Source organism: Patagioenas fasciata, chromosome 8 (genome assembly GCF_037038585.1).
Source record: "Patagioenas fasciata isolate bPatFas1 chromosome 8, bPatFas1.hap1, whole genome shotgun sequence".
NCBI lineage: Eukaryota > Metazoa > Chordata > Aves > Columbiformes > Columbidae > Patagioenas > Patagioenas fasciata.
This window is the reverse complement of record NC_092527.1, coordinates 15,140,605-15,275,533: the sequence shown is the minus strand read 5'-3', so window position 1 is coordinate 15,275,533 and position 134,929 is coordinate 15,140,605. Positions and strand designations below refer to the sequence as shown.

Genomic DNA, 134,929 nt, shown 5'->3' with positions numbered 1-134,929 from the left:
CATCCTCTCTGTTGAGTTGCCCCACTCTTGCTCCTGTCTATGACATGTTTTTCGTCAACTTCACTGCAGTAAATAAAACGCTGGTGGCTTACTAGACATTGCATCAAAACCCACCGTACACTGCAAGGACAAAGCCTCCACCAGCACAGTCTGCGGTCACTGGGGAGAGAAGGAACAGTCTCCCTCCCAAGAGTGTCCTGAAGATCTCAGCACAACCTTTTTCTCTCCTAGGACTGTTTTTTGTTTGTTTTTTTTTTCTTCCTCCAGACAGCTCTACTCATCCAAGTCATGTACAGAACAAACAAGGTCTGTGCTTTCAGCCCAAGGTGAAATCACAACCGACATATTAATCCAAAAGAGAAATATTATTTAAGAGAGCCAAGAGTGACATAAGTACTTACACGGAGCAACAGTTGCAATGCTGAAAAGGATTAGATGTTAGAACAGGATTAGAACGGCAGCAAATCAATTAGTCAATGTAATAATTTGTCAAATGAGGCCATCAATGGCTATCACTGAAGGTGTTCAAGAACAATGGCCTCATTACTTCATGTGTTTTTCATCTCAACGTGTCCCTGTTCATTTTTCAGATTTGGGACCTGCTCCAGCTTCCTCTGAAGCTAAGGGGTACAGGGACAAAGTCTGTGAGCTGTTACATATAATTGCAACATGCAGAGACCATTACGTCCACCATCCACACAGCCACTTTTGGTTGAGTTGGGCAAGGGTTTTAACATTACATACACCACCACAACAAAAATGAATACCCTCCCAGACAGGGGCGACAGCCAGCCCTTGTGACTCCAGTGCTCCAGAGGCTGGATTCCTTTAGCAGCTCTGTCCATAAGGCAAGGTAAATGCTCTCAAAAACCACGTTACTTAAATAATGTTTTCAAGCAGACATATATATGAAAGCAGTGAGAATTTCAGAGGGATGACAGCAGCATGCAGACAAAAACATCTGGGAACAACAGCTTGAAGCAATTTCTCCGTACTCCTCCCCTTTCCTCTACTGTAGCATTCCCATAAGCCTGGACTGTTATAGCACTCATACATCCCACAAGATTTCTTTTGTCCCTCGGAGCTCCAGAATGGTTTGGAGTCTTTCCTGTCCATGTAAACAATAAAATTTGTATTTAAGCAAGAATTTGCATGTGGGAGAAGGGAAAAAAGCTGACAGGTGGCAAGTGGTTCAGCAGTTCTAGGCACAGTCAAGGTGTACTGCTTGTCCTTTGGTTTTAGTTCACATTTAATATTCAGATACATATGTAGGGAGGAGTGGATGAAGGCTCAGACACAATAAGTAGAAATACAAAGCTCGGTGGCACAGCTTTATTGAGTCTTCTCTACAGCAAATCCAGCTTTAGCTATTCCTTCTTGTTCTAAGCATGCATGGTACAATTCCACTTGCCTTTAAAACCCAGTATGGCTTTGCACACAGTACCGTGCATGCCACCTCCAGTAAGCCAACTCACAGAGCTACTCCTTCCATAAACTGATCACTTTTCTTTCGGTCAGGTTAGTTTTTGCTGAGCTCAGTTCAAGCACCAGCACAAGATGGAGATGCACAGGAGCAGAGGGTAAAAGAGTTGGAGAGTCCTGATTTAAACTGGTACCAGAAAGTATGGAATTGTATGTGACCTTTCCATCTCTGCAATTCCAGTACAACTGTCTGTGAGATGCATAGTAAACTGCACCGAGGATACTAAGGATGTTTGAAGAGTACAAAGAGAGTTTACTTATTCTGTCTGGCCACAGGGAAGGCTAGAACAAACACCGTCATTTTTATTTCTGGACTTCCAATTTTCATGGCAGAAAACATCACCTTCTAGGTATAACTACAACACAGAACTGGCGCAGCAGGCGCTCTGCAATATTGATCTCGTAAAGAGATGGAAGCAACCTCCTCCAGCACACACAAAAATACACCTTATAGCCACAGCCAGCGGAGAAGAGATAAGGAGGAGTCAGCAGAGGCTTGCACTGACTTGCACTACCTGCTAATAGTGACTGTCCATCACTACTAGCTAGGTCAAATAGACCAGGCTTTTGATAACATGCTCTGGCTATGCAGAGAGCAGTTCACACTTCCCGGAGTTATTGTTTCAGGCACTCTGCCAGGCAGCCTCTTTACACCCTTCAATTTCAGAGATTTTCTTTGCAATGCTAATTGATAGAGACTTAGATTGCCAGTTTGTTTTTAAGTGAGATTCCAGGAAAGAAGATGGCAATCTTTGCTTTTGCCTCCTCTCCCCCCCTCTTCTGCTGAGACATATGGACTTGGCCTAATGTAAGACCTAATTTCTGCTACAGCTACAGTCTGACCATACCCTAATCCAGGCAACAACACTGACCAGCCCTTGCTGACCATGTTCCCTTGGTATCATCATGCTGTTGCGAGTCAGACATAATCAAAACAACTATTTGTGAGCTCCCCCATCTCTCCTCTGAACTGTATCAGGGGAAATAGTATTTTCCCTCCTGAGATATTTTTTATTAATTTCACAAAGCACTACAAAACCAGATAACTGAATTGAAAGGGGAGAATGGGAAGAGCATGGGGAACGAAGTATGCTTAACAAAACCAGCATCTCTTCTGTTCACAGATTGTCTTCAGGCTTTCACCGAAATCCATGGAACTTTGCTATAGATTTCAGCAGGGTCCAAATGTGGAAACCCACTGTGTGTTCTGCCAGTGTCCCTTTATGCCAGACTCGTGGTATGAGTGCATCTATAGAGGAATTTAAATCACATGTGGAATATGCTGAAAATATGGGGACAGGGAGAAGTATGTGCATGTAAAAAACATTTAGGAGAGTTGTTAGACAGGGACTAGCCACGGTATTTTTTAAAATGGCTCTGAATAAAGGTTTGCATCTATCCTAGCCCAGACCAGGGCACCAGGACCTCCTTTCCTCTCTCCCTCCAGAGCAGCCTCATTATTAGGTGATGAAAAGGCGGCCCCACAATCATGCTAACATGAATGGGATGCCAAATTACTCAGTGCAGCAAGGGCTCTGTCACCAGGCGCCTGCCTGGGGAGTGTTAGGGCAAGCACATACCTCTAGAAATCCCTACATCAAACATTTTCTAGGGCAGTACAATGCTATTGGTGTTTAAGCAAAACTTTCATCCTGAAGGAGGCAAGATCAATTTCACTAGTTGGTCTTCAGACATTAACACCTCATAAAAAGGATGCTTATGCCCTGCTTATCTGGAGTGCATCTTTAATTATCTTATGGTACACTTTTTGCAGCCCATTTCTTACCAGTCAACACTGCTTTAATTATGGCCTTGGCAGTAAAAGGCAGCTCTTACATCACTGAAATAAAAATGCTACAAAGCAACCCTGGAGAATTGCAAAGAGATTTCATGTTCAAACGGAAAACTGGAATTCAGCAAAACGATGTAATTTTTCTTCCACAAAGATTTCTCCCCATGCGCAGTACTGTGATAGCCAGGTGTGCCTGGGAACCCTCCAAAGAACATGAACAGCCAAGTGATGGTTGTGCTCTCACCCATCTTCAGGGAAAGGAGCATTACGGCAGTCTGTCTCGTTTTGAAAAATCATTCAGTACCCAGACATGCACACACACTTCCAAGATGTCTTCAGGCAAGCCGGATGGAGGCACATTTTCACCTTCAGCAAAAAGAAGGCAAAGCTTACGATAATCCATGCTTTCTAAGAGCATTCCTTCCCCAGTCCAGAACTGGCTTTTGAGAGCTGTCACCTGGACCACTGAACTTTTTCTTACAGTAAACACCTTTATTATGCAAAAGCATTGCTCTTGCCTTTTTCCCTACCTGGAACAAATGTTGTTTCTAACATCTGAAGGCAGAGGAAAACAATACTGTTGAAAACAATACAAACTGTTAAGTCTTGCTCTGATTCAGTTCCCATTAAAACAACAGATTTCAAGATGAAAAAGGCATTAGGCCAGTTTCACATAACTTTTGAATAATCTCACCATTAAGGTTATATTTAACCTTTAAAATGGCACTGATTCTAAGTATCTGAAACCTGGGATAACTGTTGAGATAGGACCATACTCGCTAAGACCAAATGTCTGTCTAGCCTGATATTTAACTCCTCAGCAGAGGCCAAAAATAGGTACCTGTCCAGGGAAGGTAGGTATCTGCAGCCAGCTCAGTCAGTCAGCAACATACCGGTACTTTTACCTCCCTTCCCTATAGACTTCCTGATGTGGATGAGAGTTTATCCTCTCCCTCTTCTCTGTCCTGGTAAGGCCACATCTGCAGTACTGCATCCAGTTCTGGGCTCCCCAGTTTAGGAAGGACAAGGAATTACTGGAGGGAGTCCAGCAGTGGGCTACGAAGATGATGAAGGGTCTGGAGCACCTTTCTTAGGAGGAGAGACTGAGAGAGCTGGGTCTGTTCAGCCTGGAGAAGAGAAGGCTGAGAGGGGATCTCATCAATATTTATAAATATCTCAAGGGTGGAAGTCAAGAGGATGGGACCAGACTCCTTTCAGTGGTGCGCAACAAGAGGATGAGGGGCAATGGGCACTGACTGAAGCACAGGAGGTTCCATCTGAATATGAGGAAAGACTTCTTTACTTTGAGGGTGCCATAGCCCTGGACCATGCTGCCTGGACACATTCCTGTGCAATTCACTCTGGTGAACCTGCTTTAGCAGGTGGGTTGGACTAGATGATCTCCAGAGGTCCCTTCCAACCATAACCATTCTGTGACAGAAAACACAATATGTTTCTATTTATTGAATTTATCCAGTCTTTTTTTGAACCTATGTAAAGTTCTAGCTTCCAAAGTATCCTCTGACTAGGACTTGCACAGCTTAACTAGGTGTTATATGAAATAACACTTTTATTTGTTCTTAACATGTTGCCTGCTAGTATCACTTGATGCTCACTACCTCTACACAGGAATGTGAAATTACTCCACTGGTTTCAGCAGTTAATGCTGCCTGTTATTTCACCAAACCCCATCACTTTCCCCTTTCAGCCACCTTTTTTCAGACTGAAGAATCCCATCTTACTCACTGAAGCTGGTCCACGATGACTTGCTATATGGTAGCTGCTCCATGCTTTTGATCATTCATGTTGCCCTTCTCAGAACTTTTTCCAGTTCTACTGTGCTCTTCCTGAGGTAGGACGACTAGAGTGACTCTCAGTATTTAAGATGCAGATGAATCATGGTGTTTTAAGACTTATTATGGTAATTATTATTTTTTCTCCACTGCTTTCCTAATAACTCCTAACATTTATTTTGCTTTTTTGTCCATCACTGAGCTGGCATTCTTGTAGAACTGTCAAACTCCAGATCTCATTTCTGAGTTGTAATGGTCATCTGTTGCCTGAACCTGAAAATGGTTCCTGACTTGTACTGTCATTATGCTGCGTACTGCTGAGTTTTTGAGTCCTATTACAGTCCTTAAAGAAATTGTCATCCCTCTAAAAGACAAGACTGCCTTAACCTCTAAAGGAATATGACCCCAGGTAAAACTGAAGCCAAAACATTTGAAAACGATGTGTCTTTTATTAAGTGGTAGCCTGGTGGTGTCTAACACCATAAATTTTTATTGTGGGCAGCAGAAAAACCTTTTGGGAGATGATGTAGGAAAGCACAGACTTGCTGGGAAGGCAGTGATCAGTGCTACCACTCTCATGTAATACAGTGTCTCGTGCTCTGGTGGGGGGAAATCTCTCTTCTGCCTCACACAGCCACACAGAACACCTATGCAGAGTTTGGACAGGCTGAGCCTGAGCCTGTGAAGGGTTAGGATGACCACAGGGAAGGGCAAGTCAGCAAAGTCTGCACCACTGCAGAAATGGTCTGGAGTAGGATTTACACTTTTAATAAGCCTAATGCATAGATTATCGGCATTGTACTCCTTTGAATGCTGAGTAGAAAAGCCATACAGGAACCCATGTGGTAGAAAACCTGTGTTCACTAAAATCCTGCCTTAAGAAATATAAAAAAATTTTGTAGAACATATTGTCCTGAAATCCAGTCTGGGCCCCCGGAGAATTACTGGGCACGGTTCAGTCTGGCAAGCCCTCACTTGTTCCAGCAACACTGAGATAAAGACTGTTTCATTTAAATGCAGCAGTGCTTCATGCCCTGTACGGTCAGGTTCACAGTCCACACTGCTTTATGGTAATTCTTTCCCCTCATGCTCCCTGCTGTCTCCTTCCCTGTCTCCTTTCCTTTGTAAAGGAATGTCTGTCATCGTCCTCACCCGTGTGCTGTTTGTGTAAGTGGCAGATGCCCTATGATGTCAGCTCCAGAAACACTTGTGGACTCTTAGCACCTGAGAGAATCAAACCTCTGAACTGCAGATGGTTTAGGACAAGGATTACATCTTTTTTGTGTGCTAGCAGAATACAAACACACCCTTGTGATACTATAGAAATACTACAAATCACAACATCATAGTCTGCTGAACTTGATTATGATAACTAGTTGCCTAAAGATGAGTGAATTTGGCCTTAAGGCTAGTCTGCTGGTACTGGAGACAACTTGTCTGGAGTCTTCTCCTCCCTGCTCAAAGAACTATCGCTCTAACCTCCCTTGTCAGTCCTATTCCTTCTCATCTCCCAAATAACATCCCCCACCCACGTGGTTGTACTGAAATGTGCTTCCCACCCATCTCAGCCATCTGCTAGTGACCCCATTAGTTTCCTAGAACTGTGCTGACTTTTTTGTCCTGCAGTTAGCTTTTCCATCGCAATATTTCTATCCAGACATGTAGGAAAAAAATACTAAGAGCTAAAAATCTGTGTCAATTGACATGACTTGTTCATTAACTGAGAAACACAATAAAGACAAAATAGCTGGTCCCACAGACCCGTGAGAACAGTGAACTAATTGGAAACTTTTCTCTTTTCCCAACAACGCACTCCTGTGTTTACTACCATTCATGTGAATAACTTGGCAACCTAAGGCAGTGTCATTCAAAATAGGAAGCAGAAATAAAGTTAGGAATTCCTTCAGAGGGAAATGAGAAGTGATATCAGATACCAAATAGTATGTATTAAAATACACATGCACTGTCATCAGGTGGTTAAGGGATAAAACAAGGCATCAAAACGCTGATGATTTGCTGGAGACTTACTCCTTCAGCTCGTTTTAACCACCAAGTCTACCCTGCTGTAGGATGCTGGTAGGCAGAGTCATGGACCCTTATCTGTATGTAATCCAGTTCTGAATAGTCTAAACTACTCAGGCTTTTCCAACATGACAAATATGAACAAGGCTATCTGGTCACATGTAATTCATTCTTACAAGGTATGTTCAGTATTATTAAATAGCCTCCCCAAATGACATTATTTCTTTTTTTTTCCCAACACACATTTGAAAAACCCGTCAAATACCTGTAGCATGTATCCAGCTCAAAAAATTCCACCACATACTTGTAGAATAAATTCAGTCTTTATAATCTGAGGTGTCAAATGGATGTTACTTGTTACTCTTTAAGTTTTTAAAGCTACCTCACACAATAAAAGAAAGCCACTGGAGATGCTCACAAAATATTTTTAGTAGGACTAAAGTTAATGACTTCCTGCAGACATCGGTAAAACTGTAAAATGCACAACCGTGATCAAAACTGAAGCTCTCTATGCAGCCTGGACTTCAGACTGGTGAGCTTTGGCCGTCTATTTAGAAGAGCCCATTAATCCAATGTTGGCTGAAGTGCATAATGATAAAAAAGTCTATTTCACCTTTCTGTTCCTTTTTAATAACAGAAAAAAAGCGCCACAGAGATAGTGTTAGGATGAGTATATGAAAGTCTGACATGAATTTATCCCGAAAATGCACAAACTTAATTTATAGTAAAATCAATGAGAAATTGATACCTTTATAACTTATAGGCATTGCTTAGTTCTTAATCTTTAAAAGAATAAAGTATTTGGCTGGGACCTTTATAGCTGACAATTTCCAAGACTTCAATTATGCTCCCAATTCTGTTCAAAATGTGAGAGAAGAGAATTAGTTTTATTAGATATCCAAGCAATCCATTTACCTATGAGAAGGATACCACAGGCAAAGGTTTATTTACTTCCAGGTCACAAACGATATTCATTACAACAAGTAGAATTACTATACCCCATTGTTCCTTCTTATGCATGTCTCATTACTTTTTTTTTTTTTTTTAAGTATGGGAATCTGCTGAAATTTTGACCATTAACCTCAAAACTGTAATCCTTGTCAAATTGCAACATAAAATATTTTTTAAAGACAGTACTTTTCCTTATCTTTTCTAGTCTTAGAACTAAAAGATTAAAATGAAATAATTTTTAACTCCTCATTAAAAATGACAGAGGAGCAGACATGTATTAACTAGTTACATGAGGAATCAGACATTGCTTGCAGTAGTTTCATTACAGCATTGTGTCATTTTACTCTGATTAAAAATATGTTTTATTGATAATTCCATCTCCCTAGGTAACTTTCACTGAATACAGCCCATCTCTTTTATACCAGCTTCAAATCCAGTTTAAAGTTGGTTGCAGTTCATTTCCAAGTAACTTCCTAAAAGAAGCCAAATCCCTTAATTCTTACTCACACAGAAAGTTGCTGTTTACACAAATCACATCACTGACTCCAGTAGGATGACTCACACCATAAAGGTTGTTCTGAATTAGACTAATCCTCCATCCTGCCCACCCCCCTGCTTTTTTTTTAAAAAAAGAAGAATTTTAAAAGACACAGAAGAGCTAACATGTCTCTATCTAGTCTCTGGCATCTACCAAGAACACCAAACAAAAGAGGCAGACTACCTGGCAAATACCCTTTGTACTTCCCCGATGAAAGTGAGATAGTCAATATCTCTAAGTTAGAGATAGCAAATGTTTCTAAACTGAAGGGGGAACAAGTTTTCTCCACTACTTGGTACAACAGAAGCTTTAGTATTTGAAAATCTAAGAGAGTGCTATACTGATATACACAGTACATGAAATGAGCCAGCTATTTCTCAGGGGTTAGGCAGGAAGAATGCACAGGTCCATTATATTGTTTTCAGCAGAACCAACCCATCTCAGCTCACACACCCAGTCACTCTGGAGACCTCATGACTCTACGGACACAACTTCAGTGAAAAAACTTTTTTTTTTAAACTAATGCAGTTGTCTCCGAAATCTCAAAGAGGATCACAAATCCCTTTTTCATGTTACTGTATGGTTAGTAACCCTACCTGTTGAGTTCATAATGAACATCTCTTTCGGTCTTAGATTCTTAAAAAGTACTTTAATTATCAACCTAATTTGAAATCTAAGCCAAGTGATGCAAGTGAAACAAAAAAATTTTGTGTGCAATTATGAGGTAGCACACTTTTTTCTTTCCACTTGCCTTTAAGATTATCTTTTCCCTCTCTTCTATGGCCCTGACTACTATAAAAACAGACCAAGTTTAGCAATTTGTGCAGTCTGAAGTAGAGTAAAGCTAGATTAGCTCATCTTCAAATACTTACAGAGCCTGTCATCTTGACGGCAGCTGTGTCGATTGCTAGCTATCAATATCTGCATGTTCTCTAGCATAGGAAAGGCCTGAGAAAGAACATGGAGCTGCGTTAATTGTGTCACAGCAGATAACATGTTCAAAACCATTAATTTAAATCTGGCTTCCTGTAAGCATGGCCAGAGCTGCCCGAGCTGGCTGTCTGTACTCAGCCTTGGTGATACGTTGGTGTGTTGTGTGCTATTGAGAGCTGCCAACTCAGCATGCCAGCCTTCATTCAGTCACCTGGTGGCACTGATTAAGAGAAAAAGAAAGGAAAAAAATAGAAACCTCAGGAGTTACAGTTGGTAAAGCATGCAGGAATAGTTTTAGTTCCTGTAAACGTGACAGAGTAAATTGTTTCTGTCATTTTTTTTTTCAATATATCACATAACTGTTTGGGATTTTCAGTTTCTAATTTAGATTGTACTTGTCAATAAATGCAAATAGCTGACAAATAACATTTCCAGTGTTGTTGACACAAAGGCAGATAAACTATTGGTCCAAAAATATGAAGGCATAAATTCAAACATTTTGCATAACACAATAGAGCAAGCTTTTCTGCGAGATTCTGGAAAATTGCTCCCTCAAAATTAGTTGTTATGTACTGTCATAGTAACACCACCTAGGAAACACAAGAAAGACTAATCATTGAAAGCAGTGGATTCTGTGTGTCTTTTAACATCTTCAAAGTAAGATAAAATGCCCCTTGAAAAGTATGCTTCAAGTAAGGGCAAGTTACTGAGCTTAATTCAGAGAAACAAGCTAATATTTAATGGCTTGTGCTGGCTAGACTAGATGATGCTATGGGACTTCTGGCTTAAAATTATGAAAACTGGAACTATATTTACCCTCTTAAATACTCCAAAGACTCCTCTCTCTGTCAAGAGAAACAGCCTTTTTTAAAAAAGTCAAGTCAAAGACACTGCCCTAGATTAGAAATAGAACTGCTGAAAGTCCACCTGCATGAAAGGACTGAGCAGGGAGTTGTCTTCATCAACTATTTCACCTTCAAGTCTGAGACTGTGGAGATGCCCAGGGCTGGTAGAGCGACCTGTGTCAACAAGGCTGGCAGGGAGTGGGGGTTGCTGTCCTACATGAAGACTGGCCCCTTCTGGAGAGGCCACATGCTGGGCCAGCTGGTTTTGTGATCATGGTCTCTCTGAGCCAGGAAGAATATTACTTAATAAAAAGGTAAATCGATTATTGTTGGTGAAAGAGAAACAAGAGTAAGCCAGCTACCCGCTCTCTGCCCAAGATGACACAGCACGGGCACTCTTCACTGGAGTGTGGCAGGAAGGATGATATGACATCGTCTCTGGCCACCCAAGCCAGTCTAGCAAAGCAAATGTCCACAGGGATGTGCGAGCCGCTGAGATGTGTGTCACTCTCCAAGGGGCAAGCAGCACGGGAAGGGTTTGATTCCTGGTTCCCAGCTGCGGGTCACACACCCCATGGCTGAGGTGGCAACACCTTCTCCTCCCACCACCTTCCTGCTTCAGCAGCTAGGTTGCTGGCAGCTGCTGTCTCTCCTGGATACTTGGCTGCCACCTCCAGTCAACTCCCAGTAGCAGCACATTCATCCTTTTAAAAGTACGTTGGTTTTTCTTTACATGCTAATAAAACTGCTTTAATTGTGCCCTTATAAGTTCCTGGTGTGTGAGCAGAGCTCCTTGTGTGGGGCAGTCCCAGGCACTTCTGCCACAAAGATCAGGCCTTCTCAGGATCCCAGCACAACCTTTGGACATAGATTTACAGGCAGGTAGAAACAATTTGTGCAGAATGTTCTAAAGAGCAAGAAATTAAGTAATTGACTAAAAAAAAAATGGACTGTGACATGAATTTTAGAAATTTCTGCCAGATATTAAGACGTGGTGGGTGGAGCTGCACACACCTTTCCCCTGCATCAGCAAAGCATCCCAGGCAACTGTATCATGCAGGTGGTTTTCCACCCAGCCAACCTAGATGGTTTTTGTCAGTGGCCTCCCAACAAGTTTTACCACTGCAGGAATTTATTTTCGAACTCTCCTGTAATCCCCACAGAACACCTCATCAAAAGGCACGGTGCTTTGGGCAGGAATAGCTCGGAATGAAATACAGAAACAGGGAAACAAAACTGTCTCGGGACAGAACAGACTCAACCACATGCCAATTCAATCTCCTCTCTAGCGACCCTTGTCTGCCCCACAGTGCTCATGTTGGGAAATGCCAGGACTTGCTGCAGTAGGTGTTCAAGAAAACCGCTTTACGGGCACATCATTAACACAGTTAAGAGGGAAGCTGCATTTGGCCTTCAGGAGAGAGAACAGCACAGTCAACATTCCTCACTCTGTATATCCTCTACCCTGTCAAAGTCACTGTCAAGCAAAGCTCTAAGAAAAGCATGAGACACTTCCCCCCCCCAACATTTCTATATGTGGGCACCTGCCCAAGGCCTAGTGACTTCTTCGGACAAGTTCATCACTGAGTTCAAAGTCCCAAAATGGCATAGAGTAGAAAATACTGGATTTAATCTGTTTTAAATCAGTAGTTTTCAAAAGGGAAGGTGTTATGAAGTATTCTACGAGTGTCTCCTCTATATGTATAATATAGGATTGCATTATGCATTTTTATTTGTATTTTTTTACCAGGAGCAGTTAAAATAATTTATTTGATATAAAGCATGGATCTCAGCGTGCTTTATAACCAGTTAAATCTCACAAATGCAAGAGAAAATAACTTAAACCCTTCAAGCTCCTCTTTTACTTTTGCCTGAAGTTGCAGGTCATCTAAAGGCATGGTGTGTGTGAGCTTGGGCTTTCCCAGTTCAGCTAAGACCTTCTGGACTTCCAGGAAATCTTCCCAGGGCTCCTCAGCCCTTTGGATTCCCCGTCCTCCCAAAGACTGAACTGCTCAGTGACAAAAATGTCATTGCCCGTTTATTTTGGCCCAGCAAGCAGAACCACGGCTAATTTGTAACCCGCAGGTGGGCTGCGCTGTGGAACTGTGCACCTCTGCACCCGAGACAGCCCTCGGCGCCTTTCCGGGGCCCGGTGGCGCCGCCTGTCACCTCCCCGTCGCTCCCTTTGTGGCTGTTCACCAGCCGTGCCACAAGAGAGCACTCTCGGCTGCGCTGCGGCGCCGTTCGCCTCCGGGCTGGGGACCATCCGGGAGAGGCGTGGGGATCGGGAGCGCCCCGGGGAACGACGGAGTCACGGAGCGCACGGTGCATATCCAACTACATTCGCTCTCATCGCCCGATTTCCTACATTTTCTGCTTTTTCTCCATCCCTAACATTGATTGTTGTCGTTAATTCGTAAACAATCGAGCTGAAAAGTCCACTCCAAATTTTGCGTCGAGTTTCGCAACCTGCGGTTCTCCCTCCTCTGCTGCAGGGGCAGGGCCACCCCCGGGGCCCGCCCGGCTTCCTGGCCGCGCACCGGCCCCCCCACCTCCGGCCGCATGCCGCGGAGGGGAGCGGCGGCCGCGGGCGGGCGGCCCGAAAGGAAGTGACGGGGCAATGCCGCCCCTGCTAATGGCCGCCGCCCCCGGGGGCGCCCCCGCGGCCGGGCAGGGCTCGCCCGCTCCCGCGGTACCGGTCGCAGCGTCACCCGCTCGCTGCAGGTGACGCCACCGGTCGCTCCAGTGGCACTGCCGCCCTGTCACCGACGGGGCGGCCCCGCCGCGGCCCCGCCCCCCGCGCGGCGGCCTTAGCGGCGGCGGCGCCCGGCGAGCAGATCGGCGGTTGGCAGCGGCCCCGGCGGGATGACGGCGACGACGGGCGCGGAGCGGGTCCGCGATGGCAGCTGCCACTTCCAGCGCTCCCGGCTCCTCTGGATGATCGCCATCATCTTCGGCATGGTCGTCCTCGGCGTAAGGAGCGGCGGGGGGCGCGGGGCGGGGGGACAGGCCCTGACCTGCAGCAGGTCCCCGTCACCTCCGAGCGGGGGCTGCAGAGCTCACGGGCCGGATCGGGCCCTCCCGTGGGGGTCGCTGAATCGCCGCGGTGGTCCCGGCGGGACACGCAGATGCGCTGCGGGGTTTGCGGAACCGACTTCCTGGGTCGGTGCCCATAGAAACGCCACTTTGTGACACGAACCGGGAAGAAAAGGGAACCTGAAAACACCGCTTTGGCCGGGTCAGCTTGTGGGGTAGCTGAACAAATCCGTGAAGGATGTTCAGGGAAAAAGATAAAATACATGCATTGGATTGCAAAGCAAAGCAGGCGGTGGCACCAAGGGCAAACAGCATCCCCGGGTACGATCACAGCAACCGAAGTGCTGTGGCTCGCACTGGTTTGCATTGCACGCAGCTTGTGAAAGTGTCTTCAACATTCGCAGAACTGAAACTACGCTGTGCATCAATAGAACTCACCCCAGGACAGCTATGGGCTGTATCAGTAAACAAAGTGCATTTACTAGTGATGGCTTTAGTTACAGACTACATTAATGGGTTAGTGTTGTTGGAAAACAGACTGGTTCAGTCACCATGTTGTCTTATTAATGACTTCAGCTAAAATAGGTCAGATTACTGGACTGGGGAGATTAGTGACAGTTTTGATATATCTGACAAGTTTATGGATCTCATCCATTGACTTCCACATGTTTTTATTCCATTTGCATGGATTTTCTACACATAAGAACCACCAACTGAAAAAGTGACGATCAAGGCAGTCCAGACAGCTCACAAAGCAGCTTCTGGATTACTTCGAGAACCAGAGTGAGCTTGAAGCAAATTCCTTGTTTAAATCCACCATGTTGCCACATCCTTGGCATAGCCAAATTTACATATACTTAGAAACTGCAGCATTGATACCAGAGGAAAGATAAGCCAGTCTGAACTTTGGCGCAGCTTTGTGTTTACCTTACATGCCCGTCGGACTCTGAAGTGCACAGCTCCCTGACTCCCTGCTTCTCCTCCACAGCTTGCTACAATGAAGGTAGACAACGATGAGCACTGCAGACAGCTCAGTGACAGGAAACATACCCTACACTGTGTGCATCTGATCTGGGGCTTTGTGCTCAATTATCTTCTATGCCCTGTTCAAAATAGAAGAAAATCTGTTGTTTTATTTTTTAATAAAAAAAGAATACTTATCACTTAGGTATATAGTTAATTCCTGCTTCTCAGTCTAGTCATTGTTTGAATTCTTCAGGTCAGGTGCCTCAGATTAACTTCTTTGGGACAGAGACAATGTATTTTTTGCTGCTACCATGTGTAATGAGCTTACAACTTAAATGCCACTTAATGTGCAGATGCACTCTCAGTACACAGATAGCAACCTTAAACTTATCACTTTGGCATCTTTTACGTCAATGAAATTTCCTTGGTTTGAGTCTTCTTAACTAAGCGTGCTTCAGAAGGCCAGTGGTCTTGTTGAAGAATATGGGTCTTGGACAAGGTTAATGGAATTAAAGAGCTGAAATACGATAAAGAGGTGAGCCCTAAACCATGTTTGACACACATGGAGGGCAGGAGGAGTAAAAAGAAAGCTAATTTGAAAGCTAAATTTATAATAATTCTACCTTGAAATAAGCTAACAATTTTTCTTTTTTTTCCAAGTGGGTAACGCTTTGGCCTTCAACTATACCGTATAGATATTTGGGAATATTTGGTACCTTCCTTAATTATTTAGTTGAAAACCATCACAAGTGGGTATGCTATGGGTAAGTTATATTTGTAAGTTATATTTGACTGTATAGTTATTTTGCATCTTTCCTGTTGCCTCTCTGACTCTTCTGCTTAGTCTGTGTTAACAAGCTTTCCTGTAACCCACTTGTTAATTACATTTAAAGAGCTCTCCTTTCAAGCTCATTACAACTAAGGGCATAGGGTAATAAGTATGTAGAAGACTAGACAGTATAAATATATATATATATATAAAAATAGAGACTACATAGTGCAAAGTTTGACTGGGTTACAAAATTGAGGTTTTGTTAATTTAATTAACAAAAGAAGTGGAAAACACTTCCCTGTAGCCAGATCTCTCACTTTCTGACTTCTTATAAAGACCTGTCTTTATAAGACAGCAAGGCTTTATTGTTTATTTTACCATGCACTGTGTAGAAGATAAGCCTTCATCTTTGCTCAGAGCATCCTTTGCTTTAGCAAGGTATTTAATTGATCCTAACTGAATATCCTGTTTAACTTTTTTTTTTTTTTTTTTTTTAAAAAGCATCTGTATGAAAATTTGTAGACCAAGTTTGACTGATGGAGTCATGTTATATATTCTGAATCTATATACACAGTTGTTTTCATAGAACTAAATCTATAAAAGCTTCAGTAACTCATTAGGACTACTAAAAATACTTGTGTAAGTAAAAGGATAGATTTTGCATGCTTTACTAAGATTAACTTGTACTGCTTTCACTAAGCCTTTAGCTTTTTGTCTTAAAGTAAGTGCTGAAAGTTTTGGAAACATGCACTAGATACTTGGAATGGCAGGTCCAGGCCTATCGCATGAGTTATAGTTCCTCTTTCTCACTTTAGTTTCTTTTAAGACTGTTGTTTTTTTGTTTTTTAATATAAGAAACACACCTCACTTTCTGGGTTGAAGTGAGGCGTCACTTCTATGCTTCCAGTTTTACATTGTCTGCATAACGCATCTCAGATACAACAGTCTTCTCCCTAATTTTCAACACAGTCAAATATATTTTCTTTTTCTTAGGTTCTGGATATCCTGGTTGATTCATGTAGTAGAAGCCCTGTACAGTGTTAAGTTATGCCAGTAAGTTGTTCCCTCCCCTCACCCCAGCAGAGATCTCCAAAAAAGATTTCTGATACAAGTGACATAAGCTACAGACTGATTTTGGTGGTTGGCAGCAGCGATATTAGTTCGGAGGATACTGATAAGATTATTGCTGCAGTGGTAGTTTTCTATCCTCCACAAGAGGTCAGCGCACATTCTGCTAGTGGTTACTGGTGTGCGGGGTGGCAGGAGGGCTGGCAGCTGGCAGAACTGGCAGCAGCAGGTTTGCCAGAGCTGTCTGTCCGCCTCTGAACTCACTGCGTAATACTGAGCTTCGGGAGTTGGCGGGAGCAGTGTAGAAATAGCCTGATATCTCATGAAGTTATAACACCTGAAGTTGTTACCTCATCAGAATTTTGAGACTGCTAACTACCTGCTTAAATGATTGCATCTATATTGTGTGAATACAATTTGACACTTCCATTTGGAACTATTTAAGATTTTTGTATCTGCAGGTTTGTGGGATAAAATACTTTGACTAGTCAGGACTATAAAAGTAAGGCCAACAAAGTCTTATGGTAGGATAACATATTATTAGGAAAGGTATGCTGTCCAAACACGTAGTCCTTCTGTTCATTTGAATTTTGTTTGCAATAATTCAGAAGAATGTAGATAATGGTTTTCATGCATTACAGAGACGATGACTGGTATGTTTGCTATTGTAAAAAAAGCTGGTTTTCCACTTCATTTAGTTCAGTTCACAGCTGTCTGTCACAGGCTTCTCAAGTAACATCTCTTGGAGGCAAAGGGATTTTGTTCCATGGAAAGCTATTTGAGGTGGTTCTCAAGATAACAGAATATGGATGAACATTTTCTGCCTTCAGAATAGGAGTTAGTAATCTTTTTTTACCAGGCTCCAGTTTTAAATGATGTAGCTTTGAAGTTATAACTCTTATTCTGCAGATAGATAGGTATATAGGCTTAAGGGGATTTTTAAGTACAAGGGAACTTGATTACCAGTGAATGTACCAAATGAGCGTATTGTAATTAAGATAAGTTTTACAGAGTAATGTTAAAGCCCATAAGAAAGAGAGACCACAGATTGCCTATCACTGTCTCTTGAGGCATACTTAGATTACTAAATAGTTGTACTTTACTATGAGCACCAAACACTGTGTACTTTTTACTGGTGATGTCTGCTTATGAAGATCACAAAGGAGGCATGAGGAAGAACTAGCAAGGAAGCAGATACAAATTTGTTAATCAATAGTGGTACTGTCACTGGCCTGTATTTCTACATGTGGTCTATTCAAGGAAGCTTGCTTTGCATAAGGAGGCACATTTCTTAATGCCTGGTTCTCCAGTTTCTGCACTCACTGGAAACACTGCAGCTGGGATTAGAAAAAAAATGTTTTCACAGCTGGTAAGACAGTTTAAGAGTCAACATTAAGAAATATCGTGTTAATCAACACTTGCTACACAATCATTTTGTATATTTAGAAGCTATGGAACAATTAAGAGCTGAATTGTTCTAGCAAAGGTCAGTAGAGGGAGCTCCCGTGTATACCAGTGAGTTGGAGTGCAGTTCTGCTTGACAGAATTGTTTACTGGAAATGTGAAATCCATCGGTTTTGCTATCATTTTTATACTCATTCTTTTTCTCTGAAAATTTGGTAGTATATCTCAACATCAATGAAGTAGAGGAAAAAGTGACTTTTTTTGTAGCATACATAAAAATTCACATATGCCGAGATAAAAGTAACTGACTAGGAAGATCTCTGCTTCATAAATCAAGTCAGGTGTCTTCAGCCCCTGTACCTGTATTTTTGTAGCCACAAATTCAGGTAACAGTGCTTCTCTATCCTGCATGGTGCAGTAATTGTTAAGCCTCTTTGCCCTGCTAGCATATGATCTGCCTTCTCTGACTGTAGTCAACAAGAAGTTCTATGCAGGCTTGTGTTCGAAGATTACTATTAAGCTACTCTAGTTTCTTGGTTTTGTATATGAACTTCTAGGACAAGTAATTTCAAATAGCACAGACTGAGATTGCAATGTATATATCATTGAGGAAACTGTATGCATGAAATCTCCAAAAGAACATGTGTTCTGTCGATGGCTTAAAATCCACTAAAATCACAGGAACTGGTATGTTTAGTTAGGACAGGAAATAAGTCTCAGTAGATTGAAATTAATGGTGCTAAGTTCAAATGTTCTAATCAAGGCTGATGTATCAAGGGTGGGTAGAGATATCTAAGCTTACTTTGTAAAGCATCACAGTATAGTCTGTAATACCATAAGCTTTTTGACACGTTATGCTTTTGTTAATGTTACAGATCTAAAGGAATCACTGACCCGGTGGCTCAGTTTCAATGGTTCGTTCAGACACTTCTGTTTGGTTACGCTTCCTTTGGTCTCCTGGTGTGTTACAAACCTTCAGCCAAGAAGCAGTACTAGAAGACAGTGAGAGAAGTCACTTCTCACATTCTTCATCCTCATTTTTCAGAAAGTATCCTCATTTACATGTCTAGGTGCTGTAACTAGCTAATTACATTCCTACTACATGATACAGTGCCCTTCTACCCAAGTGACTCTCCTCTTACTAAACAAGACAATTATAATTCACAGGGCCCTGTGGATAGTTCAGTAGGAGTTCAACCCTTCAGTCTTGGCACTATCAGAGTTTAATCCCATTTATTATGCAACAAGCCAAAAGTTGTTCCTCTGCAATTTTTGACCTAGACTGTGTGCTCTGTTTGTCAGTGACAAGTTCTTGACAACCGGCAGTAGCAGTTGATAGAGTTGGAAGAGTTTTCTTCTACAACAGGGGGAGTTAAGTTACAAGCACAAGGCAACTTGCACCTGTTTTGTGATAGGAGTTAAATTTACCTATATTTTCTTTACAGAACCTTTTACTGGCTTTGTTGTTGTTGTTAGAGCCTGGTCTTTGTACTTTGTTTTGTGAACTTCCACAGAGGACAGACCAGTGTATTGCTGCAGGCACATTAGAAAGACCAAGTCTCGGTTCAGGTTGAGGTGCAGTGTTGAGCTTGGACACATAAAGCACTTCAGCTTGGGTTAATACATGTGCCTTAAATTTCATGCAGCATAACCTCATCTTATGAATCAAATTTTAATCTTTGGTTTAGCATAGCATAAAGTAGTAATCCTGTAGCTTTGAGGGCAGCTTTTTCAAAAAGTAATTTGTTATCCAAGGAAAAAAAATCAATTAGCATTCCAAACTCTAGCTGAAAATTTTATGTTTGTGAGTGAAACTGGGTGTGGTAAGAAAAGGTACACCACTGTTTCCCACATGCTGGTGCTCTGAAATCTGTGGTTGAGAGACCATCTTAAGCATCCCTCAGGGCACCTCCCACATGCATAGTGAGCCTTTTATCATGTTGTCTTTTACTTTTGAATACTTGAACAACAATTCAGCCTCTCTTGTTTTAGCACTTTTATAAGTAATAGCTATTTAAAATACTAACTATGGCATGGGGTGAAGTTTTACCACACTACCTGTGATGCTGCTGTTCTGGAAGAAGGGACAAGAAAAGTTTGTTCTTTGACAAAAAGCTCCCTGAGGCAGTAACAAACTTATGCCTTGTGCAGTACCTACAGGCTGTAACACTTCTGATGGAGAAGTCTTATTCAAGCACAAGTACATTGAGTTTTTGCTTTTTAGTGGGTACTAAGAGCATGGGGAACTGAAGGTTTAGAAATGGTGGTTTGTTTTGTTTTTTAAATGGCAAACTGATAACATTTTGTAGAGAAGTAGAAGGTCATGTTTAGTGGCTAGAAATTCAACTGAAATGTCAAAGAGCCTGAACTACGTTTTACTGTGTTACCTTTTATCTTAGTCTGTGACCCTGGAATAAAGACTTTAAAAAAAAAAAAAGCTTTTTCCTTTTTAATTTATGCTGGAAATACTAGCCTATATAAAATACATAGGCATCATCTTTACACCAATGTCAGTATTCACACTTGGAACATATAGGATCAGCTGGCTATGTGCATTTCAGAATAAGTCCCACAGAAGTCTGGTACTTCTAACAGGGCAAGCTATTGATGTGACTTGTCTCTACAAAAAAAAACATCTCCATGGCACTAAACCACATATAAGTATAATACTTAGTGTGTCAAGAGGAATTCTAATTGAATATTTAACAAGAATTAACTTAATAATAGGAAGTGATAAAAGGAATAACTCTTGTTCAACATTTTCTTGATAGTGTTCTTGTACAGAGGACAACATGTAACTTACACCAAAGTTACTTAAAAGTCTTTTACTACCTTCTCTAAATCTTCTTAATAGACTTTTTTTTTCTATCCTTATTTCCCACTATTCACTTTCCATTAGTGAAGCTGTAATTAAGGCCAGTACTATGCTACCTTCCCCTCTCAGTGCCAGTTTGCACACCAAGCATTTGTCCTGCTCACCAGTACAGCTCCACGGCCCTTCCACGAGGCTTTGGAGTGCCTACAGATTAATCACAGCTCTGAGATGTTCATTGCTTACTGTTAGACTCTACATAAAGGCCTTCCTTTTACAGAAGCAATGGTAAAAGCTTCCTTGGTATAGCCCAAGGGAGCAAAGGCATGTAGTCAACTTATAACTGCCTCAGTTAAAAAATACTTCAAAGTTAGAACAAGTTTTAGCCAGACATTGGCCTCAGCAGATTTTTTTGAAGCCTCTGGCATTTATTTGGTTTATGTTTGTTTAGGTTTTTTATATTTATTTGTGTTTTGTTGTTGTTTTGTTTGTTTTAAGCTTGACAGCTCTCAGTAGCTTTCTGTTTGGAGGCTGTTGGGCATTGCTTATTAAACTTCTTAGAAATGCAACTACATTGTATTAATCTACCTTCAAACATTTTCTACTCTTGCTTAGCAGCAGTTCACTTTTTCCACTCAAAATAAAGAAAAAAAAAATCTATTTACTCTCAGCCTCTGCCCCAGGGCTGTGAGCAGCACAGGTGCCTGTTCTGTAACGTTTTGAAGTCCCTGAGATCCCCAATTCAAAGTCTGAGAAGCATGGGGTAAACAATGCTGACCTGCTTTTAATGTGAAGTAGCCTTGAGGAAAAGAAAGAAACCTGCAGAATGACAAGGTTCAAAATAATATCAAAATACCATTTCTGAATATTTGTTTATAGTGTCCCTAACATTGCAGCAAGATAAACATACCATAACACTTGACAAAATTGTTTAAAAAAAGCCGGTAGAGGCCTGAATCCAGGTCAGCATCTCACCGAGTCGGTAAAAAGACACACATTCATCACTAGGAACAGGCTCCTTGCAAACAGCGCTGGTTGCACCAGGCACAAGCATTTCCCCAGGCTCTCTGTACAGCAACAACAAAGAATTACTCTTAATTATGTAGAGCAATTCTTTCCACTGCAATCAGAATACCCTTTCCACAACAGAAGAAGAAATCAACAGGAGCGTACCCTTGTGTTCTTGCAGCAGCTCGCAGACTGGGCTGAGTGTCAAACCATCTCCCACATCAACACCCAACCCACCCAGCCTGCCAAAAGAAAACACTTGCAAATTTCAGTACTTCACTGTAAAAAAGTGTTTCAAAATATTACTTCCCACCAAAAGGAAAACCAAATTAAGCTTACAGAAAGACTTTTACTATTGAAGAACTCCACTAAATAAGAAGATGAATCACCAAGAAAAGCTGACATTAAAAAACGTTTTTCAGGAGTGATATTTCTGCCAACCAGGCTGTTGGCAGTACTGGAGAGAAATAAATACCATTTACCCATCTATGTCAAATTGAAAACATAAGAAAAAAACCCACAAAAAACAAATCAAACTTGCTATGAAAGCCTAAGTACAAAACTAGGTATGCTTTATGTTAATAATGTAAAGCAGATGCCAATAAAATGAAAAACAACAGTGCCTGTTTTTTTTGAACTGCATTGGTGATCAAAATAAATCAATTTATAGAAGGCACAAACAACCACATCACTTAAAACAGCACTTTTAGGCTGTGATTACTTGGTAACTTTGTTGTAGGAGAAAACACCAACTACGACGATCCATTTTCACCTTTAAATCATAATATATAGAAATTAGTGTAATGTACTTTTTGAAGTAAGGTGAGTAATCCAGATGAGCACATTTGTCAAATCACGGCTCAAATCAAGCTGTCTGGATGAGAAGCTGGGTCAGGAAGTGGAGCACCAACTCAGAAGCTTTGCTGAGCCTCAACAGAGGCAATGAGACATCTCCCATCTGCTTCCAAGAGCTATATCTAAAGCCTTAAGGACTGCAGCTCATTTTTGCAAGGGAGCAGTGCAAAAACCTCTCTCAGAATCACAATACGTTGTCTTGTTTGCCTCTTTTTGCTGACCTACATTCTTCGGAATACCACAGGAGGCAGCTGGGCCAGCCTTTGGAAATACCCCAGTGCTGGTTAACTAAGGACATATAATTCACCCTGGGGCTGGGCAGCTGGGCTCCTGAATGGCAACAGAGCACAGTTAAAACTGGTGAAATGGCCTCTTGTACCATTGTCTTAGAGTCTGCAGTAAGCTGAACTACTATAGGCAAAATCTTTGAAGTCCTGCAGTCTGCTGCTTGTGGGCATTCTGGCACAATCAGCAACTGGGGTGGGAGGAGGAGGCAGAAATTGCAGACCTTCAGCAGAAATACAGTAGATTTTAGAGGAACACGGTTATGGAAAGCAACTCTCTGATTTTAAGGCTTCCAAGCAAATGATCATCACAAAGAAAAAAAAGTAACCAATGCAGTAATGTTTCTATGATTGAATCTGAATTTTATGTTCCTTCTGTATTTACACCTCATGCTGGAATGAGGAGGAGGGAACATCAATTCACATTTTTTAATTACAGTACTGTCACATATGAATCCACATAAATGACGCTATCAGTCTCACTTCAGTATTTACAAGGCTACACAGTTTAAAAAATCTTTTGCTTTTTGGCTTGTTAAATACAAGCTTGTACATTTTTATTGCCCTGCCTCCCAGCACGTGATCTCCACACACAAAACGAAAATATATTTCTAGTGGTGGCGATAGTTTTGGTTTGTTTGGTTTTTTTTGTGACTCCATTCATTTGAGGAGTCATATGGCCAAAAGCCTATACATTCAGTTTATCTTGTTAGCAATATGTGCTGTATGCAATGCCTGCATGAGCAGCTCAAGAAATTGTCATGGTTTGTTGAAAGAAAAAAAGAAACAAAAAATCGCTCAAGTTTTCCTTTACTATCACTCTTCAGAGGGGAGGCGGTAATATGGCTCAACCTGCGTGCTGTACCAGACTGCACAACTCTTACAACGCCCCTGCAACTCGAAGCACAACTACAGCACATACATGACCAGGAAGAGAGAGGTGTGAGGAACACCATTGTATAATTTACCAGCACTCTTGGAGACTCTTCTCTCACAGAAAAACCTCTTAGGTCTCCCTTGTGGGAATAGGCAGGGAGATCAACTTACTGAGTTTAGAAATCACACCAGTTAAAATCTCCTTCTAAAGACTTTCTAGACTTCTTATCAAAAGAAAAACCCCACACAAACTACACACTTCTCCACAAATTTCAGAAGCACAAAAGATTTAGAAGTTCATTATTGAAAAAAAAAAAGGCAAAGAAGGGTACCTGCATCTAGAGGAGCTTTCAGACAGCATCAGCAGCAGAGCTGAGCCCCCTCACCAACACACCCGTCCCTCCTATGGGCAGGGCAAGCCCCTCACACTCTTCCTGTGGGTGCTCTCAGGTGCATCTGATCTGGCTCTACCCCTTAAGGACTCTTCCTTTCATCAAAGGGATAAACTGCATGAGCTTAGGGACCCTGGGGTTGTCTATGATCTTTATTGATTTACTTTGAAACATTTGTATTTTGTTGCAATGTTTTCCAGCCACAGACACCAATTTTTGCTGCAGCTTTATTTTTTATAAAAAACTAAAGAAGTGCATTTGAATAATGCTCAGGAGGGCACAACATTCTGCACGATTCTGCCTCCACTAGGATGTAGCAAAAAGTTGGGAGCACCTGAAAGGGAAGGTTTGTGATAGAAAGAAACTCTGCAAACTTCAATATCCTGCACGTGGCAGGCTGCTTACAGGTCAACAGCAAAAAACGCATTAGAAGAACCAAGACCATAAAATAAATGACTGGCAGGAGCTACAATGCAAACCAAGAGTCTTACAGTTTCCTTTTCTGATCGCTAAACCACATGCTTAGCTCTGGATCTAGCAAAAGTTTGATATAGCGTATCAAATGCTCTTACTGCATTTTGAGGATAGGAAGGAGGAACACACATTTCTATATCTTCCAAAAGTAGTAGGCTGGATGGAAAGGTGCAGTGCTACTTGTGAGGATGTGCCACCTGCAAGGGGAGATGAACTTTTGCTGATGCTCTGTAGACATATAATGGCAGAGCTTAAGATGTTAATCCAGAGCTAAAAGGACCTGGCTGAAGAAATTAAGGAATCAATGTGGGAAGAGCTTTTATTTGTGTTAAAGACGCGTCTTTTTTTGCATCAGTCCTTGGAAGAAGTTGTATTGTGTCCCTGACAAACCTTGTATTTGTAGGATTGCTCCCAAAGCTGAGAAGCTTAGCTCTAGCAGAATTACCTGGTCAAAGTGCGCTATTCCACTGGAGACAAGAACACGTATTTTAGCTGGTGGAGTCTGCTGCACCCTGGAATTGAAGGACTGGTTTACCGAAGTTCATGTTATTGTGACGAGCATCTTGAGATCTGATTGACCAAATATCACAGACTTCATTGACCCACACGAGCCCAGCCCAGGCTGCACCTGCAGCCGGGCCCCAGGCACAGCTCAGGCGCACAGCCGGGTACCAGCCAGGCAGTGTCTGCCCCTGGCCCCGCGTGTGGCACAGAACAACCTGGCAGCTCCCACCCCTGTGCAGGGCACGAGCGGTCGTCCTGCCCCACCGCGCTCGCCTCCCCGGCAGCACAGAGCTTGCCCTGCATGAACAACGCAGATTTCCTGTTGATGTCAATGACAGGAAAACGGGAAAAAAAAAAAAAACCTCTGAATTTTTAATGCAATATGAAAAAATGATCGATCTTTAATTGCTGCGGTTGTATAGCATAATTTTAATTATTTTCAAATAAATACAATACTTAGATTTACATTTTGTTGATTTAAGAATTTGTGAAATTTTTACATAATAATTAGTTATTTTTTTCAAGTTACATAAGAACACTATATAAAAATACTTCTTTAAATGAAACATTTAAAAATACATTATTAGATCTTTGAAATGCCATAGTCCTATTGTATTTTATAATGCAAAAGGTTAGTATTAATTCCACACATTCTTTTTTGGTTTGGTGTTTTGTTTTTTGTTTTGTTTGTTTTTTTTTTCCCTTGGAAGTATTTCATCTTACCTTTAGAGCCAATGGACTGGCATAAAAGCAATATAGAATGGAAATCAACTATGGTATCATTATACTCACATGTAAAGAGTTTACCATTGAAAAGTAATTTACAATTTATATTTAATAAAAGTAAAACCAAGCTGCATATAACATGTTTGACATTTTAAGTAAAGTCTAGACATCACTTTTTTTTTTCTTATTTCCCCAGAACACATTTTCAAAATCATACAATGATTCTGAGCACACTGATTTTTGGTTGTTGTATCTGCTACCTCTCCTGCCGCAGTTTTGTGAAGACTTGCTAAATGTGGTTCTCACTGATTAGAAAATAAAGCTGCCCAAGTAGAAAGGCAACTGTTGGACACACACTTAGAAGCGGGCCAGAATTTCTCTTCCATTTCTTGCCATCTCATTATGTTACCTTATTAGTTGGTCTCTGTCTCTAGTGATGAAAATGGTATTTAGGTCAATGTGTTCTTTGCTAATTGCATTAGCCATGTGCCTCAGACTTAGGCTGCCTCTTCTGCCAGCATCTGATCTTTAAATATATTTCACTCTTAACAGTGTACTTAATCTGTCAGGTGAGATGGATAGAGTCTGTTTTAGGCAGACTAAGATGATCAGTGGAATACTAATTCCAAAATTTGCATGGGTGGAGAGACCTCTTTTTACAAAGAAACACAAGCCATTTTATGTGCTACGTTTTATACTGAGTTCTCAAAAGCAGAGGGAACAATTACATTTTTGTTCCTTATATGAGGTCTACCTATACTCAGAATACTTTTTTTTTTCATTTCTGCAACATCTTTTGGAACTTCACTTTATAAATAGGATCATCTTGCCTTGGGAGAGAGAAAAAAAAAGGGAAAACAATATTGGCTTTTATCTTTCAAGGGTGTTTTGTTTTGTTCAAATTGCATTTTTTTAGAGTAATTTTTCCTGACATGGTAGCAAAGATCAGAACAGAAGTGTGTTCAAACCCATAGCCACACACATGTATGTATCTCCCAAAGCAGATTCAGCAAATGGAGAGCTTATGGCTTCAAAATGGAAAATCACTATGCCAGTAGTATGGCAAAATCCAGCAGAAGGAGGTGCCTTACTTTAATTAGGGGCATCAGAATCAGAAGGCCTTTGAGAGGTCTGTATTCAGATGTGAAGAAAAATGCCTTCTCCCTCTTTATTTATTGAATGCCATTGGATCCTACATACTAGCCAAAATCCAAGCAGCCAGCTGATAATGAAATATTGAATTGCAACACCGGCAGAGACTATGAAGTTTGCCTTAGCTAAGCTAAAGTTTTGCGCTTAACGGTTCCCGAGGACATTCCCTACATTTTGAGCAGGAAATAAATACCCTGAAACTATTCACTAACAGTTCAGTTTTGAAAGACAGTATTTGTTCTGAATGCATCAAGGTTAGAGCTCTGTAGAATACTTGTCCGAGGACCTCGGCCCTGCCCTGGTGCGGCGCCCATCACCGCTCAGTCCAGGCAGCTGTGGGGTACCGTTCCAGCAGCGCGCTCCTCAGCTGGGCTGCGTGGATCTTGTCTCTGGTCTCCACAGTGCAGGTGACCTGGGAAAAGAATTATGAACATTCCTGATGGCATGGCAGCAATCTCAGACAAAGACGTTTCCAACTCAATCCTAAAATACGCTCATAAAAGCAAAATGATCAGTTCAATGTAAAAACTCAGGGCTGCATACTCCCTATCTATGCAGGGAAAACTGACATTGCAGACATCTGGGGCTCCTCCAGCCCTTCTGCCTGCTCTAAAATCCTCCCAGCAGCCCTACTTTATTGCCTTCTAAGTTTAAAGAAGATAGGCTGATCCCTGCTGGCTCCTGGGCAAGATACTTGTCTGCTGCCAGCCTCTCTGAAGTCATCCATTAGCAGCTGCTCTTTTCCATTCCCTCAGGTGTGTACGTGGCACTGATGCACTTCACCATCTCTGACTCTTACCTTACCACATTTCTATATTTCCGGGAGTGTTTGTTTCAGTGCCTCTGTCCATCAAGCCTTTTATAATTCTCCTCCTTCCCTCTCTCTCACAGAATTATCCTTCAGTTCTTTATAATTTCTGCAGTATTCTGGCTGGTTTCATCTACTCACATCCCTTTTTGTTTTATTCTCACTTTTTTGTTTGCTCATTGCATCACTTCTAGTTTTCTGTTATGGTTGTTCTGCTGCTAAATTAAACTAAACCCAGGCAAACCTAATCTTGATACTTTTCTCATTATTCTTCACTTGCCTCCAGAAGTATATTGGCACTCCTGCCATGCAGCCACTGAAGACAATAAATTCTATGTCTTTTTATTTTTTTTAACTTCTTCTTCAATCCCTCTTTCCTACATACATCTCTACTGCATCATTTTAAAATCTGGATGCTACCAAAGGTGAGGCACCAACGTGAAGGTGCAGAAGGAAAATTGCACTTCACAATTTTAGACGAGTAATTTCTGTCACCGCTGACCCGGCTGGAATTATCACTGATGCTGAAAGTGCCACATGGAAAAAAGACCTCACAGAAACACGGAAATCTAGTGAGGAAAGGATCCAAGATGAGTCATGGTGCAACAACAGAGAGTTTATTATAGCAGGCAAATCTACAGAGAACAGAGAAAAACCTGGCCATGGTAACCTTAAGGTGGACTACTAGAGATGTTTGCCCAGTGTAATGTTCCTGTCAGAGCTACATCCTTTACAGAAAGCAACAAGACAAAAAAAAAAAAATTGTTGCTATTCAAATATGTTGATGAGGACATTTCTCAATAAGAACTTTGTGAATTCATGTTTCTGGGCATGAGCTTAAAACAACAATAAAGCTTTAGCAAAACTGCTGAATGAGAGGATAAGAGACTAACTCCGGGTTATTCTAAACAGCCATGAGCTCACTTAATTAGAGAACTGGTTATAGCTTCTTAAATATCCATCTCAAAATAAACCACACTTCTGATCTGTTTCAGTAATTCTTCACCTCTTATCCTGAACATAGTTCTATTCTCATTGGGTTCTTTGGAACACAAATTAGATTATAATTTCTTTCTCCTCTGAAAAAGTGGGATTCAGTCTCAAGAGAAGGACAGTCACAGAAGACAACTAATAATGAGGGAAGAGGAGAGAACACGCAGATTGGGGAAAGCATCTGAACGATATCTAGGTACCCAAGTACCAAATACTCATTATCCATTCCCTGGTTAATATAAAATCCCTAAAGTTTTGCAGTCATATCCTCAAGAGCACACACTCATCTCTCATGGAGTCTGTAGTTAAAAAAGAAAAAAAAAAAAAAACACACAACAACAAACCAGCCTTTCTTCCCTTCCAAAGCAATCATGTCTGTTTTGTCCTGAGCAAATCAGTTCCTGGACTTGGAACCAGTCTGGACTTGCCAGGCTCAGCTTTGAATGCCTGGCAGCTGCTCTGCCCTGGGAGCAAGCACAGGAAAGCACTTTGGTTTGTAGTGCTAAGTATCCTCCTCTGCCCTTTTCTTTCAGCTAATGATTGAAGCCATACAGACTTGGATAGATTGGAACCAGAGAGCTTGTGAATAGTTTGGAAAAATACTGTCTTTTTGTTCTGTGCATGCACAGCATTTAACAAGTGATACGGCCATTAATGTGCTGTAGTGTATTATAAAAGTTATAACAGCAGTAGCAGCAATAATAAACAACTCCAGAAGTTTACCTGATTTTCTACACTAATCAAATAGAGAACGTTTGCTCACAGCAGGATCAAACAGAGAATCAGTCTGCTCTTCAGAGCAGCTACAGGTCTAAATAGCAAGGAAGGCAAGAATTTGCTTTCTTGCTCAGATTAAGCCAATTTGCATTGCAGTTTTACCTTCACAGAACTCCTCTCTCTTACTTGCTTCACCTGGGAAGTATGATTTACATGAATGTCTGATAGGGCAATACTCCTATTCGTGAGGAGGTACGTGAGGATTATATTTATCTAGGAGGAAGAGTTGCCTCAGTACTACTAGCTGCAGGAGGCTGCATACTTAATGATGAACTAATAGTAAGTGCTCCCAATTGTTTTATTTAAGAATAAATGATGAAACTTATTGCCTGATGTTTCTTTTACTCTGGACAAGATAACTCATGACAACTAGAAAAAACTTTAAATTTGTTCCAAACCCACAAGCCCTTAGTACCAAACATAGGCTTTTAGATCCAGCAGAGCTCTCATTGTCTGCAGAACCATGTTCGCACAATAGGCCTCTCTGTATGTCAAAAAGAACGACAAACAACAACAAAAAGAGTACATTTTATGTATTTCTCTCCTGCATATTATATCCTCGCTTGATTAAAAAATAATGATACATTTAAAATTATCTGGTCCTGTAAGGCTGTTAGAACAACCAGCCTGGTGGACCTTTTACTGCATTTAGAGTTCTGCTCTCTGTAATCTAAACATTGGTTCCAGCCTAAGGGTTTCGTTAGTCTTTTGTTTGCTTGTTTGTTTGTTTGTTTTAATAGCAGATCTACAAGTAATGGAAGACATAACAGTCTTCACTGAGTATTGATGTCTTGGGGGCTTTAATAACCAGAAATAACTGAGGGAACAAAACAAAAGCTGAAAAAAAAGATAAAGGGATCACAAGTTATTACTCTGTGTAACCCAAAAATCCAGATGCATAAATTAAAATGTTCGTAGGAATTAGTTCCATTTCAAAGAGAGAAAAGTTTATAACTTCACAAAAGGAGGAAATTTGCAAAGTTCTGTGCTGAATAATATGGGCAAGTGGGTGGGCATCTTTGGTCCCTTTTAACTGAGTCTCACATGTGAACACTTAGTCTTTCAGATCATTTTTTTCCTAGACATTAAAAATTAATTTGGTGTGCCTCTCAATTCCCTGATGCCCGATATCTGCGGGTTGTGTGTGCAAATAAATATATTGAGTGGACATGCTGAACAAATGCTAGAGAGCAGAGGAAATCTGAGTAGCATTGCTCAAAAGGTTTGAGTGTTTAATGATTTACCATGCTCCATGTAAAGATAGACGTAACCAGTTAGTGCAATTCCTTATGTCCCTGACTCATCCATTGAATCTTTGTGTTGCACTTCTTTAATCCTAGAAACCATATTCATCTTCTTCTAAAGTGTTGGTCTTGGAGGACTCACATAAATTAATATTCATGATACACCACGTTCTGCAACAGTATCGGTTCGTTTGCGTAAAAAAATCACTGTAGTTAGAAATGAAAACTTTATTCCTGTACCTGGTTTCACTTCCATAAATAAAGCAAGTCTTTTCATTTCTATTAGAGAAGTCAACAACTGGGCAATTTTCCGAGTTATTCAGTAAACACCCAGCGTAGGTTACAGCACATTACAGATTGTTTGGCAACAACACTTCAGTTTACGGTTTGGGGATCAGCTGCCAGATAGTCCCCAAGGTCAGTGCAACGCAATATTGAGAAAGAGCACAACACCTGCCAGCGCTGTATCTTGGTTGTGCAACCTGAGCCCTTATCTTTTGGCATACTCTCTCATTCAGGTCAGTGACCATGAGCACGAACAAGTTACCGTTGCGTTACCTAAGGCAGATAATAACCCAACAGGTCTACTCTTAGCGTCCCTGGAGTTAAGTTCTTATTTCTACAACTGGGGCAGGCTGTTCTGCACTAGGTCAGTCTGCTGTGGAATGCCATTAAAGAAAATGACCAAATTATTTTGAAGAGCCTCAGAAGAAGTGTATCACCAAACTTCCCACTCCAAATTTCTCTATTTTGCAGATCGGGAACTGGAGCATGGAAATAGTGCCCAGGTCACGCAGGACATGCTTTAGAAATGACAGTACCCTTCTCGTAGCTGTACGCCTGCGTGCTCCTGTATATTCTCTTTATAGGACAATAATATGGAATATGTTGGCAACTGGGGACTCTAATCCAAAATATTTTCCTCCAAGCCTTTTACAAAATGCAAATTAGCCCAAAGGCATTTACTCAAATTGACAGAGCAGACTAAAATAATGTCATTAGTTCTGGCCTGAGGTGAAAAAACTGTATAGAAAAACAGGTATCACACCACAGAGAGTGAGCCATGAAAGCCAGCACCACTGGGCCGATGTGTAATGTTGTTGTAAAGAAAAAGCAACATTTGATTTATGAATCATTATTTTGTTGCAGAGTCAGAGGGAGAAGTAATGTGATGGATGTTCTTTTTACAACTAGTCTCTTCCAAGTTATTTAAAACCACCACAGCAGAGTTAAGCTCCCAAGAGGTTTGAAAGGAACTGGCCAGACAGCCCCATAGCTTCAAACAGGACTGAGGCCAGAGGGAAAACTGTCACCGCAGCTGCTTCTCTGCAAAGCTGCTGGAGCACCTCAAGATCTTGCAGGCCTTTGCTGTTTGGTTCCAGGACCCTCCTGTACCTGCCAGTCTGCTTATGCTGCACTTTCAGTGGTGAGGAGAAGAGTTTGAGAAACTTGATTTTTTTTTTCAGCTGCATTGCCTGAGTCCAAATACACAACAAGCATGAAGCAGGGAAGCTGCTGTTCTAGAGCAGAACCTTGCATGTCTTCACAGCAAAGATTGCTCTTACCTTGTTAAGTTGCTTATTGATTTTGCTCATTGACTTCTCTCCGAGTCAATAATAATATGAAATTAAAGGGATGTAAATGGTTGTAAAGAAGTTTACAGATGGAAACAATTTACATGATTAATTGTCTCACAGTGAATCTGAGGACTATTACTGAATAAGAAAGGGAAAGTTCACAGAAGCAAGTTGTAGCATCGTCCCATGAACTGTGTAATCCTTTAGGTCACTATATCCAGTTAGCTGGTGATACTAGATGATTTTGTCCTTAATTCTGATTTTTTTTTTCTCTCTAGATATTCCTGGTCATGTAACCTGCTTTAACAGCTGTAAAATGTGAAGCCTACCAAACTTGTTATCTGTATGATTTGTTAAAAGTTGTCTATTTTGATACTGGGGCTTTGGAAGCCACTTCCTAACTGCTCAGGTAAGTGTGAATTAGGGTGTAATCCTCTGCAAGACAGGAATGCAGTATGAGCCACAAGGAAAGAGAATCTAAACTGAAGGTAGGAGCAGGCAGTATCCAAAATAAACTCCTGTAACCAGCCAATCCCACTGCACAGGGCACTTCATTAAGAATCAGATTAATCTGATGTAGCCATTTTTTTTTTTTTTAATTAAAAACATCTCTTATTTTTGCCAGTAACATGTTCCAAAAGTTATTTTTCTAAAAGTGTAGTTTGAGCATAAAGCTTCATTTTAGAAAGTCCTTACTACTCCATGCAATCAGACTATCAGCAAGGATCTTCCCATAGAGCATTCCAAGTGTGTACCAGATGAATAAACACTAACCCAGCAAGACATTTCACTAGAGGGAAAAAAAATTAGTCTATCTTCCTGATAAGCAGTGACTAGAAGCCAAGTTTTTCACTTTTGGAGACAAAAGGGTAAATCTAAAAGGATGATTAAATACAGAGATGACAATCTTGACAGGACTGACTTAGTGTTTCAAATGAGCCACTACAGTTACTGCTCTGTTCTGTCAAACACGTCATCTATACCCACAGTCAAAAGTATGTATTGAAGTTAGGTTGGAGTGAGTATAGCTGTAATGCCTTTCTCATTGTTACCACCAGTTCAACACATGATAATTTTGGTTCTTGATCCAGATTGAAATGAATGCTTAATTTAATGTGCTGTGATTTACACTGATTAAAATGATACAAAGCTCTTTGTAGGGCTGCTTTAGTAACAAATGTTTAAAATTCTTTGCTGACACAGGGCTTTGGCTCTTATAATCAAAAGAGAAAAAGCAAAACCTCCCTCACATGTATCAGCTTTACTATGAAAATGTGTACATTTTTCTATATCTGTTTAGAGAAAATTAATTTTTATGCTTAAAGATAAAAATCAATATTCTACTGGTTTTGATCACCCTTGTTTTATTTTTCAAAGAAAACCTTCATGATTCAGTAGGTGTTTCCAGATAGAGCTGCCTCCAAAGTCCCCAAGGTCTATAAATCTGGATCATTACTTCGTACTTCACATCTAATTATCTGATAGCCTATCCCAGACTAATTAAAAGTCATCACGCAAATCAAACATCCAATTAAATTATTCAGGGGTGCAAATTCATACCTTCAACCCTCTTGTAGTGCAATACTGTCAGACTCTTGAAGTGGACAGTTTGTGAAAATACCCTGTGTTTAAAGGGCAGACAATTGCTCATGGCACTCTGTCATTCAGGGACTGTACTTACTACAGATTCTAATAAAATTGCCTCATCGGGAGAGGCTGCAAAAGCAATGGAAACTTGTTCTAACATTCTCAATCAAAAACCAGGAGAACTGATTTTTTTTAATATATAATACTTATTTCATAAAAATCACATTGAAAACTTTAGAATTACAGGGTTTGTAAAATCAAGCATTAATAAAAAGATTTTTCATAGCTAAATTAGTCACTGAGTCAGAGGGATTTGTCTACCCCATGCAGTGTCACGTTATTTTCAAGTTACCCAAATCAGTAAACCGGCTTATAGTTACAGCATACTGTGGAATAAAGTAGTTTTAGTTGTAGACACTTGAGAAAACCAATATCATGTTCTGAAAGACATTTTTGAACTTCATTGTGGTCCTTTGCTATAGTCATCTTTATTCTAACCTGTTTTTTATATCCGCAAGTGAAAATACTGAGCAGGTTTTTACATCCAGGTGGGAAATTAGATTTAAATGCCAAATTGGAAGAACATGGTTGCTCAATGGCATTACTGAATTCCAGTCATGAACCTGTTTAGCAAAGAACCCTAATTTAACTTCCACCTGTGATTTCACAAGCTAAGTCGGGTTGACTTGGACAGCAGTAGTATGAATCAGTGGAACCACACCTTTGCGAAACCAGTTGAAATAAGAGAGATGCCATGAGGCAAATGATCATTTTAAGAGACACCACTAACTGATAACACCTCCTCACTGTTACTGTATCAAATACTCAACAAATGAATGATGATTTTGCTCTGTGCTCTGTGTGGATGAGGTGCAAAACTGAGGCCCTACTTAAACATGAGGATTCCTTAAGAGTAAGGATGTTCTCCGCATTGCTTTAATATAAATTGGTCTCAGATAATTACAGCCAGCCTACACAGCTGGCTCTTCAAGTTCTGGATGGATGCTGCAGCTTGCTCACCACCCCCAGCACACCACCACACATGTAAAGAAGGGTTGCAATAGCTGGAGTATTTCACTCACAGTGTGACAATAGCAGGTAAAACAGGTCCTGGATAATTTATATGCCTGACAAGTGTTTGGTGAGGCAAGATGCTGTTTAACACAGAAGAAATTATCTGTCATGCTGCTCCCCAAATCACTGTGCACATTCTTTCGGACTTCCTCAACATCATCATACAGAGATACAGGAAAACACAATGAACCGGGGGGGCCTGGGGAGGAGTGGTTGGAAAGCTGCTCAGCAGAAAAGGACCTGGGGGTGTTGATCAACAGCTGGCTGAACATGAACCAGTAGTGTGCCTGAGTCGCCAAAAAAAGCCAACAGCATCCTGGCATGCACCAAGAACAGTGTAGTGTGGCCAACAGGACCAGGGCAGTGTTTGTCTCCCTGTACTTGGCACTGGTGAGGCCCCACCTCGAATCCTGTGTTCAGTTTTGGGCCCTTCACTGTAAGAAAGACACTGAAGTGCTGGAGAGAGTGCAGAGGAGGCGACAAAGCTGGTGAGGGGTCTGGAGCACAAGTCTTGTGACAAGCAGCTGAGAGAACTGTGGCTGTTCAGCCTGGAGAAAAGGAGGCTGAGGGGAGACCTTATCGCTGTCTACAACTACCTGAAAGGAGGTTGTAGCATGGAGGGTGTTGGTCTTTCTCCCAAGTAGCAAGTGATCGCATGAGAGAAAATGGCCTCAAGGTGCATCAGGGGAGGTTTAGATTGGATATTAGAGAAAAAAAAAATCTTCACGGGAAGGGTTGTCCAGCATTGGAACAGGCCACCCACGGAAGTGGTTGATTCACCATCCCTGGAAGTATTTAAAAGATGTGTATAGATACGGTGCTTAGGGACATGGTTTAGTGGTGGACTTGACAGCGCTAGCTTAACAGTTGGACTCCATGATCTTTTCCAACCCAAACAATTCTATGATTTAGGAGAGAAAATGAAATTGCATCTCATCTTACCTTAACCATGAAGAGCTCAGATGTCACAAATGTGCGTTCTTGTTTGATATCCAAAACTCTAGATCAAATAAGGGATAAATGAGAGATCACAACAATCCTTTGTCATTGTAAAATAGTTTCTATGTGTGAACAGCAGCTATCTGTGTTGCTTTCTGTATTAGACACTTATTCTATGCTGCAAAGGTGCTTTCACATTGGAACAAACAGGAAGGAAATGAAAGTTTTTCTGAAATAGAACAACAAAAAAAAACCCCTTTGATTAATCTATTACTTACAGAATTGCCTTCAGAGAATATTTGGAAACATGTCCAAATCTCTAATAATCTTTGTGCTATTCTGTGATTATATTACCCTACTATTAGTCTGACTTACCTTGCTTCTTCCCGAGCCAAAATGTCCAGTAGCTTTGAAATGTCTCCTGGGCAGTCAGGAAGCACAAGGGAAAATCTGCACACTCTGTTATCGAGGGTCAGGGCACGAGCTATGCACTGTTGTAGCAAATGCAACTCTACATTTCCACTGCATATAACAATTGCCACTCTGCAAATAAGGAGAGAAAAATAGGGGTTGTCTGCACAACGGAACCTTAAATCACAGACACTGTATTCAATATCAGCTTAAGATCTGCTAGGATCACACTTCAATAAATATATGTTGCATGTCAGAGGGGCTCCTGGCTCTCAGTATCAATTGTGGTTAGGCAGTGGGAGCCTCAATGCCAGCTGTATTAGTTGGTCTTCAAAACTTAGTTTTTATTTTGTATTTCCTGGACATTTTAGTTTTGCTAGGGATAATTAGCTGGAGAATTCTAGGTCTGTTTCAAATAGTTAAAATCTGGCATCATTTTAACCTGGAAGTTCTGAGTCTTAGCCTCTTAATGGTTAGACAACATGTATGTTCAAGGTTTTCTGTAACCATTAATTAAATTCATCTCAACCCCGCAAAATGAGTGCAAGAGTAAAGAGCAAGTGAAAATTGCAGAGCCAGTGTAGATCCACATGGTTAGTCCATGGTAATCTCTTTCCGCAGAGTCAAATCCAGCCTCTTTAAACCCAAACCTTTGCATTTTCCCTTTTATTTTAGCTGTACTGAATTGAAAAGCATGGCTGCTCTGTGTGTACTCTGTCAGCCTCTTCTGAAGAATTGCCTCAGCAGCATTTCAGGGTACAATGCTGTGCATTGGAAATCTTATTTTGTCTTGAGTGCATGTGTGTTTAAATACATTCTGGACCATGTCCTAAGCCAAGACTCAATCCACTTAATTCCTGAGTACTGAAGCCCAGATGCAAGGAGCCACTTACCCACATGTTCAATGCTAAGCACAAGGATAATCCCACTGATTATTTGGGCAGGAGTTCTCAGGGTGGGAGGCAGGTGTCACTGAGTGACTGCAGAAGACAGCCTAGCTCCTGTCCCACCACAGACAGGGCTGATTTCCAGAAGTGCAATGAGAGAAGGCCACAGGCTGACAAGAACTGGATGCTCTTCTGGCAGATGCTACCATGCCTCATGGAGCTCTGTGTAACTGCCTTTCCCTCAACCATTTGAGAATACAGGAAAATGACAAGATTTGTCAGGTCTCCAGGCTGACATTTGTCTCGTTCAACATGGTCTTCAGACTGAAGAGACCACTCACAGATCAGAAGTAGACACCACAGATAAGCCTGTTGCCAGTTCAGGAGCAGGAACTGTCTTGTCACTCATAAAACAAGCAGTTTCTCTCTGTTTCCCACGACCAAGGCACTCAACCCCATGCCTTTGCCACAGTTCCCTGTTTGCAACAGCCGCCATACCTTTTACCCTTCAACTCTGGCAGCTTCCCTGCAACCAGCGCTGCAAGTCCAATGGCCCCTTCTGCATCAACTGTGGCTCGTTCATACTCCAGCAATCTCAGCATCGAAACAAGGACGTCCTCCTCCCTGAAGGCAAAAGTGTTGTGTCAAAATAAAACAAAATAACTACCAAAAGCAGAAGACAATACATTTATGTATGACTGGATTCTGTCCAGGTACAATGACCCCAAGGCGGTGCTACGGAAGGCTGTGCTGCTGGGGATGAATGCTCATCTTGTTATTAACTGAATGACAGGATGGCATTTTTTACTAGAACCATTGTGCTAGCTAATTCCTAGTGGTAAGTATATTCTGACAACTTGGCCTATCTGTGAAGACTTGGGAGTTTTGTCAAAGGCTGCCTTCAAGTGTCATAGAACACAACAAGGACAAGTTTTATACCCAGAGCATGACCAGATACTAGCAGCAGGTGAAGTTTTGGCCATACGGGTCAGTCTGGATGACACTCTGAGTCATATCATGTATTTTTAGGTAGTCCTGCGAGGAGCAGGGAGTTGGACTCAATGATCCTTTGTGGGTAGCTTCCAACTTGAGATATTCTACGATTCTATGATATATGGGATTGGGTTCAGTATCTTCAGTGCCCCTCTTGGAAGCAAAGGCGCCCCACCAGCACCGTGCATGATGGCAGGTCTTGCCAACCTGCTCACCACTGTACGTGAAGAACCACCGTACCCTGCTGGTACAGCACATTTTTTAAATATACAATGATGTTTGTCCAGTATTATTCATTTCACTGCTTTTCTTCACCTACCTCACAGCAACAACTTTATCCACAAGTTTCCCAGTCAGCTGCAAAGAATTGCTGCCAAAGCAAAGTCCGCTTACATCTGCAGATTTCAAAAGACAAAAATATGAAGCTGGCTGCTTTAGACAAGTTCAATCTTTTTGAAAGTCCTGACTGTTTTGTGCCCTAAACAGCAGTACACTGCTGTTATATGATCTTACATTGCTGATTTTTTTTCTTTTTATATGGCAAAAATATGCTTGGTAACAAAAGACCAAACCTCTTACAAAGATTTTTGCAATTTTGGACCCCTTTAAGAAAATGATGATTCTTCACTGGCACAGTTGCACTGTGAGAGTGATCCTGCAGCCCAGCACTTTTAACTGTTCAATGAGGCTTGCAGGAGAGAAGAACCAAACGTGGCACCAAGTTTGGCAGCTACAGCAGGACAGTTAGCAAAGGAGTACAGAGACAGGCAGAGCTTACCAAGAGAGTTACGAAGTTGTTTGTTTATAAATCTGCCATTTAACTCAAAGCTTCCAGAGAGTTGAACATCAGGTAAACAGGATATTCTTAAATTGTTTAACAGCTGAGCTTTTTTTAGCAAGTGATGTGCAAACAACCGTGTTGTTTATAAACACTGTTGTCCTGTGAACAATTTTGTGAGTCTAAATATTTAAGCACTGCATTTTCCTGCCTTTTCACAAATTAGTCTTTTACACAAGAGCTTTCCCACTGACTTTACTGCTTGTGAGAACAACGGTCAGATAAATACTCACCTGTTTTTAAGTATTCACCTGAACATTTCACTGTTCTACCCCAGGGTGCTTGTGGGGGAAATGTGGCAGAAGTTGCTCTTACAGCTTGAATTGAATTCTGACTCTGAAGAGATTTCCTTTAAAATATTTTTTTTAACTGAATTGGTGAGAAAATAATACAGTTGGGGGAATAAATTATAACCTTTATTTTATCTCCAAAAGAATAATGTGTTTTCTTACCTCCATAAAAGTGATGATTGCTGCAAGCTTGGTCTTCAATTGGGTGGCCAGCTTTTAAGGACTGTTGCAATACAGGGAAGTTTTCAGATTCAACTCCCTGGGGAAGACAAGTGTAGCCAATATTTATTGGTCCAGTTATAACACAAGCCACCACCAAAGTGGACACCAAAAAAGCTACACAGTTTCCTCTTCAAATCAACAATTCATTTCAATTTGCATAACTGTGCTATCACTAAACTTATCCTGTGGCTTTGTTAAGGTCAAACTTTTCCTGAAAGAAATTATTTCAAAACACAGAACTAGATTTCTTTTGCTCTGGAAGGGTCTTCCCACATTTTTTCTTAACCCAGCCAAGCAGCCAAGGGACAGGAGGTTTCCCAGGCTCTCAGACATGAAGCCCACAGGATCAAACAGTCCCTGTCCCCAGTGTACGCAGTGTCTGCCAGTGAACCACCAGACACTCATGCCTTCTGAAAACAGCTGTGACCAAAGCTGCCAAAATGCAACTCTTTGTAAGTGAAAGGAAACTTACAATGACAGAAATGTGTGGGTTGAGGTGTTTGAGCGCAGCAGCCGACCCTGCCAGCAAGCCGCAGTGGCCTCCCGCAGGGAAAATCACCGCGTCCAGCTTTGGCACCTGCTCGTAGAGCTCCAGCCCCACGGTTCCCAGGCCAGACAGGTAGACAGCACTGTCCTCCCTGCGGGAAGGAAGGGCACAGTTCAGCAGGGTTCACAGGTGACAACACAGCAACAGCTCCATCTACTACTTTAAAGACATCATTCAACAGAAAAATATATATGTGAGAGTAAATCACCAGCACAACAAGGCAGGGAGGTAATACAACAGGACACTGCCATCAGAGAGATCATCGTGTGCTGTTACCTACTGGGAGAAAACTTGTGCAGCTGACAAGCCCTTTAAAGAGACTTCAGGCTGAAGAGCACATATCTCTGTTGTTACCAGCATGAGGTGTTTACAGAGCTGGCAAGACAGAATTAATGTTTCCACTGCCATCACTTCCTTCAGCTTCATAAATTCTAAATCTTGCAGTCCAAACTTAAGAGCAAAGTCTCAAATGGAAATCTCCTTCTCTTTTTCTATAAGTGGAATTTAGTGTTTGTGATAAACGGGAATTTTCCTGAAACTTAAGCACCAAGTTCAACCTCACAAATACCAAATAGACTGCTACAGAGTCAAGTATTTTCGCAATCCAGGGCCAACATCTGATACCTTCACATCACTCTGGAAGACTCTGAGAGGGTAAGAGAAGCATTTAGTTGTGCCAAAATACTTGCTGGTAAAACGCTTTCAGGCAAATATAATGAGCAGAATAGGGAGAGAATCAAAAGATTGAAGAAAAGTCCACTGTACAGTCACACAATTGCCTTGGATATATTTCTAAAAGCTGTTTTGCATTTTAATTTTTTAAAAGTTAGCAATGATATAAATGTAGAACAATACATAACAAAAAAATGAGATGACTGTATGCCTGTATGTTCTGCTTTTTCTGGCAAATGGATAAGCAAACAGAATTCTAGAGCAAATGACTTCACTTGATTTACTCAACCCAGGACATTTGGTACTAGGCATCTGTGCTTTTATTACTGTTAGACATGCACAGAGAGGCTCAGCACAGGAACACAGAATGCCTGCAAAGTGGAGACCAAGGCCCTGTTGAGAAGTTACCTCACGTACATAGCAAAAGACAGCTAATTACTTATAGCAAGAGTCTGTGTAACTACACAAGAAAGGATGGGAGGAAAGAACTTTCACTCCTGTAGCACAGCTCAAGATGAAGGCAAGAGATCATAGTGGGATGGGTAACTGAACCCTTGAATTTATTGTCTTTATCAAGATACTGAAGGAGCTCTCTCCTCCTTCTTTGTGACAAAATATGTCACTCATCTCTGGAGCCCAGTTCACAATTCTGGAGCCCTATTTGCAAATAAAATTCAGGACTGAGTTTGCAGAGTTACCCCTGCCATGGTCACATGAGATACCATGGGGACCTGCAAAAGTGAATGAGGACCAGGGAGGTGTAATTTAAGAATAAAACTTCACTAACTGAAAATTCTGTCCAAAGGAGGCTGCTCTGGGCATGAAGATTTTTAGCAGTTTGGATGAATGTTTCAGATAATCATGTTTGCCTTGCTAACATCTACTTATAACACCAGTTCACTGATCAGCCTTCAGCTTTTTATAATAAAATGGGTTATTTTATTTGCACTGTGACTGATTACTTTTGCTTTGTGAAAGCAAACATCTCTCTTTTAGTATCATATACCATTGAAGGAAAAAAAAAAATCAAGGAAAGGGCAGATAAATCTAAATATTGTAGTTTTATATAATATTTTTGAGTCAGAGTTAGAAATTTGGTCAGTTGCCTTCTGAAAGTTGTGATACATCAGCAATCAAAGAAAGGGCTCTCAAGCTTCAGTTTCCCAATGAAATATTGACATGGCAGCTAGCAGGCTTTTTTTGATCAAGAACTCCAAAGTTGTCATCTGCCCCCTCTGGAGTTACAGACCAACCAGGTCACAAATGAACGAGGATCAGGCCTGATCGGTATTTGGAGTTAGACAAGGTAAACCTGGACTCTTAAGGAAAGGTGTGCAATTCAATCTGTAGCACTCTTACCTCTCTGATTCACAAATCAATCTTTCTCATATCATCCCAAAGGTATTGTGTTACTTACTGGTGATCTTCACATTGATAATTAGGTCCTGAATATCTATAGTTATTAAAAATGCCATGTTACCTAGGCAGCTACTACGTAGATTTAATGATTGAATTCCAACTCGAAAACTCACATTTCCTTCCTGGAATTTCACAGGAAGTTGCAGTTGGTTAAAACATTTCCTTCCTTTAATTGAACTCTTGCGTGATCATTTTCATAACACAGTATTTTAATTGCACTCAAGAAATGGGAAGAACTGACAATGACACGCCCAATTACGGGACATTGTCTGTGCAGGTAAAACCAAAGACAGTCATGTAATGTCTGCTTAAGGAAGGAAAGAATGAATTGTTGGTTAAGGAGATTCAGAGACCAAATTGCTCGGGATTTTATGCAAGCTAGAATTAAACTGAAATAAAACAACACTTCAGAAGTTCCATTCTGAAGCATAAGAGATCAGGTGATGTTTTACAGACAGCTCTGGCAAGTAACAATGAATGTGTGTCAGACACATATTGAAGAAGACTGGCTATCCATGTATGTATACATCTCTCTGAGAAAGCTCTCCCAAGCTACACGTAACAAAATACATTTCAGGCATCACATTATGAAAGGCTCACAACTGTAGCGGGATGTGGTTGGTAATTGCATCTGCGAGATATTAATTAAACATAGTAATACATTACATAACTCTGTTTCTTGTAACTGGTAATATACTGAATCAGACTGCTTTGATATCATTAACATAACGTGTACATTTAGAGGGCTTCAATGATAGATGCTGAAGTCCTTCACATGTTGTCCCTGGAGCTTCATGAACCTGGAGAATGCCTACCTTATGTAACACAAATAATTAGTTGGGGAGGAGGGGAAGACTGAACATGAAATTACAATATAATAATCTATTTCTTATGTGCAAACAGGATAGCTGATGCAAGCCATCTGGCAGTAAACACATCGATTGACAATAGGCTGACAGAAATCTGGAAATTACAAGGTTATGGAAAGCTGTGGTTTTCAAGGACAGTCTAAATAGGTTTAAAATTCAGTGGGACCTAGGCCACCTTATTACCTTGGATTTCTTTGAAAGTCTCAGTCTGGGACAAGGCTGTGCCTATGGTGACACATGAGGCACAACAACCAGCCCCATGAGTCATTCACTCTCGGCAGAGCTAACAGTGCAGTTCAAGAGCACAGTTGTTAATGTTGCCTTCCCAATTAACCAACTGGGAAAGAAATGAGGATTTTCTCAATTCTGATTATTCTGGGGTCCTGTTTCCAAGCAGCTTTACTCATTACTACCACATTTAACACAGTAGTGCTTGGGAGCCGAAGGGGTAGAGGCACTCACTGCAGCAGCACAAACACAAAGTGGTGGACGAAGCCCACACAGAGGTGGTGATGGGGAGGAAGAATAACATTCCAGCTTGGTGCATCAGAGGGACTGCCAGCTACCTCATGCTAATGATTCACTCCCTCTGTGCTTTTGGAAATCTTACTTGAAAAAAGGTTAAAAAAAAATAAAGGAAAGGGAAGGGAAAGGAAAAGAAAGGAAGGGGAAGGAAAGGTAGAAGAGACTGCAGAGAAAAAAGGGAAAAGGAGGGGTGTGGAAATGGATCCGTTTGAATTATTTTTGCCTTACTCTAATCATGTTTTCACTAGAACTGACTTGTTCAATGACCTCAAATAGTTTGAACTTAAGTTTATACTCATGCTTACCTACTTTAATGTACATGTGAAGTAGACTCTTAATCATCTGTTTTCAAGGCAGAATCACAGTTTTGTCAGTCACACCAGACACGGGAAAATTTTACAGAATTAACCTTCTCTTGCTCTACACTACACCCCTGAACCCTTTGCATTAAAGATAAGCTTTTACTCACTCCAAACAGAGAGATCAAAAATGAATGCTAATCTTAATGCTTTCTGACAAGGTTCACAAAGAGTTAACATATACCCATTATCATCCTAGCGCATGTAATTTCCTAATCAGGAAGTCTGCCTAATTTGTGGGAAGAGTGTTTCCATCCCCAACTGTTATAGAAAGATTCATTATTTGTGCCTGGGAGTACGTAACCATCCATACCCCAAGTAATAGGAACATTTTGATGACATGTGATAAAATTTTAATTAAACTAGTTGTTTTTGTAGAGCTGTGCAAGTATCTAATCTATTCTTACTAATAGCCTGACTTTCCACTTACTCTTCGAGGTAGAGGTAACCATTCTCCTGCGCCAACCTTCTTGCGTGCGTCTGGGAATCCTTAGCCGTAGTGCCATAGGAGATAACCATGGCACCGTACTCACGACACATTTTCACTCTGGCTGGGGATGTGCTGGTTGACATGATGACAAACACTGGAATACGGAGCTCTGAGGCATGGTAAGCAACAGCCATGGAAAAGTTACTGTCTGAAGCCACGATCACCCCCTTTCTTTGCTGATCCTAAAAAACAGGGTTGATTATTGCACATTATACAGTGTCACAAAGTTGTTCCATATGATCCTGGATCACTCTGGTGGTCTCACTTCCATCTTTTCTTCTACTAGCTGATCATATTATGACACAATATGTGCATGTCTGGTGTGATCTCAGGACTTAAACACAGAGCTATGACAGCATAAGATCAATCCCTGGTCCTGCACTCCCCTGGGTTCAATTCTTGTTCAATCAGAATTAGCTGCAAAATTCCAGCTGATCCTAGAATAGCTGATATCTGGCCCCTCATCCCTGCCTGTGTGAAATTATTTCATTCCAGGTTCCCCCTTAATAGAAGGATTTATTCATATTAATACAAAAAGTGTAAGAAAAAACACTGTTTCTGTGCTGCTATATCATGTCAATTATAATTATTATTGCTGCAAAGATTCAATAACCTACAATAAATGATTAATGGGTTATTCATGTAATGATACTGAAATGTATTACCAAATCAACTGATGATCTCAATCCTTCTCATCACCCATAGTAACTCAAGCTCATCATCACTTAAAGTTTAGTGGTTTCAACATGTCAGAAGCATGGTACACACACAAACACTTTCTTCTAGATGCCACAGAATAATGCTGATATTTACATTTTGCAAGATTTTCTTTGAATATTTTTAAGCATTTCACTAGCAGATCGGCCAAGTGTAAATAGAGTATTTTACTTTCAGATACCTGCATACCTATGTTGTTCAGGACAATGGTTCAAAAGGCAAGAAACACTGTGATTCCACGGACATTAATAGTTAAATATCTTTAATTCTGCTCCATTTCTTTTTGAACTATGGCATTTTGTTATACCTGAGGCAATGATGTCAGAAGGTAAAGTACACCTCTTTCCTTCACAGATCCCGTGTACTGGAGGAACTCTTTCTTCAAATAGATGTCCATTCCATACTGCTTGGATAGCCTAGAATACTGGAGTATAGAAATGTTGTTATTGGAATGTATTTAAAATGAAGAAAAATCTTCCATAGCCCATCAGCTCCCTGGTGAGGCATGCATTCAACTGCTACATTTGAGCTCTAAAAAGTAAGTTTTATAATCTGTTTCTTTAGAAATACATGACAGCCTGTTGTTACCTGCCGTTATCTTCTGATTTATAAAAGTGATTTTCAAACTCATAGCAGTGAAATACGTACCCCATGCCATTATGAATTCTGAAAATAGCATTTTTTTTGTTTTATTGTTCAAATACAGATATTAATATAAGTATTTCAAATTATTAAAAAAAAAACAAAACAAAACCAAACCACAGCTTATGGTTTGATATTCTAGCACTTGCCAGGCCTGGATATGGAACACCCCAAAAATAAGGTTATATCCTAATAGATACAACAGCAGTTAGAAAATTCCTTCTTGAGTCCCATTATGACTCTGCTATCATTTCTGCCACTGATTCACTGTTGTCCCTTGTGCACCCTAAGGCTGGTACAACATTAGTAAAGACATCTCTTATTTGAAGAATGATGGAAACAATTAAAAAAATATATATTTCCCAGGACTGCAAGTGTAAGCAGCAGCTGTTTGAAATTGGTCAGTGCTTGGAACAGAAAGGATTTCTGAACTGAGAGGAATTAGCAAGCATAGTACATATGATGCAGTGTCCAAGTGCACCATTCTTCCTCTTATTATTTTCAATGGCAAACTTTTATAATTTTTTTTATAGTAAGACACTCACAGCATGCATTGCCATATGAATTTTGCATTACCATATTATCTAAACCACGAGTTTTAAACAAAATAACTTAAGAAATAGAGCTGCAGTAAGCCTGTGTGTTCCAGTTCTCTAATCTTAGTGCATCTCTGTTTTGTAATTGGCTCTATTTCTTCCACTGGCTGCCAAAGCAAATGAGGACCCTGACATTTAGGGGCTTAAGCCCTCATTTATAATAAGTCACAAATAGAAATAAATTAAAAGACAGCATGACCATATTTTAAATATTTATCTCAAACACTATCTGGCAGTGTCATGCATATGGTGTAAAATGTACAGAAATATTTTTCAGACTGGGGCACTTTCAAAGTGAATTTATGTAAACTAAATATATCTGAAATAGATACTTGCTTTAAGGTATACAATTAAACGAAACACTTCAGATGAATGTTTCAAAGCTTTTTAGCAAATTTACAAGTATATATAATGTTCCTCACCCATAGGTGGGGCCAGATTCTCTATTTTACTCCTGAAAATCCTGCAATAGGAGCTACCACTTGGTGCTCCTTTGTAAATCGGGCTGCAGAACTGAAAGAAAGTGCTTAGTACAGTAATAATAGTTTATATCCTAAACAGCCTAATCTATGGAGAATGCCTATGCAAAACAGAACAAGAACACTAGACAAGAAATACGACTTTACTGGTTCTTCACATGTCACACTAGTTTTATCGCTTTTGCTTTTGTAAAGAATTTCATATTCTAGAGTGAACATAGTGAACAACGAGAAAAAGGATTAAGGGATATGAATCGTGTGACTTTATAAAGTTACTAAGTCTCCTACATTTAAAAATATGTGTCATCAATTCACTGTTTACCACAGAGGTGGTGTACTTCAGATTATTATTATTTTGCTTTAATTTTGATACTCAACATTTAAACTCTTTAGGTTATGCTTTTCTGCTTCCTTTAACTGAGGCTTTTTATTTTTTAATGTAGCCTAAATATAGCAATTACTTCTAACAAAGGAGGTGTCAGCACTATTTTCAGCTCTACTGACCAGAAGCGTGACCTTGTAAGACTCATTGAAACAGCCTGTGAGTTTTCCCTTTTGTCACCATGATCTTATCTAAGGACTACAGATATCGGGTCTAATGTACAACACACGGCATCCACAAAAGCATAGTTCATAAAAAGAGACTAAAGGAATTTAGCCTGTTTAGCTTGGCACAGTAAGTGCAGAAAGGGGATACAACCACATCGCATAAATCTGCAGGGACACCCAAAAGAAAAGAACTATTTAAGTTGAGGAAAAAGGCTGTCTGAGAACAAATGGTGTGAACTGGTGTTTAACTACCTGTGAGGAGAAGCACAGACTCAGTTGTGCAGTCTTGCCTTTTCCTGTATTAGGATGGTTGGTTCATTCTCAGAGCAGGATCCATACCTTGAGAGTTAGTAGATTGCTCAGGGGATGTGGTCAAGGTGAACTTTACTAATTTTGAGCTGCCGGTCTGATCCATCTGAGCTGAGGATATGAATGAGGTCCCTCAATGACCCAGATGGCCAAGGTTCCCACAGTCTCACCCTGGCAGATGTACAGAGGCAGAATGGTGTAACCGTCTGGCAGAAGCGCATGATGCCAAGATCTGCAGGGAAGGGATGATCCAGGCTACCAAAGGGTACAGAGCTAGTTAGTTCTGCCTACCAGACAGAGCCATGACACTCTCACTCTCCTTGCCCATAGACCTACCTTTGTACAGTAAGATTAAACGCATATAACGAATATGACAGAGAAGCACAGTGCTCACCACCTGCAAAATAAATGCAAATCTTCTCTTCCTGGAACAGTCTCACCACAAAAGCAGAAGATTGACACCTCTGTCTAGAGCACTGTCTGTGCTCTCAAGCATGACAGTCTTTAGAGTTTTGGTGGCAAACGATGCAACATGCAGAGTTTGGCACACTTCCTCAGTTCGCCCAGTCCCTGGCCCCCCAGTCACCTGGGCTACACGTGTGTTTCCTCACTCCCCCACCACCTTCCCAAGCAAGCCAACTTTTTCACTCTGAAGGGAAACCGAGGTACAGCTGGCAGAATGGTTTACTCCCAAGTCACCCTGAACAGTCAGGGTATGAATACAAAATGCATCCAGTTTGCTTCCCTGCACTCCAGTCAACACTACCCTGCAAATTTTTTGGGCCACTTTACAGCCCCAAATGGTCTTGTATCCCTGCCCTTGGTCATGAGACATACTTCTTCAGTAGCACGCTACAAAAAAGAAAAAAAAAAAAAACACACAGCTATCCTTATTTTGGGAACTCTAAGCTAAAAACAACCACCAACAGTAATTATGATGTCTCTGGATCAGGAGGCACCATCTGGGAATCAGGAGAACTGCTGCACTTTGCAGACCCAGCCACTTGTCTTCAGGGACTGTTAACCCCAAGCATCAGCTCGGACACCAAGGTCCTTTTCCCTGTGCAGGCTAGAAAGACAACCCACAGCCGGTGAGGCTGGCAGGGTGCCCTGCGTCAGCAATGGGGAGGGTTTCCTCAAGAGAGCATTTTGGGGTTGCTGCTACGAACTGCCATTTGGCAAAGACACTCTTCTCACCCGCAATAGGCAAAAGAGGAGTGCCTACAGTAGCCTTCATGAAGAGCTCCCAACAGTAGAAATACGCTATGAACTAAATAGCTTGCAACTGTACTTCTCTTACACTTTAGCAAATGCTTGCTCATTCATGGGAGTGTCTCAGCTATTTTCATACCTAAAATGATGAACAGGTGTGTATGTTTGTGTGTGTATCTCTTAATGTCCTTGTTTTGTTGAAGACACACATGGCAGAACCACCTGGTTACAGAACATACCCAGCCTTGCCAGGTTGAATGAAAATCTGTACCTTCAAACTCTCCAAACATGAGGGTTGGTTCCAAATCAAACCTTCTCACGACTGCTTACCCAAACACTGATAGTCTGCTGTCTCCAACTTGGGTTCCTTGTAGTAAGCATTTTTCACCAGGAGCATAATACCACAGTGCATTAAGTCTATGCCTAATGTGGTTTATCCTTTGTTTACCCAGGTCACCTAAACCTGAGTGTTTAGGTTAGTATTAACAGGTAAGAAGAAAATTATTGTTGACAGTTAACAACAACTATTAATAATATGAAGATGAGTCATCTTACACAGATCTATCTACTGCACCTCACAAATACTTTTCATTCATTTCCAATTAACTTTTACAAACAAAACAAAAGAAATACTGAGAGAATGCAAAGCCATATAAACTCCCTACCATGCAGGGGGTTTTCTGAACACCACACTGGATTTTGAAAGCTGCTGCACTAATATCTTCAAATCGAATCAGCTTGTTACAGCTTGGCAGGCTGGTCCTACTGCTTGACTGAGGGATGCGGGAAGTGCCATCTCTAAGTAACTCCTCATTACGGCTCACTATCTTCATTTCCCAGGTCTTCACATCTCCGTTCAGGTAATCCTCCTCACCAAAATCTTTCAGTCTTTCAGGGTTGATAGAGGGTGGCTTCTGCCCAATAAGGCCATTCCTTATTGGCCCATCCTTACAACAGTGAAGATCACAAAGTGCCGGGGCAACTTGATTCTTTATTTTATTGTCATCCCTAAAAAAAAGAAAAGAAACTTGTTAGGAAAGCTTGGATTTAGCATTTAAGAAGGATGCACATCTCAATTTCTCTTTGCAAGCTTCACACAGGCAGACTGAATTATTACCGTCATGTTACCTTATCTTGTAGGTGGATTGAAAGCTACTGTAACCAGCCAGCTTTTAGAAAAGCCACAGGTAACTGGACATGTGGACAAACTGGGAAACTGTCATTCCCAAGAAAATAAGCAATATATAACCCACGCTGTCTGGGCAGCCAGACCTTCCTCAGTACTCAGTCTCAATCGGCAATGATCCTAGTTCAGTGCTTCTAGAAATTTTGGAATAACTGGAATTGTATTTGCTGTATACAACTCCAGGTTTATCAAAAAAGGCAAATAGCTGCTGCAGAGCATTGCCTCATGCAATTAATAGCAGCAACAAATGTCACTACATTGTGCACAAGACATCTGCTTCTCAGCTGTTCCACACCTGCAGTTCACACTCTTGACAGTCATCAACTGTCTCATGTTCTGGTTTTACAGCAATGATCAGTGATCGGTAATATGTATTACGATTATTTCAAAAAAGAATTTTAAAATATTTAGAAACAGCTGCTTTTTGAGCAATTGCTCTACTTTTGGCAGTGTCATCCATTTTCTTTGCAGTCCCAATAATTTATGACAGGAGCTCTGCTTCATATTACACTTCCATTGAGGACTTCACATAATGATATGGGCAACATAAAAGGTTTTGTTATTTGGGTCAAGCAATGTAGCAGTTGCAACAATCATTCTGTATATTCTCACAGGAGAGAAAAATGACAACTTTTGTAGTAAGGTCTTCTCTCTCCAAAATTAACGAGATCAACAATAATTTTAGGAGATAAAGTATTTACACATTTGTAACTTATGTTGACGTTTGTGATTTAAAATATTTTCCCGATGCCATATCTTAAAGCTAATATACCCAAATAGCAGGCATTCTGTCTTCAAATTAAATAGCTTTTCAAGTAGCTCTATTCCATACTTTTCTGCATTTCTGTTCCTTTGGGGTTAGATGCTTGGAACACTTCATTAAGCAAATGATAAGCTTCCAGCGTTAGTTTTCATGTGTATTAGTTAGCTTAATGCAAAGATGAGAATCAGATCAGACTGTCTCCCTGTGAACTTGTTACTGCAACAGCCCCTGGCATAAACAGCTATCATCATCTAGGAGGCCACATCCCTGTTAAAGAGTCTATTCCCAATCCCCCCCCGCCCCTCCCAAAAAAAATATTTTCCATATCATAGTAGCCCATAAAACATTCAAAAAAGAGAAGAACATATGCATTTTATCTCTAAACATATTATCTAAAATGTTTAGCAAGCACTAGCAATGAATGACATCTCTTACATTGGCAATGGGTTAAAAGCGTAAACATAGGTTAAAATATATAGGTAGGATATAAATCCATGCTTTTTCCTTGCATTTATTGCAATCAACTGCAAAAGTCCATTAAAAAAATAAACAAAATAAAACAAACAAACAAAAAAAACAGCCAAAGATGAGCACGAAAAGTCCACTGATAACACTGATGAATGAGAATTCTGCTAGAAAGTACAAACTACAGAGTAATGCCTCACCACACTAGTGCCATCAAATCATTTTATCTGCAAATAGAAAGACCAAAAAGGGATACTAATTTTGGCCCTACATTTGGATTTCCTTTTTTTTTGGCAGAACTAAGGAGGGAAGTAAATCAGCTTCTCAGTCCTTGATCTGCAGCACTACTCTCATAAACAGTGACTATCTGCCCAGGACCCTGATGGAGACACCAACTTATGACTATTGGAAAAAATATGTGTAGGCTTTTTAAGTTTCAGATGGGTTTAAAGCACATCTTAAACATTACCTTCTCAATGTTTAATATGGTGAATGCTATATATTTGCATCTAAAAGGTCAGCAGCCTCATTACGATCATGTTATTGTACATATTTATTTCAGATGAATTTTTATTCTCCTTCTATGTATGTATTTTTCATTCAGATTAGTGAATGACATTTTTCCCTGTTGAGACCACCTGGGCATGCACCACAGACCCACTGCAAGCTCTCGAACTCCCAAGTGAAACAGTGGGTTGGGGTTTGAAAATCCAACACACACAGGCAATACCCTTGTTGGGTCAGGTGCATTTCTCTCCTCAAACACAGTTCATATGCCTGATACAGATCACCTCAGCATGAATTTCTACTGAAGGAGCAGTTAAAGCAAGCAGCAAAGCATGCAAGTGCTCACAGAAAGACTGCATGTGATTTCTCATGCACAGTAACAAAGTATGGTCCCTGTTCCAGTGATCATGCCCATTAGATTAAAATCTGAGCCAGTATAAATACAAACCCCAGCATTATAAAACATAGCTCCTTTCAAATGGAACACTTTTCCTTTTTTAGAGTTTGTCTAGGAAAGTTTTCATTTAGAAGTCTGTTTATTTCCAGCCATAAACCAAATATCCAGCTGGCAAGCATTGTTACATGGTTATAAATTATGACATTTTACCTTTAAAGTGATTAGTAAAAGCAAACGTGAAAATACAGTTTATAAACCTACTTTTTCAAGAACAGCTTCTCAGCATAACTGCAAAAAATAAAACAGAACATCCATATGCAGACATTCGATGAATAATTAAGGAACAGGAAAAAATATCATTTGTTTAAGTAGACAGCTTTACATAGTTTGAAGTCTCAAAGCCAGTGAAAAGACAGTGTGTACCCTTAGAATAATAAAAAGCAACGACGTGGAATGAATAAATTTTCTGTTTCCAATTTTGAATATACTGATAACTTTCATCAAGTTAAATAGCACTGGGGAAAATTATTTTGGAAAAATAGCAATATTAATAAACTAGGAAATTAATAAAACAACAAAAATAATTTTGGGAAGATAAAATGAACTAGTAGTGCACATTATACTTAAATACCACAACTGTTGCCTTCATTGCAAGGAGAAGGAAATGGCCAGGCAGTTATCCTGCAATGACAGGACAATTACAGATCCCCATCAGATGAAGCCCATGCAGTTTGCTTTCCTTGGAATCCAGGAAACAGACTAAACAAATTTAACTGATATAACTGCATCTCTTCAGCTTCTGAAACTGAAGAAGATCTTCAAAGTCATGGATGTCCAGGAAATAGCAAACTGGGACGGATTAGTCACTGTTTCTTCCAGTATAAATGTTAGAGAGAGATCATATGGAAGTATCAGATTGAAAATTTGAAAGCTCCCTTCTTACAGAAAATAATTAGCTCATAGAACTCATTGCCTCTGGGATGCTATGAAGAACAATGGTATAAATGGTTTCCTGAAAGAACGGTGCAACTGTATGGAAGTGTGCCTAATAGTGACCACATCAGTCAAGAAGCAATCTGTGATTCAGGAAGCCCCTCGGCACTCACTTGGCAGACTCCACAAAAGGATACGAGAGAAAGTACCTTAGGTGGTGGTTTTGTTTGTTTGTTTGTTTGGTTGGTTTTCTCTCTAAGCTTCTGTTACTGGCCACCACTACAGAGAAGACGGTAGACTGCTCTTGGTCTGAGTCAGTGTTGCCATTTTGATTTGCAGATGTATCCCACGTTAGCACTTGGCCCATTGGGCAGTTTTACAGCATGAATCACAACAACATGTTGTGAGGCAGAAATTAAGTCAGAATTATAGACATACATTCCCATGTTACTGTCCTGCTTCACAGATAGAAATCCAAGTGTCACAAAAGGAAGCAAAAAAATTTTGGTATAAAACTGAAAACTCGGCATTTCTTAGTCATTTATACAGCAGTTTTTATCACTTGCCTTCACAACAATACACGCTTAGCATGAAGAGGTAATGATATGGCACAAGTTCTGTAGCATATTTTAGCATCCTTATAGGTCTACACCATGAAAAGAATTCCATACTGCAATGTCTAACTTGGGCTGATCCATGGCATAGTGCAAACTCACAAAGTGTTAAGTTTGAATACCACTTCGAACCACCTCAATGAATTTGGGCTATCCTATAGTTAACTCATCAACACACATACACATATGTTCTCTATATGTGAACTTTTTATGCTATTCTTTTGCAATGTTTTGGGTGCAGGGCTTTCTGAAGCTTGTGTCTATATGTTACCATTCTCTTCAGGCTCCCTGAACACTTTCCTGGAACACATCGAGCAACAGACTAAGATTCAGTTTTAAACATACTTGTCATCTGCTTTCTGGATATATGGTCTCAGATCTTATGGCTGCAAGTTGAGAATACCCCTTTAAGGTCATTCCTGCCTCATTCCTCAAAGTGCTGAGCAGAGGTGGGTCATGTCCTGGGGGGTGAAGCAGGGAGAACAGCCTGCTGCAGGGAGCAGTCTGTTTGGTTTATGACTGAGGTATGACTAGGGCTGGGATCTGCTCTCAAAGGAGAAAGAGGTAATCCCAGGATATGACAGAGAGGGCCCTTTCCTTCATCCAAATCCCTCTTTTACCCAGCACCTCCCCAGCTCCATTAATCCTTCTTATTCCATGTCCCCAGCCTTGTCTCCTCTGAGCCATCCGCATACCTCTGATACTTCCCAGTTGGTTGCAATCTCCTTTCTCAATATCTCCTAAACATACCTGTTCCACCCCAACTCCTTTTGGCAGCACAATTCCCTGTGAGCTCCCCTACTTCTGCAAAATCCCTGCTGACCCCACCCAGCTCTCTTCTACTTTTTTCCCGCCTCCCCGAACACACACAAAGGCTGCAGTAGCAGCAATTCTTAAAAGTATCTCAGCAGCTTGTGCAGGCAGATGCTTTCGAAAGAGAAGTGATAGAAACGTTGAAGCTTGCTAAGAAACAAATAGCAAGCAGCATCACAACGTCTGTCATCTTCACTGGTAGTTATTCCAGGTTACTGCACTGTATAGTGTCCAATTGTCCTCCGCAGGACTACAGGGTGACAATTAAACTCCCCCAGGCAGCGAGGAGGAACACACTACAACTCTGACAATACAGTCAAAACAGACCGAAGACAATACTGCACTCAAATATTACTTTCTCAAATTATAATTATTTTGTACAACACTAGTATCTAGAAACACCAGTCTGAGACTGCATCACCCCCACTAGTAGCAATTAGAGGGTGGGAATGTAAAATGCATCTATCGCAGGCAAATTCTACGCAAAGTGATTGTTCCTAAATCATACAGGAATCACCAACGTCTTCCCCTAAACAGAAAGACAAATTCAGTAAATATTAGCTCAACTTTATTGATAGAAACTGGGGTACAGACAGATCAAATGACCTGCCTGAGACTCCTGCAGGAAGTTCATAGCAGGACTACTTACCGGAGTGTCTTAAAGACTAAGAGATCAGGGCTTAGTTACCAGCCCGCACACACAAATGTTAGGGGATGTTTGCACTGTGACCATCCAGCACAAACAGGCACATAACAACCAAGCCTTGAGGTTGAGCAGGCATTTATAACTCACCATATACAGGGCTGACAAAATTGTGGGATGTTATGCCGGCAACAAGTGCAAAGAAAGTTCAGGCTCATGCAGGGAACATCCAAGCTGCATTATTGCTTCTGATAAAATATCTCCTTACTTTCAGTAATTCAGATTTACCAGAGCCTGAGCCTAGTACTATATTTGCCTTCATCTGTGGTCGTAATCCACTGCTAGTCTTCCAGACACACTACTGAAATGTCATTGCTTACTGTTGGCAATAACAACTAGATGTCAGCTGCTAAATAGGTAACATGAGAAAAAGTCATCTGAAAGCAAGAACTCAGAAGGTCACCTCTCTTGGTTACCTCTGCTTCATCACCTTCCACGTGTCCCTCAAACAGATCCATCTCCCTAAGCGCTTCGTGCAGGACATTCACAGCCATGAATGTCAAATTATAACTATCAAACACTGCACACAATTTGGTAATTAAAAAACTCTTCAAGAAATTACATTTTTTTCCTCTTTAAGTTAAACCTATTCTGAATTTAGAGGTTCTCTGGTGATTAACATATATCTGCAATTCCTTTTCAATAAAGGACAAATAACATAACCCAAATGAGAGGAAAAAGTGGTTCTGAGATGAAAGGGCTGGTTTAAGATTCTCCATTCTCTATTCACTGCAGAACCTGTCACACCACGTTTTTTCAATGCAGAACTACGATTTTGTCTTTCCCTTTGGTGTTCCATGAGGGTTTATTAGCAGCATCGAGCCCACTGAAAAATTTATGTTTTAAATATTACCAACATCTGTAACAAGTGGCAGGATGCAGGAAATTAGAATCATCCTTTGCTTATACCACATCTGGCAACAGCAGCTTGTGGTCTTGCTAGAGGTGTCTGGATAACGAAACTGGGGCAGAAGACAGCTGTGGAAAAGGTTAAGAGGGAGGCTGTACAAATATAACCATGCCACATGGGTGCTGTGCGGGGGCACTAGACGTCTCCCAGATTCCCTGCTGCACCATCCAAGCCTGAAAACAGGAATTCAAGAAGACCTTAAAAACCAGAATAAAGACAACCACAGAACATCTGTAATAACTGGATCTGATACAGGCTATCCCAAGATACGTCTTCAGAAGTCCGTTGACCTGTCCAGGGTTATTTCTAATATTGGGCTCTGAAGAAGTGAAAAAGCTGAACCACTCAGGTCTAAAGAACGGACAGTCCCAGTGCACGCAGTGGACAACCCCAAGAGCAATTGAACCACAGAACCCTGGGAGATACCAGAAAATTATTAAAGATTTCTTTTTTTTTTTTCTTTTTTTTTTTTAGAGAGTAAGGAAAAGAAAAAGAAAGTATTACCTATACAGCACAGCGACTAAATAAACAACGAGGCGAAGCAAAACTCCAACTACGACACCATAAGGAGGCAGGAGGGGTCCAGGGGTTGTCATGTCCTTGGGCCTGTCCCTGGGTGGACCCCGAGGGCTGACCATGACCCCTGAGGGGGAGAAAGGAGCGCTCTAGCTCTAAGTCAGACAGCAATATTCTCCAACCTTTGCCAGAAAGGATCGTACTCTTCATCTTCCCTGGAGCGGTCCCTGGGACTTCTGTTTTTTAACGCCCTGGAGTAGAGAAACTGTGCTGCAAAATTCATTGTAATTCCTGGTGCAAAGCAAAGCTGGGAGGCTGCAGGCAGGGGACACACTTGCCTGTGAGAAGTGCCAGCCCTGCAATGCCTGGGTGGGAAATGGTGGGTGACGTGCTGTACACAGCCCTCCAGCGCTGGCTGGGGAGGGAAGCGCCTGTGCGAGAGATGGCTGCTGCTATTTAAAGAGGTTATTTCAGAGGCCAGCCTGTCCTTGTCAATTTGAGTCAGGGCCTGGATTATGCTTGGGTGACGCTCTGTTAGCAGGACACTCGAAGCTTTAGTTACTTACCACTTAGCTGTGGAGCATGATCTAGACATGCTGCAGGGCTCGCGATTTAACAGCGTGCACTTGGATAGGCAGAAACAGCAAGAAAGGGACACCCTTTTAGTGGTGGTTGAGTCACTTGCAACACCAAGCGACACGAGTCTCCATGACTGAGGCACAGAGGGGACTAACTACTTTGGGTCTTCTCTTGGCACAAGTCCTTGTAGCAGAAAAACAAAGGTATCCAGAACATTCAGACAGAAAAGAACAGATCATCTAGGGAAAAGACTGCAGCAACAATATAAACAAGAACATCTAAATCTGTTCTTCGTTGCCCTGAGGGAGCGTTAGCAAAGGCAGTGCCAGATTTCAGATGCAGGATGCCTGTGCAGTGGGGAAGGGAGCGAGGGGTCCTTCTCTGATTTCTCTCCTCTGCTATACAGCCCTGACGGAGCACAGGGCTCCAGGCTGCTCAGAGACTGACCAGGTGACCTTTTCAGGTATCAGTGGTCCCTCAGTACACTCTGCTTTCTGCTGATAGCATACACAATCTTAATTTCCAAGAGAGAGAACAGGCACATTGTAAAATCTAACCCAAGCTGTGACCTAACCCTCCCCACAGAGTACTGTGAGAAATATTTTAAACTGCTCTATGTGGGAGAGTCAGAATAAATGATCGAATAGTCTTCTGGGATCTACAGGAAACTCTGAGCTGTGCTGGTGGAGCCTTCCCTACACAATTGTGGCAGACAGGTCCATGCTCCTGTGACTTCACCAGTACAGATGGAGCTCTGGATTGAACACTTTTTGCCATCTCTCCCACCGCAAGCCCCTTAACTCTTCCCTTTCCAGGCAGCGGATGTGCTGGCTGTGGAGGTGGCACATGCACATGGCCACAGCCCAGCAGCAGGCGGCTACCGGAGGCAAAGAGACGAGTAGGCGACAGCTGCCAGCACTGGCAGTGCTAAGCCCCAGTGGGGTCTGGACCAACCGCACCGGTGCCTTGAAGCACAGAGGGAAGGCGGGTGGAGTCATTACTTTGCTCATAACACATCTGAAGGGCGATGGTGGGCAGGAAAGGGAACTTAAAAGTGGTGAAAATCACAATACCTAGCTTTTGGTGTCTGGGAGTCCAGACCGACGCACTCACATCTTGGCATGAATTCAGCTCCCTGCAAAATGAGGCAATCAGCACTTGTCAACCATGCAAAACCAGTAAAAGGATTTTTGGGACCACTTGGCCAAGCAGTTCAAAACAAATTCAGCAAGTTGTTTCAGGACAGAAGTACACGAAGCACTGAATTGCTGTCCTCAAACACTCCTAAACAAGCAGCCCACTAGGGAAAAAGGATATTTGGAAGTTTCTGTTGTAGATTTAGGCCCACGTCAAACATTCCTTCAAAGCCTTTGCCTAAGTGTGTGCTGGAAATGCTGAGTGTGCAGTGTCTTAGGCGGTACAGCATCACTGTTAATTGCTGTAAGTTAACTACGACCATTTTCTAAGCTGCTTATTTCCTTAATGAGAGATAAACAGTTAAACACACACTATTATTAGATCTGTCTTCCTTTCATTCTTGCCTGTCAAACTTCATTGTCCTTACAAGCTTCTTATGTTTTGTCCGCCACTTCACATACCCACCTTCACTATCTGTGCACACAGGGAGGACAGCTGTACAGCAGTCCTGCTTTCTCTTTCTAGAGCAACTGGATTTTGTAACCTTTCACAGGCACTGTATTTTATAGCATCTGTGTGTCTTCTCTGAGACACCTCTCTCTGTTGTTACTTGAATCCTTTAAATAACTCAGCCACCTTCATCTAGGAAGCTAATCTGGTCTCCTACTTCTTCCTAATTTCCTTCTCCAGGAAGTTTCTATTTATTTCCTTTGTCTTTATTAATGCAACTATTAGCAGAAGTTGGCATATCTGCTGCTGCTGTCCAAGAACCAGAACTCTCCAGCAGAAGACAACAGCCCTGTAAATGGCATTTTTTAGGGGCAGTCTCACATCAAAGTACTGATGCTGGGAATGAACTTAAGAACATATTTAATGCTTTTTGGTACGAGGTTTAATACACTTGAACTAAATTAACCCATAGTTTAACAGCTATGTCAAAAACTGTATGATGGACCTTACAGCTCCTTGATTTCATCGCTTTTCCAGATGTTTTTTTTTCCAAGCGGAGTGCTGTGACTTTTAGAGAACCTTTACAAATGACAAGGTGGATGCAAACAGCGAAAGTCACAGCAGCAGGGTGTCACAAAACCTCCTTCCCACTGCCACCAAAAGCATCCAGTCAGGCGTGGGGAGAGGATTCAACTCCTGTTACCTATGGTGTAATCTACTTCATTTACATCAAAAAGGAGACTGGTCATGGTAGACCAGTTACGCATTTGAACTTGTCAGCTATAAAGGCTATATCCTATTAGTGATTTCCCTGATACCATCTGCTGTCAGTTCCTTTTTCACACTCATGCCTTTGAATCAATCAACTGTCTGCAAGGGGTTGTTGTCTACTGCACTTGAATTTCCCAGGATGCCCTGAATTCTCTCTAGTTTTGCATTTAATCAGTAAAAAACTCCTCTAGAATATCATCTTTTAATAACTAATCCTGTACAGTTTTCTCATATAATCTCACTCTTGTCTCTTAGCTTTGAAAAGTTGAACGCCTCTTAGCTAACAGACTGAAATACATTATTTTCATCATATTTATTCATCTTGAATAGGATCAAGCCAGTCACTACCAGCAGAACAAAACATACGAAAGTCACCTAAGTATCTAGGGATCAGTCCAGTAACTGCTTGAAGATTTAAAAATATGGACCATAAGACTAATCAAAGAATTAACATGTGAACAACAAACTAGATGTCCTGGGATAGGATGGGGTTGACTTTTCTGTGCCTTTTGCATTGATTCGATCTGACTTATAGTCTATTTGGAAACCTGTTATCTAACTTCCAAACAAGCCAAACTCTTCAAATAATTATTTCCCCACTTCTCTTAAACCATGACCCAGAATAATTTAATATAGCCACTTCCAAACCCACTCAAGGTGCTTTGAAAAACACCATAACCATCACAGGAAGGAAAAACTACCTTTTATCTTTGACTTTTTATATGAGAGTGTGCATGAGCATGAGAGAATGTGCTCAAGTGAAACCCAACAAGATTACCATCAAACCGTCAAGGACAACACTAAGTTACAGGTCTTCCCCAGACCAGATTTCTTTTCAAGTCTAGAGTTTCTTACTTCCTCCCAGTTGCTCTTTGGTGGGTCCTATGGGAAGAAAGCCAGAGCCTCAGTCTTATATAGCTTTCCAAAGGTTTTATTTACCTCTCCCTTACTTTCGCCACTCACACTTCTTGTATTTGTGCAAGGAAATCATCATTCCTATCTGCACAGCTTTAGGCTGTACTGAGACCTCAGTACAACCAGCCTCTATCAGGGGCACTGTATCCATCTGAAATGGCAATTCTTGAGAAGTGTTTTTATCCACATCATTATGCAATATTATTGCCTTGTGCTTAGATAATTTTGAGTCCAAAACAAACCCCCACTTTAATCAAGGGCCAGAACTGAAATTCAGTGCTCATGTGCTAGTGTGTAAGACCAAGGATTAGGACTGGAAAAAAAAAGAGGAAAATCCCAATTTCAGAATAACAGTTTTACATTCATTAGGTTGTATATGATTACCTGCCTTCCTGCCTCAGTCCCTGGCACACGAGCCTTTAAAAGATAGCATAATGTGGGAAGTAACAGCTGCTTCATTTCCTAGAAAACTTTCTAAACATGGTCACGCTGTGTTTTCCCCAAACTGAGAAACAAAATAGAACCATTTTGCCATGAAAATGGAAAACAGTGCTTCATTCCTTTGTAACCACAGAAAACTCAGTTTGGACAGCACTGGGAGAAACAGCTATTACCATTGTAAATAAAGGCTACATTGAATTACAGGACTTGAAAGATGGTTTTGAAGGGTTAGCCAAGTTTTTCCCCACACAAAATAAAATTAATAACATTTCCAGCCTTAATGAGGACAACATGGGTGGGAAGAGATAGTCTATCCAAAGCAGAGAATTCTTTGCAGAATTTGATCAGTTGCAGAAGAGGGTGGAGACAGCCTGCAGTTGAGCCAAGAAAAACAATAAAAATTGTTCCGAGGCTAGCAACACAGAAAACCAAAATGATAATTTAAGATTATGCAATGTATTGATGCAGATGTGGTGGTAAACGACTATAATAATCAGTATGGATAAATAAATATAGACAATTCAAAAAGAATTGTCAATTAAAAAAAGGAAAGGAAAGGGGAAAGGGCAAGAGGAAAAGGTGAAAGAAGGAATATACACAAAAAGCTTCACATTTTCTTCTAATTTAACTTCTATCTCAATTTCTGCATAAATCTATATTTATAAAGGAGACCAGAGTTTCAGACGCCAGCGTACTTATTGCAGAGAGCAGCTGACACATGGTAGGGAAACGCCATGTTCCTGTTTGTTATCTTTAGGGAGCTGAGAAAAGACTGATATGGTAGATTGAAATCAGCAGAAACAGATCTAGCTTCCTTGAGCTGTATTTTGTAGTGACTGAGAGAAAGGACAGGCATCAATTCAAAGAACATATCTGCTGACACAAGAGGCTGGAGGGAAGCCTGAGTAGGCTTTGTGTAAAGCTATGATGTGGGACAGACTGTATCTGCTTAGAAGGAAAACATTTTGCAGGAAGTATGAGTGCTTTCTCAAAACAAAGAGCAAAACTTTACATTAGAAGTCCAAAAGTTCTCTCTTAAAAATAGTATTTATATCCATCAGAAGTCTAATTCTAAGATGCTGAACAAATAAATTGCAACAGCTGAGCAAAAACTGGGAACTCAAGCACAAAGCTTGTGTTTTGCTGTTACAAAAAAAAATACACACTCTCTACTATCCAGACTAAATAACTGATAAGAACCAGCAAAACATTTTGCACTGCTATTTGGGATATTTATCTCAGTTGGAATACATGGTTTTTGAAGGTCCCTTCCAACGCAAACTACTCCATGATTTTATATCCTGCTTATCTCAATTTCAAGTTGAAGGATAATATTTTGAATACATGCAGAAGCCATAAGTTAGCATTGCAGATGCGTTGAAATATCCAATAACCTATTCAAATACACCTCACAAAATGTTTTTAATTGGCAAAGACTGTATCTAGATATTTTTGGGTAACATGAGAAACCTTATGTTACCACTGACTCCAGGCTTTTTGTCCCCCTGGGTCTAAAGCACTGGTCACGTCTCTGTGTTCACATTAAAGGACAGGCGCACCGGCTGCTGCCCACACAGCGAATCTCTGAGGATCTGTGTTAGTTTGTCTGTGCAGAGCACAGCAACTGTGATTAACAGCTTCACCTTCCACTGTTTCAGATGGCATTAGAGCATCACAGTGGCACTATATAATTTCAAAGTACTACTATAACCATTACCTTTATTTTGACTAACAAATTTCACCAAACATTCAAACAAGAAGCAGATGCAAGGTGAAACACAGACAGCTTCTTACAGACTTGCTGAAAGGGATCCTGGTTTGCTGCAGTCTACAGATTAACTATTACGCGATGCTTTCAGAGGCTCAAAAAGATTTCGAAGATGTTTAAAATGTCACTGCTTAGATATCCAACAGCAGTGAAGAACGGCTGGTGGTTTCTGCTGAAATAAAGCGCTTTGCTGGGGTGCCACATGCCAGCCCCCCATAGCATTGGTACTTGTGCTCCTCTGCTTTCCCGCCAGCCTAAGCAAACTCAAAGTCAAGTACGTAACAGTTCAGGGTCTGTTACTTTGGCCTGGACTCTCATTGATCTAAATCCTCTTCCCTCCCCTCCCGCTGCGTCTAATTAAAACACTGAACTCCCGGTTGCAGCTCTGACTGTGCTGGAGATCAGCTCACCCTGAGCTTGGTCGAGTGCCACGGTGGGCAGAGCAAAACGAAGGAGCCACCAAAGCCAAAGCGGGGTGGGAGACAAGCAGCTTCTGGGTGACCTGGTGGCCAGGCAGACAGAACTAGGTCACCTCACTGAGCACTCCTGGGGCAGGTCCCTGGCTGCCAGGTGATGTTCACCCACATTATTCAGCTGCTCCACACACTCCCCCCTGCCCTTCTGCTGGGCCACCCCCACCACCTCTCCTCAACCCTGCCCGCTCCTCACTCTGTCCCACCCACACCACCAAGTCCCTCCCAGTGTTTGTTTCCTGTTCTTAGTATCTAACACCAGCAAAACACTTTCTGCTCCCCAGACTGGTGTCATTTCTTCTCCTAAATTCAAACCACAGAGGCTCCTGCCCCATTAGCTTCTACTAATTCACTTTCCTAATGATTATTTATAACACCCAGCAATTCACATGACTTCTCTTATCCTCACTTCTGATGCTTCTTATTCCTTGAACACATGCAATGAGCCCTCCATTCTGCTTCCACTTTTTTTTATCCTCTAATCTTCTATTTTCCCTTTTCTCAATGTTAATTACAAGAGATCTTAGATAGTGACCGCTGTGAAACAGAAAATTATCCCCTCATTATCATGTAGGTGGCAAAAAGTAGTATCCAAGAAGGAAAAAACAGAAAGTGCTTACAGAAATAAAACCACAAAATTACATAGATGAATATCTGAACTAAGAAATAACATTTCTGTTATTCTTACAATGAGTTCCAGTGGTGGGCCTGAATTAAAGAACAGTTGGGACAGATAATTTAAGCATTTTACAACATCTGGACAGAGTATTGTAACTGATATTTTTATATACTTAGAGCCAACTGGTCTCTTAAAGCAAGGTAGGATGTCCTAAAACCTGGCATTAGAAACAGCATCCATGTCATCTTAATTTCCTCCAAGGACTTTGTTTCAATTGATAGTTCTTGCTCTTATTTATTTAATCCTTAACACTGAGTAGAATAACCATGCAGATGCAGCAGGTGTAACTACCACCAGCCTCCTCCCTAAACACATGTGGAACTGATCACACTCCAAGGATCTCATTAGAAAAAAATTCAAAATAAGGAGTGGATGGCCAGGATACACATCTGGTTTCTAGCAATCTGAATTAATTCCTTGCCTCTAGAGCTTGTGGTGCATGATAATTTTGCTAATTTATTAATCTGTTCATGCTCTCACAAAGTTTTTCACGTCTTGGATCAGCTTTTAATAGGAAATGTTTCATGGGCACTTTTCTTCCCATTCAATATTACACAGTTTCCCTGTGGCAAGTACCACAAATTCTTCGATTAAATAGTGCCATCATAAAAGTATTTAAGTTATCTTTTAACACAGTTTTGCAGCTGGAATTAAAGAGGCGAGAAGCTGGTACCATACAGTAATAGCTAGCTGCACTGTTGGGGAATCTTGCTGGACAGGAACCAACACGTGATTAACTACACAGGCAGCAGGATGAAAGAATTCATACACATCCGTGCTCAGTCTTCGCCTAGAAGCACATGTCGGAAGCATGCTTGAAGAAAAATTGCAGCTAAAGACGTGGGGGATCTGTAATAACAAAGGAACTATGACCATCCTGTTACAGTATTATATTTCCTCCAACAACTGTATTTTAAAAGGAGTCTTAACCTGGGATTTTTACTACATTGGCTGTAAAATAATACATGTACTGTAAATTTTCAGAGGAATGGCAGTGGAGTGATTAACTTGGCTTCTCTCTCTGGCAAGTCATTCTTTCCCTTGCATCTGTCCATGACCTTGTGGTAATTAAGAGGAAAGGACAATAGGCTGAGTAGTAATCCAAAACAGGATTTACTTCCAGCTGTTTCTCTGTTTCTTCAGATATCTCCAACTTCATAAGTCCCTCATATGGCAAATATTAACTATATTCAAAGGCTTCGTATACATGGCTGATGCATTGCCTAAGGAGAAAGGCACACAGATGTTAAGTAACACAGACCTCTGCTTTACTGCTGTTCATCATGACTCGTGCTCAGCAAGGTGCTATTCAACAGATGAATAGCTTCTCAGATATTATCTGCTACTTCACACAATGAAAATGTTGGTCTGGTTTCAAGTAATTATCTCATTTAATTGGTGTGGTTTGCAATAGCGATCTGCTAAAGACACTAGCTGACTAATTCTAATTTGGGAATAATCAAGTACTTCCCCCATGAGTATTATTTTCTAGAATATTATCTGCCATGGACTCATGGATCTATTTCACATTTTTATGTGACTCAAATGGGTGGACGTAAAGTTACAACAGCAAAGACTGGGAGTCAAGAGTCTATTACCGAGTCACAAATTTAGCTGGGAATATAGTTAAACCAGGTTTGTTAAGACAAAGTTTTTCGTTCTCTAAAATGAACAGGCACACCGCATACTATATTTCAGTGGGGTTTCTGAGGCATGGCCAGGCTTCATTAAAAATGCAAAACAAACAACAGCATTCTCTAATATTCCATGTGACCCACCTTTTCCTTCAGTTTCCTCACAAATGATTGCCCAGGAAGCTGAAGCCACAGATGCGAAACAGCCCGAAGCCATCGGACGCTTACCTAATGCTGCTAAACAGAATCCAGCCTGGTGTGTTGGCACCAACGTGACACAAGAGAGTCAATTCCCGCAGCTGACTCACTGCTGGCTTTAGGCGTAGTACAAAATGTATTGTTTTGAAGTAGGCTGGATCCGAGTTGTCCGCTCCATGACACACAGGTTTGTTAACTTCTCCAGGGAGGGTACAATTAGAGACAGAGCTGATCTGGACAGTACCTCATACCATCAACCGTGTGATTTATTTCTTTAAAACAGTGTCGAACATCATACATTTATGACAACAGCAAGAGAACTTCACACTTTTTGATGTCCCTTAAAAATCAAGATAAGAAACACTAGTATAAGTTGATGTATGACAGACTGGAGAGGGGATTGCACTGGAACAGAACCTGAAGATATTCATACATTACAGGCTGCAGACTATGAGACCTGTAACATCAACCAAGGCTGCCCCATAACAAAAAAGATAGGGAGGCTCGGTGGAGACTGGCAGGGACGTGGTTCTAAGAGTTGCTACTATCAAAAGCTTTAAATGGCAACACCTACTTAATTCTGGGGAAATCACCACTGCAAGACGTCTTTCATCTGTTCACGAAACAGATGCGTTGGTTGCAGAGCAAGCTTTTCTTCCCATAGAAGCAGACCACAAGCTGCATACCTGCTCTGTGGAAATCAACCTCTCCAGGTAACAAAATTGTTTCCACATCTATCCAACTGCTGTTTCAACACAGCAGCCAGAAAGCAAATAGAGAGTGAAAATAATTGACCTCTTCTAAAAGGATCATGAATCAAGCTTATTTTACATAAGGTGTTCAATATCCTCCAAGTAGCAGGAACTCTGCATCATGAGTAGCTAGCAGATATTAAGGTTGTGATGAAATCTCCACAGCCCCAATGGACACAAATCTTCTCCCAGGGGCAGGTAAGCAGGACATACGAACCTTGCACTGATTTAGTCATCCGCTAGTGTTAAACCCAGAACAGAGATTATTCTCTTTCATTTCCTTCTCTTCAGTGTAGGGTGTTTTCCTCTCCCTACAAGGATGCGTTTTCTACCATATTTTTGTTTCCTGAGGTAATTTCCACTTGATTTTCTTTCTGTCTCACTTAAGTCCCAAGGGACTGCAGCACAGTACACTCCAGTTTTTGCCAAGTGTACATTCAGCTATATCCTCTGTCGGTCCATGCTGCAGGATTTCACGCCCAATAACAATATGATCTTTTTCACATGGCACATATGTCCTATGCTGACACATGCCCTTTGTTTATGCTGTTCCTTCTCCCTGTGCACGCAGTGGGATCCCTGTGCACTTACTTATCACTTTTCCCACTCATTTGACTAGTCCAAAAGAGAGATACAGAAGGACTGTACAAAAAAAACCCACTCCCAAAATAGACTTAATCTTTGTGTTTGTTCTCCCTTTCAACCAGACTGCCTGCTGGCAAAAATTCACATCCCTGTTCACTGGTATGCTTTTTTTGGCTGCTGGTATCTTGGGAACATCTCAACAGCTGGATTTTTTGCAAACCTATATTCATATGATCTCATTATATTCTCATATATGGACATTTCCAAGATGAATGTGCTGAAGAATGCTTTCTCTGAGGCTAATCAACTACAGACTAAGTTTTCAGAAGACAAATAGGTTTGTATCATACTCTTTCTGCTCTCAAATCTTGCACTAAAAAAAAAAAAAAAAAAAAATCTACTTTGCAACAGAATGATTTCTGTCACACACCCTGTATTTTTTGTACTTCATGCTGCTGGTTAGGTTGTCTTCAACCGTAGTAGCTTCATTCTGAGCATTTATGAAAAGCAAAGCTCATCTTAGGTCATTAACCAGGATCATCAAAATTCTCAGGACAGGTAGTCCTTCTGAAAACCAGAATCCTACTTAGCAGTATTCTTCCTGACTGCATTTTCCTCCAGCTGAAAGACCTTCTCTCTCACTACAGAAACAACCCCAGGACTATGATGCTAGAAAAAACCCTCATTATTTTGTTTAGTTCTTTGTGGATATCACAAAAGCTCCTCACAACAGTCAAACATGACACAACATGTAAAAATAAGCAGCAAGTGCCTTGGAGCGACTGAACTGTTCCAGGAGTCAGAGAGAGATTCAGGAGGAGCCTCAAGGAAATGTGCTGTAAAAGGGGTGAGTGACCACAGCAGAGGTGGTTTGGAATGGAAATTGTGTTATTTTTTTATAGTGTGGTGAAGAGAAAACTGATTCAATGAATGTTCATTGCTTTTCAATGGTATAGTGTAGAAGACAGCAGAGAGCACGCAGAAAAACAAGGCTCGCTTTGCAATACAGAGAATGCATCGGGTGATTCTGCTTAAGAAAGGACAAAGATAAAGGACAAACATTCAGAAAACAGCAACCAACTATTCATAAATATTCTTCTTCTGCCCCTCAGTCTCCTTTTGCCAAAGCACAGACAACTCACGGATAATCTCTCGTTTCAAGAATCCTAGCCTGCCACACCAGAGACATGTATTCAAAGAACAAAAGAGAGCGGGGACTCACTGCTGCCTGTTACAGTTCCTCTCTAAAGACTCATTTATAACAAAATTAAAACTTATGTCATTTTTCATCAGGAATGATCAGATTTATTCTCAAAATAAGATTTTGTAAAAATTGCAGTACTGCTACCTGGTGATTTAAGTCCCATCACCACGAAGAGCTCTGCTGCTCTATTTCTCATAGACAATTTCATTTTTCTTTCACAAAAAGGTTAGCTAACTAGCACCAGCCCTGAGGGCTCAATACACACTAAGGTTGTTCAGTGCCCTGGTTTCCTCAGTGCCTCAAAGAAATTACCAGCTGAATTCTAGCCACAGGAGCTATATTACTGAGGATATTTTGCCTTGTAATCAAGCTTACAATCTATCTTGGTTTGGAAGTCACTGAGGATGATTATTCTTTGAGCTCTATGATAGCATCTCTACAGGCTCACTTTCAGATATTCAAATAATTAAATTTTCTGACGACTAGAAAGGTGACAAAGATTAAAGAAATCTGTTCCAGTTTACAAGTTTTTATTTTCAATAATTAGAATGTTGGTTTTATCCTGGACAACAGCCTGTAGTATTAAGTAGGACAACTTAGAGACCTGTTACCTTTTAGTAGCAATAGTTCAAAAAAGGCGTGCAGAACAGTACTGGGAAGGAGATACCTTAAGTCTTTGAACATCAGCCTAGTGGAGTCAAAGACTGATACTTTTCCAGTCAGCTCCCATGAACTCTCAAAACAAACAGATAACATTTAATTAAGATCCTGCTAAAAATCACACACGATGCCAGAATACCATTAGCTGTGTTATTTTTTGCACATGATCTTACCAAACCTAACAACCTATTTCAAACACCTTCCAAACTGAAAAGAGCTCAGACGATACCATCCAAAGACAAGACACCACAGACAGTTGCCACCTCCCACAATGCTGCCAGGCTTCATCCAGCAGGACTTTGACCTGCCCCCAAAAGATTTTTCTGCAGTGTTAAAAATGAACAAATTACAGAAAAAGCCTTGTAAGACCACAGTATCAAATACTCTGTGTTTTCCAGTGTTTCTGCTTTCCCCGCCCTAGATGAAACCCTAGAGGGAAAGAAACATCCAGCACCCCTTCCTCCTCCCCTCTCCCTTCCTTTTCTTGCCCCACTTGCCATATTTACAGGATTCATAGCTCTTCAGCACATTCCAGTAGCAGACTGCATAAATAAATACAGGGTAAAAAATACTTTGGGGAGCTTGGACCACTGCCAGCTTGCCTGGGTAACTGGACTTTGCGTGGAGCTGGAAGGGTGTTTTTTAAAAGGAGGGAAGCAGAAGAGAACAGCTCAAGAATCTTGGCTCAGCCTGGGCATATTTCCTCCTAACTCTGGCTAAACCTCAGCGCAAACGGTTGGACGGAGGAGTCGGTGCGAAGCTGGGAGGGAGGCTGCGGGGCTCTGCACCAGGACTACGGCAGAGCTTGGAGAGGCTGAAACCATGCTTTGCCTTTGGGCGCTGGCTTTTATTTTAGTCCTGCAGGAGCGAGATCTTCTAGGTAAGTGATTCCAAGCTTGCAAAGCAGAAACTGGAGCTTAACCCTAGAAAGCCTTTGCATGGGGTGGGAGGAAGAGGTAAAGAATTGGTTACTTTATGGGTTTTATATGAAGGTGACACAGGTATGTGTCAAAATTCTGTGGCAATATAGTTTTTAATATAGAACCCTCAATTTTTGTGCTTTTTAAGTCTGTCCTGGAGGCATATTTCTTCAGTGAAGATTTTTCACTTCTCAAGGGAGATGCTGTCACTGTATTTTCAGAAATTTAGAACTGCATTCAAGTGCCAGTACCCTGCATTTCCATCATTACTGTTCTGGCAGCTTTAATAACACACACACACACTAATATACTCAGAAATGAGATAAAAGTTTAAGGTGAATAAAATTTTCCTTTATTCAAACTTGTCTTTTGAGATCTGCTTGTAACAGCACTGTATTTTTTTCTCTTCTACTTTGGTTTACTTACTCCTGAGATTTCAAGATATGTAACATCTTCTCTAAATGCCTTGGGAGTACAAACACACAGTATCTGTAAGCTGAAATATGAATTTTACTATCATTAACATCAGATTAGTGCTAGAGTAACCTGTAATCATATTGTAGCTGACAGCATGACTGAAAGCTATTCAGTTTGGCTAGTTCAAGGGTTTGTAGTCCCCATGTAACCACAAACCTGGCTTCCCAGCCTGTTTGTATTACATGTTTTCTGCCAGCTGAGGCCTCACTTTATTTTCCCTCTGCTCTTGCTTCATGATAACACACAATGTTTGTATTTCATGGCGAAGTACTAAGTTTCCATTACAACAAAAACACTCCCTGAAAAGCTTAGTCCCTTCTGCTCCCAAGTCTTAGTCACTCTTCCTTGCCCTGTCTCCCTCCCGCACAACTGACTTCGTAACATTTAGCAATGATGAACTGAAATATCAATACCACAACAAGGGCACTCTAACTTGTTTTCACTCCACAAGTACTCAATATCCTCTTGTGAACTTCACAAAAGAAAGGTGAAATTAAAAAAAAAAAAAAAAGGTTAAAAGGATATCTTTGTTTATTCCCCCCAAAGTATGGTGTCATTTAAGCTGAAATCATCAGCAACAGATAAAATCCAGCCAAATAGAATAATGCTTGAATAATAACTGCAATGGAGACTAGTACCCAGCATCATGACAGGTGGTGGCACTCAATCAAGGAATCATTTCCACTGTCTCCATGGGCTACTTCACGTGAGGTGGAAAAACTTGTGTCCATCCCAGCCAGGGAGGACCACGGCTGGCTGACTGGCTTAAAGAGGTCGGACCCACTTTCCCTTTGCTACCTTTTCAGTTGAGGACTCTAACATTTGACTTCATTACAGATTCTCCCCTTCAACCCCCATAGGTTCCTCTTAAAAATGGTTCAGGGTTGGCCAAAGTAGAACTTGTATTTTAAGTCAGTTGTTAACACGAACAACCTCATAGCCAAGCAGCCCAGGAGACGAGGCTGGTGCAGGAACCCTTCTGGATGCAATTGCGTGCTCTTGCCAAATGGCCGCAGTTTCTAGTTCTTTGCTGGTCTAGTTGGGCTAGTTTGTGGGGTGCTCTAATGCTGCACACAATGTAGCCCCAGGGCACTGGAGCATCTAACACCTACCCCATTTAAACATCTCCATTCTTACAAAAACCTCCAGGCAAATAATTCTGAGGAGTGCTTCACCACAACAGCAAAGCCTTTGCTGCATGTTTACGCATGGCAGAGAGGTCACCTGCAGTCCTCAGGTAAACAAGCACCGGACAAGCAGGCCAGCCCTGCCAACATGCTCCACGTAGCTAAGCAAACCAAATCCTGAGCCCGTGGTGAGGGAGAGATCAGCAGGAGAGCTCCACAGCAGGCATTGCTGCTCAATACTCCACATAGTGGCATGATTTGTTTTCAAACAGGAGAAGTTTCATCTGGTTTTAACTATAAGCAAAAGAAAACTGACAATGTTTTTTCTTCCTTCAACTAACATATTACAACTTCTCAGAACATTTTGGATCCTCTGACATCCACATGCCATGTCAAACTGGGAAGACCTATAAGGTTTTGGAGTGAAAGGGGCTATTATAAAGGAGGTATTCAGCAGTTGCAGTTAGAGTATTGCCCAGAAACTGGAGAGGAAAAACCCATTCAGAACAGCTCACTTTCTCCCAAAACTGATCACCTGCATTCTCACAGAACAGAGTTTTGCCTCCCAGAGATTAAACTACTGCACTGTAGAACTAAATCCACAGTAAAAGCCAGAGCTGGACTCATATTTCTCTACTAATAAACCAGTAGTGGTTTTAACCTATACCACGTCAGAGGTATTTTCTGTCCTTATAGAAACCTGCCTTTCCAATCCAAGGATTACAGTCTTTACAAACAGTAATGTCTGAGCTCCAACAAGGAAGGAGAAAAAGTTTGTCACAACAAAGTGCACCCAGATGTAGGTGTGTTTCTTAATACCATGAGGCATCTAAAGATAGGGGTTCTGCACAGAAGTGAGCTGTTTCACAGACTTACGTATCTGTAAACCCCTATGTTTTGTTACACTTAGTTAAAGGACATGTATTAAGTTTTGTGGACTTTGTAATCTCCAAGTGTGAAGCAAAGGTTAATACTAATATAAAAAAAAAATCTGGGATCTAGAAATACAGGATTTCTGCTGTTCATCTGCAGGATGCAGCTGTATGTATATATCCAGCTGATCTGCTCTGGTTGAAGCAGTTGTGAGTCTTGGCCATGAATGCTGGGATCTAGAATGTATGAATGTAAGTGTGCATACATATGTACATACATAATTATGTGTATGTATATATATGTGTATATGAATTAGAGTAACTTACCTGCAAATTACATAGCTCACGTCTCTTACAAGAGTGATTCCCTGTAGTCATTTCCCACTGCAGCAGTGAGCAGAAGAGGACGTTCCCTGGCTGCTTGTTCAGATCACCAGCATGCTGAAAACACATTCCAAACCAACAGCTCCCTCACAGGAGCATTGTTATCCTCTTTCCTTTGAATGAAAATATACAAAACTTTAGTGCTTCTTACAATCACAAATATGGTACCACGGCAGCAGCAGAAAAGTGTTTTTTCAAGCAGTAATTTTGCTTCTGGCAGACACCCATGGCAGGGGCCCCAGATTTAGCTGTGTGTGAAAAAGAGCCCACAGGCAGCATGAACTGTCCCTGGCCTTGTGCACTCCCCCTCAGAATCCACTGCTGGGTAAGTGAGAGCTGAAGCTCCCTTGTGAAGCGAGAGTGATGTGGATCATGATAACAAAACCTTCCTCCAAACAAAGCAGTTTTACACAGAAATACATGGCAGCCATCTCAGTCAGGAACAATTCCTATCAAGTCTCATTTCTGATTTCACAAGCACAAGTGAGGCACATTAGGGCCAGAACACATCACAACGTGGCATCTCACATGTAGGTTGATGGGACAGATGAGTTCGAGAAGTGAGAACTGGCAGGCTAACACCCTGGACCACCTTCACTAATGCGATACCTCACGCAACGCATGATGTTTCCTCTTTGGTTCTTCTCTTTCAGGGGAAAAAAAGTATTAAAATAACTTCAAACATAACTGATTTTGGATCTGAAATAATATTCATAGCAGCATATTCTACATCTTGATAAATAGAGTATGAACCAGGTCTGTAAGTTTGAAACTTGACTTTCTGATATGGTTATTTAGCTTCTAAAATTCATATTAAAAATAATCTCATGAAGAAAACTTATTTCAGGATGTTTCCATTATTGTCAGAGGCTTTAGCTCTTAACCCACAGGCTTGTGGGGAATCTTGGATGCCAGAGAAATCCCTTGGATTTTGTTCCATCTTTGAAATCTTTCCAAGACTTGGCATTCAGGTAGCAGTTGAAGTGATGCATAGATTACAGAGTAATCCTTAATCAGGCGTAAGAAACTTCCAACGTACCTTTTTGACATGATTAAAAAGCAAAACAAAACCACAAACAAAAGGAAAAAAAAAACAACCAAACAATCATCCCCTGCTCTCCAGATTCCAGAAGAGCTTTCTACTGTCAATTCTCTGTCTACCTTCTATCTCCCACTTTGGATAGTCCACATTTGCCCTGTGTGGAATTTGCGATGTTGTTCTGCCACAAAAGCTACAGCCTAATAGTCGTATGCACATAAATATACTTACATTTGTATATATTTTTATATATGCATCTATATATAAGCAAATCCCTGCACTTTCCTCCATTGTAAAACCTATGACAGTACATAAGAAGCTAAGAAATTTTAAATATTTATTACAATTCCCGCAGCCTTTGTTGCGATCACTAAATGCAAGAATTCCATTCTCTTTAAGCAACTAAAAACTTTAAACTTTCAGAGATGCCTAAATCCCAGTTAAGCATTAGGCAGTGTTTTACAGAGTACAGCTTGGAAGATGCTCTATGTCTAGCTAAAGACATGCTGCTGAATAGGTAAGGCTTTGAAGACAATCTGTGTGTTAAAAAGCATTTCCAATACAACACATTCTATCAAAATCAGATATCTTTGGCATACTAACAATAACATTTAATATTGATTAAGTAATCTATAATGCATCTTAAAATTAATTTGGGCACACTGGTAATAATGAAGCTTGTAATGGTACAGAAAGTTTGTCCAGCACTTCCACATCTCAGGATCCCAACCTAACTAATGGTTGACATAATTGGAAACTAAGTTTGATGCCTTTAAGAACAGTCCCCAAAATTAAATACGACTAAGAATCTTGCCTTAACATGGTCTTAGGTCTGAAAGCACTAATACTGATAGTATTAGTTCAGGTTCAAAGCAATTGAACCTTTCCCGTATTCAGCTGCAAATTAACTTCACCAACCCCTTTTGTAAACCATGTAATTTCTTGAGCTAGCACTGCAAAATTATGTATATAGGTTAAAGTGGAGTCCAATGCTTTTATTTAGACAAAGAATAATTTAAGCAAGGATAAGAAAATCCCTTCAGAGGTCTGTTGCATTCTTCCCAAACTGGTTAGGGGGTTCACCATTGAAACTTGAGTATCAAGTTCATGACCTTTTTCCTATTGGAACATAAATCCATTGCTACTCCCTTTATTTTTCTCATTAAAAGCTATCTGGCCACATTATGCTATATGTTCCAGGAATAAAATGATACTGCTAAACCTAAGACAGTGCAAACAAGAACACACAGCATAGTATGTTTTCTTGAAAAGTTATACATGTTCTCTTTTATTTCTCTTGTCCTATCTCATTATTTCAGCCTGCCTTAGTTGCCATCTGGTTCCTGTTTCCATCTCATTTGTCTCTCATTTGGCTTGTGGCTTGCTTTGTTTTACCCCTCCCACCCTACTGATCACAACATGAACTCTCATTTAACTTTCAAAACCACATTGGTGATACAAAAGGAATTTTATAGAGTTTAATACCAACAGGGAACATTACAGTCAATCACCTCGACCTTCCCCATAACATCAACCAAAGACCCCAACCCAGTAATTTCTGTATCAAGCTTATAAACTCAGTTTGACCAGCAATGCATCTTTAGGAAGGATGCTTATAAAGGCCTATCAGATCTGTGTAATTGCGTACTTCAGTTCTGTCAGTTACACAGCAAATGACAGCGAAGAGACAGTTATTCAGGCTTATGCTGATGTTTAACATTAGCAACTAGTTGGGTGATCAAAATGAACCATTTAAAAGCATCTGGATAGACAGAATCCTGATAGTCCTAGAAGGGGACTTCACCTGGGAGCGTGTAGAAGCAACATCTTGGGAGGCTGGGGGAATATATAAATGTACAGGAAGCAGAGGAGCTCAACAGAGATATTCTAAAACTAAGGCCTTTGCTCTTAACCGGTTCACTAAGGTTATTTTAAATCTTACTTCATTGTGTTTTCTATCCCCTGCTACAAGACCAAGTTTTGTACAGTCAGGCTGACCACAATACACAGATCTTCACTCTTCATTGTACCACTTCTTCCAAACATCAAGCATATTCTTCAATTAAAAATACCCTTAGTAGCAATCGGCTCAGAGATTCTCCATTTTCCTGCTCTGTTTGCTGATGTCTGACTGTATCACAGCATCAGGAGGTTAGAACAACTCAGCTTTATGGGCACCACCAATGTAGCATAGAGTAATCAGACGAAAACAAGGAACAGGTCATTTTCTCTTCTTGAACAAGCGAGTTCTGATTCTTGATGGAAAATAACCACCCATGTATCAAATAGAATGGACTTCAAGAATTGAACTAAGCATTTCACTTGCAAGAAGCATCAGGTGGGAACTTACAGATGGGAAATGAACTGAAAGGTAACATTACAACAAAATACCTGCCTGAAGTAATCTACTAAGTTTCAAATGAGATATTCAAGACATTGAAATATACCTCCTACACACTTGATTAAGCTGTCGGAGGTTGCAAATACCCACACATTTTAAGTATGTAATTTATACAGCATACAAAGAACAGTTCACTTTTAAAGGCTGTTAGCTTTACAATTTCCTATCAAAATTTTCTGCATTTATGCATGTGCTTTGACACATAGGCAAGTAAAAATTCTAATTTACATTCAAAAAATATTTCTTTAGCGACAAGCGAGCAAGTACATGGAAGTATCCTAGAAGGCCATTAGTCTTTTGCCTACACAGCTTGCAACCTTCCATTCTTCACTCCCTTTACATGGTGACTGCCATTATTATGTGTGGTAGAGGTGCTGCTGGAGAAGGTTATTGCCAAGGGCAGACTGTGTTATTTTCTTTCACCAACTACTATAGAGAGAAGGGCAGTGCTCATAAGCAACACGTGATTCTCTTTGAGCACATGGAAATTACTGCTGCAGCTGAATTGCCTGACCATAGTGACCCAGATATGTGCTACAAGGGACTGGAGGTGTCCTGTGAACAGTCCACCCCAGAGCTAAAGCCTGTGGGTTAAGAGCTAAAGCCAGACAACAAAGTAACAATAAGGGTTTTTAGCAGCCAAAGTCTCAAGCCAAGGGTGAGAAAACAGAAGAAAACTACAGTGACCAAAGCACAGGCTGCCCAGGCAGCAGCAGCAGCCGCCACCCACCTGAAGTACCTGTCATGGCATGGTGGAGAAGAGGCAATCACAAGAGCAGCTCTGCCCCGGTGTGGGAATTGCTGGCAGGCACATGGGCCCTGGCTGAGGGGCCTTCTGCTGGGTCAGCCCTCACCCATTCCATTCTGCGAGCTCTGGGAGCTACACACACCTTAGTTTCTGCTCACTCTTACCACTCGCTAACAACAGCTATCAGATGCTTCATGAGACACTTAGGCTTGGACCACTTATCAGATTTTTTTTTTTTAGACACTGCACTAGACCTGTGATTCTGGGTAACATCTTACAGCCCTATCAAACTCGGACAAGACACTTCCTCCTTCACCCATTACAGTTTATAAGGCGGCAATGTGCTCTGAGTGCCAGAAAGTGCTCTCTGTCCGTGCCAGAAGAGAGGAAACCACCAGCTCAAAGAACCAAACATTGCTGAGTCCTGCACTTCACAGCAACCCCTTTACCCAGTTCGTTAGACGTGCACACATGCACAAAGCTGTGCAGTGTTTTGCTAACCTCACAGTGAGGTGCAACAACTTGGCTATACATACCTATCCTGGCACACCCCTCTTTGAGCAAATGACACTCATCCATCATATCTAACCTCCTCATCTACATACACGTGCCTGGAGCAGCGGTCAGCCTGATGCTGAGGTTTGTGGTAAACAAAAACCTCTTTCACACCAAAGGGCTAAACTAAAGGAATTATTAAAGTGGCATTTGAGGTAAGACCTTATAGCATTTCTGCTTCAAAGAGTCACTTTGAGGATTTAAGGTCTTGTAGCAGGAAAAAGGTGAAAGGAGCCCCTGCACAGGGCCAACAGGCATGCCCACCATGCCTTTAGGGGTCTCTGGGTCAGAATCCAATTCAGGGAGGACAGACAGCTAATTCTCCTAAAGGAGAGCTTTAGGATTTCTTCAGTGGACCAGAACGATGCAAGATGCATGGTCAGAGAAAAAGAAGTGGCCAAAGCTAACTTGAGCTAGCCAACATTAACTCTCTTGCATTTTCCATGTCTAGGGAACAGACAAAACTAAAGAGGCCTGGCATGTAACTTACAGCTGGCCAAAGGCTCCTTCAACAACTACATGCAACTGGTGCTGGCCTAGCCTTCATCCAGACTTTCCACCCAACCTTGTGATCCAGCCACCTACAACTAAGTTAATACAGAGAAGAAAAAACCTCCTGAGAGTTTCTTACATTTTTCCATTTACTCTTAGTCCACCTAATGATTTCTACTACCTCTTTTTCACAGTTCATTTGTAGTTAGATCTGAGAATGCTCTCAGCAATCAACAACCTATCTACAGTTATTTCATCACCATGCCTTCTGCTTGCCATTGGTCCTCCCTCCAACATGATGGGCAGAAGTTCAGCATACAGCTGAATCAGGCCATCAAGCTTAATGCTGAGAGCTAGGGATGGGAATATTGGAAAAGGGGAAATTTTATTAATTCCTCACACTAAAATGAAGCTTACCTTGCTGTTATCCTATTATTCAGAAAGACATGGTTTGTAGACAAAGACTGGCCACTGCGTTGTAACCTCCATTTCTGACACAGGATTTCAGTATCTACAAATTGTCCAAGCCATGATGGAAAAAACATGTACATCATGTACATAAGCAAAAATGTTGAGAAGTAGCATGGTTCAATTGGCCACTAAGTTACAAGGTAATGACACTCCCAAAACACCAACAGCAGCAACAAAAGGGGGAAAAAAAGGGCAACTGCACAGCAGCTAGTGTTTAAGTACCTGCCATATTTCAGTAGTCTTCTGTAAACAGGCAGAATAATTCTTTTGGATTCTGTCCTAACAGCACCACCTCCTGGTCAATACACCAAAAAACCCAAATCAAAATCTCATTACAAATAACTACGAAATTCTCTCTTAAACTCTGCCAAAACAATTTCCAAATTATGCCACACCTACTGCCTCAGATTAAGTGTTACTCTTCTCCTTCCCACCCTCCGATTTCAAGGCTACCATTCCAAGTCAGAGTACATCTCAACCCATCAAACCGCAAGGGCTGCAATCCTTATTGACACGTGTTTGCCGTCATCTGATACCAACGCTTCAGGAATCCCGGCACAGAGTTGCAATGAAGCATCGCAGCAGTTCCAAATCACTGCTCACACGCAGCAGAACTGAGGACACAACTGGCTGCTCTTCTTATGTTTCTTATTGTTCATTAGAACGCAAGCTCACTTTCCTCTTCATTACAATCAAACGGCAACAGAATGAGTTACTGTTGGTTTCTCATTATTATAACTTCTCCAGGTCTCAAACAAAAACAAGACCTCAGTTTACCAACGTGGAGCAAGACATGTTATCATTTTAGTGGTGTTTAAAATACTCCACTACAGTTCTATACACACATATTAATATCTAGATGTTACTGAATGTTGCACAAAAGTTATGAGAAGGGAATGGGCTCCATCAAAGCACAGACACCAGGAGGTACTGACCTTTCACGGAGTTATGGCAGCAGAATTAAACGTTCAAAGAGCAAGTGTTCATGAGTACCGAGAGGTAAATACAGATATCTGACAGGGATAAGTGACTTTGTATATAGCACCATTTATAAGTGATTTGGTCAGCAAACAGCATCAGCTCTACACACTACTATTCCCTTTCCACTGCAAAATCAGACTGTTACGGACGAGTTTCTGGCACAGTGGAATCACCAGCCTGTATCAATTTGGGGTACAAGTGGAGAAACTTAGCTGTTCTTCAAAGCTTTACTGTAATAGCTGCTTCTGAAGAAGGTCTAGGAGGAACGGATGTGTAAGGCAACGCTTAAGTTTGATACTTGTGCAGACAGAGTTAGTCCATAAATTTACCCTACGCAGGTAGGAAAACACAAACAAACAAAACAAAAGAAAAACACCCCTGACAAGAGAAAACAGCTTGTTCCAACCAACCTTGACAATGTGTACAGGCAAGGACAGCACTGAGGTAGAGTTGTAGTTATTGGGAGAGAGGTTCAGTTTCTACCTGGGACTCCTAATTTGGTTTCGTGAACAACGCTGTTTAGCATGCAAAATACCACTTCAGAAGTCAGAAAGGTAAGCACTGCTATTAAAGAGCTCCTGCTAATTAACTGTGGCTGTTTTTCCAGCTGCTGCAGACCCTGTCAGTGTGTTACCTGGAAGTCTGGGAAGAGGAAGTTGGTGTAATGAACATGATACAATCCACGAACGCTTAGATGTTATTGAAGAGGTAAGAGCTATTGTGCTGGTTCCTGGAGCTTCCCAGACCTCTGCCCCACCCTTTTGATCAAAGAAAAGAAAGAATGGTGCTGTTTCTAGACACTGTCCCTTCTCCATATTATTCTGTTTAAGGTCTATTTTTCTTTTTTTCAGATCTCATGGTTTGTAACTATTCATAAAGCCATTATTACCAGAAACATTTCATTTCAATGAATTCCAAACAACTGATTAACTAATCACTGAATATTACTTATCGGCCTTTTCTAAACCGCTTATAAGTATGCCTTTGATATAACAGTCTCAGAACTGATACTTGTAAACTTCCACATCTGCTCAAGGCTGGATATGAATTCTGCAGGCAACTCCAAGACTGACAGAGGAGTTTCTGCTCACTCCTGCAGACATTCCAGAGCTAAATGAACACTATGCCTGGGATTCTAAGGAAAGCTGCAAAGTTTTTCTGCTTTTCCCCATGTATCTTAAGCATCCACAAGATATATGTCTAGTGCTAAGTGTTTCTAGCTAGGCAGCTGCCAGACTGCATGCTCTCGGTTCTCAAACAGCAACATTACCTCTCTCCCGCTCTAGTTCCAGCCCCCTTCTTTCCACCCCATTAGCTTCTCTCATCTTCCATGCAGATTCTTTTCTTGGCTCAGAGATGAGAGAACACTAAAAACAAATAAGTGCAAAGCTATCTCCAAGAAGTCAAATTATGGGCGATTCTTTATACAGAGGTGCTGTAATTTCAGTCTTGCGCAAAAAGTTTTAATACTACATGCCACTAGAGGCCAGCACAACACAAGAAACATTTAAATCTGCAATGCACAGTACAAAATGAATCAGCTGTTAGCATTACAGGCCATCAGACTTGCACTTACCCTCCGACTACTCCTTTTTCCATTTGTCTCCCCTGTTTTCATTAGAAGGTAATAAAGACAGTGGAGCACCTAGAATCGGAAGTGAAGTCACTCCTCAACATCATCAATGAGACAACATCAAATATCCCCATTGCACCAGAAACCCCAGTTATAGACATTTTTGATGGTAAGTATCTAGCGGGATAGACCCTACATTGAAAACAGTGTTACATATGTTATTACTAAATACACCATATTTTCCCTCCTCCAGATATGAAGTAATTCCTTCATTTCATTCAGTGCAGATAAGGCCTTAGCTGAAACACCGGGTCCAATTTTGAAAAGCAGGTTTCAACAGTCACTAAAGAGGGGAGAGGCATGTTGCAGAAAAGGGAAAAAAACTCACCAAAAAACAAAACTCCATCCAAGGAGCTAGATACATGAGCTATATAGAAAGATTGTTATACTGAGCATGTTTAGTCTGAAGAGTATCAATGTCACCCACCAGAATGTGTAAGGCTGCCACAAAGACTAAAGTTGTGGTTTCTTCCCCATTGCAAAACTGAATAAAACAAGAAATAATGCAGCAAGAAAGAGCCAAGCAAAACACAACACAAAGCTTTCTTGAAAGGACAGTGAACCACTGAAATTATAAGACTGTAGTTTCCCCAGCACCAGAAATGTTAAACAAGCATCACACCTTAGAACAGCAGGATGGACTAAGTATCTTGAGGTTTCTTTCGGTTTTAAGATCCTGTGATTCTTTTGTTTCTTGTGTGACAAATGAAACAAAGGACTGCAACAAAATACAAAAGTTATTGGAAATATTTTGATCTTTTAAATCCAATTTTGACTCACAAGCCCCTCACACAAAACATGTTCCTGGATAAACGTTTTTGGAATAAATTAAACCATGATAGAAATCATTTGGATGATACTACCCATTCCGCACAGCTGCTTAGAATGCTCAGCCCTCTTCATCCTCTGCCCAAATACCTATAGTGCATTTAACAAGGTGAGAGACACTCCTGGTGGCAAACAAACCTCTTGTGGAAAGGTACGAGCATTCACAGACATGTTTATGAAGTGAGTTTTGCCAGTGCTGGGTTTTTTGTTTGTTCATTTACACACATACCTGCGTATCTAGTGCACTTACATGATAGAAGGTGGGCTCAAAGCAGACAGCAGTAGAGCTTATGTTGCTCTAAGTTGTTGTAGTTGGCTGTATGGATCTGGTCACCATGACTTTGTCATTCACTAAAATTTCCAGTTTTCTGTGAGGGGCAGTTAATAGGTAACAATTAAGTTACTGCCCTGCAATGACAATTCATTTTAAAAAGTATTCTAGCAAAGTGTTACAGTGAATTTAAAATGGAAATCCTAAGTCCACCTCAGCATATTTGCAGCACATCTACAGTAACTACTATTGAGATGGAGCTTGCAACAACTGCCAAGTGGCTCAAGAACTGCAGAGTTCTAGGACCTTCCTTCTGTGGTTTGGTGAATCAAAGGGACAATTCCCCACTTTAAAGTAGTAGGATTCAAGTTCTAAATTATGTTTATCTACAAAGATTGATTCTGATCTGATAGCCAAAAATAATTCCATCAACTCTTCTCTATACAGATAACAGCTGAGCACTGCAAAGACAGAAGACAGCTGAATGTAACAGTTTGGTTGTCACAAACAGTTGCACTTTTGCTCATTTAATAAGCGTCTGTTTCCAGAATTTGAGCGGGGATGAACAATCCTCAGATGTAGTTTGCTTTCTGTGTTCCTGTGCTTTATAATAAAAATGTATTTACTTTTAGACACTGTGTCAAAGGTTTATATTTTACATCTTTCTACTTAAAAGTGCATTTCAAATACAGAACTCTCAGTAAGAAAATGAGATCCGGTGGGGTCCGAGACTAAAGCACAGCTTAACGAACTTAACTCAAAAGCTTACTCCTTCCCTGGTAAAGAAATGAACACTCACTATCAGTGCAATTCAATGAAGATAAACTTTCAGGTGCAATTTCCTCTGAAGATATGCTTAGATTTTAAACAAAAATAAGGGTAGGGAGTAGTCTGGCTTTGGACACAGCCACGTTGCTGCCATTGACTGAAACAGGAGTCCTGTCTGCATGTCCCAGTCAGATTTGTTATTTGGTTGCATAGTCACATTATTTTGGTATCTTCACATTCCTCTCCCTTGCCATAGTGACAATGCAACCCAGAATTAATTCCAGCATCCACCCCCATGACACCCCCATGTTTTCCCATAACAAACAGCAACCCAGCTTCTTCTAGGAAAAAGGCCCTGCCCAACCTTTGCAGAATGCAGAGTGTGTATGTGTAAAATAACAGGAGTTTGCACACTCTTAATTAACAAGCGGTCTCTTTTCACTCACCTAGTTCCAAACATCTTCCTTCCTTGTACTTTTTAAAAATTTCTTTATATGTTTCTATTTTGAGAATGACAGGCTGAAGAGATGTTATTCATGCTAGCAGAGAATAAAAATTGAGGGTTCTAAGAGTCAGAGAAATTGCAACATGCAAAATGAAAACACTGAGCAGTAACTACAGATTACATGTATCACGTACAGACAGTTGCTCACCAACAGCACACAAGTCCCAAATTCTTGTTAACACAACCACTTCTGAATAATTCTGTGGATTCAAGCAGAGAATTTATATGGAAAAACTAAGTTACATAAAATTGAGTCATCACTCACATGTACATTGTCATGAACACCAAAAAAGCATAGTCTGCAAAGAGTTAGAAGATAAACAGCTTTAATTTCATAATCTCTTCTTACATACATAAATTTAAGGCACAATCTAAAACCTTAAAAACATTAACTACAGAATCTTCACTACTGTCAGCGTTACTACTGCTTTGTGACAGTTGCCCTAGTGAGAGTGAAATGTGGAACACATCTTCCTTAAAAACAATCAAGGAAAGAAAACAGAACTTGACAAAGCTTCATCAAAACAGTCTTAACTAGAAACGAAAACTCAAGGCTGTTCTCTCCATGTATCGGAGAGCAGGTTGGCATGAAATCAACTCCGCATGCAACATACAGAAAATTTGCATGAAAATTACGTGTACTTTTTATACAAAACAAAACCTTAAATCATACAACTGTGATTTTTCTTCCAAAAACAAACATATTATTTCAGCATAATATGAGCAGAAAGGAAATAATGACCTGTTGTTCATGGATTGCTGAGAGTACTATCAAAATCCTGAGCAGATGGCATATAAGCTTGATTTTTTTTTATTTGATTTTTTTTTTTTTGGCATTTATTACCTACTAATTTTGAACTGAAGGGAAGATATATGCAATATTATCTTTAAAAGTGTAATTGCTTTAGGAGAAACAGGTCATTACTTATTTACTTTTGGAGAAAAAGAAAAATATGCTTTAAAGCAAAAACATGAGAACAGCAGCTTTTCCAAGAAAAACTTCATGTGCCATTTAGTCATTTCCACCACACAACTTGAGGAGGATTTTCCTGTAGTCTCCTGAAGTATCACCCTGGAAAGAGAAAGAAAAAGAAAAGTTGAAGACTTGTGGGTTGAATTAGTAGAAAAAGAAGTGTAAGCATCCTAAAAACAACATTAACAAGCAAAAGAGATGAAAGCCACGGCTGAAAGAAAGCAGATATTAACATCTTAAAAAAAATAATAATAAAAACCTGTCAATTAGAAATCATCCCAACACAAGTACACAGTAAAATCTGCTCCTTCCATAACTGGAACCAAAAGTGTCCATAGAGAATATACTTCTTTAGCAAACTGAATTCGGTATACCGGTTCAACCACTTACCCGGGAATAGTTCAGTGAAGAACTCTCATTGAAAAGCTGTATTACAGCAAAAGGTACGTAAGTATGGAAAAATTAACACAGAAGTTCTGTTCCTTGCAGTCAATGTGGTTTTTTTTCTAAGGACAGCGAGTGAAATTTTACTGTTTATTATGTTCAAACCTTAAAAAAAAATGCCCTTATGCCAAAAGATCTAAGGGGTTTTTTTTCATAACCAGAGAACATTGCTCTCATGTTGTGGGCAGTGAAAGTCAGTATGGATGCACACACAAACAGGCACTGAAAACACTGAAAGATTCCATGAACAGAAGCAATCAGTCACAAAAGGCCCTGCCAGCTGGTTTTGCCTGGTGCTCTTATGAGTCAGAAGTGTTCCCTGGGAGCTGCTCATCAACTGATTTGGTGGATGAGGCTTGACAATCCTTTTCACAGAACAGCTTCAGCTAGTGCATTTATTTCATCCTTCATCTTCAGGTATGACTGAAAACTGTTTTATTAAAGTAGTGACAAAGAGACTCCTCACAGGATAAATCCCGTGCAGGTGCAAAGCACAATCCACAAAATAGAAAACATTCCTGTTTATATATGCATTGAAAGGAAAGAACTGCTGTCCACTTACAAAAGAACAGAGAAGAATTAAGAACTTTCCTTCCAAGGGTGTTTTCAGCTGTTTTTACAGAAATAGGAAGCAGTTTTCATGCACATAACTGTGTGCATGCATGCCTCATATTTACAGAAACCAAGTTTTGAATTAAGTTCAGCCCATTAAATGAGTATGACTGGTTTCTGAGCAGTAAAGTTATTTCAATGCTAGATCAAAAGACAAGGAGGAAAAAAAAAAAGACAGACATAAAGCTTTTCCACCAATGTCACACTGTTTTTCACTCACATTGGTGGTTAAAGGGCATGTAACTACTGTAGTAGAAGCACATCTTCACTCCAGAGTTACACAATTGGAAAAAGCTTCTGCTAAGTGACCCTCTGTGCTGCAGAGGCAGGAAGACTCCTGGTTGCTGACAGAAGACTCTTTTGCACACATTATCCTTCACTATCTTCACAGGATTCCTTCCAAACATCTCCAAGTTGCAGCCCCTCAGTGTCAACAGCAGAAGGAATAAATAAGGGCTTAACAGACTGGGCATCTTCACTACAAGGCCAATGAAAAGTGGCCACACTCACTGTATTCCAGCTCTTACTACTCTCCCCATTGGTCAGGCATCCTCTTGACTCTTGCTACAGCGGTAAGTAGCAGTAGTAGGGTGGATCAGCCACTAAAGAATCTGAAGTCTAGCTTAATTCCAAAATCTTTTACTTGCAAGAGAAAGAGGAGGCAACCTTTTAAAAGTGTACAAAGAGCTTTCAACTCTTTAACACACACATGAGGTAGAGCATCATCGTTATTCAATTGAAGGACTCTGTGGTTTCTACAAGATCATATACAGAGACTGAGACACAAACCAGACTTAAAACCTGGTCTCAGAAACCCCTCTGTACTAATTTCTCTTTTCTTCCTTGCCTGTTGACTTCTTTCCCATCTCCAGCTCATCTAGCCCCCACACAAAAGCAAGTGCTGTCTGTTCTCTGGCACTTCAGCCTCCGCTCTCCCAACAAATGTAGCAAACCAGACACAGCCAGCTACACTCGGTGCAGTTAAAAGCTGTTCTGCTTAAGGTTCCATGTTCTACTTAGCAGAAAGGATGCCACAGCGAGGAAGATAAAATCTCCCAGTCTTACAGTGATATCTGTGTAGAGGGATCTGCCATACATCCGCTTGTACTCTGCACGTATGTCCAGCAGGTCAACCTCGCTGCGTGATACCATGATTCGAATCAGAGTTCTGTCTTTTGTTCCCGCTCCCTGAAACGAACAAAAAATCAATGTGTTAATAATGGGTGGAAATGCTGGATGATACAGTACTAATAAAAAAAAAATGTATATATATATAAAGAAAATCACGAGCCCTCAAATGATCAATAGTTTACCAGCATAACCCCACTGACTTCTGTAAGCCCGAACAGAATTTGGTCTATCATACTTTAACAAAGTAAACTTACCGGTAGGACACTAATACGTCACTTCTCTGGAAAAGAACAGTTAGGAAGAAAAAAAAAAAAAGAGGGGGTAGTCAAGAGGCACAGGGGGTCAGGAAGGTTTGGTGAGTTTAATGGCCTATTTATTTCTGCTAGATCTCACTACTTAAAAGATATCAATTTCAACAAGTCTTAAGCAGATTTTATTTTATGAAGTGAAGACTTTCTTCATTTAAGGTATGGTTGTACGCACATCTTTGTTAAGTGGATGAAATTCATATTAGCTAGATTTTTCCACAGTCTTTCATAATAATGACTGCATCTTGTTAGCCCACTGAAAAACATAATACCTTTAGTTGAACAACTCATTCCAATGAGCTGTACAAACATTCTAAAAAAACAAAACCAAAACACCGCTATAAGTTTATGTATCTTGTCACAGGTACCCACCTTCATGGCTTTCTGCAATCTCTCTGCAAAAAAAGCTGGCGTGTTCTTGAGGCACTTAACTGCAAAAAGAAACAGTATCACAGAAATCAGGTATTAGTCCTCAACTGGTCCTCAGAACTCGCAGCCATTTTTTGAGCTTACCCTAAACAATTTTACATAAACATTCACTTGATAGAATGCAGCTTCCACTCCACTTAGTCACTGAAATTATTTCTAATTCAAACAGTAGCTGCAATAAAGTTGGAGAACCTACTACACTTGATGGCTCAAAGCAAACTTTTCAGTTACTAGAAACCATCTAGCATGGAACAGCCCTAATGAATCTTTGAAGTCTAATGACCAGGTTCTTGTTTATGAAGAGGAGATGGGGAGGGGGAAAAAAGGCTTCAAGCAACACATAGTTAGTGCCGCTCCTGGCTTTTTCCTTATTCAAGATTTTTTAGGCTACGAATCTGCAAGGTATGACAAATTTCAGTCCTGCCCTAATACGAGTCAGGAAGCTAGGAAAGAAACCTCACGCTTATTTTAAAGTCAGCTACACTTTTTTTTTTTTTTAGACATAAAGTTCACCAGGACTCCTGAGAAATTCTTGACACATTTATTTAGTAATGACTGCATTTCATATTTAATTAGTACAGTTCATTAGAAATCTGAAAGAGAAAAATCTAAATCAAATTACTGTCATGTTGATCAAGATATGAAAGAGTCCTCCTTCACACATCAGAATTAAAATCTATATATTAATCCTATGTTAGTTACAACTAAATGATCATGCAATCTCTAGCAAACTACACAGAAAACAAACCACACCTGGCTGGCTTATAGTTTATCGCATAAAAATGTATCAAAAGCAATCACGCAAATTCACTACAAAACAAAAGGGGTAAACCTAAATACGCATTTCACAGCAACACACGTTCTATATAGGAAGAAGTACTTTTCTGAATAAGAAAATGTAGATGAGAGAGCGCAGTTCACCACACACAATTGTCATTGATACATATAATACAATTCAAAAACAAATGACAAATGAAATGCATGTTTCTTTATCACTGTATTTAGCTAAAACAACACACTTGCACTTTAAGATGTTTGAAGATGTTATTATAAGTTACCAGTTGTACAATCCAGAAAGCTTTAAAGAAAGCAAAATTAAATATTTTCGATTAGAAACCCTCCTTTTACCCTGACAATAAGGTTCACAGAACAAACAATGCTAACATCATTGACTTATATATGTGTATGTATATATATGTGTATATACACACAAATAAAAAACTCAACCCAAAATCTATTCAATCAATGAGTTACAAAGTAAATTCTTGCTCAAAAGGCTGTTGACTCCTTTGCAAGCTACAGTCCCAGTTCTGAATGGACATCTACATGGAGACCTATCAAATGATTGCAAAACTCCATGAAATGAAATTACTTCCAAACTCTGACAGTACAGCTTCTTTACTGAGGCCATTCTTTTCCACAAACACTGGGAAATATTTATTTTCCCTCAGATTTCTAACAACAGTTTTTGAGGTGACAAATTCTAAATCCTGGAAAAGGTCTGCAAACGTATCACACCAGAGGAGCTGAACCCAGTTTGGGTCATTAAAAGGCCACTATAGAGACAGCTTGGCCAAGCAGAATAAGAACAATAGTTACACAGTTCACATACGCACAATACAGGAGTAAGCAAAAACATGAGAGTTTTAAAATTTATTCCCATTTTTCCAAGATTTTGTTAGAAACTTCCATGGAAAAAAACTAATGAATTTGAGCCAAACGTCCTCTCCCATCTCGTTTTGAAGTGATACAACGTACATTCTTCCTATTTATTTCCATGGGAGTTTTTTTTTGTTTTGTTTTTTTCTTACATCACTTTTCTAGTCACTACCATATTCAAAACCAAAGAACACTTTTAAAGCAGCAGCTCTAGATACCACAGGAAATTCACAGTAATAAACAGAAAAAGAAATGGAGATGTAAAGAAGCAGTCTGGTCTAAGAGACGAGAGACAAAAGACAAGAGAGAAAAAGAGGTCCACAATTTTGTCTAGAATAAAACATTCCAAATATAACTACTGCACAACAGCTTGAGGCCTTGTCCCAACCTCATGGAAACTAATGACTGCCTCCGAAGGGACAAACAACAGTAGACTTGAGGTAAGAGTCTTTACTCGAGAACCTCAAACAAAGATTTAACAAAGCTGTGACCACAGGAAATGTGGAAAAAAATAACCTCTTCACAATCAAATTTCAGTTTTCTTTCTACTAAAAGGAAGTAGAAGTAACTAACTAGAGTGCTAATGCTTATATTTTGCTTGATTTCCAAATCTGTCCCAAATATTACATTCTCACTGACACAGCGGTTGGTACAAGTTCTCATCACTTCTGAAAACAATGGAAAGTACAGTTAATAATTCTCTCCCCACTTTAACATGTCAAATTTAAATTCTGCAGCTGCCTGAAGCAAAAACTTCATCTGTCATTTTGAGGTAAATGAAATGCCCTGCTTTACTAGCCACAAGCGACTTTACAGAAAGCTCAACATAAAAAGCAGAAAACTGGCATTATTACTAAGAAGATGATCCTTAGCTGGTGTCACAGATGCCACCATCTCAGCCAGTTTTAGTGTAATACCAGGAACGAACTTGCTGAGACAACACCTACCTACAGCCAGCATGCCCTTTTCCAGGTCTCCAGACATTTCACGACAGATGCTGCTTTCTATGTCCCGGTTACACATCCTCTGGTACTCGCTGAAGACTGTTCAGGGAAGAGAAAGAAGAAGAGGTGGCACTGGTGCATGCTGCACGGCTTCACTGCAATCGCACTCCTCAGCTTGATACTACAGTACACTCACACAAGTTTTAACATCTCAAAGACTAATGCTGTTATCAACCGTACTGTTCCAATTACATGTCATCACACTCCTTCTAGCTTGTCTAGTTCCGTACTTATTTTTCAAGGGCTAGACCAAGAAACCACTGTAAGGGAAACAGTGAAAATTCTTCTAGGAAAGATTCGTGTGTCAATAAAATTAAGAAGAAAACATTCAAGTTACCTCACACACACACCCCTTTCCTCTCTGTGTAAGTGCCTCAATATGTAGAAGACTGGAAAAGTTCTATATAGTTACTAAAAGATTTCTACCACTATAGACTGATATAATACCTAGCAAGTAAAAGGGGAAGGGAAGGATTGCAAGTGTCTTGTGCACACACAAGCATGCAAAATTCAAAAAAATCTAGTTTTTCAATTCTTTTATCAGAGAAACATTTGAACAAGTATGACCTCTACCTGTTCTGATATTTAGGAAATATGATCGTAACGTGCAGCTCTTGTGTACTCTTTCTCTCAGCAGAATTCACCCTGCTTTCCACTGAGGTATCATTACACCCATTTTACAGACAGGAAATTCAGGCACAGAGCAGTATTGTACATTTTTATCATCACATACAACAGAACCAAGTTATTTTTTATATAGAGGACACCATTACCTGCTCTGAGGTGGGCTCGGCTTCTCACGCATAGAATGGCATTGAATTTGGATTCATCAGTTCCTAGACGGTTCTCTCCAGCTGCATATAGCTCCTAAACACAGAAGAGAATTCACGCGTCATTACTCAGAAGAGCAGCCAGGCTGAAAAGCTCAGTTACTGATCTGCTTCCTTACAGCCTCTCCTCCTTTTGTGCTTATTTCTTAGGCTATCTACTGCTGGAAAACAGCAAGTAGTTCTAACCTTCCTACAACATGTCATGCTTGCAGTCTACCTCGCTTAGCTTTGAGCATAAATGCTCACTCACAAGAGCTCCAGATTACTAAGGGAGGAAAAGTTATTTTAAAAGTACCTGAAAACTGTTCTTCCTAACAGGGTTTACATTTAGCTTTTTTCTATAAATGTAGGTATGTTCTGGGACGTTACTGGATTTTGGCTATGGTATACTATGTAGAAAGCTAATTACATTACTATTTATATGAGTGTAATGTGCTGAAACAATCCAAGGTTTTCTCTTTGCTATGTGGTGAAATGGAACGCACAAAAAAAGTAATTGGGCAAGAGTTACTAGGTCCAAGTGCTGTATTTGCTGCAAAAAAACAGAGTTTCTTAAATAACAGGCAAAAGCTAATGCAGGCGCTTAATAGATTAAAACTTAATCCACACACATATCACCTCAAATCTCTTTGGACCATTCCCTTAATAAGTAGCACAATGGAGTCACCTAACACCTGGAAAAGCCAGAGAGCTGACAGAATGAGAGAGGAAAAAAAACCCTACAGACTCTATTGCCAAGAGCTTCATCTCTGTAATGAAATTACACGGCTCTGATGCTCTGTGAGGGCTTTTCATATCACTTCCATCTACTGAAACAAAAGCAGTACATCAGGAGATGTCACAAGGTGTCCAAAACTAAGAGCAAGCAGAAACCACACAAATTTCAGTGTACTGAGTTGGCTATACTTAGAAATGATGAGGAATTTCTACTGACCTGCACATCTTTTTGCACAAGAGACATGTCAACAGTTGTACTTTCATCTCTGTTTCCCTGAAAGAATTTGAAGATACAAAAGTGTTACTGGTGGGCCTTTTTTTAAAATAATATACTACAAACACTCACAAAACTCAAACTCCAAAATCCCAGCATGAAAGTACCTGAGAAAGTGAAACCAAAAGCCTCTGAAAATGTCCAGATGTGTCACTTTTTATTGCTTCCTCCAGAGTTTTCTTAAATTCTAGAAGACAGACACAGTCATGAATCATCACACACCTCTGCTCATTCCCTAAATTTATATTGTCAGTCAGTGATTAAGGAAGAAAATTGTAATGGAACTGTAGCAAATCTAACCTGCTTTATAGACCCTGCCGAGTTCCTGAATATGCTGATTGCTGCGAGAAGCTAAGATTTCGATGAGACAATTTTCATCTGTGCCAACGCCCTAAAACAAATCATACAGAGAAAACACACTCTTCAGATTGAAAACTTGTTTCTACAACCTAGTTTAAAAGGAATGTAATAAATTATCCAACAAAATATAATTCAGAATATAATGTTGTTATAGGAGAAGCCAAACCGAGTAGTTTAAATGCTACTTATAACACATTTCCAGACACACATATGTATTAGATACAAACAGATAGCAGTTCCAACTGCAATCCAGCTAATATTATTTCATCTTCATATGTACCTGAAAATTGCAGCCAAAGAACATGTAAATATACATACTGACTCAATAAGGGAAATATTTATTTCACCTTCATTTAAACATTGTCTTGAAATACAAATGTCTGACCTGTTTTTGTTTTAAAACCTAAATGTTTATAAAATAGTCTGATTGCTTTAAAGGAAAATATTTTAGAACAGGTTCAACACAGGCTAGGAAAATACACTTTTGAGGTGAGGGAAAAGATTAAAAAATATGTATACCCTGCTCAAAAGTCTTTATGAACCTATTTTTCTGAACTATTCTTGAGTACTGAATGTAAAGTCACTGGAAACTCTAAGTTAAGTGGTTTCATAATCAGTTCCATCACAGCTCAAAGCAAAAACTCAGAAACAAAGGCATCCCACGCAGTGGCTGGCTTAGAAGAGAGCTGCCTCACTGGCTTACTCAAGACTATGTAATAAATAAACTGTTAGAACTCAGTTTTTGACTTTTTTGTGTATTTACTTATTGACTTTTTTTTTTTTTTTACAACACCAATCTTGCATTAGTCTTTAACCTAAGGGAAGAATTATTTCTCAATTTTACCATCATATACCTCCAAGGAATGGGCTACAGATCAGTTAAACAGTGGATTGAGTTTCTGGGTGGAGAGGAATGAATGTAAGTTTGAGCTTTTAAATGACTACCAAAAATTTTATCAGTTCAAATATTTCCTCTATCTTACAAAGTTGTATCTCTTACACAAACCTTTATAGCTTCCTTGATTTCATAAGCATCAAACATGACAGGTGTCTTCATCATTGCTAAGATCGTCCTCTCAAAGTTACCTGATAGTTCAGACTTGAGATCCTTGATCAAATCCTAATGAGAAGTAAAAACAAGGGAAAAAATGCATAAAAACCAAAATTGAGAAATCTAAGCACCAAAATTGTGGAGTTTCATTAGAATTCTCCATGTATAAGCATCAATAATATATCAAAGTAAAGCCATTCCACTTAACAACACTAAAACCAGCTTAAAGTAACATGTATGTCTACATAATTAAGGTCCAATTAAACGAACTGAACAGATCAAAGAGTCAAAGTAACCATTTGTCAGAGAAACTGCTTTATATGCTTCATCTGAAACTCTGCGTGAAGCAGCCAAGAGCAGGTAAAAGCAGAACCCTAAATAGGCTATGACTTGTGAACTACCTTCCCCTTAAGCAACTTCCAATCCTTTTCTCCAAACACTAAGTCTTCTGTCTTCCAGTGAAGGAATGTAGACTCATTTCTCCTTCCTTCTGTTCTCATGATGTATTTACCTTTCCATAAGCTGTTTTGAAGGACAGGATGATCTGCTGACGTTGCTTGTTTGAACGACTTCCAAGGCAATCAATAATGGCCTGCTCATCGGTTCCTGTACGTGCACACGGACACCACAGAATGAGCGCATACATCATATGAGGACTCAGCTTTCTGTTCACATTTGATCCTATCTCTTCTAAAACCAGCTGAAGGATGTGTATGCCTTTAGTTCATCTACGGCATCTTCTCTAGTGTACGACCACAGAACTTCAAGCTCGACTCTCAATCACAAACACAGTAATACAAAAAAGACAACCCCAAATCAAATGCCAAACTCACTATGTTCTTTACACCTACATGCACTTCCAATAATTCTGCTGATAACCAAGAACATGCATGTGAACTAGCCCACTCAGTACATGTGTCACAATGGACAAGGGCATTGCTGAACCAAAGCTGCAATTCTACTTTTAACAAAAATGCAAATCCATAGACTGCTCACCAAATCCCTTCATGGCCTTCCTTAACACTTCTGCATCCTTCAGAGGGTCAAATCCTGGTGCATCGGTGATTGTGCCTCGGTATCCATGCTAAAATCAGACCAAGTTGAGTTGTTCATTAGAGTTAATGAGGAAAAGCGTGTGTTTTACTACTTAGGTAAGATGACTACTGTTACCATTCTTCTTTTTTGTTAGAAAAGTAACAGAGAAAACTCAAAAAAAAACCACCTTAAACAATTTGTTCACTTTTACACTCAAATTATAAGAAAATGCAAGGCCAAGAAGGTTCACTGATATTGAATTTACTGTCCAATTAATTAAGGTTTGATGAAACTGCATACATTATACAACTGGCAATACTTTGTTAAATTAGGAAAGGTAGTTTTCATGATTTTTGAATTCATTTAAAATCTTTCTTCTTGGAAAATGTGATAAAACAGCATTTCTTTCCAGTCATATGAGACTACATTGCTTGTATTTGGAAAGGATCCCTCTATCTCTTCAGACAAACTTCTTTTCATTACTTTTGTTTCAATTTTAGGCTTGGTTTACACAAAAAAAAAAAAAAAAAAAAAAAAAGTAGAGAAACACACATGTGGTTACATCTCAAAAAACCAAACCAAACCAAAACACTGAATGCTCTTACTGTTATGGGAGAGACGGTAGGCCCAGTAGTTCCTGGGTAGGAGGGTACAGATGGGTTCACAGGTGGGCCTGGTGGATAATTTGGCATGGGCTGCTGTCCTGGGTAAGGTGCTGGCGGCTGTCCTGGAAAGCCCATTGGTTGCTGAGCAGGCGGTGGCGTGGGCTGGCCTGGCACGGGGCCGCCTGGGTATCCCGGGTAAGCTGGCGCATTCCCTCCAGGTGCAGGATATCCTCCATAGGATGACTGCTGTCCTGGGGGAGGTTGCCCAAAGCCACCGGGAGGGACCGGAGGATAACCCCCAGGTGTTGAAGGATATAAGCCTTGCGGTGCATTTGTCCCTCCAAAGGTCCCCGCTAGGTTAGATGCCTGCAATGACAGCCAATGAAGCAAGAGACAGGAAGGTGTACAAATGGTTGAGTTTCAATAATGTGCTTAACACAACCTCCTACTGTATCCACACAGATAGGTAGTTCTGCATCTACAAGGAACTTCGCAATCATCATGTCTTACTAGCAAGATAGAAAAAAAAAAAGTATTCATTTGACTCTTGCTTTACTGTAAACATCAGCTTCCAAACATCAGGAAGCAGAACGAACAGACACATACCTGCCACTGCATCCAGCATCACACACCACTCACACAGAGGAGGACCAATAGCCACGCACCTCTTACTCTAAAACCTATGACAATTAATCCCAGCAACACAAAACTATGCTTATGACTTCTCTGTCCACGGCTGCCTTATGCATCCACTGCATCATCTGAGTGCTAGGATTTACTATGTGCAACCTCTGGCTGGCTTATGATGCACTGGATGTACTAGCAGTTTACAACTGGCAACAGTTCCTGGAGAACATTTGGAAAGACATCTGCAGAAACTGCCACAAAGACACTCCACTCCACATGCAATATCATCTTCCCACGCGAGACACTCTGACCCTCTTCTACAGAGGAACCATAAGAACTGACATTTGATGACCGCAGTGTTCTCAGAAGCCATTGCTGTGGATATTGTTATGTGCGCCTCAGACAGTTTGCTGCTCTTTTTGACTGCAGGTTGCCAAATCACTTCATTTAACCATTGTCTCAGAAAGGTATCTATAATACAAAGGTCTTCCTACAAAATGTGCATTGATTATGCAACATAACAGGTTTCTGAAGACTAAGTTGTCTGAAGTATCAGTCACTTCTTCTCTATGAAAAAAAAAGTCACATTTGAAACATCTGCATTTTCTTCAGTCAACGTAAAAAGTCTTTACTGTCATTGGTTAAATATCAGTGCTTGTAAGAGACAACTGATCCCAAATTCTTTTCAGGGAGGAGTCACTGATTGCACAGACTTGTTCCTTATTTAGAGCAGCCAAAATCCAGGTAATAGACAAAATCTGGACTGTGTTTGCCCATGGAAATATACTAAGAGTGGGTATTCAGTGTTAACAGTCTGTTCCTCTATTCCTCTGCACAGCAAAGTCAAGTTATGTTACTTCTAGATACATGACTTTGGAAGTTAAGCTCTTAAATCAACATGTAACATAGGTCTGCTTTCCTAAAATAAGAAATTGCTTGCAGTAACTGTTTTTTTCAATAGATTATATTGAATGCTCAACATCTAAATAATCTAGACATAAAGGCACGGAACTCAAGAGATAAACTTCTTAGTGGCAATGCCAGAAACACATCTTTGCACTTAAGGAAGTCACAGTAAAACACATTAAAGGAAAGCCAACTCACCATTCCAGCCATGTAGCTGGGATTGAACTGACTGGCGTAGCCAGTCACATTTTCTAGACCGATTGGAGGTGGATTTGAAGGTGGATAGGCAGCACCGCCCCAAGGACTGCTACCTGAAATCAAACACACCTGTGCTGAAAGCAGAAACTACACCTTTTAAAACTTATTCCATACTACTTACATTTCTAATGTGATGTCTGTTCAACACTAGCAGTTTGGGAGAAGGAAAATCAACCCAAGAGGTGCATGGTAGCAGTGCAATTATGATATAAAGAGACACCTCATTGAATATTTCTAATCATGTTATTTATCACTGAATATATCCATTCTCATTTTAAACAACTCTAAACATAGTTGAAGGTTGACACTTAAGAGTTAATACTGTAAACACCATCTTTTGACTAGAGGTAGTTTCTCTTAAACTACAAAGTTGTCTGGGTATTCCAGTAGGAAGATATTATTTACTCCTTTTAGGCTGCTAATTTGAGGGATGTCTAACAGAGTGTGACCCAGTACATTCACAGATACCCAAGTCACAAAACGTGGCTGCACATAGCAGTACAGTCTTGTTCATACAGCAGTGTAACTAAGCCAGGATATTCTGCTGAGAAATGGCATTTATCTTCCCAGGCTGGTCTGGCTTCTCACCATACACCGCTTCCCCTTCCCCAGTCAGCTTGCCTAACTCCACATTTACCATGCCCATATGAGTCCAGTCCTTTCTTTCTACCAACAATACTGACAACTGCAAAGTTCATTCCCAACAACTTGATACAAAGCAGCAGTTACATGTTTCACCAGCTTCATATTATTCTAATCTATACCCTTTTTAACAGCCTTCTCCTTTCCACACACAACAATTTGCCTAAGAACAGTGAATTACAGATAATGTCATAATTAAAGCCCTAATGTTTTGTGGGATACGGTTTTAAGTTGTGTGACCAATCTCTCCCCATACTAATTTTCCTCACCAGCTGCCTTCAAGACTCAGTACTAACAGGACTCTGTTCCTTGGCATTTATTGATTTTCGTCAAGTTATTACCATCTCCTAGTTCTGTGTGCTTTGTTTGAGATGAATGAAAATGGACCTGATGTGACCACATGGTAAAGCACACATATTATATAAATCAATTCTCAGCCAAGATAAAACAAGACTTAACAAGAGAGCACAGATAGCTTGGGTGAGTCCATGTCACCTTTCCATTCCAGATAGGACAACCACTATCATTTAATGTTTGCTCCATCTAAAGAACTTACCTGGGGCTGCCGGTGGATATCCACCCGCTGGAGGATAGCCAGGATAACTCATTGCAAAGATCTGAAAAGCATTCGTGATACGGTTACTTTCTTTAATGCTTCACTAATTACATCGCATAAAATTAGCAGGCAACACATCTGCAGTAGCGAGTTAATAAAATTTAGATATAAACTGAACAAATCTCACCAGCTTGTCCCTGGAAAACCTCTTCCCGTTTCCTTTTGCTGGTCTAATAAATGTGTTCAGATATCCAAGCAGTTGCAGAGTCACCCCTCAGACTATTTTCCTTATTTGTTTCAGTTACTACTTACTACTCACTTTGCCTATTATGTTGTTAAGGATATTTTACTTGAAAATGCTTACCTCGTTGAGTTAATTAAGTCTCCCTAAGTTTGCAACCTATACAGAACAGTTTTACTAATCAAAAGTACAAAATTATCCAACAGACAAGTCACATCTTCAAGTGAATAGTTGTACCACAAGTGTTAGAAAGCATCTAAATGCAAACATCTGCAAGAGTGCAAGGTCAGAGTAAGAAGCAGAAAGGATACGCTTTGTGCTTACAGCATTGCCATAAAATATGAAGGGCTCACTGCAAATTTGATCTCTCAGAGCTGGCAGTGCCTGTGTCAGCACAGAAGTGCACAAAGTCTTTAGATGTCCAAAGTGAAGCAGAGGTCAAAAAGGAAGGACAAAACTAAAATGATTGCGCAGAACATGAAAAGCCTTATTTTAAACAGAACAGCTCTCAGGAAGAACGGTGAAACTAACTCAAGGAGCTTGTTCCAGATGAAGAAAACATCCACGATCCGTCTCAACTTTTTCAAGGTTATTTTTAGTGACAATTCCCTGTCTATTTTTAAACTGCTGTGCAAACAGCATCCATCTCCTTTCTTTCTTCTCTTTTCCCTAAAGCATTACCTTTTGTATCTGGCTTGTTTTGCTGGTTTTGATTTCAGCTGTGGAGTTCTGGCCTGGGTTGGGTTAGTGGGGGTGCTGGTTTTGTTTTCATTTTGCATAATCATATTAACATCCCTTTCTGGTTTGCATGGCTCTTTTGCATAGCAACAGTGAAATGGAAAAAAATAATATATATCCAAAATAGATACATAATTATCTATATAAAAAATATATATTTTTAAAATATTATTAGAACTCTTCAATTCATTTAAAAGCTGTTTGGACTTCATGCTGCATGTACACATTTGAATTCAAATAGAGAGAAATGAACTAGCAGGAATTGCGATGAACACAGCAGACTAAAAGTTATAACTCTACCTTACCTCTACTCCAGTATGTAAAGCGTGTAACAGAGTCTACAAATAAGTAAACACAGTTTCTTAGCATTAGAAAAAGCCTGTTTACCAAGAAATCTATAAGGGATGCCTTTAACTGGAAAAAAATAATTTCTGTGCAGGCAAGTTTAAGTACTGCCGTTCTATTTGTGCCATTTGTTCATTCTCCATTCCCCCTACAAACACAGGTGCGAGGTAGGGTGAGCCAGGGGGGTAAATCCATCACCCCATCATTACCCCTTGTTCCCCTTGAGATAAGTGTAACAGAATTAACAATTTACCCAGCTGCACATATCAGGAAACCAAGTTGGAAAACCTGAGGACATTTTACAGAGTTAGGCTTTAAATGAGTAAACTGTCAGTCACAAATATCTAGATTTAAACCTCAGGAAAGGTCCAGGGCAGCCAAAGCCCTCCACAACCATCATGGCCCCATTCCACATATTCAACTGTAAGAACAGACTACAGATTAGCTAACATGACACCATTCATAACCAGATTATATCTCAAGGGTAAAGGCTCACAGAAGGTTTTATATCTAATGAGATGCTTACACGATGCTCTCCATAACATGGCAAATGTTTTTCCTGCATTCACTTCAGCCTCTGTTTCCAGTGAGATCTTCCACTGCAGTGCTATCTAGGACTTTCGGAATAACTGAAATATCCAGGCTGCCACAGCCAAAAAGATGACAAGTTTTTTATTAGACAAGTACTTCTTGACATGACTAAGCTCTATGTATGTTTTCATTTCACATGCAAACACAGTGCGTAAAACCTACAGCACCAAATCTGGTATACAATTACTGTGCAATATACACAAGGGAGCACAAGCTCCACACAACAGTCATCACGGTGATCGTGTTTATTTTTCCAGGCATGCCCAGTGCACACTCCACATTAAGATTTGGTTCCTATTTTTGTCCATTTTTAATGCTAGAAGCTAAATCTTGGAAGGTCTCTTATGGTCATCCCTGCAGTTCAACAAAATAATGGATTTTTACTTTTGAATATACCCTGATGCTAAATTAACAGCATAAAGGTATGGCAGCAGCTGTATGGGGTCTTTTTCAATGCTCGAGAGGGACAATGTTCCAGCCACTGCACTTCACTGCAACTTCACAGAACTTGATAAAGCCAAACACTTTAATAATAGATGAAAAATAAGGTTATAAAACCCACCCAAAGAGCACTTGCAAGACAGTGCACACAGAGGAGCTGCACAGCTGCCTGTGCTGCCCGCCCTGCTGCCTCTGGGCAGGTACCGGTGCACGGGAAGGGAGGACAGCAAAAACAAAACAAACACATAAAACCACAAGAGAAGGCAGCCTGCCACTTCAGAGCCTTGCTGTGTCATCAATTAACTTTACATAATAAAATATAGCAATGGTACTAAAAAACACTCAACACTATTACTTAAGTCACTCAAAAACAAACAAACAAACAAACAAACCAACCAAAAAACCAAAACCACCACAACCCAGATTTTCAGCATGCATAATACTTATTAGTCAAGGTGTACATTTTTGAGATACAGATTATTACAGCATTGAAATTAATTTTTCCCCCCTTCATGTGCAAACATATTTATTTATTTATAGCTTCACAAGGTAAATACAATAATGACAGGACACTCCAAAAAATGCTAAGGTTTCAAAGAAGCTTTAGGTACAAATTTAAGGCAAAAAGGTCTGAGGTTTTTGTGTTGAAGGGTGCAGAGCAATGCTATAACCACATTGTTTTTCTAAGTGGGGTTCTTTGCTTGTTTGTCCCACGTAGAACGTTCCTTTCAGATTTAAAAAAAATTAAAGGAGTCTTTTGGCAATTAAAGCTGAGGTTGAGGAATAATAGCTAACTTCATTAGCAATCTGATAAATATTTTACTATATATAAAAACATTCTGCTTGCTTCTTTTGAATACTGCGTTTATCCATGACTTTTCCAAGGGGAATTTCTCCCACACTGGTTGGATTCCAGGCAAACTAGGATCCACGAAGACATCAACTTCTCACATTCAAAAACTTTCCTGATCACCACTTTTTTGTGTACTTCTCTGTTGGCAATTTCTCCAATTTAGAAATATTTACTCCTCTAAACTAACTTTCCCAACCACACTCCGAACCTTGTCTCCATTTCACCTTCTAAGCCCATCTTCCCAAATTTCTTCCGTTACATCCGCAATATCTTGCTAGAACTGTAAGTGATGAGCAATACTTGCCCACACCCAATAGTGGTGACATACGCCAGGGAACAGCAGATGCCAAAGTCCACCCTGTCAAGCAGTTACTGTGTGGGAGGATATAGGAACAGGAAGGTCTGTGTTTGCTCAGCCATAAAAGAAGTAGCACATAAGAGGAGGGAAAAAATCCAAACTACCCAAGCACATATGGAAAGGGGGAGTGCCCTGAAGAAAATACAGAGCCGATACTGTTAAGGTCCTCTCCCTGTTCCCAGTGCTCACTCTGGAGGTCCACCTCTAAACTCTAAATAAAGATCTGAGGTTTTACTCCCCCGGTGGACACCGCTGTCTCGCTTCACATTTCAAGCCATGAACCGCTCAGGCTCTTGAATATTTTCCTGTTGCTTTGGCAAAGCTAAGAGGGAACAGACCTGTTCATAAGAGATTAAATCTGGGATACACTTTCAATAGGAACCTTGAAAATATGCTCCTCTAAGCCACAGCAGCCAAAAAGGACTACAACTGGAGATATTTATAACAAAAATTAAAATTACACAATGGCAGCAGAAGTAAATAATAAAATGTTAAGGCTATCAGAAAAGATCTGTTTCAAGGTGCAACAAAAATAAGCTCAGCAACAGCGTTCATGTCCCTTCCTGGAATTCATTTAGTGGCTGCTGTTCAGGCTCCAGTTACACCAAGGTCCAATAATTTAAGGGGGCAAAAAGAGTGAAAAGATTAGAACCTATATTTGCTCAAAATAATTTATTTAATTATGCCCATTTCCCAGTGATCACTGAGTAAAGTTAAACTCTTGGCCTTTACTCCTCCTCCAGACTGATTACCAGGATGTAGTACAAAAGGTTGCCTAAAGCTATAAATTACAGAATTCCTCTGTGAGGAAGGCACAAGCTGCTCCAAGACCGATCCCTGATTATGAAACCAGCAGAGAAGAATTTATCACCTTACAATACGCTGCGGATTTGCATCAGAGGTGAACTGAGGCATCCACCGCTGCACCTCTGCAAGACAAGGACGAGCCATGGTCAGCATCATACCAGCTAACTGCTATTTTACCAGCCTAAGCAAGATTTATCTTTGACTTACGCACTGCAGCATAGAAGTTGTCCTCTCCTATAGCTGGTATAGTATTCTTCATCCTGACATATAAAAAGCCCTGCAATTTGGTTTTCTATTAAGTCTCCTGTGTACAAAACCCCTGGTGTGGCCTTCCTTTCACTGCGAAAAAAACTGAATATAGTAGAACGGGTTCCCCCTTCCAACAAGGCTTAATGTACCTGAGTTCATGCCAGCCAAAATTCAGGAAATCTCTTTTACACAGAACTTCTCAGCCCTAGTTTGCCATTAACCCACAAGTAGTACCTTTTATTGCTTGCTTTTATTGGCTAGTGAGAAAATAAAACAAAAATGACACCACACAAGTAAGACCTCCAAAGCCTGCAAAGGATAATTCTGATGTAACAGGCAATTCAGCCGCTTCATGATCAACTTTCTTCAAACACCCAGTAATAATAACCAGCACCTGCCATGCCAAAGGAACAGAGGGAGCGAAACTCCAATAACAAGCCCCCTTATTTCCTCCATGAGACCAGATCGTCCCAGCTCCAGTGTACTCTCCTCTCCAGGTGCTCAACACCCACATCCCTCAGCAGAGGGTCGGTTCTGAATGGACAAGCAGGTCAGCCTCATATTCCAGGGACTAGCAGAGCTGGGACTGCCAGAGCTGGCTAGGTAACACTGCTCGCCAGCACTGAACCACAGAGACAGCAAGCGTTGAACAGCAAGAAACGTACTTCTGTGCTCGGTCTTACGGACCCTTGTCTAAGTGGTCCAAACAGTAGACAAACTGTTTGGAGAGGGAAAAAGGCAGTATCATGTTACCACTCAGCGTCAGCATTTCATCGTTGTGAAGATCCTGCTTATGGAGATAAACATTTATTCCCCCAGCATACAATTTCATTTAGTATCCGCGACTCTTCTGGGAAGATCACACATGTCTTTGGGTTCACATATCAGTCCCTACTCAAGGCAACAAAACCCAAAGAACTTAACTGAACTGCACCAGCTCTTGAAATACACATGCAGCAAAAACGTGAGTTAATTTCTAGGAGGTCAAGTTCACTTTGGCTTCCTACTCTGCCCTGGACCAAGTGTTTCCTTTTGCAGCACACTCTTGCTATGCTATCTTCTGAATATTTACAATACAGACAGTCAAAGTGTATATGACAACGTAGATAAAGCCACTTTCCTAGCAAAACAAGAAATACCAAAACAGATTTATGAGATGCTTGAAGAAATAATAGAATGAGGTTGCTCTATTTCAAACTCATAACTTGTCATATAAAGTAATTTGTTGCAAAAAACGGACATGCTATGAATAGCCTGAATCATGCTCTCAACTGACTAATGCTTCAGGGATTTATAGTCATCTATTTTAAGTTCTACCATGCAAGAACAAACTTTTACATCATCAGTGCAAGTCAAAATAGGTAAATATTAATTATTCCATTTCACCAAGTACACTCTGTGGGGGAAATCCTACAGAACTAAAGCAACAGTCAAACGCTCAGTACTCTAAAGCAGTTACCAGAAAAATAACTAGTTGTTCATTTCAGGCCATCAATTTTTAATGAGCTTCTGCACTTGAGCCTGAAGTGCAGAGCTGGGGGGTCCCCAGCACCCCCACCCCTGCGAGGCATCCACAGTGAAAGGCAGACGGCAGTTTTCGGTTAGATCCTCTGCCAGTACCTCCTACACTTACATTGTTCAGGCTGCAGAAGAAGCCGAATAGCACTGATCTGCTCAAGTGACAACTCCCCAAAGAAAGGCACACTTGGGGGACCTGCATGGAACCTTAATTTGAAAGCTGCATGGATGTACCCTACACTGCACACAAAACGTCTGTGCTCTGCACCCGTCTGACGGCCTTGAGACTCCCCAGCTGAAAAACTGGTAAATACTAGTTTGCAAATATGTTAACTTTTCCTTAAAGATGACGACTTGCATGCTTTCTGGGCACTGAAGGGCTGTCCAGGAACACCAGTTATTACTTGTCTGTGAGCAAATGGACATACTTTCTTTGTTCCCGACTATAAGGAAATACTGATTTTCAGTTCCTCAATGACTTCTTTACAGGGATTGACTTGTTAAAGAAAGAACCAATTTAGTATAGTAAACCAGAGAGTCAGATATTCCACAACTACCATAAACAAAGAAAGTCAAAAGAAAAGATGACTGTGGCCTTTGAATCCAGTCTGCATGTGGGATCAGCAAACTTTAGTCTTTAACGCTTATTACTTAAAAAAGAAGTATTTTTTCCCCTAAATCCTAACATCTGTAAAATACATTTATTCTCCTAGCTAATGGAAAACTGAGTATTTTCAAAGCACTGTCAAGTGCAGCCAATAACCAGATATTCAGACTACAGATAGGTGCAATGTTTAGAGAATGAACATTATTTTCCAAACTTAAAGTTGTTCTCTCTAGTAAGAATAAAAGGGATATTCACAGCATCTGCTTTAGGCAACTTAAGCACCTAATTTAGGACAACATGCCAGGTTAAAGTTAGAAATCTGAGATGCTTTTTTACCCAATCAAGAACTCTTTGGGAATCTGAATTAAATGCATAAATTAATCACACTGAGTATCACTTCACATGCATATTGACTGAATGGCTATAGTAAGTTTTAGAACAGAGGCCTTGCAAAGATTTAAAACTCATTTGCATCTTTAATGTGGGATTAATTTCATTGATAGTTCTTAAGCCTCCCAGAAGCCGGGATCCAAAAGTCTGAATCTGAGGCTCACTTCTCCTAATGATGAAATGAATACTAATTAACAGTTCCAAAGAAGGAAGAAAACTGTGAGGACAGGTGCTTCAAGACAACAGCTGAGCTAAAGCTAGCATGAATGACCTATTGGTGACACCTTCTCAATGCCCTCAAAAAAATACCCAACACAACACCCACACTACATAGTTTAAAAAAAGAAGCTTTAACCTTCCCTATTACAAAATAAGACAGTATCTTCTCTCTCAAATAGATGATGCATAAGGAAAAAAAATACTTTGTTCAATTATTTTGTATGTCTTAGAAAATTGCTACCAATCTGACAGCACAGGGACACTCTGGACTCCCCCCGTACATGGAACAGGCAGGTAGCAGGACTGCACGGGGTTGTGCTGCTTCTTAAAAACAAACAAAACAAACAAAAAAATCCCCCACACAAACAACAAAAAAACCCACAACAACAAAAACATCCCCACACTTGAAGCCTATTCAGTTTATTTCCTACAGTCTAACCATCAGCACTGGTCCACACTCAGCATCTGTGACAGCCAAGTAGTATAGATACAATTTCACAAGTACACACAAAAAAAACAGCTGCTAAGCGTAGGCCAGATTGGCAGCCTGATCCCCACAAGCACATAATAGAATTGTCTCTTAAAAGGACACCAGCAAGTCCCCATCATGAACCATAACCGACTCCAGGCTTTCCCCAGCCAGGAGCTGACTTATCAAGATTTTGCAGCGAGCTCTGATAAAATCCGGAATGAACATGAAGCAACCATAGAAGTAATACACTGTAAATATTTGCCGCTGCCCTTTGGCTCACCTATCTACCACGTGTGGTACTACATTACATTCAACCCACCTTAGGGAACTGCCTGAAGGAAACTGAGTGTTTATATCAAACACACCTACTTTCAAATAAACTAGCAAAAGCAAAGGGACCACCTCAGCTTCGGTGCATGACAACTCGAGTTTCAAATGACTTACAAGTCTCTGTCCTTATTTCCAACAGTTTACCTAATACAATTTAAAAATATATCCAATAAGAAACTATGTTTCAAGGTAGCAGACAAAAATAATCAAAAAATTAAACTGGCGCTATTACTCAGTTGTGTACTTAACTCAAGGTAAGCCTCTTTCGACCATTTGAAACTGACAGAGAAATTTCCATGAATGACTACACAGAGCCTTGGCTAAAAATAAGTGAAACTTCTGATTAGTTCAAAGGCATTGCTATTTCTGTAGCCACCATCAAACCATCTGGTCTTTTTTACTACACCTCTGCTTTAACTATACCTTCTTATTTTTTAATCCCTAGGTTGCTATCACAGAACTAAAATAGGGTCTATCTCAGTTCTGATTAATACAATGTTATTGAACAGATCCTCTGGATGCTCCATCTTCTGAAACTTGATAGACGTCTAGGAAACAGCATCTCCTGGACCCTTCAAAACACACAGACTTCTTGGCTTGACTTTTTGTAGTAGATTACATTACGTATTTTAAGCTGCTATCTAACACTACATACAGTCTTTATAATGCCTTCAATATACTGTATTAACTACATAAATACCTCCATAAAATATCTCCATCTCATTGCAGTTTGATTATATCTTTTAGCGACTTTTGAAATTTCACAGAATTTCCAGCCCAACAACTCAAAATTTCTGGGGACTACAGAGAACAAGAAGGGATGTAGCATACGACTGTGATGACTACTCCAGAAATTTTAAGGTCAGATTCACAGAGATGTTTTGGTTCCTAACCCCATACTGAATTTAGACAAGAGAAAGGTCCATAAATATCATCATTGACACAGACATAAGATCATTAGGCCCTTCAAAGTCTTGCTGTGTCTGTATTATATATGGTGCTTTGGAGGTACAGGGTGGAAGAAGTCACAAAAGTAGTTACAGAGGCATTTTAAGGAAGAAAACAATGAGCAGAAACGCGGTGGGGACCGGGCCACAAGCATAACTTGTCGTGGGCATTGCTTTCAGTTATCTGCTGCATCAGTGGGAGGAGAGCAGTCCACATGACTCTTACAGCAGCCCTAAAACCAGGAAATCATAGAAATAGCCAAGCTGTGGGGAGAGTGCTCACGCACTCAAGCTTTATAGCAGCCATACACTAGTGCTAGTTCTGTACCGTTTCTGACATTACTGTATGTGCTCCAGCAGAGCTCTGGCTCACCGAGCGGAAAATACTGTGTGCTGGAGGGCGCCAGGGAACGAACCCCCCGCCTCCCACAGCAGCCAGGCTTCTAGACACACAAAAACCTACCGACCAGTTCCTTCACCAAAACACATTGCACCAGCAGTTCTCTGTCGCCAGCCTGTTTTCTCTCCACACCTTTACCTCACTCTTTCTGCCCCAATGCATCTGTCCCCAGTTTTGGCTGAGCTGCTTTCCCTGCTTCTGCCCCTCCCTTCAGAAGGTCCCTGCCCCAACTGTTCCTCCTTATCAGGAAGAAGCCTCCAGGAAGTGCCACTGAACTGGTAAACGAGGAAAAACTATCCCAACATACACCCCACTGCCCAGCCTCCCTTCTCCAGAAACAGGGCAGGGAAGAACTCTACTTTTCTGAATATTGAGATGTTTATGCTGTTTTCTGTCTTACACAAGGTATGGCAAGAATTAAGAGTGTCTCTTTCAAGACACTTTGAGTACATGCAGTATAAGAAAAACTAAAGTATGGTAGAAGCAGTCTGCAGAAAGGGATGTTTGGTTAAAAAAAAAGCATTGTGTAACAGCTCTAACAAGGCTACCATCTTAGTCTTCTTTCTCTTATCAACCATACACATCAGTATCAAAAGTTGAAGACAAGCTCCAGACACAAAGTACCAAACTGCAACAGCAAAACACACATTTTCCTCTGAAACCAGCCCATTTCCCTAAGAAGCAAGAACAGCTTTCTGAAGAGCCGCCGAGTCGCTGCGGGCCCCGACCTCCACCTGCACCAGCTCCCAGGCCGGTGTCTGTCACCTGGGCCGTGCCTGTCACCCCGGGGGCGCCACCGCTCCAGCCGTCCCATCCTGGCGGACGCGAGTTCCGCCGTCCCCACAGGGACAGCAGCACAGCCCGGCCCGGCCCACGGCCCCGCAGGGGCAGCTCGTCCCGGCACACAGTGGCACTCGCCCTCTCCCCACATCCCGGCCCACGCGGGGGTCGCTCCTACCGCGGGTCCCGGTCGCTGCTGCGGCCCCCGCCCTCCTGACGACTCGGTCGCGCTGCGGGGTGACGGCAGCGGGTGCGGCAGGAGGAGGGGCCGCCGCGGCTGCCGGCCTCGGTGGGAAGGAGAACCAGGGGTGGGGAGACGCGACGGCTGTAGCGGGGCCCGCCCGGCAGCTCCGCCCGCTGTCCGGGCCCCGGGGGAAGCACCGCCCGGCCCGGGCCCGGTGCCGTGACGGGGCGTGCGGGGCGGCTGCCAGCGCTGCCCGCGGAGCCTCTCGGCAGGGGAGCCTGACGGCTGTGGGCTGGGAGAAAGGTGGCGAGTTCCACAAAACAGGTTTGACAAAAAGTGATTTCCACCGAGAGGTCACGTTTCATTTAAAAACAAAACAAAAAACAAACAAAAAAACAACACACACACACACACACACACAAAAAACACACAAACCACACAACAACAACAAAACACACCAAAATAAACGGGAAAAGTCGCTCCACCCATGACCCGGGCAGGCTGCGCTGCGCCCCACGCACCAGGCGAGGCGGACACGGCGAAACCAGCTCCAGGAATTCGCCGTCTCGGACAAGGCTGTGAGCGCTTAGCTGCCGCCGGAGTTAAAGCCAGACACTGATTGCTGGCACCGGGAATTCAGAAAACATTCAGAAAACACGTTTCTCAGGGAAGGTGGGACATGAATCCCCATTTTGTTGCATATAATATCGATTTCCTTGAGTAAAACTCTACAAATATTATTCATGTTGACCTTTTCTAGTAGAAGCAATACTAGCTGAACACTTCAATAAACATCTTTTTTTCCTACATGCATTCTTTAAAGATGACTGAAGTTGCTCGCATGGAAGCATTTAGAGAAACAAAACAAAATAAAAATGAAAAATAAAAAGGCCTATCATTTTCCAATTAAATTCCTTTTGCCAAGACACTAATGAAAATAACATTGCTGACTGAATCACAGCATTATACAACTTGGACAGGGAATAAACTCCTATTTGCAACTAGGATTTTTGTGAACAGAATCTCAGAACCTCCTTTCCAACACTCTCTTCACCCATACATATGCTTCATCACAGGTACTTTCATTGAGAACTAAACTATTTTTGATGGATGTGTTCATGTTTTTTAAGAGCATATGTCCTATTCACCCACTCACTGCAGGGCCCGCTTTTTCCTTTTTTTGTGGTTTTTGTACCCCTCATAAAAATTTTAACTGGTACCACAGAATCCAAGGCTGCACCCATGGGAGAAGGCTAAACTTCAAGTAGTCCAAAGCAGGTGTACATGTCTATTTTAATTTAAGAATTGCTTATGGTGATTTAACATAAATTATAAGTTTATTCCCAGCTTGATGTTAAGCCTTGCTGATAAAGACATTGCTGATTATTAGGCAAAGTGAAACAACAAGGGTTTCAATGCAGAGTGTTATCTGACATTCACTATGCAGGCAGATGGGAAGATTAAGATGTGCCCACAGAGCAGCTCACGTGCAAAGGCAGCCAGGGATCGTCGTGCCCTCAGTGTGCTGGCAGAGCTGCTCTTCAGCGTTAACATATCTGACTTGTGCCAGCCCAAAGGGGCCACATTAAGGACAGTTTTGTTAACCAGAGTAATTTTACTGAAACAGGTTAGGAGCCATTCAGAGGAGCTGCTACTCCCACCCCATGAGGACACTAAGGGTTACTACTTCCAGCGAGATTTGGAAAATAACACGTCTGCCACTTAGGTACTGTTATTTTTGCATGCAGAAAAGCCCTTTGAGAGTCATGCTTAGCCTGGAAGTGATGTATGAGGAAGCTTGGGCTGCTGCAACCAGCCTGGTATTTATTCCAGAGCTGGTTGTGCTCACTTTGAAGTCAGTTGCAATATTCAGTGGCTTCAACTAGGGTGCAGGTTTGGCTCACTCCTAGCCACTGAGGCTGGATAAATAGAGGGATTCATACAAGTCCCACAGCTTTGACACTGCATTCATAAGCAGAGAACTGCACCAGCTATGGCAGCATATGGAGTGTTTCATGGACAAGGCAACCTTTGTATGGAATCCTCACTAGCTGCCATTTTCAGACAGGGAGTGAGGTGTTTGCTTAACATATTTCATTTCTGGAAATTTTTCCACAGGGATGATAACCTCAGAGCCCACGCTCTTCAGGAGCTTCAGCTAGTGCAAATTGCTCTTCCTGCAAAAGCTGTTATGGGCAGCACGTATTCTTGTAAGCAACAGAAAAAGATAAAGCATGCTGCCAAAGCTATTGCACTATATCAGTAAAAAGTCAAAGCTGCATAACACCACCATTAAGGGAAAACTTTCTGTAAAACCAGATGATTGTAGTTAAGTTACAGATTAGACTTTTTAATATATTGGAAACACTTTGTAAATGGTTAAGGTGTATCTTTCATTTTCAGTGGAATAAGGGGAAATGTTAGGAGAGCCACGTGAAGCTGATGGATTAAAGCCTGAGACAAAGACACTGATTAGAGAGACTGGTTTTTATCCAAGCTGTGAATTTGCATGAGTATCTGTGGGAATATTTATAAATTTGTTAGAGAAGGATAGAATTTTGGAGACTGGAGACCTTAAACAGGAAGAGAGATTCTGCTGAAACTGAGTCAGGAAGAAATCAAACCCCTGTATTTGCCTGTGGATGTGCCTCTGACTAAAGGATTTATGCTGTTCCATCAAAATCCTAGCTAATATGTAGTTTTTCTGGTTATGAAAACAGACAAATGAAAACCTATGATAAGTGATCCAAGTGTAAGCAATACAGAATAGCCTGTTTGGAAACGTAGGCAGCCCAAAACAAGAGCTTCAACTTCCACAGGCATCTTGATGGAGTCTGATTTCCCACACTGCCTCTGAGGCAAAAAACCAGCACTGGCTGAAGGTTTGTTAGCAGTAGGAATGCTGTACCTAAGGCTTTGCTACTGATTCAACTCTACATTTCGACTGTTGATGTTCTTACCTGCTCTGCTTCTCTCACACCTCCACAGGGGAAAGGGATTCCTGATGCTCTTAGAGAGAGAGACACCCATGTCTCCACTCTGGAAGGAAGACACACGTCTTCATTCTTGGCAGAAGAAAGCATATGACAGCAAAGCCCTTACTTCTTTTTACAGTAGAGCAGTGAACCTTGTCCCCCACTTTGTTCAACCTGACAAAAATCATTAAAACAAATTCATTTCATGGCACTTATCAGGAAAATCTAAGACTGTGAGACTCACAAGAACAAGTACATGAAGAAATAATAATGGTTTCACGTGGATCCTGTATTTTAGACACATGCATGAAGGAATTGCATGGCACAGATACAAGGATGCAGGGATGAAGATCTAGCTCCAGCAATATATTTATGTAATTTCTCAACCCACTATTTCTTCATTTCGATTCTATTCAATACCTAATGGATGGTTGGTTCAAAAAAGTGACAAATGTAATCTGAAAAGTGCCAATTTTTGTCACCCCAGATGTATAAAAATATACAATTACATAAAATACAGAAAGCATTTTCAGAAGGATGGCATGTCAATTTCTAAGTCACAGAGCTAGATGTTACTTGCACTTTAAGTTATTGCTTCCCATAGAGTTTATTAACATAAAAATAGATGTTAACAGGAGCTCCACATAAAGCCCACTTCTGCTGGCCTCCAGCAGCATTACATCTGATACTCCCACAGGGAAGTTCACAGTATAGTTGCTGCCAAAAAGGGACAAGGACACTCTCTCCTTTCCACCCTTCACTTGAAGCCTAGCTTGCGTTGATCCCTGCTGGATCAGCTTAGCTCCTACCAGGAGGGGAGCTCTAAAAGCCTTAAGATTTCCAACTAGGACTCTATCTTTCTAACACATTTTGTCTCAAAAGTACAGTAAAATCGTTTACTGGTAAAGTAACTGTTATAATTTGACTAATTGCAGCCATTTTCCTTAAGAGTTCACAAAAGGAAAACCATCCAGAAACATGCAGTACAGTGTACTATATGACATGTATTTATTATATGTATATTATATACATACCTTTTAAGGCTTGTTTTCAATCAGCTCAGTTTAGGAAACCTAAATCCAGGTTGAAATTGGAACATCTTCCACACACAGTTCCCAAACTAACTGCAGAAGCCATGCGATGCAGTTGATACGGAGAAGAAAACAAGGATAGTTTCTTCAGTCAAAATTACAGGAGACCTACCAGCAGCAAGTTTTAATAACTAATTTTTGTCTTTAAGGTTTTAATATGTAAACCAGTATTTAGCTGGGTTAGAACCTCCAAACCTCATGTGTTAGGCATGCATTTTGAACTGAGGTTTACTTTTACTCCTATTGACAACTGTCATTCTGTATAAGGATTTCTAACCAAGTGCATGTGGACAGTGATGCCACAGCCCAGGTAAGACAGCAGCGAACAAGGTTTAGAATCCTTGCTGTTGGGATAGGTGAGAGTTTGCACGTCATGCTGCTTTCTGACATTGTATTGACCCAGTACCAATTCATTTGAAGAGAAGTCTTTGTGGGGAAACCCACAAAATCACAACAGCATTTCCTGCAAGCACTGCATTTTCCTAGTGCCTTTTCCAAACTTCAGTTCCAACCTCATACTTTTCCAAGTGGATTTGTGCCATAACAGCACAGAAACAGAACCAAGTGATGGAAACTAGTATGTTAATTCCATACAACATCTGCACCCCTGATTTCACAGGTGCTGTCTTCTTCCTTTTTCCGTATCAATTTTTCAGCATTTCCATCACTAAAATATTCCATTGGTGAAAATTCAAAGACAAAATACCTGAGAGTTTACACACTAAAAGTAAGCAGAAACTAAGAAAAAACAGAACAAAAACCCAACCAACCAAAACCAAACAAACAAAAACCACATGCACACAAAATAAAAAACCAAACCACCACATTTCTGCGAGTATTATAACACTGTCTTCCAGGCTGCCAAGGAGCCCAGAGTATGAGCCAGCCTGTGGTTAATTTTTGGGAGTGCTAGCTTGGAACCCAAGTGGTCCAGGTTAACCTACAGGCTTTCTGGATGAATTTAGTCAAGTTCAGATCCTCTGAAGATACAGGTACATACAGCCTGTGTTGATTTTGAGCCCTGAGAAACTGATATGTGTCATTTGCAAACTCTACCTTATGAGAAAGGGAGCTCACTCACAGTTGTTCTGGATTACAGTTCACTTATTTACAGTCCTGTTAGTTGATAGGTCTTTTGGAAAGATTGTCTCCCAAATGCTTTCACTCCGTGTTAGCCAACAAAAGGTATTCATTTTCCTTCATCAGTTTTGTTACTACTCCTGAGCATTCCTTAGGTTTTCTACTTACTTTTTTTTTGCATGTGCTTTCCAAATCATGCAGTTTGCAGCTCTTCTGTGCACCTGTGTTCCTCCTTCATAACTGGGCTTTCAGTGAAACCAGCTCCCTGCAAGACAATATCATGTACTTGTATTCCTCTCCCCTGCTTGTTCCTCTGCAGGCTCTTTGTACCCTCTAGCATATTTAATGATATTTAAGAGGCAGCATTACCCTCAACCTGTGCTACACTCGTGAGAAAATTCTACCGCTTAAAATCCACTGCTTGGAGGCAAGCTTAGCTGAGCTAATTTCTGCACTCCAGCTTAATTTTCCCTGTGCATTCCTGTTGCAATCGGAGATGGCAAAATTTAAGGACTCTGCATTGCCCTTAGTCTGAAAGCAGGTGGTACAGTGTATGGCGTGACTTATGTATGCTGAGGAATGCAACAACACAGCCGTTTCATAAACTGAACCACAATTTGTGATGGACTGTACAGACCGTGTTATCAAAGGGCATCTACCCAAGACCTGTGTAGGTCTATGGCATGCAGGACCTTTGCTGAAACTATTTTCTTACACATAGTTTTGCATTTTTCCCGAAACAATCATGCTGTGAGCTTTGATCTGTCGGGCTGTCTATCTGAACACCTTCCACTGTTACTAAATTCATTCGAATTAAGAGCTAATTCTATGCTCCAGGCTACAGAAATTATGGAGTGTTGAGCATATGTAAACCATTACCCTTCAAATGCTGCAGAATATAGTCTTGAAATAAACAATTCCATCAAGGAGTAACAGATGGAAGTGCTTTAGTTTCCATTTTGTATCAACACAAACTTGTCATTAAACTCCTAAACTTTTACAATTGGATAGCTCTGTGTTTATTGCTTGGTGTACATAACCTGGCTTACTTTGGCAGGCTGACCCAACACACACTCATATAAGTCACTAGTTCAGCCCTTTGCAGGTTGGGTTTTCTACAGCCTGTTTAGACTTTCTGCTTTGGGTTGTATCTTGTGCAAAATTGAATTCTGAACTCCAATTAACATGTAATTCCAAATAATAGATAACAGGAAAAGGAGCTCACAGAAACAGGGTGAGCTGGCCCTGGCATGCACACCCCACCTACAGAGTTTAAGCTCCCAGTATGGGAAAACAGGTGAATATTTGGTGGTATTTTTAAGTACTTGTGAATGCAAGTCAATTGAGTGACTGGGAAACCCATCTGAATGGCTTCTAGATCAGCTGTTTATCACTGTGTGTCAACTGTGGCAGTCTGCAGTAGCATTATGAACTCTGCTTCATCATCGTAAATTACTTTCCAGCCCCACAAAGTTTCTGGGTGGAAATTAATATGACATAAACACAGATTACTACATTTCCCCCTCTTCCTTGTCTCCAGGAAATGGAGAGTGAAGCAACTCGGGCAATCCGACACTCAGCAGTATCACAGAGTTTTCAAATCAGGTCAGTAGTTGAGCAGTGAATTTCTTCCTCTTGAGCAGAAGAAAAGCAAGGTTCTCTGATAAGTTCTCAGGAAGCTGAAGAGACCCAACCATACACTGTACTTCAACAGCACGTTTTAAAACCTTACTTTTGCGTTTTCTGTTGAAGGGTATTCCATTTGCGGCAGAATTTCTGAGAAAATATAAACCAAACACAAGTGAAGACAGTTTTTCTGGCACTTGCCGTGCTCCATGGTAGTCTGCACAAGGCAGGGGGTTTGTACTAAGCTGGCAGCAGGTTAACTCCAGTGATTATAACAGCTGTTGTTCCCTGTAAGCTGTATTAAATTCATGCTGTTTACTACTGGTCTTTCAAGTATTTTCAATAGCAAGGTATTGCACTGCTTTTCCTCTTACTCAAGCACTACTGCTTTCTTTGGCATTTTCCATACTGCAAGTGCAGACTGAAATATTAAAGACTTCCATTAGAACTTGTATGCAAACTGAGAAAGCATGAGCTATTACAAGTACCTAAACCTACAATATCAGAGACTTACCAGTCCAATATCTTAAAGGCCTGCAACGCAAGGTTGTGCGTGATATTGGTTACTGACCAAATATCTGCAGTTGGTAAGGGGGTCTCTCAACTTTGAGGAGTAACCTTGAAAGGTGTCCCAGCTCAGGGAGAGATCACTGCCATGCAGCCAGCTGCTGAGCAGGGAGAGCTCAAAAAAGTCTCACTCAGGCTGTCATATTTATAAAATAAAATGGTTGGCTTGTAGTCAACTTACATGTGATGGACGTAAGAGGCTTCTTGTACCACAACTTTCTTTGTTACTTGACAAGTGAACCTTGGAAGAACCAGCTGCTATTCATGTGTTAATCACATGGTTGTGTTCCAATATCCACACTCATATAACATCCAAGCTCACCAGGTCACCCTTTTCTTTGAGGGTTTTCAAAGAACAGGTTGGAACTAGAGAAGGTCAAGGCCCGCTCACAGCCTAAGACCTTCACCTCTTTTGGGGCCTCACCCAAACTACTTGTACTTTGGTCAGAGTCAAGTGCATCTGTCACTTCTACTGTTTACTACACTTCTGTGGAGAGTTTCTGGCTGTGTGCTGTGAACAAGCCAGAGCTTGATGTGGCTGTGGTGCAGGCTGAGACCTACACGGAAGGTTTTCCCTGAGACACCAAAGACAGAAAGGGAAGTAAACAGAGGCTGGTCTGCCCTCGACCCAGGCTGCAGGAGGGGTGCCGTTGCTGTCGTCGCTGCGCATGAACAGTCTGTGGGCAGTGCCCTGCAGCTGATCACCATAGTGGGGGGGGAAGAGTGACTGCAAGTGTAACCAATCGTAGCCTGCGCTTGCCGCATGGCCTTTGGGTAAAGAGTATATAAGGCTTGGAAAAACGTGGTCTGGGGGACATTGATATTCAGTGTTGTTAAGAGTTCATTAAAGGGTATTGATGTTAAATTCATGTTGAATTAGACTCATTACTCTCGCCCGGCCTGCGAGTCGCGCTCAAAGAGGTTCTGCCAGCAATTTTGCATTTTTCTACATCACGACACACTTCTAATAATTTAGCTTGTGTACAATATGCTTTAGATCTAAACTGAAATGTTTCTTACCTTGCAGTAGATATCAGATGCTGGGCAAGGGATCTCTTGACCTTGAGAAGTAGCTCTGAGAGGCATCCCTGCTGAAGAGAAGATCACCACCATGCAGCCCACTGCCGTGCAGGAGAGCTCAGCAGACTCTGGGAGCTATGAATATTTGTAGCATAAAGTGATTAACTCGTAGTCAAATTAACCTTTTGTGTACATGCAGGTGTGCAGCCGTAGCAGCTTTAGTTTCCTGTGGCCCCAGCTGAGGCTGGTGCTGTTAGTTCCTGATAAGGCATGACCTAAATTCCTTAGGTTTCTGAGAAGATACAGGTTAGCGCAATTTCTCAAGGTTTGCACAACACAGCTGGCTTCAGCCAGGCCTATTTGTTGGTGGTGCCCAAACCAAAGTACTATTAAGTCAAGAGTGGATGCACCCATCACACCATACAGTTTGGGAAACAATTCTGGAAAACAAATATCTCTGTTCTTGTATCCCCTTGCCTCCTATGTAACTATTCCATTCTCTTGTCTTACAGCAGTGTTTCTGTGATTACCTCCTCCTTACTTTCTCATCGCTTTGCACTTCTACTAGAAAAAGAAGATGGGGTTTGGCATCACTCATTCACAAAGTTCTCTTTATCCTCGATTCTAGCTTTGGCACCTTACAGCTCCTCCTGTCAGGCCATGCATCCACAGCTTTTCACCTTTACTGTACTGTTGACTAGACCTGAATCATCTCCCCTATCTTCTGCTCTTCTCTTCTCACCTTTAAATCCTTTGTTAGGGTACACCATACTGAACTACCTTTCTGTTCCCTCATCTACTATATATATGCCCCTCTTTCTTATTTGTGTGGTGATTTTGTGGGGTAAGGAGTGCCTATAGTTTATGCATATATTAAGTGTGTCAAAATAATCATGGAGCTGAAAATACTCAGTGAACATCAAGATCTGGGTAATTTTGTCTCAGTATAGGTCTAGTATGTGACTTTAGCCTGTCTGTGCTTCAGATTTCCTTCCCTAAAATTTGAGATAAATATCACTCCTCTATCGTCAGTCTGAGGATAAACCCAAGAAGACTACACATAAGGATAAATATAATATGTATAGAATCATTCATTGTAATTATTAATCAAAATTGAGAGGCTTAATAAAAAAATTCCCAAGAGTACCAAACAACAAAGTTCAAACTGTAACCTGTCAGACGTTCTTTTCATTGAATCTGAAGCCCATGGGGTCATTTGTGCAAAGCAAGCTGTGAAAGGCTCCTTCACCTCAGTGGTGGTACAGGTCAGCATCTTCTCAAGCCATGCCTCCAGCTGCAGCAGCATCCTGCTGTGGCAAAGCACTTTTTCGGGGCGTAACTCGTGGAACATAATAAACTAGGTCTCATACGTAGAAGCAGCATAATCTTCCCATGACTCAGCCCTGAGTCACTCAGGAGCCTTTCCCACATTGAGGGAAAACAGCGTCATTCAAGCCATCTTTAGCACAGATGATCTTTTACCCAAGATTGCTCAAAATATTCTGCAACCACTAAGAAAAACAAACACTGAAAGATTGCCTTTCATAGGTGTCCCAACCACCCAGATGCGCACCCTAACCACAGACTAGGGACCAGATCCTGAGAGAGCTGGGTGGCACAGGATTTAACTGAAACTGAATAAAATCAGTTTTATGTTGTCAGGATTGCCACAGTGAGGCAGTATTTCTATAAAGGGAAGAAGGTAAACTCAGATCTAAAATTAGAGAGTTTTTCCAACAAACATTGCTTGCGTAGCTGATACTTTGAATCAGGACACTCTTCTTTCCTTGCCTTTGAATTGCAGGGAGCGAGAGTCTCCTGGCGGCAATCGAGCAGCAGAGCCACGCAGCACAGGGTGGCCGTGCCGCATCGCACAGCTCCGCTCTGCAGCGTCACCTGCATCCCAGTAGCATCCTCGCACCATGGCTCTGCGCTGGGAGCCAGGGAACTTGTGCAGAACACAGGATCAGGTGTGATAGCAATTCACCTTTGCCAAGCAATTCTTCTCTCTTTCCTTTTCTCTACAACTCAACCAGTCCCAGATGGCCTCCCAACTCTTTTTTGCTTTGTTTTGCACCCCTTACCCTTACTTTAAGCCCTGCAAAACTTCTTTGATTTAAGTTGTAAGAGAGTGAGAGCCTCATTATATCCTGACCAAGACTTGCATTTTCATATTTAAGAGCAATATGAAAAAACCCAAACCTTTGTTGATTTTTACAAAGCAGCTGCCATCTGCATAACCTATTATCTGAGGTGGCCCAAAGCACAAAGAAATGACAGGTCAGTGCTAGTAGATAAGATTCAGACCTTCAGTCTATTAAAATACATTACATGGTGACTCAGAGTCCTCTCCTGGAAACAGGGCAAGACATTTTGTCTTTAAATAGTTGTGCTATTTCACCTCCACAAATATTTAACACCCACAAATATGATTCACTGACATTCCCGCTTCCTTCAATTTTAATTTAATCGTACAGCAGGGAATGAAAAATATGTTTAAAGAAAATAATGTATGCAATGCTCAGGTGCAAATGGACCGGAATTATGGACGTGTCAAAATTTACAGTTCATTTGCAGGTTGTGGGTAGCTGGGTTTGTTTTTTTAATCTCAACTGTGTTAATCAAATTGCTGAGATTTCACAAAATGCAAGTATCCCAGGAAGATATATGCACACATTAATTTTTATTGTATTTTATAGTTCCACATAGATTTGCCAACAGAGGGAGTCCTTTTACTATCTACCAAAACTTTATCGAAGTGCACATTCACAGAGGTTTCGAATAATGACTACGTCCCTGCTGTGCAACTATCATTGCACTAATAGCAAGAATGAAAAAGGTTTGCAAAATAAAGTCACCTCAGGGTATTTAGCAGATCAAAACATGGGGTAGTATCAGCAATCCAATCACTTCAAGTGCACTGGAGAATTCAAGTGGTCATTTGTGTCATTACAGCAATTGCATCTATGGGCACAGCTATGAAACTTCTATGAGAGTAATTACTTTTAAACATATTGAAAAGAATTATGTCAGATAACTATATAGGTCCCCTCTGTTGACAAATCAATGTTTAACTGTAAAACTCATTTGAGTTCTTTCCTGATGTTGTAGTCAGAGCTTGTCAAACAACAGCTATTCAGTTAACCCCTGCTAGAGTTTGAAAATTTTAAAAAAATAAATCTTTCTCCTACATTGCCTTTTCATTAAGATATTCTGCAATTTTAATAACAACCAAACTAACTTGTATACAGTAAGACCTTACCAACTTCACTTATTCTTTCATCAGAATGTAAAGCAAACTTTCTTTGGAACTATGAAAATGTATGTTTAGTATTTTGCAGCCATTCTTCGGATTGTTACTGTTTCTGCTGCTTACCCTCTATGTGAAGTGGCCAGTTCCCTTCTGACTTGATGGGAGGATTTCAACAGCTGATCCAGTGATGATATGAATCGTGTTCCAGATTAGCTTGAAGTCAGCAACATAGTGCATTGAAGGAGAACAAAAAATAAGCAGAAATAACATTTATACTTACTACACCAAAGTAAACTCTTTACAACTACAATATATTGCCAGGGCTAGCAGAGTTCTGTGGAAATATTAAGTAAGCAAATCAAAAACTGAGAAGCAATCATGTTTACTTGCCTGGAGGTGTGGTAACTTCCTAGCAGTATCTTAAGGACAAAAATATGAGGTTACGGTCACATCTGTGTGATAGTAGCTCCTCCCTTCTCACAGGAATTGCTATTTTTATGGCAGTTAAGATTGAAGTGCTCATGAAGCAATTCCTAAAACTCTGCCTTTTTATTTTTTTTCAGCTCAATATATCGCCATGAGCCTTTTTTAAAAAATTAATATATCTTTTAAAATAAAATTAGAAAAGCAGTATTACCTGCATCAATCCCCTTCCCTCCTTTCTCTAGGACCTGGAATTGCACAGAGATTCCAGCAGAAATCCTAATGCCAACCAGTTCTTTTCTGAAATCACTTCAGGATGAGCAAACCAGGGCCAAGGAAACTCAGAACTGACACAAACCTGAACCCAATTGTTGAGAGGAGCCAAATATGAGATTTTTTTCTACTTACAAATGAGTAGAACTCTTCATTTCCTACCCCTTGTTAACACTGCAAACAGATCAGCTTTGCAAGTTTTGGACGTCTGGCCATTTTAGATAAACATTCCAACCTTCTAAATGTTTACAGACTAAACTGCAGAGCTAAATGTTTATGTTGCGCTGAATAACTTCAGCATTGTATTTAAGAGAAAGGCTGCTAACGTATTATTGTTTCAATCAGTAGGTGAAGACACACACTACTGAAAGAACCACAATTTTAAAGAAAGATATTAAGACTCATCTGTCTGTAAATATTTAGCACTCTATGTAGTAGGCACTGTAGTTGAAATAGATAAAGTTCCCAAGTTTACATAGTTTTTAATTTTAAATCTATTTCCAGGCCTTTTGAAAATAATTAATTATAACCCTTAGCTTATAGGAAAACTAGAGTGTAGTTTTTTGGGTTTCAAATACTGTATTCCTCCCTTAATTCTAGTTTAATATAAAATAAAACCTCAGTCTTGTATTTTAAGGAACGTGACCTGAGATATCAGTAGGAACAGGATTTGGATCCTATTTTTATATCTGTGCAGGACAAGATTGAAGTGTCACTTGCTTTTAAGGATGCCTTGTATACATTCTGACAGGTGCAAAATTGCATAGAGAGGAGAACTGGTCTGATCCAGAAGACATCATTTCTGAAGCAAAATATCTGTTCTCAATCAAATCTCTACTCAGTTTTAATTAATGATCTAGCTTTTGCCTGCTCAAGTCAATTTGAATCATGTCTCTCCCTCCTTAGTATTTACATTTTTCTTACTCTTTGGGGACAGCAACAAAATCTAATAGTGCATAAATCTGAAAGTATGTCATCCACTCCAAAATATCACTTTGCTTGCAAAAATGAAAACAAACTGGGGTGCGATATTGCTTCTAAAAAGAAGAAAAACAACATGAAAAGAGTTGCATGGTAGCATGCTTGCAGGCTGTGTTATTCATCGCTTAGCTTCTCATGTAAAAAACTTTCCATGTTAAAGCAATACAAATCAGAGAAGTATATTTCTTAACTTCTGTGGTTAATTCGTGTGTTTCCACTTTGCTGTCAGGTTCGCGAGGTCAGGAGAGTTTGCCCTGGATCAGCTCCACTGGGTTTCATACCATTACACATTTCCTGTTTTGCACATGACAACACAGTGAACTTTTTCAGAGACACAAGCTGCATGTATAATCCTTCAGAGCTGATTTACTACTGTACCACTGCAACTGAGTCGGACCATACACAGCCAAAGGAAAGCACTCCTGACCGAAACCTCTGTCATCTTTCTGTCAAGTCCTTCGGAGTCTGAACTCTGGTCCGCAGCTGAAACAAGTTGAATTCAAAGAGTGACCACCTCAGTATTAAACTAGTTCTACAAACTGCTTCAACTATGCTCAAAATGGCAGGCTGTTCCTCACTCCACAGGATTTTCTGAAAATTCTGAGTTATTTAGAGGTAGAACATGTCCAGTGACTTACCATAACTCTGTTCCTCTGCTATATTGCAGATAAAGTAGTGTTCACAAAGAAATTAACATGTTCAAGAGTCTTCCATTAATATGTCATATTTTAAAAGTATCTTTTTAAAAGGAAGGCAATGCCAAAAGCATGGAAATTACAAAGAGAAGTGTAATGACTAGTGGGAAACACAGTTTTGGTGGTTTGTTTTTGTTTTAAATCAGCTCAAGTGGAGGTGCAATTTATCTGAAAGGCCTGGTGGTGATCTACGAAACTGGTGCAGAGGAGAGGGCTATAATTTAAAGATGACTTATATCAGTCAAGTACTGCTGAAATTGCAAGTGAAAAGTTGGCACAGGCCTCACTTTTTCCAAGATTGCTGGAAACCCAGTTCAAACCAGGATGCTCCACCTCTCATGCATGTTTCTGTTGTTGTCTGGCCACAGAGTATCCTTGGAGCATCTTAAAGAGAACAAAGAAATCATCTGAAATGGTCAGGTTTGTCCCGATGTGGAACATGATCTTGAAATATATTTGTTTTCTGGACGTGAAGCTTAGTCAAAAATCCTGCTTTATAATGAAGTGATAGAATCTGATAGTCCCCCGAACATCATGCATAATTTGTAAAAAACTCTTTCCTAGCAGAAAACATCTGCAGCACATAGGACAGAACAGCAGGAGGGGATGAAGGCAGCCTTCATTTGTGGGAGCTGCAGCCCCCGCAGCCAGCAGGGAGTCCCAGCCGCACGAGGGGCCGAGGCAAAAGCTGCTCCCTCCTCCCTCTCCGTGCTTTTCTATGTTATCATCACCCCAGAGCAAGCTCTGCTCTGGAGGCGCCTGGCTTGCCTGCTCCTGCCATCAGGAAAGGAAGAGATGGTCAAAACTGAGCCAGAAACACAGCATTGTCTTGCCGGACATTGCTCTCTGAACTTCACATTTGGGATATTGTTTCAAAGCAAGAATTTAAAAAAATACATAGGAACATCATAATTTCTTTTTGGCATTTCCAAGGACCCTGGCAACAAAATATTTAATAATTAAGCCACCAGCCTGTATCCAGCTTCAAATACAGACCATGTCACTGCACACCTGATAAAACACTGCTACAGGGAACACCTGATGCTTGGTTGAATCTCTCAGCAAGCTCTATGCAGGCAGATCCATGAACAAGGTGCAGGAGCTGCTTGCATGAAATTCAGTACAGAACTAGAGCCGAATTCTCTGTTCTGACAGCTGTTTGGTAGCGTGCAAGGCCCTAGCTGGTGAGCTCAGATCAATCCTCAACAGGCACATGCTCACCTCTTAAAATAGTACATTCTGGCAATAGGTTGTAAAAAGAACACAGATACACATGTTATAAAACCTAATTACCATTGCAGCCCACATCATGGCTTGCCATTGACTGGGATGCATAGTAAAGGAAAATTTTACTCTACAGGACTCTGACAGCTCAGCATGGTGACTTTCCACCCCTGCAGTACACTAAAGAAATATATCATATGAGAGACTTTTATCTATTTTTCTATAAGGAAATATTTTTACGGGAGTGACATCATAGTTGCTAGAAATGGAGAAAAAATATCACTGATTCATCTAGTTGTATTCCATGCCAAAACAAGACTGATCCCAACTGTACATTTACTCATGCTCCAGTCAAATTACTGTTCTATCTGAACAAGTGGTTCCACTGCCTCCATCTTTGCAATCTAACAGAGTTCACCATCAGTAGAGCAGCAAAGTTTCTTTTTTCTGACCTCAACCTGTTAGTCTCTATCATGCCACTGTTTAATTACACACCAATGTTTGTGTACATCAAGTATTTGCCAACATTTACCTTGAACTCTCTGCAGGGAGACTTCAACACTTCAAGGGTTTGAATAAACTGAATTCCCTAATTCATGGCTCCACTAAAGTACTATATGAAGTGCTAATTAGGTGCTTAATCTTTCCTCTGCATATATTTTCTAGTCTGTCCATATTATGCAAATAACTGGGTACTGAATATCAATTTAATGACCAGATTTGATCACTACCTTCTACACCTACAATCCCAAGCTTGCACTATATGCATTTAATTGCCAGAATTTATTCAATAAACTTATCTATGACATTATTGCCACCCTCCTGTATTTTTTAGTTTCCAACTATCCTTCCATAAGAAAATGACAGCGTATAAGCTATAATGATGCATGGCAAATCAAATTTATTAATTTCTTACTCAAGTATATTATTTCCATAGTTATTTCTCAGCCCATTATAACAGTTATTTTCCTCTCAGTCTGGTACATGAATATTTTACTAATATTCTGGTCCTGATTTCTTTTACAGTAGGCTCATGATGTACTTTCAATTCATGTTTTTAAAAATCAGTAGTTCATCTGTGTACACAAGATTAAAAAACTGAATAACCATTTGTTCAGTGTTATCACCCACTATACCTTGCATTTGCAATCTATTCCTTCTAACCCTGAGTTCAACTCTAAATTTATTATACCCTGGGTTTTTAAAATTTGTTTGAAGCTTATCAATTGAAACTCTACAGTCCTAGTAGAGGAAGCTTAAGAAACCGTTTACTTACCATCTGTGTCAAATTAGACTCTCACTTCTACCTTTATGATCAGAAATAGAAGAGTTGAGCAACTTCATTTTAAAAATCTTTTTTCCAGAATCTGGGGCAGCGAGCAAGAAATGCTTTAGTAGTGCAGCCAAGGTACTAGATACAAGTTATTAGCAGGAATTTCTCCTACCTTTTATTTAAAGCAACTTAGTATTCATTTTAGATACTTGCCACTATTAGGTAATAATAGATTAACATGAGCAAATCATATAAAACCCAAGCTGAGTTATATGGGTAAGAGGACTTGCATCAGAATATTCCACCAAAAAAAATTCCTGATATTTTTTGGGGAAAGTTTACATTCAAAAGCCACTTGGATTTCTAGTCAGGAAAAGCCCAGTAACATAGGAGAGATCTCCCCTCGAGATAACCCTTTCACAGCTCTCCCTTGGAAACTGGAGATGCAGAGGGATAGAAATAGAGCAGCAGAGATTGCATGCTTAGAACAAGAGAAAATAGCAGCTGCTACTATAACTTCCATGCATTTCTGCTTGTAAGACAGCTTTAAAGTTGCAAGGGAGTAGTGAGCACTAATAACTTAAAAAACAAAACACCTCTAATTCAGTGCCTAGTTCAGTGTGTGTAATTTTAACCTCTACTGAATGACCAGCTGAACACAATGAAACCAGACAAGCTAAAGAGAAGTCACAGGAGATTTAGGTGGTATTTTGAGCAGGGTTTTAACTCTAGTCCCAAACTCAAGTGAGCTCTTACTAATCCTAACCTTAATAAATTATCATTTAAATTGACACAGCTACTGATCCTATTACTGGTTGGGTACAAAAGCCACTTTATATGTGTAGTAATTCCACAAGCATTGAGGTTTCTATTCAACAGGCCCTCTGATGTCTGCAGTTCAAGACTGGGGCACAGCAATTTTGGCAGGGAAAAAAAAATAATCTCAGACCTCAGTGTAATTCAAATAAATTGATAATTAACTGCTTAATATGGTGTGTAATGAAAGGCTGAGAGTGAGGTGAAAGAGGTGACTTTCACCTCTGCTACCATTTGATAGCAGGAAGACTCCTTTGAATCCTACGGATTTACATAGGGTGCTGGTTGAAAAGAAAACATTGTGTGGATTTCTATGAGGCTTCTGTGAGAGGCAACAAAAGTTGTCCTTTCTGAGCAATGTACCCAGAATGAGAATATCTCCTACTGGACAGCTTGGACAAAGAAGTGGAACTGCCAAGAGCTGAGGAAAGCTGCCAAAGGAGAGGGAAGAAAATTAAGCAACAGAAAAGAGCTAACATTTTATCAACAAAATCTTTAGGGTAGGGAACAGCAAACTTACAGATACTGACAATCACCATACACAGAACACTGGAACAAGAAAGAGCCAGAAATTTCAGCTGGGGAGCACGGCAAAAGAGTTTGAACAGGAAACAGGGTGATCACATTGCCATCATTCCAAATGTATGATTTTCGGAGAGGGCCCAGATAGACAATAAAACAAACAGTTAAAATCCTATAACCCCTTTTAATACTAAGAATAGTAAAAAAAAAAAAAATAAACGTAACATATGAGGTAGAGTTCAGTTTCTCCACAGTCTAACCTGCAAGCACCCTTTATGGATTAGCACTTGCGAACTGCAGGAAACAGTGTCTCAGACTTCACTCAATGAAGCGTGATGCACACATATCAGACTACAGACACTTTCAGGTAACATTCTGCTGCCACTGACAAATATCTGGGGCTTTTTTTCAATTATTTGTTGGATCAAAATAAAATTTGCATCAATTGTTGCATGGTAACAATGAGACTAGGCTATTAAAAATTCCTTTGCAGAACCACAGTTATGAAGCCACTCAGTTGTTGATACTCTCACTTCAAAAGTAAAAACAATTTTATTCCTCCATATCCAAGACAGGTAGAAAAAAACTCAGAAAACCACACCATCACATTCCAGAAAATTTCCAGAAAATACAACCAGCGACCTGGTACTGGTGAAGTAAGAGAATATTTAACTGTTGTCCTCAAATAAACTGTTCTTTTTAGCTCATTCCAGGCAGGCATTCTCACGTGCACTTTTATATGAGTTTAGGAAGGAATTTCAAAGAAATATCTTTGTATTTTTTCTACTTTCATGTAGTCAGGCCTGAATTTGACAAGTTACACCTGACTGTGGAAACTGAGCTGCTGTGTTACTGCCACAGAGATTAGATACTACTAAAATTAAGAACATGGAGCCACATGCCATGCAGCATAGTTACTTCTCTCATTACAATCTTCAGCATATGCTTCTTCAGTAGCATGCAGTTCAGTGTACTTACATGGAGTATGTGTCTATGCATTTATATATGCATGTGCATTCTATATTTCAAATAAACAACACAGTTATCATATATACCTGGTATTGAAGCTCTTATTTTAGTCTTAGCTGTATGTGACTAATAGTATCCTGTTTTATTGGGTGTAATGTGCATATAAGAGTATAAGAAAAAATTACATCAATTTCTTTGTATGATTAGTGAAAGCAGACCTGTGCAAGGACCTCTTGATTGCCATTGACTATATAAATTATTACTAAAAACATACAGTAGCTGGCACTGAACTCTACGTGGCAGTAACGTACCAGCTCAGTCTGTACAGCCGAGGCTTAAAAATAGGTAGGGAATTATGTGATGCAGGTGTAAATAGGGAGGCATTAAGACCGGTCCCCATGAACTTTGACAAAAAGAAACAAGCCCTGGAAAAAAATAAAATAAAAAAAATATTTACCACAATTTAAGGAAAGAATCTCCTCCTCTCTCTCCTGCATGACTAGCAAAAATTGCCCTTCATCTTTCCGAGGTTGTATTCATGCTTGGTAGAGTCTTTAAAATCTACTTATATTTTGAGGTCATCCTGTCTGGCTTTGTAGGATCTTCTGGAACAGAGCTCTGCAATTTTCCACCCTAAGACATCTGATAGCTACACTAAAAATAGCCCCATGGCAGTTCCTCTATTGAAGATACACCTACTGGTATGTGTCGTGCTGATCATAGTTTACAATCCTCTTGGACCCTTGAACTACTGCTGATGCCCTAAGGGCTGTAACAAAATGAGTCTCAGTGTGCTCTTTAAACCATCATTAATAAGTTATGCCCATAATAATCCACATTAGAAGCGTATCTATTTTCTACACATCAAGTATATACAACTTACTGCATTCTCTGACCACATGAGGCAAGGGGGATGCAAATCAATGAGGAGAGGGTATGAAGAACATTTTAGCATTGTTTGCACAGCTGTGGTGTCATTTTTTCCCCCTGCATTACATTTTCCAGTATTCCTGTCCGAACTAGTTAAATACTCAACAGAATCAAATTGCCTCCAATAATTTATCGAGCCAGTAGTTAGAAGAGCTAGACAAAATCCTGCTTCTATGAATATCCACTCAGACAGCTTAGAGAAATTTGAACTAGGCTGCCCTCCTAGGGTTTTGCCACAAAGCCACCTCACCAGTATGGCTGCTGGATGTACAGAAGCAACTCACACCCTAGGATCGCAGGACACACTTCCATAGTCACCCTGTGGTAGGTGGCAGCAGTGAATGCTGTGGCAGCAGGAGTATTTTCAGGCAACCTTTGTTTTAAATTTTTCTTCATATACATCAAATAGCTGCATTCTGTGTGTAAGTAAAAGTCAAAGGTTGTATCAGAAAGAATAAAAATACTTGAAAAAGCTTAAGTGCAGCTTGATAAATTGCCTTAATTTCTCATTAAAGGAAGCTTAATATCTAGTTTGTTATTCTGACTCAAACATTTCTTTTACCAAGATCAAGGGAGCATAATGAAAAAGGCCTTAATTTCAGCACTGCAACATGAGCCAGCAATTTTGAGAAGATTCTCCTGCTTTTGCAACCAATTAAATGGAATTTCTGGAGCAAGTGAACTGATTTTTAAAAAATAATTAAACAAACAAACAACAACAAAAAAAATCAGCCTTCATTATTCTACCACCTTCCGGCAGCCCAAAAATGTTAAGACAATATATGCAAATGAGTCACTTGCTATCTTCAGTCTTGCTTTTCTTTCCATTTATGCTTTTTAGCAGTGTAATTATTGCATAGATTAACCTTCCAAATTGGAACCTGCAGACAATACCACAGTGAGGCTTAGAAAAGTCTAGCTGATTTCTTTCTCTCAAACATAAGTTTGTAAGGACTGTCTTACTGGAGAGGCATGGAACTGAAGCCACCTCAGAATATGAGCAAGAACCAAGCTAACAATAGTGAACATAATTGTCATGAAATGTAATATGTACTGAATGTGAAGAGAGGAATGGAGTAGGTAGGGTGAGAGGGAGGTGTCTTGAAAAGCGAGAGTGTGTTTGACAGCACCTTCCCATAAGGAGTAGAGTATCACCCGTCTACCCTGGAAGCCTTTAATTGTCAGTTTCCAACTGTTGGCTTCAACCAGAACTGGAGCAACATTACCCATGTATGTGCCAATTTGGTCAATTTATTCTTTAAATATAGCCTTGATTTAACATAAATACAACAAAGTCAAAGTTAACAACTGCATATACTAAGGTACATCATTCATCTTCCTATCTTTCCATGCACCTCCTGCAAGTATGGTACACAACACATCACATTAATAGCTGACTTTGAACAGGTAACATGGAGAAGGTCTCTCGTGAGGGTTCAGAGAGACAGAGAGGAGAAAAATAGGAAGTTGTTAAATGATTCAGATTCTAGAGACTTCAACTTCAGGTTTTCCTTTCAGATGCTTTTTGAGAAGGCCGATGATTTAAAAAAAAAATATCTATCTATCTATCTATCTATATAAATCTGTATCTCCCAATTCACTTAGTTATCTGTAGAAAAAAACATCAGTCCTGCAAGTCTCAGAAGGTAAACAAAGCATTGATATCCCAAAGCAAGGAACACAGTTGGGCTGAAAAAAAGATCCTATCCTGACAATCACTACCTATTAAAAGGAATTTGGAACCAGCATGATCCTTCCATGCACTCCAGGCAATCCAGTTTCTTGGCTCTACAAACAAGGGTAGATGTGATTTTTACTAGGAAAGTGATTTATGTCTATATATTATATTGGTGAGGTGAACTGGAAGACAGTGTACAGTTGACATCCACACTTGAATGAGACCAGCTAAAGGTTGGAGAGCAGAGTAACAGAAAGGAAATGCTTAAATTACTAAAATAAAAAAAATGCTTTTGAATTCATTTTTTGTTACTTAGTAACAAAGGTTTCAAACTATTTAATCTAGCAAAATGAAAAGGCAATGTGAATACAGGACAAAAGAACTTCCATAGAAAGAAAATACTGTGTAATAAAACAAACAACAAAATACAACTTTTTACCTGGGAAAGGGGGAGGAAGAAAGAAAAAAAAAAAAACCAAACAAAAACCACAACCAAAAAAACCTCAGGCACAAACAAAAAACCACCAACCGATAACTCTGATAACCATGGTTGAGGCCACTTTTAATGCAGAGAGTGTAATTAATCACTGGAGTTGATGCCCTACCTGTTACAGGGGTGCTTTTCAGATCAAGAAGATATTTTTAGTCAAATATATTAGAAAGATTATACAACTCTTGGCAAAGTTCGATAGCTTGCATACTAGAGTTAGTCAGAATAAACATTTCCACAGCCTCTGCCAGCTTAAAATCCTGTGAAGAGTTAGGTCTTACAACATTTTGAGGTGAAGGTTTTGATTCACTTTTCTACACAAAATCCTGTTATCCACTACGGTATCTAGTAACATCAAGTGTATTTTTAATATGGTTGCTACCTCACAGCAGTAGAAGGGAAGAAATATGAGCACATGCAATGAAACCGTTAAACCCAGTGCTAAAATGCAACCCCGGAGGAACTGAACCATATTCCAGCCATGTCTGAAGGGCTGAGTGGTCAACTAATTAGGCGAGTCTTTTTGTAGACAACTGACAGAGTCATATAACAGAGATTACTTTTTTTGCCTGTTCCTTCCGAAGAAGAATACTGAGTACATTGAAAGGGAATAAACCCGCACATCAGTAAAATACACCAGAAAACACTCATGAGAAAATACACTATCAAATCCTTGATCAACAGGTCTTCCATTTCTGCACAAAGCTGCATACTACTGCAGACATAGGTCAGGTGGGCAGGGAGTGGGGCAGAAATGGCGTGGAATATGTATTTGAGCTGGAAAATACTCAGAATCCCTTCACAGAACCTCTTTGTGTTTTAAAAAGTTGTTCTTTAAGCAATCTAAGAGTCAAATGAGTGGCAAGAAAGAGGTATATGAGTGAAGGCAACCTCCTGATCACCTACAGTTGACTACCAAAAGGCACAGTCTGTATCAGTGTATTTCATGATGCACTACAGCATTTTGCATTAGACTTTCAGGTACCATAGACATAAAATTGATTTGAAGCTGGAATGTTCTCAGTGGCAGATTTTATACTTAGTCTTCCCAAATATCTAACCTTATTTGAACCCCCCCTCTATCGAGCCAAGTTAAAGAGGAAAATTTAAACTATAAAGGCACTTAGTAACTTTACTCTTCATTGTAAAGCAAAGTGCAAGATAGTGAAATAGCTACAGTTCAAGGGAAGAAGTAGAATGATTAACCAAATATAACCCATCAACACCAAACTACACTACATGATAATTTCTGACCTTAGAAGCTGACCTATAGGACTACAATAATGGACCTACATAGATGTGACTGGGTAGTCCAGCCAGGCCTTGTTCTGAGCTTGGCAAAACAGAGAACGAGTGGTAGTCCCTCCATAAAAACGCCAGACAATCTAACTAAAAAACCCCCACAAACAAAAAAAAAAAACCTGAAAATAAAGAAGATAAGAGATTTTTCAAAGGCCATGTAGTAGTTCAGTAGCTGAACAAGTAATAGGAATAGAGCTCTTCCCAAGTCCCATTTATTGCCCTAACCACAACATGTGCTACTGCATACCAGTAATTATTCTTCAAGATCAAGACTTTACTGTGTATTGATTCACTATTTAGAAGCTGAAAACAGACAAACAGTTCAGAAGTGTAATAAGAAATCAATGAATCACTGTTAATTTCCTTCCCCATACCCATTGTTCGTTAGGAGATGCTTCAACACAGCATTTATGGGAGCTCTCCAAGCAACAATGCAGCCCTTTTTAATGCAAGCAGTAACATACTTTTCCAAGTTTCATTTCCAAGAAGATACGTCAGCAGCTAAAAGGTTTGAAATTGCTTAGTTTAATCAAGCTCTTTGGGGGAAAAAATAAAAGACTGGCAGACACAGCAGTGAAAACACATTCCCAAAAAAGAGAAGTTTGGGCACTAAATAGAAAATGGAAAAAAGGCCAAAAATTGAGTTGCAAAAACTCAGACTTCTACAGAGCGTTCCTACAAGACCTCATATTTCTTTACAGTCAGTAACACACCTAGAGTTATAACAATCTTCTGAGACAGGTAAAGATAACCCTTTCCCTGCAGATTAGTTACCCAAGTTGCAAAAGATAACATTGCCAAAGCCTGACTTCTGCTGTAAAACTGATGAAGTCAGGTCAGATATTGTCTGGTGTTGATATGAAACCCATTTGTGATAGTAAGGCTTACTATATTATGATGCTTTAAACATCCTGCAGAGCAGCAAAGGGATTTTTTTTTTTTTTTTTAAATGCAGCAGTATAGGAACACTGACAATCACTTATCAGATACCCGTGGTACATAGTGTTGACACCAAAATTCAGTTCTCCACACTGCTATGATCTATACTGACCCTGGTTTTGCTTATGAACATAGGCAATTTGTATTTCTACAGCAAAGTAAAAAGAAAGAAATTTCTTTCTTGGAGAAAGAGCACATCAGCAAGTCCTCATAGGCAATTACAAGAGGATTACGCCGCATTAGCAGATACCTCACAGAGAGTGTTCAATAGGCGTATAGAAATAGCTGCAGTATTTTAGGCCGAACTATTTTAATGTAGATATTAGTTGACTATCTGCTACCATAGCTGCGGTTAAGAATTGATATTTCAGGAAACCTGAGTGGTCAAAACTCCAAAACGGTGTCCATGCACTCGTAGGTACAGCCACACAGCTATACAGATGCTGTGTACCATACACTGTTAGAATGACAAGCTTTTCGCTTCACACTGGAGAAGCGTGGTCCTATAAGAGTAAGACTAAGGTTTGGGGTTTACTGATTGGCGAAAACTGCTGTGTTGTCATCTATATAAGCTGCATTGTGGCCAGTCCTTAGCCAAAGGATAAAGATGTATGGTTTACTGTTCTACCAATACACAGCCTCCATTGACATGCACACTCAAAACGCTAAACTCAACTACTCCCCTTCATCTCAACAACTGTGCAATTTAGCACTGTTTTGAGTCCATAACTAAAAGTTCAGGCTCGTGTAGCACTGAGGAGATTTAACCAGTGGCTATTTTCAAAACAGCAGAGCAAGACACGTAAAAACAAGCAACAAAAATCAGGCCATGCACAGAGTCGTTTGAGTAATGAATTCCCTTATGCATCCCTAGAGATCTGCAAGTTAACAGTAAATGCAAGGGGTTTTGGACAAACTCTGCAAGACAACCTTGTTTGAGCTAAATCTCAAAAATCTAATATGATGTGTCAGATATTAGACAAGACAGTCAAAGAATTATATTAAAAATTTGCCAGTGATAAAGTATTTTTTGTTAAAAATTAGAAACAGATTTTTATCTCTGGTCATATTTGTACATAATTTTCCTCACAGAATCTGACCTAATAATAAGTTACTGAAAAGGTGAAAAAAAACCACAGCCTGTTACATTTATACCCTATTTTATGTTGGGCGTAAACTGGGAAGGAACAGCTGCATTAATTGCTGACAGATCATCAAAAGCCTTGTAGGAAACTTAACTTACTGTCCACGTAGAGCAAGCAACAGAATTACTGGGTCTTAGGTAACCAGTGATCAAAACTAACAACTGGGAGGCACCATTCCAATAGCCACTTTTTAAGCCTGAAAACAAACAAATTGGCAATTGCTAATTACAGTAATTGCTCTGGATAAAGTCTGAGCAATTCTCACTTTATCTTTAAGCCAGGTATAACCTGAAGTAGGAGCAGAATGTTCAGATATTTCAAAATATACTGCTTCAAAGCAGAATACTTAGTAAGTTTTTAGAGAAAGGAATAACTTAGAAAAAAAAATCTATCCTAACAATATATATTAGAATTTAGCAGCTGTTATAAGTTTTTCATCTGTGAATTGTTTCTTATAATTTCGGTTTTGTTATTTTTAGAATAACTGAGACCAGTTTTTCTCTAATGGCGATTAAAATAGTCCGTCCACCACTCCCCAGTCTTTTTTTTTTTTCCATTGTTCCTTCTAAAGCGTTCTTCATACTCGCTGTTTAAAAAAAAACAACTCTGATAGACGAGATAGATGTACAAAGATGTCTATTTGGAGAAAGTGTGGTGCCTTTTCTATTCCCTCCCTCAACAATTTGCCAATGCTAATAAGTTGACAGAATAGGCAACAAGAGAGTTTAATTGCATTTTCACAAGACGTTGTGAGGAGTTCTCACAAACATTAACAAGGAAAATAAATAGCTCTGAGCACATATGCATGTAGCCAGAGACATACATGTATATTCCTGCTAGAGGAGAAGTAATATGAACCCAAAATCTATGAAATCTAATGAAGAAAAATGAATACCAGGCTAAAGAAATCTCTATTTATGAATTATATTATTGATACATTTATTAAAGATTGGAAAGCAGCACAAGAGTAATGAAATGAAGGTGTTCTGAAGGAAAGGATTTCTAAAGTAAAACTCAGCCATTCACTCCAATCTTGACTTTTTGTTAAGTTCGTCAGTTTTTTGTGGATGTATTAATTATCAAAAATTATTTGCCAAGTTCTTCCTACAAATAATTTTTATACTGTAGTTCATATGGCAGCAGTATATGAGAAGGATTGGCTGCTCGTTATATACAGCTGGCTTTGTTGGCAACATAAATCACAGGGTGTGTTTCTGAGCACACAGATGTATGGGAGTTCATACAAACACACAGAGCATTGACAAAAAAGTGCATTTCAGTTCTGTTCTCTCCCTCCCAAGACTTCTCAGCAGAACCTACGTGCAAACGATGACTTAGAGCAGCTGAGAGCAGAACGCCAGTTTACCGAAAGTTAGGAGGATAAGCAGCGATGAGATGGAGAAGAGAGCAGCCTGGTCAGCAGGGACCCCTCAGGACTGCAGCCAGACACTGCTGTACCTTCTTCAGCCCCACAGAAGTATCCTGGTTGTGGAGGCAATAAATCTAATACCTTGTGTAACTGATACGTTCA

At 40.5% G+C, this 134,929-nt stretch overlaps 4 protein-coding genes across 9 annotated transcripts; 2 read left to right on the top strand and 2 right to left on the bottom strand.

Annotated features, from left to right (window-relative positions):
- Positions 1–12,954: 12,954 nt before the first annotated feature.
- On the top strand, positions 12,955–20,039 carry TMEM254 (transmembrane protein 254). Its single transcript, XM_065843338.2, has 4 exons — positions 12,955–13,329; positions 15,019–15,122; positions 16,124–16,183; positions 18,478–20,039. The coding sequence occupies exons 1-4, from the start codon at positions 13,222–13,224 to the stop codon at positions 18,596–18,598; spliced, it is 393 nt and encodes a 130-aa protein (XP_065699410.1). The 5' UTR covers positions 12,955–13,221; the 3' UTR covers positions 18,599–20,039.
- A 5,410-nt stretch (positions 20,040–25,449) lies between these two features.
- LOC136104792 (L-threonine ammonia-lyase-like) lies at positions 25,450–56,929 on the bottom strand. Of its 4 annotated transcripts, none has more exons than XM_065844025.2 (12): positions 56,506–56,929; positions 52,290–52,316; positions 49,376–49,718; positions 45,231–45,347; positions 44,147–44,388; positions 39,798–39,963; positions 39,266–39,362; positions 38,295–38,370; positions 37,481–37,606; positions 36,060–36,227; positions 35,688–35,745; positions 25,450–27,097 (listed from the first exon to the last, which is right to left on the bottom strand). In XM_065844025.2, exons 1-12 carry the CDS (start codon positions 56,637–56,639, stop codon positions 26,999–27,001), a joined length of 1,653 nt encoding a protein of 550 aa, XP_065700097.1. In that variant the 5' UTR covers positions 56,640–56,929; the 3' UTR covers positions 25,450–26,998. The 4 variants fall into 4 exon arrangements, with proteins under 4 accessions (XP_065700097.1, XP_065700099.1, XP_065700098.1 ...); XM_065844027.2 differs by having other exon boundaries at positions 56,700–56,929; XM_065844026.2 differs by lacking the exon at positions 52,290–52,316.
- A 12,283-nt stretch (positions 56,930–69,212) lies between these two features.
- PLAC9 (placenta associated 9) lies at positions 69,213–82,593 on the top strand. The gene is made up of 4 exons (XM_065843608.2): positions 69,213–69,643; positions 79,838–79,938; positions 80,852–80,972; positions 82,410–82,593. Exons 1-4 carry the CDS (start codon positions 69,586–69,588, stop codon positions 82,418–82,420), a joined length of 291 nt encoding a protein of 96 aa, XP_065699680.1. The 5' UTR covers positions 69,213–69,585; the 3' UTR covers positions 82,421–82,593.
- Positions 82,594–83,544: 951 nt separating this feature from the next.
- On the bottom strand, positions 83,545–116,585 carry ANXA11 (annexin A11). Of its 3 annotated transcripts, XM_065843892.2 has the most exons (18): positions 116,486–116,585; positions 113,441–113,537; positions 112,136–112,225; positions 111,087–111,275; positions 97,657–97,717; positions 96,399–96,511; positions 94,668–95,033; positions 94,024–94,111; positions 93,539–93,633; positions 92,983–93,096; positions 91,917–92,007; positions 91,724–91,803; positions 91,560–91,616; positions 90,569–90,662; positions 89,739–89,834; positions 87,076–87,134; positions 86,330–86,452; positions 83,545–84,307 (listed from the first exon to the last, which is right to left on the bottom strand). In XM_065843892.2, the coding sequence occupies exons 4-18, from the start codon at positions 111,207–111,209 to the stop codon at positions 84,248–84,250; spliced, it is 1,620 nt and encodes a 539-aa protein (XP_065699964.1). In that variant the 5' UTR covers positions 111,210–111,275; positions 112,136–112,225; positions 113,441–113,537; positions 116,486–116,585; the 3' UTR covers positions 83,545–84,247. The 3 variants fall into 3 exon arrangements, with proteins under 3 accessions (XP_065699964.1, XP_071667845.1, XP_065699966.1); XM_071811744.1 differs by lacking the exons at positions 111,087–111,275; positions 112,136–112,225; positions 113,441–113,537; positions 116,486–116,585 and adding exons at positions 99,507–99,623; positions 108,121–108,272; XM_065843894.2 differs by lacking the exons at positions 111,087–111,275; positions 112,136–112,225; positions 113,441–113,537; positions 116,486–116,585 and adding an exon at positions 108,121–108,272.
- Between the last annotated feature and the right edge of the window lie 18,344 nt (positions 116,586–134,929).

Excerpts from the sequence above, each read along its gene's own strand:
- TMEM254 (XM_065843338.2), top strand. The coding sequence starts at position 13,222 with ATGACGGCGACGACGGGCGCGGAGCGGGTCCGCGATGGCAGCTGCCAC. Across the intron at positions 15,123-16,123 it reads CACAAGTGGGTATGCTATGG|GTTCTGGATATCCTGGTTGA; the intron begins GTAAGTTATATT and ends TCTTTTTCTTAG. Across the intron at positions 16,184-18,477 it reads TACAGTGTTAAGTTATGCCA|ATCTAAAGGAATCACTGACC; the intron begins GTAAGTTGTTCC and ends TTAATGTTACAG.
- LOC136104792 (XM_065844025.2), bottom strand. The coding sequence starts at position 56,639 with ATGGTCAGCCCTCGGGGTCCACCCAGGGACAGGCCCAAGGACATGACA. Across the intron at positions 52,317-56,505 it reads TTAGTCGCTGTGCTGTATAG|TTATGCTGAGAAGCTGTTCT; the intron begins GTAATACTTTCT and ends TATTTTTTGCAG. Across the intron at positions 36,228-37,480 it reads CCAGAGTTGAAGGGTAAAAG|AGTGGCAATTGTTATATGCA; the intron begins GTATGGCGGCTG and ends CCTTATTTGCAG.
- PLAC9 (XM_065843608.2), top strand. The coding sequence starts at position 69,586 with ATGCTTTGCCTTTGGGCGCTGGCTTTTATTTTAGTCCTGCAGGAGCGA. Across the intron at positions 69,644-79,837 it reads GCAGGAGCGAGATCTTCTAG|CTGCTGCAGACCCTGTCAGT; the intron begins GTAAGTGATTCC and ends CTGTTTTTCCAG. Across the intron at positions 79,939-80,851 it reads GCTTAGATGTTATTGAAGAG|AAGGTAATAAAGACAGTGGA; the intron begins GTAAGAGCTATT and ends TGTTTTCATTAG.
- ANXA11 (XM_065843892.2), bottom strand. The coding sequence starts at position 111,209 with ATGCTTTCTTCTGCCAAGAATGAAGACGTGTGTCTTCCTTCCAGAGTG. Across the intron at positions 90,663-91,559 it reads TTGTGCAAAAAGATGTGCAG|GAGCTATATGCAGCTGGAGA; the intron begins GTCAGTAGAAAT and ends TTCTGTGTTTAG. Across the intron at positions 84,308-86,329 it reads CCCTCTACACAGATATCACT|GGTGATACTTCAGGAGACTA; the intron begins GTAAGACTGGGA and ends TTCTCTTTCCAG.